The sequence below is a fragment of the Geotrypetes seraphini genome, chromosome 16, assembly GCF_902459505.1.
Source record: "Geotrypetes seraphini chromosome 16, aGeoSer1.1, whole genome shotgun sequence".
Lineage (NCBI taxonomy): Eukaryota > Metazoa > Chordata > Amphibia > Gymnophiona > Dermophiidae > Geotrypetes > Geotrypetes seraphini.
The window spans coordinates 40,582,302-40,684,461 of NC_047099.1; the positions used below are offsets into that span (position 1 = coordinate 40,582,302).

A 102,160-nucleotide genomic window follows, 5' to 3' on the forward strand; every position below is an offset into this window, starting at 1 on the left:
TCTAGAATCTTTTGTTATTTGTTGAGATTCTGGAATGTCGCTACTCTTTGGGGTTCCGGAATCTTGCTATTCTTTGAGATTCTGCCTGGAATCTTGATGCTCTTTGGGGTTCTAGAATCTTTTGTTATTCGTTGAGATTCTGGAATGTCGCTACTCTTTGGGGTTCCGGAATCTTGCTATTCTTTGAGATTCTGCCTGGAATCTTGATGCTCTTTGGGGTTCTAGAATCTTTTGTTATTCGTTGAGATTCTGGAATGTCGCTACTCTTTGGGGTTCCGGAATCTTGCTATTCTTTGAGATTCTGCCTGGAATCTTGATGCTCTTTGGGGTTCTAGAATCTTTTGTTATTCGTTGAGATTCTGGAATGTCGCTACTCTTTGGGGTTCCGGAATCTTGCTATTCTTTGAGATTCTGGCTGGAATCTTGATACTCTTTGGGGTTCTAGAATCTTGTTACTCCTTGAGATTTTGTATGGAATTTTGCTACTCCTTGGGTTTTGGCCAGGTACTAAGGACATGGATTGGCCAACATGAGAACGGGCTACTGGGCTTGATGGACCATTGGTCTGACCCAGTAAGGCTGTTCTTATAGTCTGTTATTGAGAAAGACATGGGGGAAGCCACTGCTAGCCCTGGATCAGTAGCATGGAATGTTGCTATTCTTTGAGATTCTGCCTGGAAATCTTTGGGGTTCTAGAATCTTTTGTTACTCTTTGGGGTTCTGGAATGTTGCTTCTCCTTGGGTTTTGGCCAGGTACTAGGGACCTGTATTGGCCTGAGCCAGTAAGGCTATTCTTATGTTCTTATATCTTGGAAGTTAGTTAGTTCGTGTACAGGGAGCGAGTCCTAAGTCCACTGAATAGCATAGATTTAGGGTCAAAGGGTGGGGTGGAGGTATTGAGAAAGTGAGGTTCTTGTGATCAGCTGTAGGCCACACTGTGATGGCTGGACAAAGCATTATCAAGACCGCAACTGATGGTGAACAGGAAAGCAGGAATGGGTTTATTGTCTTTTAAATGTATTATTCCACTTGAACTTGGACAGATTATATGTGTCTTTGAAGCTGCACTGGTTCCATATAGAGCCAAATTGTGTTTATATCCGTCATGGTCAAGCTCCAAGTTATATGTTTAATCTTGTAAATTTATTAGCAAGGAATAGTGTCATCATGGCTCAACATTATCTATTTCTTAATTCTCTGTGGTAAAAAAAAATATAGTATATAAGACCAATTTTCATATTAACCAGCCAAATGGCAGAATTCCCTACCTGGTGACATTAGACAATCTATTTATAAATCATGTACTAAATTTAAAAAAAAATGTATATTTCAAAAATGTGTTTCTTATTCATCAGATAAGTAATAATATTATCTTCCTGGGAACAGCCTGGCCTCTTTCTGTAAACTGCGCTGAACTCATAGGATAGTATGGTATACAAGTATTTAATATAATTATATATACATACTCTTAAGACATTAAACACATATGCAATCATAAAAGGTCATTTAAAAATAGAACAAGCATCAAATAACTTCCTCAAAGAAAGATCGGAGAATGAGCAATCTTGCAGAGAACTACGCGGTGAGTCGTTTTCTGCATCGGGTCGGTAAAGGCAATCGTCGCGAAACCAGTCAAAATGATCGATGATTTAGTGCATCTGGCCCTGCCTCAGGTGATGGGTAGGCAGATTAGGCCAGTATAATAATAAGAGCAGGGCAGGAGCATATTTCAAGCTCACCAACTCTCGCTTAGTTAAAAAGCCACTGGGCTAGTCCTGATTTGGGCTCTCCAAGGGGAGTCATTTTTGGCCAAGGGAGATGTCTTTTATTTCAGAAGGCACGTATTGTAGGGTCATGAAATGGTTAACTGTTGTTTAAAATATTGCTCTGGCCTACATAGCTGAAGAAAGAGTACAATCTATTGACTTCATCTGCCTAAAATGTATGTCCCTGCCTTACCGCATTGTAAGCTAAATAGATAAGAGTTTGAGCCATGATGTACCCTGCCCTTCTGTACATTTAACATTTAGAACTGTAAGAGTTAGATAAGTGACCTGCTAGTGTGAGCTTAGGACCAATAATAATTGTAGAAAAGTTATAGAAGTAACAAATGAAAATTGTAATTTTTGCATATATTAGTTTGCAAAAAGGGCATAAAAGTCCGTGTATTTCCTGATTCTGACACTCTAGTAGGCAGGCTATTAACTGCACTAGAGTCCAGTATACCGTAATAAATTTCTTGTACTTTCTTCACGCCTCTGACTTTGTGTGTCCAAGTGACCTTTCAGTATGATTGGGCGTTTTTATACAATTTTGGTTACAGAAAGAATCTCCAAGTTCTTGGCACTGGAGGAACCAGTTGCATCTGGGAGATTCGGCGATCTAGACGAACTGGTCTTTTTATGAGGACTTGGGATCCCTACGTTCAAAAACTTTCACCTAAAGCAAGAAGTTTAATTCTCAATGAATTACGTTGAAGCTATGGTTGTCTGAATTGAATTCCATCCAGATCTTTCTTCTTTTTCTTTTATTTTTTTTTTTTGTCACCTTTCATCTGGGGAGGGGGGAAGGGAAAATGGGATGGAGGGAAGGGGGAATGGGATGGAGGAGGGAGAAGGGGGAGAGAGGGGGGTGATAACGAGGGATTATGGTTTATAATATAAAATGATTGAAGGAATGATAATATTATTTGATAATATGAATTATATGGAATGGAATTATCAAATACGTGAATTTATTTGTACGGAATATCTTTAGATATTTATTTGAATGTATTTTTTTTTTTGTTTTGTTCCTTCAATAAAAATGTTTTAAATAAAAAGACACTGGAAGCCAAAACTCTCAAAGGATGGAAACACTTGTTTGAAGCGGAGGCAGTCACGTTGTGTAACATTCCTGGATTCTCTGTACCTGTTTGTGCCAGGCAGTAAAAGGAGACACAACATCAACCTAGACAGAAATCATCTGACTTTTGGGCGGACTCCAAGCAGCTGCTTACGGCAGTGCTTAATGGGGCATTTTGGGCGGTACCAGCTCATAAAAACCGGTCCGGGCCTGTTTGCAGTGGATGAGCGAGACACAGCCTGGGTTCCAGGTGCTGCTCCAGCCATTTCTGCCCAGCGCCAGACTGCTTTTGTAAGACCTCTTACGTCATGCATCATCAGCTCCTGGGACGGGATCTTATCTGTTACACCTGCTAGACAGCACAGAGAAGGTTCGTTCAGCTTACCCAGGAACTTGCTCTCTGCCGTTAAATACAATCAACCCATCGAGAGTGCAGCCTTGAACCTTCTAGAGCAGGGGGTGTCGAAGTCCCTCCTCGAGGGCCGCAATCCAGTCGGGCTTTCAGGATTTCCCCAGTGAATGTGCATGAGATCTATTAGCATACAATGAAAGCAGTGCATGCAAACAGATCTCATGCATATTCATTGGGGAAATCCTGAAAACCCGACTGGATTGCGGCCCTCGAGGAGTGACTTCGACACCCCTGTTCTAGAGCAAGGCTACTCAATTCTGGTCCTTGAGGTCCACAGGCAGGCTACGTTTTCAGGATATCCATAATGAATATGCATGAGAGAGATCAGCATTGCCTATGTGGTATCCAAATCTCTCAGGCATATTCATTAAGGATATCCTAAAAACCTGGCCTACTGGTACACCTTGAAGACCGGAACAGAGTAGCCTTGTTCTAGAGCAACATAATGATGGGGGGTGGAGGGGGAGAGGAGAAGGGCAGGCTAACAGTCCACAATAGAGAATGACACGGGGACAAATTTTTCCCTGTCCCCATGGGAACTCATTTTCTTGTTCCGTCCTGGCAAATTATTTTTCTGTCCCTGCCAGCTCCGACCTCATCTGCACAAGCCTCAAACACTTTCAAATCATAAGTAGCAACATTCTAGAGCTCAGATTGTGATGTCATAATGCCTCATTCCACCAATGCCTAAACTCCGTCCTCATCTGCACAAGCCTCAAACACTTTCAAATCATAAGTAGCAACATTCTAGAGCTCAGACTGTGATGTCATAATGCCTCATTCTACCAATGCCTAAGCTCCGTCCTCATCCGCATAAGCCTCAAACGCTTTAAAATCCTAAGCAGCAACATTCTAGAGCTCAGATTGTGATGTCATAATGCCTCATTCCACCAATGCCTAAGCTCCGTCCTCATCCGCGCAAGCCTCAAACGCTTTAAAATCCTAAGTAGCAACATTCTAGAACTCAGATTGTGATGTCATAATGCCTCATTCCACCAATGCCTAAGCTCCGTCCTCATTCGCGCAAGCCTCAAACCCTTTAAAATCATAAGTGTTTGAGGTTTGTGCAGTTAAGGCTGAGCTTACAGGAATGGGGCAGGGAAAAATTTGTCCCTGTGTCATTCTCTAGTCCACACATCCAAATTCCATGACACCACCACAAAATGTGCTATTTTTTTTTTATTGTTAACTGTACAATACAAAAGACATTAATATTTAAGAGTAGCAGATTGGAACTGGACAATACAGGTCATACCTGGAACTCATGAGAGACCTGCCGGGTTCCCTCCTCCCCCACCCTGCACCCTTCCGTTCCTGGTTTTACCTCTCAAACAGCAGTGATTAGAAGGTGCTCAGTGAAGAGCTGCATCCTGATCTAGGCTGCAGTAGGGACTATGTATAATACCCAGCTTATATAGAGCATGGGGGGTGGGGGGGGGGAGATTTCAACACAGAGGACAGTCAGAATAAAAAAAACACAGGAGAGACAGGGTGCATCAAAAGAAACAACCAGCCTGTTAAAATAAATAAAGCAGAGAAACTGAGCCACTTTACAGACACATGATTATCTTCTCATAATGTACAAAAAATAATAATAATCTTTAATTGCAGCGAGCGTGTTTCGTTTCTTGTCAGAGTCCCAAGTGCCTCAACCCCACAACCTGACTTTGGAGGCTGCGTCAGGGGTTTGCGCCTTGGCTGTGGCGTCGCCTTCTACGGCGAACATTTTGTCTGGCTCCACGACAAAGACGAAATACAGGTTACACACCAGCATGGTAAGCAGGGGAAGAAAGGTCAGTCCGTAGCCGAAACCACGGAAGGCTCTGCCCACAGCAAAGGATAACCAGTAAATTAGCCTAAAGAGAAAAAGTACATCAATCAATCAAAAAGCACGAGAAGCAGGGAACAGGGAAGAGTTCCCCTTCCTTAAATGATTTCATTCAAGATCTGGGTGTAGACAGGAAAGGGGGGCAGTTCTTGTGGCTCTACCCAACTTGGTGAACCTTTCAGCAGGTGCAAAAGGTGTTCTCGCGACTGGAGGGCGCTCGCAGCCGTCGCAGGGCCCGGGACTAAAGACAGAGCCCGTTGTGTAGGCTGGCAATGGGAGGAGGTGGCTGGGTAGGGCACAAGCCGTGTACGGTTTACTTATTTGTACTGCGCCCGGACCGAGGCAGATCACAAATTAAAACACACGTAATCAAAACACAAACATATAGAACACATGTCTGTACCAGCAGTATCTTGCAACACGCTGGGAGGAACAGTACTGGGGCCCATTTGCAGGCTTGGCTGCCGGGGTAGGACAGTAGCACCAGGCTGGCCTTACGAAAACCTCAGGTTTCACTGCTATGTCTGGCCCAGCTCCAGATCTTCAGGTGTTCTGAAACCAAGACTGGCTCAGCCTGTCCCTGAGGACCTGCAGCAGGTTGGCAGGCCTCCGATACCCACCCATCCTTCCTGGCCAGATGACAGTACTTCGGCATGCCTCGTGCCCGAAGACACATGCTACGAATGAGGCTATTAGCAGACAGCTCCCACAAAGCACACTTCTACACAGTCGCTCCGAGAAGCTCCTGTATGCTGGCGAGAGAACCTGTGGAAGCCGCTGATCCCACTTTGGAGGCAAAACCCTCACACGGCCTCCCAGTCACTCAGGCCACGATGCTCAAAGCTCTGACACCACAGTATTAAATACTATTTGTGCGGAGCAGCCCTGGTACAGCTCCTCCTCCTGCCCAGCTGATGCCCAGAAAAAGTAGCTCTGTTTGCTAACTAATCAAATCTTTCTAATCTGTACTATTTTTTTTTTTAAATATTTGTTAACCACATCAGACATACTGGTTATGCGGTATAGAAGTGATTTATGTTATGTTATGCTTGAGAGGCCACAAGGACTGAAGTGGGGAATCTCCGATTTAAATCCTGGCCCGACTGATTTGCCAGGGAAGTATAAGAGAAAAAAATCCCAACCGTGTGAGCTGTCAGCGTGAGGTCAAGCTGCTAATAAAGGCCTAGGAATTTGACTGCCATTTAAATATGTGCAATGCCTCAAGCAGCAGGGGGGTGATCCATGCCCGTCCTTTTGGGTCTTCAGTGTTTATTCGCGCTGAAAAATTAAAAACGGCAGGTCCCTCTACCACCATGAACCAGTCAAATGGGACTAGGACGGGGTATTCTCAAGAGGAGGGATGTTTGGTTGGGTGGATGGGGAAGTGACCTAGGAAAGATTACGATGAAAAATCCCCTCCCACCCACCCACCCCCACCCACGGTGGTAACAGATCTGATGCTCATCATAGAATTCCTAGGAGCATCGGAGCTGTTACCGCCCCGGCTGGCGCTCTAGTTTTGTAAAAAGGGGGGAGCGTTTGTTAAGCAGGTCCAACGGTTGTATCTACTTAAGGTGAAAACTGAATACAGATATTTTTAAATTAAAAAAAAAAACCCCAGATCCATCATCTGTAGCCTATGTGGACCTAGACTTCCAAGCTATTTTCAGTGGCATTCCCTGGTATTTCTTCATCGGATCGAAGTTGCCATCTTCAAGAGCAGATGACATTGACTGTCCCTACTTCTAATGAGATCAGATCTTTTCAATGAATCAATTCTCCTTTTACCTCTCAGGTAACTCAGGTTTGGAATTCTCTTCCCCTTTCTGCAGACAGCAAACTAATTATTTAAATATACATAGTATCTGTATGCATATGTGTGCTATTATATATACTGGTATTAGATTCCGTCAAGTTAGGATTAAAAAAAAAACTTGCCCAAATTGTAACCTGTTGTTGTTTTTTTTTTTGTTATTATTTGTTATTTGTTATTTTTGTTATTTTGTTTTTTGTTATGTTGTTATTTTGTTATTTGTTATTTTTGTTATTTTGTTAACCTGTAACCCATTCTGAGCTCTTTGGGGAAAAAAGAAATACTTATTTTTTCAAGAAAAGAGGTAAAGACAGTATTGTTTCAAGAATATCTGCTGTTTACCTCTTGAAGTTATTTATCGCAGCTTAGGGCCTCTTCTACTAAACCGCACTAGCGGTTTTAGCGCCAGGAGCCGCACTGAATGACCCGCGCTGCTCCTGACGCTCATAAGAAGAGGGGGTTAATATACAGTATATTTTCAGACTGTTACAGCTGCTTTGTTTTCCTTTAGTTAAATCGCAATTGACTCTATGCTATTTAAACCCTTTAAAGTTGAATTGACTGCGGATTTACATATACTCCTGGATTGTCCCAGTCTTCTTAATTTGTTTTCCGCAACAAGCTGAATGGGTAGTTTGTCGATTATAAGAGTATAATGTAACAATAATAAGCGACTGGCCCGTCTGCGGCATTTACCAGATACTTGTTTTTAAGTATAAAGGTGCCGACATGTTACTAAAGTGGCAATACTTTAAGTCATGATGGAAGATGTTGACTTGGGTTGGACAATATCCAATACATCTTGTCATGAGCGTTCTGCCACGTGTTCTGTCTCGTCCACTTCGATCTGCGGAGCAATTAGAGCTGCAAATTCCATCTGTAAAAGAGCCGAGGCTAACGATGTCGAGGGATAGTATATTCCGTTGTCTAGGGTCTAGGGAACGGAACAATCTCCCCGACTACATTCGTCGACAACAGAACAAAAGACTGCTGAAACGGCGTGTTTTTTTTTTTTTTTTGCCAGATGAAATACAGGGTATGAGACCGTGTGGTTAATGAGGAAGAGATGATGACAGTAAGGTACTGGTCGCCTATGTATTTTATGGTTTGTATTTTTGCTCTGTTTTCTGGGTGTATTTATTGTCGATTTGGTATGTATTTTTGTATGTTAGTTTGTAACCCGCCCTGGGTAAGGGTGGAATATAAATAAATAAGCCAAACCAAACCCCAAAAACTTAAGACCAGTGGACTCTCACAGAAACACCACAAAGAAGAAAAAGAACAGTGGGAATGACCATCTTTGTTTGCAACCCAATCAAAAGTTTGCTGTAGTAACTATCTTGGCCAACTTGTGTGATCGTTCCCACAGTTCTTTTCTTCGACTCGGGTTGGACCATATCTAAGGAAACAGATGATGGTGAACAAGGTTCTTCTGAGTGGGGCTGGGGCTAAGGGCCTACATTTTCAATTTTTCACTGGATCGGGTTCCCCTGAACTTTGATAATGGAGATGCATGGGGACATCTCAAGACTTTCTCAGGGTCATGCTCTCTTGGGGTGTGGGGAGGAGTGACCTCAAACCAGTCTCCAATGCAGTCCTAAAGCAGAGGAAGGGCGGTGACTTACCGGGAGAGGGCAAAAAAGCCAGTGAGCAGCGGGATGAGCTTCAGGGTCTCCTGAGGAAGGTAGGTGGCCAGCACAGCCAGGTTGAGGAAATAGAGGACAAACAGCTGGACAGACTGTGAGATGAAGTGCTGGTGAAGCGCCACTTCTCTCTCCTGCTTAACGCACTCCCCATGGTGGTGGAAGGGATCGGTGGAGGAGAAGCAGAGGTGCGATATTCCACAGACAACGAGACCTGGCCAGAGGAAAGAGAGCACAATGACACAGACGCATGGACAAGCTGCTGTGCGCCTGAAAGCCATCGATGGGGATCAGCTGGGGAGAGAGGGAGGGATCTGCAGCAAGAAAGGGAAAGGGTGGCTTTTTTTCGAGGCTGACACCCTAAACCTGTTTTTAGTGGATATTATCCAACATTTCACTTTGTGTCCCCTTCAATTAATGTCCAGGCCCTTTTAGCACCCTCCCCCAGAAATTCTTGATAGCTAAATTGAGCAATTAGGACAAACCCAATAAGAATTTGTAAAAAAAATACATCAACTTTTCAGTATTAAACTACATTTTGTATGCACAACTTGTATACATTGAAGGCAATTTTCAGGTAAATGGGCTATTTGAAAATTATTCACTTGTAAAATATCCATGTCTCTTATATCGCTCCCTCGGTGAGTAAAAGGAATAGTAAGAACCTCCTGGGTCAGACTAATGGTCCATCTAGCCCAGTATCCCAACTTCACGGAGGCCAATCCAAGTCACAAGTAGCTGGCAAAACCCCAAATAGGACCAGCATTCCAGAGCTGATATTGTGATGTCATAATGCCTCATTCCATCAGCGCCTAAGAGCCAACCTCATCAGTGATGTCACAATGGCTCAATTGTCCTATAACTGGCTCATATAAGAGCATAAGAGCAGCCTTACTGGGTCAGACCAATGGTCAGACCAGTATCCCGTCTTCACGGAGGCTAATCCAAGTCACAAGTACCTGGCAAGAAACCTAAAGAGTATCAGCATTCCATGCCACCAAACCAGGGCAAGCAGTGGTTTTCCCCATGGACTTTTCCTCCAGAAACTTATCCAAACCTTTTTTAGAACCAACTACATTCACTGCTCTTACCACATCCTCTAGTAGTAGAATTTATTGCTTTGCTTGGACTCCAGATGTCCCTAGAAGCTGCCACTCTAGGCGAACATCTACTCTGTCTAATGGTTATCCAGCCCTGAACTTTTTTTTACTGGGGGGGGTCCCTCGTAAAAATATACAGGGAGAGGACCAGCAGATGATCTTTAAAAAGAGTGCTTCGTCTGCAGTCACCCGTCTACTCACCTATTACAACAGGGACTGTAGCAAAGACCGAACAGCGCAGAGTGTAAATTAGTCGGGTGCTAATCCCTGGCATCAGTGGGGCATCGAAGGGCAGGAAGACGTAGGCACCATACAGGAGGCAGGGGAAGATGACAACTGCCCCCAGGAACGATGCCACGGTCTTCAGGTTCCTGGAGCTGCAGGCCTTGCAACACCTGGGCTTCTGTGCGGCCTCATCTTCTTCGGCCCATTCCATTCTTTCTGCCTGACAGATATGTTTAGAAGAGTTGGGGTCATCTTGGGCAAAAAAGGCTTGCTTCTCCTGATTGCAGCTTTCATTGCCACACGACTCCAGCTCGTACGCCTCGACTGTCGCCTTGCTTCTCCTTCTGCTGCTCAGGCTCCACTGGCTCTGAGGAAGGACGTGGTTGCCAACAGCAATTTGGACATGAGGGACAAAAACCTGCTTGGCGGCTTCAGGCATCTGGTTGTCTTCTTCATCATTCGGGACACCAATAGTTTGGTTTGGACTACTGTCTTGAAGAGATTTCTCAATTGAACTGGGCAGAACATAAAACTCTCTGCTTCCCATCAAGCTCGGCTTTCTCTCTTGCTCCGAAGGCTCATCGTCAAGAGCAGTGGTAGCCAGTTTGGCATCGTCACTCAGGCCAGCACGCTCGGCTTCCTCCCAGGTTAGGGTCCTATCTTCACAGCTAGCTTGGTCTTCAGACACAAGCGTCTCTTCGTTAAGGTCGCTGAAGTTGACCGTCTTGGCTTGCACAGGATCTTGGAGGGACTTCTCAGTAGGAGGAGCCGCCATTGTAAGTGTGTGGACACCCTTTGAAGATGTCCTGTATGACTGGTTGAGCTCCAAGAAGCAGATGCAAAGGCTTTTCTTCAGCAGTAATGACCTCCCTTGTGGCAGTGGCTGAGCAGGGCTCTAGCAAGGAGAAACGTCAAGCATTCTGACAACCGAGACTCTCCAGCCTAAAACAACAACAAAAAAAAGAGGTTTAAGAAGTTAAACTAGCAAAGTAATGTTAAAATTAAAATGTTCTACAATGGGGGTCGTCAGGAGAATAGGAACATCCAATTCTGATCTCTATGTTCAAACTTTTTATTGACCAATCATGTCATACAAAAAAACATTAGAATGTATAATATACACCAAGAACAACTGCTAAGTGAAGACAAATAGCCCCCTTCATATACAGTAAAAATCAGAATCGAAACAAAGAGATACGATTGTCAGTTTAACTTTATACAGTAACCCTTCACCCCCCTCCCTTTAAACTCCAAAGATTTGGAAATCAGACTATCATGCCAAATCATGGAGTATCAAACTTCTGGCTCTATGAGGTAAAGCCACCAACACAAAGCAAAAAGAGATGACCCGAGTTTCCACAGAGGACATTGGCAAGCCAAAACAGAACAGAACTGTGAAAACCAACCAGGTTCAAAATCCTCGCTTTATTTCTTCAATCGTATAAAATACTGTCCACGTCGGTATAAAACGGACCCGGGCGTGCTGGCCTGTGTCATTAATGTGCAGGAGGCGAGTTTCTTTCAAATGAAAGAAAGCTCAAGAATGAGAGGGCATAGTTTGAAGTTAAGAGGTGATAGACTCAGGACTAATATAAGGACATAGTTTTTTTTACAGACAGGATGGTAGATGTGTGGAACAGTCTCGCAGTAGAGGCGGTGGAGACTAAGACTGCGTTCAAGAGGACGCCGCATCATTGCTCCTTCTACCACTTTGATTGAAAGCCCAGAATCGATCATACATGCATCGTGAAAAAGGATTGACGACGCACCCAGGATACCTGCTTTAAATTCCCACAAAAATTCCATTCTAGATTAATAAGCAGCTTTAACAGACAGTTTTGTCCTGGCGACGATCAGATGACAGAACCCCCTCACCTGGGGAACCAGTCCCAAAACCATAAGGAGAAACTGGCTTTTCTCTGTATTTCTCCTTTTCAACAGTGCTATTTTAAACAGGCACAAGCCTTTTATTAATTGGACCAAAAAAAGGGAGAAAATCCTCCTTAGCAGGTATGACCTTAATAACACATGATAGATAGATATAAATATGTATTTTTCAAAAATCTTTTGTAAAAAAAAGTTCTCTTACAGGTGTGTCACCGGGACAGGCCCTCCCTACCTGCTGCCCCTCTTCCAGGTTACTATTAATCAGCCAGGTCCCCTCCCCCTGAAGTTTTAAGATCGATATTACAAAGAATCCTTCTTGATTTTGCTGGGTGATTACCTGCCCAGGATCTGAAGAAGCATTTGAGCCTGGCAAAGGCACTGCTTCAACTAGTCACTATAAAACCATCAGGCAAGGCCTCCCATCCCTTTTGGGAGTGTGTGGCGCAGGGGTTAGAGCCACAGTCTCAGCGCCCTGAGGTTGTGGGTTCAAATCCCTCGCTGTTCCTTGTGACCCTGGGCAAGTCACTTAATCCCCTCATTGTCCCAGGTACACTAGATAGAGTGTGAGCCCTGGAAATATGATAAATGTAAATCATTTAGGATATACATGGTATATATATATATAAATAAACTCGATCCAAGCATTCCTAAGCAACCTCTATCACGGGGAGGGGGAGGTAGAAACCCCAGAAACCAACGTACAGGTGAGAGCTGCTACCTAACTTTTCTTTAGATTTATTTCCTGGTATTCAGGTAGTCTGACCTCATTCCTTTCCTGGATTAAAGAGAGAAATGATAAACGGATAAGAAGTTTCCAGGGGAGTCGAGTAAATGATAACAGATGGGACTTCAGCCAGCATCAGACATCCGCTGGGAGAGTAACAGCCTGAAATCAGCTGTTCCGCAGCAGGAGCTCTGAGAAATGGCTTCGGATCTGGGACTGCTCCGGATCGCTTCCTCCTTACCCTCTGCTTCTGATGATCCTCTGGCTCTCGATCCAGGCTCTCTCCCCTTCTCTCTACCTGTATTGGAAACTTATGACACCAGACCAGGTGTGGCTTCATTTAAAGGTGCAGCCTAACCACTTTTGGTCGGGCCACCCTTAAAGGGAGGTAGCAGGAGGGCTCCAGCATGTTAAAAGCACATTTTAGTTTTGAGATTCTTCCCCTTAGTGACAATGCCTTCTTTTTTCTCAGATGGGGGGGGGGGGGCACTTACTCTCTGAGTTTATAGCCTTAGAGCAAGTCTATACCTGTTTTCTGAATTCACCTGTCTGCATTATGCTGGTATAATCCTGCAAGGTGCAAGGTTTTACAGAGATCTCCTTAAAACAATGCACATATTATATACAGCCTCAGACACTTCATGGCATCATACTTACCTGCTCTGTGGGTGCTTGAGTGCCCCCAGTATTCAACAAACTCCTTGACTGTGTCCAGGGAGGGGTAATTTCTATTAGGTTTAGCACCCCTAACATTTGTTTTAAGTTGGCTCCTATGAATGGCATTACAATTTTAGGGAGAGGGTAAAATGAGGAAGTGGTTTTGGCATGGGGTCCACCGAGATCCTCGTTTTAACTTCCGTGAATCTAACAGATCCCGCTCAACCCACGGATCCCACTGGCTAGTCTTAACACCCCCTCCCCTGAAGACCTCATAGAGCCAACAAATCAGTAGCTGTGTCTGCAGGAGGGGGATGAGGATCCATGGGGCCTCCAGGGGTGAGCGGGTACGTTGATAATTGTACTGCTAAGTTTGGATTTCCTTGACTCTTCTCCAGATTGTGGACTGATATGATGGAGAACTCGATACTCTCCTCCAGGATCTGTTTGATCTTTTTTACTCCTGTATCTTAGTTCCCTCTCGTTTCTGCATCACTTTAATTTTTTTCATTGGATATGTAAATTTAAAAACATTGCTTAAATAATATATATATTTTTTAAAAAGGTATATAGGGGCATATGACCAGATCTGTGAGTCATATCAATCCTTAACCCTACTTCTCTGCCCTCCAACCAGCCAGCAGATTAACCGTTCCCCTTAACTGTATCCATGACATCCTGTTTAGATTGTAAGCTCTTTGGAGCAGGGACTGTCTCCTCTGTGACTCTGTACTACTCTGCGTGTGTCTGGTAGCGCTATAGAAATAATTCATAGTAGTGTGAAGAGTTTCAGTCTTTGGGAAACAGAGCTGAGATTGTGATGTCATAATGCCTCATTCCACCAATAAGAGCCAACCTCATCAGTGATGTCACAATGGCTTGATTTCCTCTACTTGGCTCACTTCTAATATTGTGATGTCATAATGCCTCATGTCCTGTTCTCCCCTCTGCCCTTCAACCCAGCCCCCTTAACTGTTTAGAGCAGGGGTGTCAATGTCCCTCCTGGAGGGCCGCAATCCAGTCGGGTTTTCAGGATTTCCTCAATGAATATGCATGAGATCTCTTAGCATACAATGAAAGCAGTGCATGCAAATTGATCTCATGCAAATTCATTGGGGAAATCCTGAAAACCCGACTGAATTGCAGCGCTCGCAGACCGGAGTTGCCCATGTCTGGTATAAACTGATGCGATCTCACGCATGCTGTAGATCAGGGGTGTCAAAGCCCTCCTGGAGGGCCGCAAAGAAGTCGGATTTTCAGGATTTCCCCAATGAATATGCATGAATCTCTTAGCATACAATGAAAGCAGTACATGCAAATAGATCTCACGCATATTCATTGGGGAAATCCTGAAAACCCGACTGGATGCAGCTCTTGAGGACAGGAGTTGCCCATGTCTGGTATAAACTGACGCGATCTCACGCAGGCTATAGATCAGGGGTGTCAAAGTCCCTCCTGGAGGGCAGCAATCCAGTCGGGTTTTCAGGATTTCCCCCAATGAATATGCATGAGGTCTATTAGCATACAATGAAAGCAGCGCATGCAAACAGATCTCACGCATATTCATTGGGGAAATCCTGAAAACCCGACTGGATTGACACCCCTGGTTTAGACTGTAAGCTCTTAGGAGCAGGGACTGCCTTCTTTGTGTCTCTGTACAGCGCTGCGTCTAGAACTAACTGGAAGGAGGCAGGTTTTGCAACCGTCCAGGAGCCGCTCGAGCGCCCCGAGAGCTGCCTCTTCCGTGTCCGCGGCGGCGCTTTGTCAATAAAGCTGGTTGAGGCCGAGGCGGCGGCGGCCATCTTGGAGAGGGGCATCTCGCGAGACCGGGCGCTCGGCAGCTCTCGCGGTACTTGCGGCGCAGACATGGCGGAGGCCGGGGAGCGGAGCGGCGGCGGCGGTCACTGAGCGGAGCCCCGGGCACAGGCCCTGCGCCGCCATGAGCCAGGGGGCGGCCGACGGAGAGCCCGAGGCCAAGGTCCTGCATACCAAGAGGCTCTACCGGTGAGGGCGAGGGGGGAGAAGATCTGGGGAAAGAAGGGAAAAAAAGGGGGAGGAGGAGGAGGCAAAAGAGACGAGGGAGGGGGGAAGCAAGAGAGATTGGGGTGGGAGAGGAGAGAGATCTGGGAAAAAAGGGAAGGAGGAGGGAGAGAGACCTAAGGAAAAGGCAAAAGAGACGAGGGAGGGGGAAGCATGAGAGATTGGGGGTGGGAGAGGAGAGAGATCTGGGAAAAAAGGGAAGGAGGAGGGAGAGAGACCTAAGGAAAAGGCAAAAGAGATGAGGGAGGGGGAAGCATGAGAGATTGGGGGTGGGAGAGGAGAGAGATCTGGGAAAAAAGGGAAGGAGGAGGGAGAGAGACCTAAGGAAAAGGCAAAAGAGATGAGGGAGGGGGAAGCAAGAGAGATTGGGGTGGAAGAGGAGAGAGATCTGGGAAAAAAAGGGAAGGAGGAGGGAGAGAGACCTAAGGAAAAGGCAAAAGAGATGAGGGAGGGGGAAGCAAGAGAGATTGGGGTGGAAGAGGAGAGAGATCTGGGAAAAAAGGGAAGGAGGAGGGAGAGAGACCTAAGGAAAAGGCAAAAGAGATGAGGGAGGGGGAAGCAAGAGAGATTGGGGTGGAAGAGGAGAGAGATCTGGGAAAAAAGGGAAGGAGGAGGGAGAGAGACCTAAGGAAAAGGCAAAAGAGATGAGGGAGGGGGAAGCAAGAGAGATTGGGGTGGAAGAGGAGAGAGATCTGGGAAAAAAGGGAAGGAGGAGGGAGAGAGACCTAAGGAAAAGGCAAAAGAGATGAGGGAGGGGGAAGCAAGAGAGATTGGGGTGGAAGAGGAGAGAGATCTGGGAAAAAGGGAAGGAGGAGGGAGAAGACTTAAGGAAGAGGCAAAAGAGACGAGGGAGGGGGAAGAAAGAGAGATTGGGGGTGGGAGAGGAGAGAGATCTGGGAAAAAAGGGAAGGAGGAGGGAGAGAGACCTAAGGAAAAGGCAAAAGAGATGAGGGAGGGGGAAGCAAGAGAGATTGGGGTGGAAGAGGAGAGAGATCTGGGAAAAAAGGGAAGGAGGAGGGAGAGAGACCTAAGGAAAAGGCAAAAGAGATGAGGGAGGGGGAAGCAAGAGAGATTGGGGTGGAAGAGGAGAGAGATCTGGGAAAAAGGGAAGGAGGAGGGAGAAGACTTAAGGAAGAGGCAAAAGAGACGAGGGAGGGGGAAGAAAGAGAGATTGGGGGTGGGAGAGGAGAGAGATCTGGGAAAAAAGGGAAGGAGGAGGGAGAGAGACCTAAGGAAAAGGCAAAAGAGATGAGGGAGGGGGAAGAAAGAGAGATTGGGGGTGGGAGAGGAGAGAGATCTGGGAAAAAAGGGAAGGAAGAGGGAGAAGACCTAAGGAAAAGGCAAAAGAGACGGGGGAGGGGGAAGCAAGAGAGATTGGGGGGGTGGGAAAGGAGAAATATCTGGGAAAAAAGGGAAGGAGGAGGGAGAGAGACCTAAGGAAAAGGCAAAAGAGATGAGGGAGGGGGGAAGAAAGAGAGATTGGGGGTGGGAGAGGAGAGAGATCTGGGAAAAAGGGAAGGAGGAGGGAGAAGACTTAAGGAAGAGGCAAAAGAGACGAGGGAGGGGGAAGAAAGAGAGATTGGGGGTGGGAGAGGAGAGAGATCTGGGAAAAAAGGGAAGGAGGAGGGAGAGAGACCTAAGGAAAAGGCAAAAGAGATGAGGGAGGGGGAAGAAAGAGAGATTGGGGGTGGGAGAGGAGAGAGATCTGGGAAAAAAGGGAAGGAAGAGGGAGAAGACCTAAGGAAAAGGCAAAAGAGACGGGGGAGGGGGAAGCAAGAGAGATTGGGGGGGTGGGAAAGGAGAAAGATCTGGGAAAAAAGAGAAGGAGGAGGGAGAGAGACCTAAGGAAAAGGCAAAAGAGATGAGGGAGGGGGAAGCAAGAGAGATTGGGGTGGAAGAGGAGAGAGATCTGGGAAAAAGGGAAGGAGGAGGGAGAAGACTTAAGGAAGAGGCAAAAGAGATGAGGGAGGGGGAAGAAAGAGAGATTGGGGGTGGGAGAGGAGAAAGATCTGGGAAGAAAGGGAAGGAGAACACCTAAGGAAAAGGCAAAAGAGACGAGGGAGGGGGAAGCAAGAGAGATTGGGGGTGGGAGAGGAGAAAGATCTGGGAAGAAAGGGAAGGAGGAGCGAGAAGACTTAAGGAAGAGGCAAAAGAGACGAGGGAGGGGGAAGCAAGAGAGATTGGGGGTGGGAGAGGAGAAAGATCTGGGAAAAAATGGAAAGAGGAGGGAGAAGACCTAAGGAAGAGGCAAAAGAGACGAGGGAGGGGGAAGCATGAGAGATTGGGGTGGGAGAGGAGAGAGATCTGGGAAAAAATGGAAAGAGGAGGGAGAAGACCTAAGGAAGAAGCAAAAGAGACGGGGGAGGGGGAAGCAAGAGAGATTGGGGGTGGGAGAGGAGAAAGATCTGGGAAGAAAGGGAAGGAGAACACCTAAGGAAAAGGCAAAAGAGACGAGGGAGGGGGAAGCAAGAATAATTGGGGGTGGGAGAGGAGAAAGATCTGGGAAGAAAGGGAAGGAGGTGGGAGAATACCTAAGGAAGAGGCAAAAGAGATGAGGGAGGGGGAAGCAAGAGAGATTTGGTATGGGAGAGGAGAAAAATCTGGGAAAGAAGGGAAGGAGGAGCGAGAAGACCTAAGGAAGAGGCAAAAGAGACGGGGGAGGGGGAAGCAAGAGAGATTGGGGGAGGGAGAGGAGAAAGATCTGGGAAGAAAGGGAAGGAGGAGGGAGAAGACCTCAGGAAGTGGCAAAAGAGATGAGGGAGGGGGAAGCAAGAGAGATTGGGGGTGGGAGAGGAGAAAGATCTGAGAAAAAAGGGGAGGAGGAGGGCGAAGACCTAAGGAAGAGGCAAAAGAGACGAGGGGGAGAGGAGAAAGATCTGGGAAAAAGGGGAGGTGGAGGGAGAAGACCTAAGGAAGAGGCAAAAGAGATGAGGGAGGGGGAAGCAAGAGAGATTAGGGGTGGGAGATGAGAAAGATCTGGGAAAAAACGGGAAGAGGAGGGAGAAGACCTAAGGAAGAGGCAAAAGAGATGAGGGAGGGGGAAGCGAGAGATTGGGGGTGGGAGAGGAGAAACATCTGGGAAAAGAGGTGAGGAGGAGGGAGACCTAAGGAAGAGGCAAAAGAGACGAGGGAGGGGGAAGCAAGAGAGATTGGGGGTGGGATAGGAGAAACATCTGGGGAAAGAAGGAAAAAAAAGGGGGGAGGAGGAGGGAGAAGACCTAAGGAAGAGGCAAAAGAGATGAGGGAGGGGAAGCAAGAGAGATTGGGGGTGGGAGAGGAGAAAGATCAGGGAAAAAAGGGGAGGAGGAGGGAGAAGACCTAAGGAAGAGGCAAAAGAGACAAGGGAGGGGGAGAGGAGAAAGATCTGGGAAAAAGGGGAGGTGGAGGGAGAAGACCTAAGGAAGAGGCAAAAGAGATGAGGGAGGGGGCAGCAAGAGAGATTGGGGGTGGGAGAGGAGAAAGATCTGGGAAAAAAGGGGAGGAGAGAGAGACCCAAGGAAGAGGCAAAAGACATGAGGGAGGGAGAAGCAAGAGAGAGGGTGGGAGAGGAGAAAGATCTGGGGAAAGAAGGAAAAAAGGTACAAGAAAGGGAGGAGAGGAGAAAAGAAAGATCTGGGGAAAGAAGAAAAGAGGAGAGGAGAAAAGAAAGATCTGGGGAAAGAAGAAAAACGGGAGGAGTGAGAGACCTGGGGAGAAGGAAAAGCCAAAACAGATGAGGGAGGATGAAGCAAAAGAGATTGGGGTGGGATAGGAGAAATATCTGGGGAAAGAAAAAAAAAAAATGGTAAGAGAAGGGGAAGAGGGGGAGAGACCTGGTGATACGAGCGAGCCTGGGGACAAGATGGAAGCAAAAGAGATTGGGGGTGGGAGAGGAGAAAGATCTAGGGAAAGAAGAAAGAAAAAAAAAAGACAGGCGAAGGGGAGGAGGGAGAGACCTGGAAAAAGCAAGGCAAAAGTGAATCGGGAACAGGACACAGAAGGGCAAAGGGAGGGGGAGAGATGTTTGTCTCTCACATGTTTAATGTGCAGCTCTATAGAAATAATAAGAAGTAGTAGCAGTAGATAGGGAAGAGAGAACCTGTGAAGGAGGAAAGGAAGTGAAGGGATTTAGGCTTTAGTTTATGCCTTTCAGCTGTAGCTTGAGAACAGTTTGCATTCAGGTACAGTAGATAATTTCCTGTCCCTGTGCAATGTTAAGTTTACCAAGGGAAGGGGGCGAGCCCAAGGACAAGCGGGAGTACCTGGGCAAGCAGAGTGGGGAAGGGCTGAGGATAAGGGGAGAGGGTTATCCAGGTGAAAGGGAAAGAGAGGGGAAAGGTTCACCAGAGAAAGAGAAGATTGGGTGAGAGGGACAACAAAGATGAAAGAAGGAGGAGGGGTTGGCGTGACAGATAAAAGCAGGACAAGAGAACCTTAGGAAATATGAGGCCGATTGAGCTTGAGAGCAAGAGCTTGTCAGAAAGAAGAAAAATAACCAGTAAAAGATAACCTTGGAGATGGAAGAGCCTGAGGAGAAGATGGGGGGATACATAGAAAAGAGGAGGAGGAAGGAGAGAACCTAAGGGCAAGGGGGCGGGATCCTGGAGAAAGAAAACTAGCACAAGGGAACATAGGAAATAGAGGGAACAGGAATATCAAGGCCAAAAACTAAAATTGGAAGCGGAAGGAGAGGGAATCGGGATCATAAACCTATGGAAGATTGGGTTGGACAGCAAGCTGAGCCCTGGGAGTAGGGAAGTGCGAGTCAGCTTCAAGAGCAGGGAACTAGGACAAAGGAATGGGGGCATTAGGAGAGACCCATTACCATCTGTCTGCTTATTATCTTATAAAAGAAGATGCCTTTTTGGGTTTGGAAGGGGATTCATGTTTGAACCAATGCATTTTATTTAGAGATGAACATGAAAGAGTTGCAATACTGGGAAAGGCCCACAGGCCATCAAGCTCAGTATCATGTTTCCAAAAGTGGCTAACCCAGGTCACTAGTACCTGGAAAGATCCCAAGGCGTAAAACAGATTTTATGCTGCTTATCCTAGGAATAAGCGGTGGCTTATGGACGTTTCTTTTAGGAAATTATCCAAACCTTGTTTAAACCCTGCTAAGCTAACTGCTTTCACCACTTTCTCTGGCAAAGAATTTTATAGTTTAATTCAGGGCTGTGGAGTCATTCGTGGGTACCAGAAACTGAGGAGTCGGAATCGAAGGATTTATCTACCGACTCCACAGTCCTGGTTTAATTACATGTTGAGTGAAGAAATATTTTCTCCGATGTGTTTTAAATCTGGTACTTGCATGTCTCCTAGTCCTGGTATTCTTGGAAAGAATAAGCAAGTGATTCTCATCTAACCATTCCGCTCCACTCTATTATATAATAATAATAATAATAATAATAACTTTATTTTTCTATACCGCCATAGTCAGACGACTTCTAGGCGGTTTACATAGTAAGAAGGCTGGACATTCAGCGAATATTAAAGGTTTTAAAACAATACAAAACAAAACAATAGATCCACATACAATACGATACTATACAATACCGTGAGACTGAATAACAATACTATACATTAAGTCTAAATACAATACTATACATTAAGTCTAAATACAATATCGTACAAAGAGTCTAAATGCAATACAATAGTTTAGATGCGAAAGTTACGTATTAATTGATTGGAGATCTAAGGGTAATGAGTGTCTGAGGGATTTAGAACAACCATGAGTTGGAGTTCTGGGTTCGAGGAGATCAAGGTATGAGGGGTTTGTAGAGAGAGAGAAAATGCGTTTTGTGGGGAGAGGAGACCTGGTGACGTTGGGGACCGTTTTAGTCAATGTATTTTGCGAATAGGGCAGTTTTGATTGTTTTGCGGAATGCATTATAAGTTACATTGGGTTCGATTATGTGGTTTTTCAGCCAGATTTGCTGTCTCACCTGAGCTTTTTCTTCTCCAAACTGAAGAGCCTTATTAGCTGCTTTAGCTTTTCCTCATAAGGAAGTCGTCCCATTCCTTTTCTCAATTTCATTGCCTTTCTCTGTACCTTTTCTAATCCCACTATATCTTAGACCAGACTTGCAGACAGCATTTGAGGTGCGGCCGCACCGTAGAGCGATATAAAGACATAATAACATGCTCCTCTTTGTTCTTCCTTTCCTGATCTGATAATTTCCAACGTTCTGTTTGCTTTCTTAGCTGCCGCCACCGCACAAAGCACCAAATTGGGCCGGATGAATATTTGGTCAGGTTAGGGCGGGGCTGGGTAGTGACTCTTTTCTCTACTTCACACCAAGACATGAATCTCCAAGCTTTAACATCTTGGTTCTATGCAACTGTGAAATGATTTCAGTATCAAGGCCCAGAATTGAACAAAAATGTCTCCTCCAGCCTAGAAGCGGCTGTTTGGCTAGGTCTGAATGGCAAAAATGTGTGTTTCTCAAATCTGATTTTGTAAGAAGCCAAACTGCTTGTTTTCTCTGCATCTTCAGGTAAAGAGAGCACTCGTGGGATTTGAACAACAGGAAGAAGTCCTGTACCCTTGGCTTAAAAGCAACCCTCATTCTTGCCACCCAATTGAAAGCGCTCTCCGTGAAAGGTTGTGTGTAATTGTTACTGTGCACTTCTCAGGGGGAGAAACTAGAGAAGCTTAAAATACTTAAGCCTAAAGAAGAGAGACTGATGTAAAGAAGGTTCACAGCCAACATAGAGCAAACAAACCAAAAAAACTGCAGACTTGGTACACGATGCAGGCAGACTTTATTATGACAAATAAATCTTTGATTAAAAACCTTTTACCAGGTAAGGGACCCAACACGGTCCGTGTTTCGGACAAACCTTCGTCAGGGGTCCACTTTTGATAAAAAGGAAAATTATCAAAAGAAAAAAGCCTTGGATAAATTGTTATCGATAGGTGACACGCTGAAAAAAACCGCTGAAAAAACCCGCTGAAAAAACTCTGGCGGTTTTTTTCAGCGTGTCACCTATCGATAACTATTTATCCAAGGCTTTTTTCTTTTGATAATTTTCCTTTTTATCAAAAGTGGACCCCTGACGAAGGTTTGTCCGAAACACGGACCGTGTTGGGTCCCTTACCTGGTAAAAGGTTTTTAATCAAAAATTCATTTGTCATAATAAAGTCTGCCTGCATCGTGTACCAAGTCTGCAGTTTTTTTTGGTTTGTTTGCTCTGGATTGTCTTTCACTGCAGACAGTTGGACCTTGGTTTTTTCCTTTGTTTTGGTTTGTTGCTTCACAGCCAACATAGCAATAATGCACGTCCCCTCTCAATCTCCTCTGTTCGAGAGAGAAGAGGCCCAGTTTCTCTCATCTTTCGCTGTACGGCAGCTCCTCCAGCCCCTTAACCATCTTAGTCGCTCTTCTCTGGACCCTTTCGAGTAGTACCGTGTCCTTCTTCACGTACGGCGACGGACACGGTACAAAAGGAAAGGAGGGTGAACTACAATCTTTAAAGAAAATAGAGATAAATTTAGGGAAAAAAGAAATGGAGGGTAATAGAAATTAATCTTGAAAAGCATAGCAAAACGTGGAAAAGGAGTAAAGGAGATTAGAGCATATACTTTAATGATAGAAGAGTAGATCGAATCAAGAGTCAAAGTCCAGCCTTGGCTTTTTTTCCATCAAGCTTGCTTTTTCCTTTCTACGGGGGCCCTTGTGGCTTTTTCAGGGTATTTTAAGATACCCAAGATAAACTGGTTATTTTGTATTTTTTTGCAACTGGTGCTATGGAAAGTCTCTGTTTTATGTTCCGAGAGATGGTTGTAGTGTCGTGAGCCTCTTAAGATTAGTAACGAGCATTGTTAGCGGGGATTTTTCTCTTTCTCCACATTTTCCAAGCCTCTCTCTCTCTCTGCTTCTGTACTTTTCCGTCCGTACTATACCCAACTACCCAGAAACCTTTCCAGTATAGCTTTTCTTTCTGCCATCAGGGAGATTTGGATCAGGAATCTGTCTATTATACTTCCTTCTGCCCTGTGTAATAATATATAATTATTTCTCGCATGTAACGTTCTATTGCGCTAGGAGGCTGCCTAGTCTGTACCCCTGGGAGGTGCAAAGGGGCTGTTGAAGAGACTGGAAACCGTACAGAATACTGCAATTAGGGTGATCTCTTTGATCTCTAAATATGACGGAATTACGTCTTATGTTATTAAATGACAGTGGTTGCCCATGTGCGCAGGGATACTTTTTAAACTTTGACGGTTTTCAAGGACCATCATATCTATTGGAATTGGTCTCTTTATCTAAACTAAACTAAACCTTAAGTTTATATACCGCGTCATCTCCACGGAAGTAGAGCTCGGCACGGTTTACAAGAACTTAAAAATGAGAAAGGGTAGGAAAAGGTTTACATAAGTTTATAAATCGAGTGGCAAAGTAAGGGAAAAAAGAAATGACATGTTAGAGAAGAGCCAGGTTTTTAGTTGCTTGCGGAATAAATGGAGGGAGCTCAGGTTCCGCAGCGGGATAGTAAGGTCGTTCCAGAGACCTGTGATTTTCCCAGTTTACCTGCGTGGAGAATACCATGCAGATAGATCAGAACATGCTTTAAGGAAGCAGCTTTACCATCACTTTCCCTCCCCAAAACCAAGTAGGCCACTTACGCAATGGAATGCATCTTCTTATTATTTCTTTATTTATTCGGTTTTTAGCCCGTCCTCCCAAAAGAGCCCAGAACGGGTTACAAAGTACATCCATAATAATCCAGACAGAGCAGAGACGACATTTTACATAAATTACAATATAGACATGACAATAAAACATATGTACTAAGTAGCATCTGGTGAAATTAAGTGACAAAGGTGAGTTGACTGGGTGGCATTTCAGGGTGAATGACTTTAAGGCGCTGGGTTAATAAAGAGGAAGGTTTTCACGGTGTCAGGTCAAAAGCGCGCCAGGACAAAGGTGCGCCCAGACAATTGAGCGCAGTGCGGAGGTGCGTGCTGCAGAAAATTACTGTTTTTAGGGCTCCGACGGGGGGGGGGGGCATGGGGGGAACCCCCCACTTTACTTAATAGAGATCACGCTGCGTTGTGGGGGGTTTGGGGGGTTGTAACCCCCCACATTTTACTGAAAACATCACTTTTTCCCTGTTTTTAGGGAAAAAGTTAAGTTTACAGTAAAATGTGGGGGGTTACAACCCCCCAAACCCCCCACAACGCCGGCGCGATCTCTATTAAGTAAACTGGGGGGGCTCCCCAACAAAAACCCCCGTCAGAGCCCCTAAAAACAGTAATTGTCTTCGGCGCGCGCCTCCGTCTCGCGCTCAGTTGTTGGCGCGCGCCTTTGTCTTTCGCGGTGTTGTCTAGGAACCGGTTTTCACGGCACCTCTAATGTGGAATGATTTACCGTTTTTAATTAGACGATTTGCGTTTATTGTATTTTAAAGAATTTGGTAGTGCAGTATACAATGTTTACTGGGTCTGTTTCCAGTAGTTGAATTTATTGTGATCCACCGCTAACTCATAAGGGCTTTGGCGGAGTACAAATGGTAATATAATGTAATGCCCTGAGTCTTTTTTTTTTTTAATCTTTATTCATTTCCAAATTGATCAACAAGTGCACAAAAATACATTATCACTTTTATATCTATTACATAATATTCTGAACAATTTTTTTTATCCCCTCTCCCACCCCCCACCCTTCAAGTACTTTCCAATCACCTTATACATATTGTATACCATATTATAACATGTTATGTAAAATTATTTTCACTACCCCCCCTCCATGTGTGCCATAAAGAAGACAAGAAGAAGAAGAAAAGAAGAAGATAAATCCTACTATTCATTCAGTACAATACTTTGTCAATGGCCCCCATATTTTTATAAATTTAGGATATGTCCCTCTTTGTATTGCTATTACTCTTTCCATTTTGAATATATGACAAATTGTATTCCACCAAAATGTATAATTAAGGTTACTATGATTCTTCCAGTTATTGGTTATATGCTGAATGGCAACCCCTGTCATGACTAGTAAAAGCTTGTTATTTTCTGGTGAAATTTGACTTTTTTTTCTCATCATCATTCCAAATAACACTGTATCATATGATATTGCTACATGATTTTCCATCAATTTATTAATTTGTGGCCAAATTGCATTCCAAAAACTTTTAATGTAGGGACAATGATATAGTAAATGATCCAACGTCCCAGGTTCCAGATTACAGTGCCAGCATTTATTGGACTTAGAACTATCTAATTTTTGCAAACGTGTAGGGGTCCAAAAAGTTCTATGTAATAAAAAGAACCAAGTTTGTCTCATAGATGCTGACACTGTCCATCTCATTCTCCAAGACCAAATTAGTGGCCATTGAGATGCAGTAATTTGATGCTTAAATGTCTCCAAATGGACACAATATTCTAAGTGCGGTCTGACCATTGGTCTATAAAGTGGCATTATGACATCTTCCGATCTACTCGTGATCCCCTTCTTAATTATGCCTAACATCCTGTTTGCTTTCTTCGCCGCCGCCGCACATTGTACCGATGGCTTTAGGGTACTGTCAATCAGTACCCCCAAATCCCTTTCCTGTTCGCATTTTGCTAATGTCACCCCCAACATCTTATACTCGTGTTCTTTGTTTATCTTTCCCAGATGCATCACCTTGCATTTGTTTATGTTAAAGTTCATCTGCCACTTTGTTGCCCACGTTTCCAGCTGGTTCAGGTCTTTCTGGAGGTCTGGAGTTCCTCTGCTTCCAGGCAGACTTCCTAGGACATCAAGCCGCATTGTGGTACAAACTATTATCTGGATACTGAGTCTTGATCTTTAAAAAGTTAAGAGAAAGTAAGGGAAGGTGAATTATCCCAAACCAAATACTTTTCCTGAATATACAGAGCAGTTTGGCTCTATTCTCTTTGTCAGGAACAAAAGTCTAATTTGAAATCCTAGGTTTCTCCCCCCTCCCCAACCCCCTTATAGACATTTTCCTAGTTGGAGCTCTCCTATAGTTACGTTGAGAAGCAAGACGACGTATATGAAGGCAGTGGGTCCATTACTGTTTTATTTTTCTTTCTCTTGACGCAGGGCTGTCGTGGAGGCAGTGCACAGGGTGGATCTCATCCTCTCTAACAAGACAGCTTACCAAGAGGTGTTCAAACCTGAGAACATCAGCCTGAGGAACAAGTAAGTCTCGCACACACACAGTAGATGACGGCAGATAAAGACCCGAATGGTCCATCTGGTCTCCTTTCACTTAGACAGGAGTCTGTAGCATGCTGGGTCATGGGCTCTCCCCCCTACCAGATGTTTGGACTCCTTGTTTTCATGATGCACAGCCAGTGAACGAATGCACGTGTCGTGTACAGGGTGGGATGTCGGCAACTGTACATTTTGACATTTAATAGACGATCCCTGCTCGGAAGAGCTTTCAGCCTAACTTGGACAGACAGACATGACATATAGGGTTGGGGATGAAGGACCCAAGGTGAAAGCGTTAGGACTTGAAAGCAGTCTCAAAGAGGTAGGCTTTTATCTTGGACTTGAACACTGCCAGAGATGGAGCCTGCCATAGAGATCTGGGCAGTTTGTTCCAAATAGAGAATGACACGAGGACAAATTTGTTCCCATCCCCACAGGAACTCAATTTCCCCGTCCCGTTCCCGCGAGTTTTGTCCCTCTCCTTGCTCCTGTCCCATTCCTGTAAGCTCTGTCTTAACTGCTCAAGCCTCGAACACTTATGATTTTAAAGTGTTTGAGGCTTGTGCAGATGAAGGCAGCTTGCAGGAATGGGGCAGGGACAGAAAAAGAACTGGACAGTCATTCTCTAGTTTTAAAGTGGTCGGGGCTACTGGGGTTGCACCAAGTCTGAATATTGGCATAACGTCTAATGGAAACCTGTCGACCCCCTCTCCAGTGTAGCCTGAATATGGCACGCACAGGTCCTAACATGTAAACTGACTTCATGCCTTGCTCTCCTAGGCTGCGTGAGCTGTGTGTGAAGCTTATGTTCTTGCACCCCGTGGATTATGGCAGGAAAGCAGAGGAGCTGTTGTGGAGAAAAGTGTACTATGAAGTCATCCAGCTCATCAAAGCCAATAAGAAAGTAGGTATCTGTGCGCTGGGATTGGGAGGACCAGAAGCAGAGACAGTGTCAGAGCACCCAGCAGCTCAGCTGCACCAGATCTGAAGCTGCCTGGGGTTTACTCCCCAAGACGGCTCCCTCTGCGGGAAGAAGCTGTTCAGCCTTCCACACTTTGTGCTTGAGCAGCTGAGAGTGGATGGTGGCTTTCTGCATTGCAGGGTAGTTCTTCAGTTGACCACAAGATGTCGCTGTAAGACCAGCCACTGGTTCTTCCTCCAGTGAGCCAAGAGAGCTCTCGCAAGGGTCCTTTTAAAGATTAAAGTGGTTTATTAAGTTGAGATCCTGTTTTTTTCTATTTCTCACTCCCAGCATATCCACAGCCGAAGTACCCTGGAATGTGCCTACAGGACCCACCTGGTGGCTGGCATCGGCTTTTACCAGCACCTTCTGCTATACATCCAGTCCCATTACCAGCTGGAGCTGCAGTGTTGTATTGACTGGACTCATGTGACTGACCCATTGATAGGTCAGTAATCACGCCTTCTCCAACACGTGTTTGCTAGTAGGGTCAGAGCACTTCTTAGAAGACTGATTTTTGGAGCATCTTAAATCCTGCAGGTGAGTTTTATACTGCAGAGAGTAGAAGATGGTGTCTAAGAACAAATTTGAGTTATGCCGCTAACAAGATGGTAAGATTTGTATGCCGCTACCTACTGTACACTGTCTTGGGTGAATATTTTCATAAAGGCAGGTAATAAAAATCCCAATAAGTAAAAGAACCAATCCAGCTTGTCCCGTCGTTCTGGTTTTCTACCACTTTGCGTTGCTGAGCATATAAATTCCTATACTGACACCCACACCAGTCCTTTCATCTCTGCCACCCTTTCCACCATCAACTCTCCCCCTAGCCCCCCCTCCCAGTGTCCTAGCACCAGCCTCTTCACTCCTACCACCGCCCCTCCCCCAACCGATATCCTATATTTACACTAGCCACCAGCCTCTTCACCGCTGCCAATGTCTTTAATCTCCTTATATGACCTGTCCCCCCCCTTATATGACCTGTACCACCATCCTCTCAGTTCCCAGCATGCTTAAGACTTCACCATGGTGTTGGCCTCTTGTTAGTCAGCTCTTCCAAGAACACCAGAACATAAGTCACCATACTGAGGGGCAGTGTGTCATCTACATGAGTTTTTATTTTTCAGGGGATGGGTTGGGTTGGTTTGGTGGTCCTCTTCTTCATGGCTGGATTGCTGGTCCCATGTTGCTCCTTTTGGGGGAGGGTTTGAGGATATGTACAAATAAGATTTTATCGATTGGTTCTTGCTTTCTTGCGTTTTTTGTGATACCATCAGTAAAAATTGTTAGAAAGTCATCATGCTGGGAAAGGCTAATGGTCCAGTATCCTGTTTCGAAGTACCTGGCAAATCCCAAAGAGTGAAACAGATTTTATGCTGCTTATCCCCTAGGAATAAGTGGATTTCTCCAAGTCCATCTTAATAAAGACTTATGGATTTTTTTCTTTTAGGAAATTATCCAAACCTTGTTTAAACCCTGCTAAGCTAAGTGCTTTCACCATATTCTTTGGCAACAAATTCCAGAGTTTAATTACACAATGAGCGAAAAAATATTTTCTCCAGTTTGTTTTAAATCTACTACTTAGTAGCCTCATCACATGCCCACAGTCCTAGTATTTTTAGAAAAAGTAAACAAGCGATTCGCCTCTTACCTGTTCATATAGACTTCTGTCATATCTCCCTACAGGCGTCTCTTCTCCAGGCTGAAGAGCCTTAGCCCCTTTTAGCCTTTCCTCATAAGGAAGTCGTCCCATCCCCTTTATCATTTTCATCCCTCTTCTCTAATTCTGCTATATCTTTTTATGAGATGTGGTGACTAGAATTGCACACAGTATTTGAGGTGTGGCCTCACCATGGAGCGATACGAGGGCGTTATAAGATTCTCTTTGTATTCAATTCCTTTCCTGATAATTCCTAACATTCTTGTTTGCTTTCTTAGTTGCCATCGCACACTGAGCTACATCGGAACATATAACTCTATTTTGGGATTTTTAGGTTCTAGACACACATAGTATGAGGCCAATAATCCCTCTTTTGGATACTAATATGGTGAAGGGATGGATCGAGGTTGGTGCCACAAAATTATTCAGTTACTGCATTGCACATGGTGCCAAAACTGAAATTGGTACATATGTGGTTTGAGAACATACCTGTGTGGACCATCAACTTCCTATTCTTTAGCACTCTCCAGACCAGTAGAGGTTAATCTTTACGAATGGGTGTATATCCAATCATGACCAGCAGGTGGAGACTGAAAACAAAACTGTGGGACAGTATATACTATCCTCCCTTCTCTATTTCCCTCAGTCTTCTTTCAGTCTCCAGCTGGTGTTGATGTGATCTGTACCCATCTCCCTTGGTTAGGGCTGTTGGAATTTGTTTAGGGGGTTTCTAGTCCCTGTTTTTGGCCGGACGGAGATTGGGCGGGCCTTTATCGTTGAATCTCCTTTGCCAAAATATTTCCCAAGCCTTTATTTTCCTCTATTGAGTTTATGATGCGTCTTAAACCTCTGTCTGTAGGCCTTGGATCCTGTGAAGCTTCCTAGAGATGGCTTGACAATGGGCCTGGTTTTCATAGTATTTCACTCATTCCTGCTGTGTTGATACAACGTGTCCTGATATTGCAGGGTGATGGGGGTGGAGAGAGGTTTACCATTGCAGCTGAGGGGAATGCACTGTCCCGGCTGTCTCAACAGCTTGTCCTTTGCCTTTAGGATGCAAGAAGCCTGTGCTGGCCTCGGCGAAAGAGATGGATTGGGCACAGATGGCCTGTCACCGGTGTCTGGTTTATCTCGGTGATTTGGGTAAGGGTCTGTTTTCATTCTCCCTTTTAGCACAGAAGAGATTCTTTGTCAAGCTATTAGCTGTTAAGTGTCGATTCCATGAATGTTCTGTTGTGTAAATCCCATCTACCAAGTGGCCCTTTTATTTTGACCCCTAATGAGATTTTGAAATCATGACCCGGCTGGCATTTCCCCTCTGCTTTCTAGCTCGGCACGACAATCCTTCGTGTGGGGTTCCTGGGTGCCTCTTGGTACGCAGCGACTGGCACTGTGAATGCTGCCTCTGCAGCCTCCATAACCGTTCAGAGCGTCAGGAGCTGACGATCTGGTGCACACGAAGTGGGGGGTAACTTCTCAGAAAGTGGGTCCACTTAATGCAGCTTCTATAAAGGCAATTGCAGATGTAAGTCCGTAGTTACAGCTCTGTGGCTGGTGTAAAGTCTGTGCCTAACCGTTGTCAGGCATGTAACTTGAGTATTCTCTAGCCTTGGTGCGTAAGTATTAGGCATGCCCCGCCCCGCCCACACCCTTCTAGCAGTTATACGCTAAAAGGATTATGCGCCAAGACAACACCATCTAAGTCAGGGGTGTCAAAGTCCCTCCTCGAGGGTCGCAATCCAGTCGGGTTTTCAGGATTTCCCCAATGAATATGCATGAGATCTATTTGCACACGCTGCTTTCAATGCATATTCACTGGGGAAATCCTGAAAACCCGACTGGAATACGGCTCTCGAGGACCGGAGTTCCCTACCCCTGCTCTTTACGATGGGCTGCATATGCTGTAAGACAGGGGTGTCCAATGTCGGTCCTCGAGAGCCGTATTCCAGTCGGGTTTTCAGGATTTCCCCAATGAATCTGCATGAGATCTATTTGCACGCGCTGCTTTCAATGCAGATTCATTGGGGAAATCCTGAAATCCCGACTGGATTGCGGCCCTCGAGGAGGGACTTTGACACCCCTGATCTAAGTGCAGTTAGCACTTTTAATTGTCAATTTTTGCCTACTATAACAAGTTACAAGCGTAACTGGCAGTATTCCAGAATCGCGCTCAGTTTTGCTCGCTACTGATGGTAGAATTGGAGGGCTTCCTTTAAAGCCCTGCGCTTATGAAGAAGAACCCCCCATCTCTCCTTTTGCCCGTGTGTAAACCCCCTCCTGGCTTTTTGCCTATCCGAATATGTTAACGGCAGGGCACTTGTGGCCGTGTGCCATCAAATTTAGGGAGGCGATTTTGCCGCAGCTCGCTTTTCATTGCTTTGCTTCATGATTTTGCATGATGAAGAGACCATTTTTTGACATTCTAGAATAGATATTATTTTATGAGGGTTTCCAAATTGCCTTTGGAAACGGGATTTCTGACCATGCAAAATTGAGCCGTAGCTTGAAAAGTGGGACGATCTGAGACCACAAATGGAGCTAGACAGTACTTTAAGGAAAGCGGGTAGCAGTATTCCTGGTTTGACAGTCCACAGAGGTTTTTTTATTTCTCTGTCTAGCTCGCTATCAGAATGAGTTAGCCGGTGTGGACACAGAGCAGCTGGCCGAGAGGTTCTACTATCAAGCACTTTCCGTTGCACCCCACATTGGTACGTAAGCCAGACGCTTCTGCTTGTAGGATCTTTTATTTTTTGGTGCCCCAGTAATTTCTTCCTGCTTTGGTGACATGTTAGCACCCCAGAAACCTGGTCCCTATTGTTTTAGAGGTGGGGGATGAGAGAGGAACTCGCCAAAGATGCTTGAGGTACTTGTATGTAAACCGCTTTGAATCTCTTTCCCCACTTCTCACGCTTCAGTTCCTTAGTTTTATTTGAAAATATATATATCATTGAAACCTACATAGTGGAAGGTCCACATAACATCAGCCTTAAATCATTTGTGGACCTGCAAAATTATCCCTGCCCCATGTGCATACATCTACTCCAAAGCATTTCTTCAGTGGAGGGGGGGGGGTTAATGCTGCCTCCCAAGTGACAAAATATGCTGCATTTTTATAAGACTCTGCATTTGACAGTGGCAGACTTGTACACCGGGGTTTTTGCCGTGATGTTTTAAGGAGGGGTTGGTAATGCTAAATTTGCTGGACTCAACCTCTTTCATATCGTGTAGTTTCAGGACTGGAAGGTAAATTGAGGGGGGGGAGAGGGCCCTTGCATATCTTGAACCACTGTACCCAGCGCAGGTCAATGCAAATGCTTAAAGAGCAGCCCTGCTCTGCTCAGTGGCCTCTTCTGATTACAGTGGCAACATCGGGGATCGGTGAGCATGCTGGTCAACAGTGGCCCTGACCCCTTGAGCCTGGGGTACCACCCGTGAAGGGGATTACTCTGGTAGAAAAGTGTTTCACTTGGTGCATGCTTTATTTCACTAGAATTACTTCTGTATGGTGTGTGGTTGATGCGTGGCTTTCTTTCCTTACAGGGATGCCCTTTAACCAGCTGGGAACCTTGGCAGGAAGTAGATATTATCATGTGGAAGCCACTTACTGTTACCTGCGCTGGTGAGTCCCTTGTTTTATCCGGTACTTGTCTTCTGCGCTTCCAAGCCTGTTTTGTTCATTTCATAAGTGTGGCTGTAGGCACAGTCTGTTTCTTGTCCTAGCATAGAAATTTATCAACTTGACATTATTTGTTACATATTGTAAAGGTGAACCTCGCTGCTGTCATGTGGTGGCTTCCTTGCTTTTCCTGTCAGAGGCTTGGCTGTGGAGCTGCCATCTTTCCTCCTCTGTCAGAGGAATTTATCTTGCATAAATAGGAGACCCGGTCACTTATTTTTTGTTTATAATGGTAGCATCCAGTCGGAACAGTCCTTCGATGGTGCGTACGGGAACCTGAAGAGGCTTTTTGACAAGGCGGTGAAAACGTACCAGCAGCTTAAGAAATGCGAAGCCAGAAAGCTGTCTGTCAGCAAGAAGAGGTAAGCTCCCCGTTGCTAGAAATCCCAGGGCCGTTGCAGAGAGTTCTGCTCTGAGAGTGAGTGGTCGTCTGTCCTCCATTATGCTCCGATTTTCTGTTAGGCAACACTGCACAAATGCTTCACAGTGCTTACCGCCATCAGGAAACGTATTTAATAGAAAATGTGGTTGGGTGAGAAAGGAGGGGGGATTCTGTTTAAAAAAAAAAAGAAAATATGGCCTTGGGTGTACTGGCAGAAGTTACAACAGTGTATAGTTTTTTTTTCCATTTTAATTATGGTTTCTTTGTCAGTACTCTAGACCGGTACAGATTCACTGATGGGTAATAGCTCATCATGACCAGCAGGTGGAGACCTAGACCAAACTTTTGGCTGTCCCTCCCTCTATCTAACAGTCTTCTCTCAGTCTCCAGCAGGTTGATCTTGGTGAGCTGTATCCATCCCTTTAGGAACTGAGTGAAGACTTAAGGGTTGAAGAGAGAAATTTGGTCTCACAGGTGGGATTTAGATATGGCCCCCAAGCTCAGAAAGGTTGTTGCAGGCAAGTTGTACCATCGAGGAGAAGGATAGAGAGACCTCTGAATAGAAGTTGCAGGGGAGGGGTGTTGAGCAGGGGCATCAAAGTGCAAATACCACCAATGAACATGCAAATATATCCCATGGCCAGACTGTTTGGATTCCCTAAATGGCAGAGGCTTTTAACCCTGAGAAATCCATGTCTCCTCTTTTTTTTCCTCTGTGTTCTTTCAGGTGCAAAGACGTCAAAAAGCTCTTGGTGGCCTTTATGTACCTTCAGAGCCTTTTCCAGCCTAACAGCAGGTAGTGGCAGCAGTTTGGTTTTTATTTCACCGCACAGCTGGCTCCATGCTGGGGCAGCACGCTTGTTTCAGTGGCCATAGGCTCCCCATTCTGTTGAATTTAAAGTGAGCATTCTGTTAAGCGCTGGCATTTAAAAAGCAAACCTTGAACAGATTGTGTGCTTCCCTGGGATCATCTTGTGCCCAAGTCATGAAAAACCGCTCTGCTTATTGGCTTGTGTTGTCTAATAATGCAAGGTGGCTCAGCAGGACACACTCTGATGCCAGTAGAGGAAGGGATACCACACTTGCCCTGGGTACAGTATTTCTTGAGCTGTCTTTTTTTTTTTTATCTTTATTCAATTTTAGTTCTCATACCAAGTGAATTATAAATAATACAACAATTTTCACAAATCACTTGCAATTACATTCATATATTCTTATAAAATAAATACCCCCCCATTATCAATATTCCCATGACATCTGATCATTAGAGTAAGTAGTCAATGGTCCCCATATTTTATTAAAATTATGAAATTTTCCTTGTTGTAACACTAACATCTTTTCCATCTTATATATGTGGCAAACTGAATTCCACCAAAATGTATAATTTAACTTAGTATAATCTTTCCAATTTTGGGTAATTTGTTGCATGGCGACTCCTGTCAATATTAATAAAAGCTTGTTATTATTAGCAGAAATCGGGCTCTGAACTCTCATTGCTGTACCAAATAATATAGTATCATAAGAGAGTCCGACATGGTTTTCTAATAATTTATTAATTTGGGGCCAAATTAGTTTCCAAAAGGCATTTACACATGGACAGAAGAAAATTAAATGATCTAAAGTCCCCACTTCTAATCTACAATGCCAGCATCTATTGGATCGAGTGTTATCTAACTTCTGTAAACGTATAGGGGGTCCAAAAAACTCGATGTAACAAAAATAACCAAGTTTGACTCATAGATGCTGACCTTGGAGATTCTTGAGCTGTCAATATCTGGAAACCTGGTTCAAATCTCGCTGCAGCTCCTTGTGACCTTGGACAAGTCACTTAACTCTCCAAACTCAGATTGTGAGCCTTTCAGGGACAGAAGAATACCTAGTGTACCTCAATGTGTAACTCACCTTGACCTGCTACTAAAAAAGCATGCGCTAAATTGTGCCCCTTCCCAAAGAGCTTATGGCGCGGCTAACAAGGAGGGGGGGGGAAGATCGGTTTGAAGTCACACCGCAGGGAGTGAGAAGACCTTGGGTTGCCCAGTTTTTGCAACTGAATGTTCTGGGGGGGAAAAAGTATTTTTCTTTGTTCATTTTGTCTCTAAGCTGTGTGGACTCGGAGCTGACCTCTCTCTGCCAGTCGGTGTTGGAGGACTTCAATCTTTGCCTTTTCTACTTGCCCTCATCCCCCAACCTGAGCCTGGCCAGTGAGGATGAGGAGGAATACGAGAATGGCTACTCCTACCTCCCCGATCGCCTCATCTTCAGGATGGTGGTCATTTGCCTAATGAGCATGGATAACCTGAAGAAGGCAGGTAACTAACCTGAGATTATTCTCCTGGGGGGGGGGGGGAGATTGCAGGAAGGTTCTGGAGGTTATTTGCTGTATTTGACTACTGAGAGCAGTTCCATAATAGATATTTTCAGTGCTGTTAGTTGACAGGATTTGTGTGCGTTTATGTTGAAATAAACATTAGGTCTGTACTTTTTAATCCAGGGCTAAACCAGCCATGTTAACTGTAGAGTCTCCCTCTTTGGAAGTGGATTGCTGTGTAGTTTCTTGCAGTTGAGAGGAGGGAATGACATGGGGGTGGGAATACGGTTTGTCCCTGTTCCCGCAAGCTCTATCCTCCTTTGAACAAGCCTCAAACATTTATGATTTTATACTTCAATCTTTTTATTAACTTATAAAAAGGGGACAATATTCTGTACAATTGTTTATCGATCACAAATGGAGCCTTCCATTTTGATCTGGTCTTGGCACAACCTTCCCAAACATTCAGTCGCCTATGTTTTTACAACATCTGGGAAGGTAATTGGATTGTCTTTCAGACCTAGGTGTAGAAGAGGATGAACAGGAAAATAAGTGTCTGTTAAATGTTGGAAATGTTCCTTGATGCCAGCAACGCTGGATGAATCTCTTGCAGTAACAGTAAGATGCTTGAGCAGCTGGGCACATGATGGAAAGACATTGCAGATGGCAGACAAGACACAAATGAGGTCATTGAAATACAAAAGCAGCATCTGCAGTGTTTGGTTGGTTTTTTAATAAATCATTGAATTCAGTTGCCAATTATCTAAGACAGTGGTTCTCAAGTCTGTCCTAGGGGACCCCCCCCCCCAGCCTGTCAGGGTTTTAAGATATCCCTAATAAATATTCATGAGAGAGATTTGCATATAATGGAAATGACCGGTATGCAAATCTCTCTCGTGCATATTCATTAGGGATATCTTGAAAACCCGACTGGTTGGGGGGGGTCCCCTAGGACAGGCTTGAGAGCCACTGGTCTAAGATGTGTTTAAGTTTTACATATTGATTCTAGTCTCAAGTTTTCGAGAATGACACGGGAACAGAGTTTGTCCCGTCACCTGTCCCTGCCTCGTGTTATTCTCTAGTTGGGAGTACCTTCTAGAGATCCTTGGGGTTATTGTTGAGCAGGGGGGAGGCATTTACCTTTTTAGCATTGAATGCAAGTCTTGATTCAAATTTTTGTGATATTGATAACACCACAAAATCCCCTTGCTGGGTGAATATCTACAGTCGGGGAGGGCAAATTCCAGACTCGCTTAGGAGGGAGGATATTGCCAAAACGTTTGGGATTTTGTCATAGACTGCTATTGCGGAGATTCTGTGCCAGATTTTGGTTGGTTTAGGTTGGAATTGAGAGCTTTGTCATCAGTAAAAATGTTTTGAATCTAGAAGGAGTTCATAGACCTTTATTTTAGGGACACATTTCCTTTCTTCTCCCCCCCCCCCCCCTACATCATTCTTACCCTGGTAGAATTGCTGAATAGTTATTTGGTGCATTTTGTCTCTCTGGCAAATGCCTTAAGTTCCAGCCTACTCTTCCATTCAAGTGCAGGAAATGCTTTAATTCCCTGAGGCCAAGTCTGCTGTGTCTGTTTCCAGGTTCCAAGCACTATAGCGCCGCCATTGCATTCACGCTGGCGCTGTTCTCCCACTTGATAAACCACGTCAACATCCGGCTGCAGGCTGAGCTGGAGGAAGGCCAGAGTCCTGTCCCAGCGTTCCAGACTGACAGCCCCGGTAAGGCTTGGCCAGATCTCTCTTAAAAACATAAGCCTTTGGCTCTTGCCTCTTTCAGTTGTAATTTATGCTGATTTTAGCTGGTGCATTGTGGGATCCAGCTTTCTATTTACGTGTTTGAAATACTGTACAGTTAAACAGGAGTGAAGAAAATCCAGAGAAAGCAAGAACCCCAGAAACGAGAGCTTTGCAAATCTAAATAAGAGAATGCAAAAATGCAAAGCATATAAATGAGCTGTTGATTTGTTCTGAATTTGTGATCTCAACGTAGCTTATTTACCTACAGATTTTCCAACTGTTGGAAAAGCTGCTGCTTTGAAAAGCTTTTTGTATTTTTATAGATGACCTGGAGGTGAAAGAGAATTCACAGACGTTGGAGAGGGAGCAGGAGGTGGGCAGCGTCGCCGTGCTCAACCAGGTTGGCAAAGAGGTGAAGCCAGGCCGTGGCAACTGCAAGAAGAGCCAGAAGTACTCGCGCCTTTCGCTCCTGCGGCGCCGCAGGCATCCGCGGCAGACGGATGAAAGCGACCTGAGCGAGGGTTTTGACTCGGACTCGAGCCGGGATTCCCCGAAGGGCAGCGAGAACTCGGGCAGTGGCTCGGATAAGAGCGACGAGGAGCAGGCGGCTTTTGACGCCGAGACGGATTCGGATATGAACAGCCAAGAGTCGCGCTCGGACCTGGAGGACATAGAGGGTGAGCCTAGTGGTGAGGAGGAAGAGGAGGAAGATGAGGAGGGGGGCACCAAACAAGCCAGAGGATCTCAAGAGGCCCTTAAGAACTCTGGGGAGGGGCCAGATTCCAAACTCTCAAGCACTTCCAAAACGGAGAACCAAGATCCATCTGCCAATGGACCGGGCCTGGGCTCCAGTGAGGCTAGTATAGCCAGCAACCTACAGGCCATGTCGACCCAGATGTTTCAAAGCAAACGCTGCTTTCGCTTGGCCCCCACCTTCAGCAATGTCCTCTTGAGGCCGAGCAGCGAGCTGACCGTCTCCAATCAGGCAGAGAGCAAGCCGTGCGTGAACGGAGATGTGGAGAAACCCAGCCTGGCACATCAAGGTAAAATCTCTTCAAAATAGAAACTCTTTACTGAATGAATGTAAGGTATCGCCGAAGAGACTAGTTTTTTTTGAAAAAAAATTTCAGTAGCTTTCTAGGCAGAGTCGGGTGCCCCGTTTTGAATTCTGCTTCAGGGATTTCAAAGGCCAGGAAAAGCCAACCGCTGAGAATTCCAAATTCGAAGGGTCTTTGAAGTCCCTGAAGCACTTATTGGACCTGCGGTTAAGTAGAGCGAGGAGACTTTGGCCGCAGTTAGAGATTTGAAAGCTAAGTGGATCTTTTGGATGCTTGGACTGTTTGTTTTTTTGTTTTTGGGGGTTTTTTTTTCATTGTTTTTGGGCACAATTTGAAAATGGTGGAAACATGGTGGCAGATAAAGGCCAGACGGCCCATCCTTAGCATCCACTATCTCCTCCTCTCCCTAAGAGATCCTATGTGCCTGTCCCACAATTTCTTGAATTCAGACACAGTCTCTGTCTCCACCACCTTTACTGGGAAATTATTCCACGCATCTACCACCCTTTCTGTAAAAAAATATTTCCTCAGATTACTCCGGAGCCTATCGCCTCTTAACTTCATCCAATGTCCTCTCATTCCAGAGCTTCCTTTCAAATGAAAGAGACTCGACTCGTGCGCATTTCGATCATCTCATATTTGAACATCTCTATCATAGCTCCCCTCTCCCGCCCTTCCTCCAAAGTATACAGATTGAGATCTTTAAGTCTGTCCCCATACGCCTTATGACGAAGACCACACACCATTTTAGTCATAGGGGAAAACACCCTCCAGGGATTCAAGACAAAGTTAGACAAGTTCCTGCTGAACCGGAACATACGCAGATAGGGCTAGTCTCAGGGCGCTGGTCTCTGACCTAAGGGCTGCCGGGCACGATGGACCACTGGTCTGACCCAGCAGCGGCAATTCTTATGTTCTTATGACTCCATCCTTTTTATATCTTTTTGAAGGTGCGGCCTCCGGAATTGTACACAATATTCTGAATGAGGTCTCGCCAAAATCTTATACAGGGGCATAGATACCTCCCTTTTTCTTACTGGCCATACCAGTTGGTTGGTTAAAAAAAAAAATAATTGAAAAACCATATTGAAACCGCAGCAGAGTCGGAGGCCAACAGAGGCCCCATAGAAAACATACCCCAATGCCAGTAAAAAACAACCAAAACAATACAGAAGATAAACAGTGATGATTGGATTACAAAGCACCCCAGCTAAACCCCACAACCCCCACCCCCTCTCTACATATCCCAATCAAGGAACATATCAGCAAAACATCCCCAAATTCTCAGAACCACAAACCCCCCCCTAGAAAAGGTACACAGAAATCAAGATTTCCCTTCCCCCGCCACCCCCAGGCCTAAGACCACCAAACTACTCAAACCACCCCTGCCCCAAACCCAGTCCTCCCTGCCCCCCATCTAAATAATAGGACAATGTGGATGCACTGCTACCAAAGATTGCTTTATCACTAAATTGTATTCTGATGACTACTGGTTGCTGTATCGCCAGCCACATTTAAAACCATCAGTGTGGAGCTCGCAAAGGCACAGGTGACTTGTCGTCATGCCACTTGGTTGTAATCTCCAAATTGACAGGAAGTGGACCTTAGCAATTAGGAGAGCCAGCCTGCCTGTTTACATCCTGTTCTCCCTGGCATTTGGGGTCTGCACATGGGAAATAGAGAGGGGTTGGGTGGGGGAGTAAAGGTCTTGGCTGAGAGCTCTCCCAGGAGTGGTGAAGGAAGCAGCTGACACTGGACATTGGAAAGGGAGGGACCCTAATAGGTTGCAACGCTAGTTTCCATATTGATCCAGGACTTCCTGCCAAGACATTTACAATTCTGCGTGTGTTTCCTGTTTGCAGATGGGTCAGACTCGGAGGAAAGCGTAGACAGCGCCAAGTCCTGTCCCAACGAGAGAAGCCTCCAGGAGAAGTTGGAGATCATGACCAATGAGGGTCTGCTGCCTGCCGTGAAGGTCTTCCTGGATTGGCTGCGGACGAACACAGACATCATTATTATGTGTGCGCAGGTAGAGTGGGGGGTGGTTAGGTAGTTCTCACAGTGACTGGACAGCGGGAGTAGAGGGAGCGGGCTTGAATCAAAACATGCTATCAGGAATTTGCAAAAACGTGTTCCTGCATGTTGCTCATAGATTTCAAGCTCTGAGAATGCTATCACGCTCGAGCATTGAGCTGCTGTTGCTGGGGCAGAGTGACGGAAGCCCTATATATGATTTCTTGACCTCCTCCAACTTAGAAGCAAACTAGATTCTTTTGGAGGTATACAGTTGGCTGCCAAGGCAGGCCTTAGAAAGCTTAAGCTTTCTTTATCATCCCTCCAGATCGGCAGACAGATGGGGTTTGGGCTCCTCTGCCAGCAGGGGGGAGACAGAACACACTGAATTCTTACAGTACAAGTGGGCTGTGCCGTCCCTCATAGAATCAGTCTGTTTTCAGTCTCCATCAGGTGGAGGTGGTAAGCCTGTGCAGTCTTCTTTTAGGCCTTAGCAGGGTCTGTTGGAAAGTATGGCAGTGGCCTTATCTGCCCCCTTTTTTCTTGTTAGACTGAGCTGGGGTTCTGTGAGAGGCCATTACCACCTCGGGAGTGGCACACGGGCGGCCGAGTCCTTCTCCCCACTTCTCCCCTTTTTTCCCTAGAGGGCTTCCTCGAGGGCCGCAATCCAGTCAGGTTTTCAGGGTTTTCCCAATGAATATGCATGAGATCTATTAACATGCAATGAAAGCAGTGCATGCAAATAGATCTCATGCATCTTCATTGGGGGAAATCCTGAAAACCCGACTGGATTGTGGCTCTCGAGGAGGGACTTTGACACCCCTGATTTAAAGTCTCATTTAGTGTTGAAGCATTTTTATTGAAATAGATGCCATACAAGAGAGCATCAGCCATTCAAAATGTAAGCCTTGACCGATGAGGAGGTTACACACGAATCTCCTGTTATGAGATCATAACCTTTATGGGACGGAGGAGGGGTGTTTCTGAGGTCTATGGCTAAAACAGAAGGAGCAACATCAGTTAAGGATTTAAAGGAGTAACATAGAAAGAATATTCTAAAGGTTGGAAGCTTGGAGTTTGATATTGGATTTATGCTATATGGTGACAATTCCAGGAATAAGACTTTAAACAGTGCCTTATAAGGTTGTTGAATACAAGAGATGACAACAGAAAAAAACAATCAACAGTAACACCCCTCCAATATCCCCAATCCCACCCCCTCTCATTTAAAAAAAAATATATATATTTTTTAATTCTTTATTTTAACTCTTGCAACAAGTGTACAATATTCAATCAGATAATTCGTACAAATCACTTGACATTCTAACAATTATTGTCAAATGCATATAAAAAAGACCCCTCCCCCACCCATTCCATTCATTAAATCCCATAACATACCTCCCCTATCCCCACATTAAATATAGTCCTATGTAATAAAAAGGTCATTAGAATATGCAGTCAATGGCCCCCAAATCTTTTTGAAACTATTATAATTTCCTTGCTGTATAGCAAGCGCTCTCTCCATTTTATAAATGTGACAAAATAATTTTAAAAAGACCCGAGGCAGTGCTTTTTCCTTATGCGCCAGTTTGCAGGGAATCGAATGTTTTCAATGATATTTTTTCTCCCGTTCAGCCTGCCTCGCAATTCACAATGACCACTTCTTGCAAGCTGAAGAAGTGCTCAGTGTGTTCCCAGCTGACATTTCTTGTTTTTGTTCACGGCCGGAAGGGGAACCCTCACTAGCTTTGGAGCCGACTGGCTCGAGGGTTTCCCCGGCAACTGCGAAGGGTGTGTTGGCTGTGGGTGGTGGGGAGGCCTGGGGTTCCCTAACCGCCATCAGTGCTGGGGATTCTCCAGCCGTCGTGGCTGCTGGAGTTGGGGAAGACCAGGTTTCCCTTACTGCCAAAGGTTCTGGGCATTCCCTTACTGGTGCATCAGGCCTCTCTGGGGATTCCCTTATCACGGCTTTGATTTTTGAGGCCTCGGGAATGCCTTTTTTTGGTGGGCTTTTCTTCTTTGCCAGGAAACTCTCCTATTTTGGCTGAGTTTTCTCAGGAGCTCCCACCTAGATTGGGGAGGCAGGCCCCTTCCTCTGCTGGGGAGCGCGATTCTATCCTGCCTGTGAGGCTCCCCCTCCCCCCTGGATTTTGCTCTCGCCATGTACAAGGTATATTACATGCACACAGCTGGTGGCCCTGTCTCCTCTTTGATGGCTTCGGCCTTGCCGGGGTTGTCTTCGTGGGCGCCAGCATCGCCTCCACCCCCGCCTAAGCAGTTGCATATTTCCTGAGAAGACGATTCCCCTATGAGCACCTGGGTCTCTCTGGGGACCTGCAGAACCTTCTGGTGGGGGTGGACGATGCAGGTGGTTGTCTGGCTGAGCCGCCCGCAGGGGAGGATTTGTCTGTGGTGTGCATTTTTCACTGGGAAGCGCGCCAAGAGCTTATTCTTCAGGTATCCTCTGCCTTGCGTTTTGAGGAGAACGCCAAAGAGGTTCCGCGGATGGCGAGTCCTCTTCTTAAAGGGATTTGGACGGCTTCCTGTTCCTTTCCCATGCATCAGGATCTCCAGATGACTTTATCTTAGTCTCACGTAGGCTTTTGTGTGTGTGTGTGTAATTGTGCATGCTTTGTATTTAGTGTTAGATAAGAGCTGAGCCCTGTCTTTCTTTCCAGAGCTCCCAGAGCCTGTGGAACCGTCTTTCTGTGCTGCTGAATCTTCTGCCCACCGCAGGCAAGCTGCAGGAAGCAGGTAATGAGAGAGGATGAGGTCTGCACTGCAATGAGAATGAGGGGCTGATCAGCATCAGAAAGAGAGAAAAGTGTGTGTGTGGGGTGTTCACAGATATTAACAATCCCCATTGCCTGCCGACAAGATATTACATTACATTACATTACATTAGGGACTTCTATTCCGCCTATACCTTGCAGTTCAAGGCGGATTACAAAAGAGCTAACTGGACATGTCCAGTGAAGTTACAACAGTTTTGGGGTTTTGTTTTTTTTTTTGTTTTGGTTACAAGGGAGGAGAGGTACCTGGATTAATTCCGGAAGAACTTGCAAATTGGATATTAAATTGACTGTACGTTACTGTGTGATATAACAAATAGATTACAGTTAGAGTACAAATAAGATTATGTTACATTTCAGGGATCTGAATACTTGGTTGGTGTTTTGGGGAGGAAGAGATTATTTAAGTGGAGGTTTTGGGGGAGAATTTATTTAGGAGGAGGGGGAAGGGGCAGGTATGATACAGTGATTCATAAATTCATGGATATCTATTTTTTTACATTGTGCTGAGTGGGAGTAATTACATCCGAGGGGGACCTTACCCTGATTTTAGGATTTATTTTGCAGCCGGAGCCAAGGAATTCCTGTTTAGGGAAAGGAGAGTTTTTACTTGTTAGGCGCTGGAATTAGGCCAAGTAAAGCCTAGCCCAATATATAGGCAGCTACGCACCGCTAGGTGGGATTCTATAAGCGGCTGTCTAGTGCTTGATTGACAACCATGGCGTTTAGGTGCCGCTTATCGAATGTGGCCCCCTCCCCCACTGAAGGCTGCGCAAAAGTGTCCATATTGGGATCCCCAAATTCAATTTCCAATTCTAACTCTGCTTTAAAGTTATTTTTGAAGCTAACCATGTTTTTCTGCCATCTGACCAACCCAGGTATCCCTTTGTGCTCTGAGGCCCAAGAGTTGCTGACAAGGTGTGAGCTTCCAGATCTGAGCACGAATTTGCTGCTGCCTGAAGACGTGGCCCTGCGCAACCTCCCCCCGCTGAGAAGTGCGCATAAAAAGTACAACTTTGAGCAGGAGAGGCCCACGCTCGGTCCTCTAGAGGAGGTGAGGCCAGCCGAGGGCAAAATAGCGGTTTAAAAAAATACATGGTCCATTGCAAAGCATTTCAGTGACTTCATAGCAGCTTCGGAGGTATTCGTTGGTTCAGATAAAAATCCCTGCCCACAGAATAGTCGAGCTATGAAAACTGAAAGACAGACAGAAGAAGCAGTACATAATCATAAATTCTAAGCGTTTTACAATATAAAATTTAAAAAGGGGTCCAGTTAAACCATTAATGACATAACATTACTTACATGGATCAATAGGATGGTGGGGAGAAATACCATTTGAAAGAAAGAGAGAACAATTAATGATAACAACATAGGGAAAGGGAAAAAATGAATTTAGTTTAGTTTAAAAATCTTTATTCATTTTAAATCTTTCAACAAGTGTACAATAAAATCATCATTTAATATACAACATCACTTGAAGCTCTACAATTTCTCAAGAAAAAGATGATATCCCACCCCACCCTCCCAAAATTATATTCAAATATAATATATATCATATGATATAATAATTTAGATCATTTGTTTTATAATTTGATATTGAAAAACCACAAAACCCACCCCCCACCCACAAAACAATATATATTAAGTAGGGAAAAATGCGGATTATTCATTATAATACCTTTTTAATGGCCCCCACACATCCTTAATAAATTTGGTATAGGAAATGAATTTTTATATTGAAAAAGAGCTAGAAAAGTTCCATAGCCCAATTAACAGTCTTATGCGTCTTTAAATGAAAAGCTTTTGAGGCCACCCTTGAATTTATCTCAATTCTGTTCAGATGGTAACAAATTCTATATCGTTGCCAAAGATGAGGCCCAGGATGGGACATGAAGATGCTGTGACAGGCTTGCACTAGTAACACACGGGTAATATCTCTGGGGCTCTCCCTGTGTTCTGTTTGCAGGCCGTTGTCCGTCACTGTTACATCCGGAGTTTCGGCCACTTCCTGACTCGCCTGCAGGGCGGCGGCGTCCTGCAGTTCAACGCGGAGGTGGGGATCTTCATCAGCACAACCCAGTCTGAGCAGGATGACCTGCTGCTCCAAGCTCGGGCTCAGTTCCGCATGGCAAGTGGCAAGACAGATTCCCCGCCCCTTTCTTTTAGGCTTTTACCTGTCCTCAGCCCTTCTCGTCTCTCATTTGAAGTAGGTGGAGGTACAGTGTTTCCGATGTAAGTAGGGAGCATCTCTGAACTGACCGGGGCAGTAGAGAAAGACACGGGGACAAATTTGTCCCATTCCTGTAAGCTCTGCCTTAACCGCCCAAGCCTCGAACACTTAGGATTATAAAGTGTTTGAGGCTTGTGCAGATGAGGACGGAGCTGGCAGGGACGGGAAAAATTTGTCTCTGTGTCATTCTCTAATGCTCAGCTCTTCCATTGCGTGAGGTAAAGAAGAGAGGATGGGACAGACATCTGAAATTGCTCCTTTCAGAGAAGAGGTCACAGCAGTGTTTTAGTTTTATACATAAATGAAATGATTTCTGATCCTGGCCTTGTTGGTAAGAACTCACCCCTAACTCCCATGTTTCACTCGTGATTTTTTGGCAAGGGGATGACGGGGAAAGTGTTTGTGTGCTCCCTTGTTTAAAAGGTGAGGTATTAACCGCTGGCGCTCTGATATTTCGCCTGCCTCTTTTCTGTCCCCAACATATTGCAGCCGGGAAAAAAAAAAGTGCTGGACAAAGTCTCAAAAGTAGGGAAGGAACTAAAAGATTCAACCGGGGTTGCATGCAAGGAAAACTTAAGTCCAATGAAATATTCTTCTAGAAAGTCTTTATTGATACGTGGGCAAGATCCAACACGGTCTGGCCTGCTTCAGGGGTCATAAAGCTAATATAGCGTAGAAAGTATTACTGCCTGGACTTGCCCTTATGACAAAATGACCGTACTTTCTGCCCTCTTAAACACCCACAGGCTGAGGAAGAGGCACGAAGGAACCGGCTGATGAGGGACATGGCCCAGTTACGACTGCAGGTAAAGAGGCGGCAAGGAGCCCTTTTGAGTTATGCATTTCTTCATGGCAAAGTTGGATTTGACCCTAGGGAGGATCCTCCTAGGGCAGGGGTAGACAGTTCCGGTCCTCGAGAGCCGGAACCAAGTCAGGTTTTCAGGATCGCCACAAAAAATATGCATGAGATAGATTTGCATCTCAAGGAGGCAGTGCATGCAGATCCGTCTCGTACATATTCATGGTGGAGATCCTGAAAACCTGACCTGGCTCTGGTTCTCGAGGACCGGAATTGCCTACCCCTGTCCTAGGGATGATGCTGTACTCCCTATTCAAACTGGGACAGTGCTGGAAGAGATTGTGAAATCATCTGCTCCACACTTGTCTCCAGTTAGGTTCTGGTATAATAATTTGTCCCAGTAGTGGAGATTCTATCATCTCCTTAGGGATCTTGTTCTAGGGCCCAGATAACCTCCCTCCCCCAATTTTTGTCTGGATTTTTTTCATATGTACCCTTCCATCTCTTCTACTATGATTTAAACCCACAAATTCTTGTCTTGGTCATGCCCCCTTCTCCCCTTGTATCAGAACCAGTTACCAGGCTGTGCTTCGGTCTTCTCTTTGCTAGGCCAGATAAACATTCCTCGCAGCTCGTGTTCTGTAGGTATCTTGGTTGCTCTGGGCTTTCTCCAGTTCTCTTTGTAGCCCAAGCGCGGCCTCTAGACCCCGGAATCCTGTTCCTTAAGTGCTGCAAACTGTAAAATCCTAGCTCTGGCCTTTGAGGCAATATCCCGCACTGCTTAAAGATCAAAGCTAGGTGGGACAATGCCATGTGTGCTTCTGAAGATGCCTCCTGACTGGGTCTCTCTGTTTCCACAGCTGGAAGTCTCGCAGCTGGAAGGGAGTCTCCAGCAGCCGAAGGCACAGTCTGCCATGTCTCCCTATCTCATCCCTGACACCCAGGCGCTCTGTCAGCACCTGACAATCATTAGGCAGCTGGCCAGCAGTGGCAGATTTATCATAATTATCCCTCGCACAGGTATGTGCAAAATTTCGTCACAGCCGAGGGCGGGATTTCCTGTTGTCTCAACAGGTCAAGTACAACCTTTAGAAAATTCCTACATTGGTCTTTTGAATAATTTTGTAGCTGCTTCATTAAGATTTTAGGGCAAGGAGGAAGGGATTTTCAGGCTTGGCACTCTTCAGTCTACTAACTAGTGTGTGTTTATATATTTTTCTTCCCTCAACCAGTGATTGACGGCTTGGATTTTCTGAAAAAAGAGAATGCAGGGGCAAGAGATGGGATCAGATACCTGGAGGCTGAGTTTAAAAAGGGGAACCGGTGAGTGGAAGAGGCTTTGGCACTGCCGTCCTTGAGATTTTATTCCACCCACCCAAATGTCTAAATTCTCAATTCTTCTCCCCTAAGCTGGTGTTCAGCATAACCAAAAGTCCCCAAATGGAGCTCAATCTTACTAATGAACGTGGCCGGCAGATGGCCTAGAAAGGCAAGCTTAAGCAGCTGACCCCTTGCAAATCTCTCCCTTCATCCCCACAGGTATATCCGTTGCCAGAAGGATACCGGGAAAAGTTTTGAGCGACACAAGCTGAAACGTCAGGACTTGGATGCCTGGTAAGAGAGGAAATAATTGCACAGATAACAGACCTAGAAAGCTCTAATTCGCGAGCGACGGGCTGAATGGGTCCTGATCTTATCTCCATTGCGTCTGTGCCCTTGCACTTCCTGGTTTGTTTGTTTTTTGGTAGAGAAACTAGAGCCATAAGTCCATTGATACAACGGATGTAAAACCAGAACTGACTTAGGCTGGTGTTTGTTCACAATAGTATAGGCATGCAGATGGAAAGGAAAGCATGCTGCGGTGGATGAAACCCAAGCCTTGGGTGAGAGAAAACGATGTTTGCTTCAAGGCTAAGGAGTAATCTAAGGAAATACTTTTTTACGGAAAGGGTGGTAGATGCGTGAACAGTCTACCGGAAGAAGTGGTGGAGACAGAGACTGTGTCTGAATTCAAGAAAGCTTGGGATAGGCATTGGGATCTCAGAAAGAGAGGAAGAGATAATGGTTACTGTGGATGGGCAGACTGGATGGGCCTTTTGACATTTATCTGCCATCATGTTACAATGTTTCTATAACCATAAAGTTCTATGACCTCACAATGCAGGTGTAAAGAGCCTTAGCCAATAGGAAGAGGAGGAAATAGTGGATGCTGTGGATGGGCAGACGGGATGAGCCATTTGGCCTTTATCCTCCATCATGTTTCTATGACATCACAATGCAGGTGTAAAGAGCCTTAGCCTATAGGAAGAGGAGATGCTAATGTTAAGAGCCTTAGCCAATAGGGAGAGGAGGAGATAGTGGATGCTGCGGATGGGCAGATTGGATGGGCCATTTGGCCTTTTATTTGCCATCATGTTTCTAGGTTTCTATTTGTTTTTCTGAAAAGAACATGGGCTTTAATATTTAACACATTTGGCTAGTTTCAAGGTAAAGGGAAGTTTTTTCCCTGGGCCAACCTGGGTGCATGCTGTGAGACCCAAGACCAATGTGGCCTGCACAGTCCCATGCGTCCTGCCCTTCTCCTAGAGCCTGAAAGAGCAGCAGTGGGGGCAGCCAAGACCAATATCTCATATTAACATGTTGCTTTCTCTTTGGGTAGGCATCTCTACAAGATTTTGGATAGCTGCAAACAGCTGACTGTGTCTCAGGGAAGTGGAGAGGATGACACTGCTGGCATGGTGACTGTCATAACTGGTGTCCAGCTGGACAATCCCAGCACCCTCTCTGCAGCTATGCAGGTCAGTATGGCAGCAAAACACCTCCCTCAGAAGCCAGAGTCAGATGAAAGGACTTGCTGTATTTTTTGCTTTTTATCCCACCCTAAGTGGGTGGAAATGTCTGTGTGTATTATGAAGCGAATATTACCTTTTTAAATCCTGTTGGTCCAGCAGTATATCGGCAGGAGTGAGCTTTCCGCGCTCCTGCCTGGGCCTGCGCCGCTCCCTGAATGGCTGCAGTCAAATCTCGCAGGACTCCCATTCAGGGAGTGGTGCAGGCCCAGGCAGGAGCGTGGAAAGCTCGTTCCTTCCGATACACCGCTGGACCGCCAGGATTTAAAAAGGTACGGGGGAGGGGGTAAAAACATAGAAATGAGTTGTTGAGCTAAATAATTTTCCCTCCCCCTTGTTTCCCCTCCCCCTTGTAGTCTGCTCTCCAGGCCGCAGCCAGCACCAGTGTGGAAATCAAACACATCCTAGAATTCTACAAACAGTGGAAAGAAATAGGCTGAAGGTTATTGGAAGGTCATCGGGTTGGCCTGCCTTTCTCTGCCCTTGTTGGATGAAATGTGGAGCGTGTGGATGGAGAACCGAGCGACGCTCGGGTGACGAAGTAAAGAACAACCAGAGACCTAAACCCTCTCCCCTAGCATCAAATCCTCAACAAGCCTAGATCCAATTTGTGACTCCACCACAGCCAGCCCCGTGCCTGAGGAACTGGACTCAGGCGGGTGCTGCTCTCGTATCCAATGCAATAGTACCTATGTAGCAAAGTTCTCCCCCTGATTTCCACCCCCTGTCCCTCCCCCCTCAACCCTGCCCCAAGAGGGACGGAAGGACGAGTTGGGTGGAGATTTCCACCCCTTAAAATGCTGTGGCCGGTCTGGATGCTGGTTTTTTTCTACCTGTTGGACTGGGGGGAGGGGCAGTGGCGATACCATGAAACTGCTGCAACTGGTCTGCCGCCAGCAGGAGGGGAAAAAAAAAATTTCTCTCCCTCTCCGTCTCTTTTGTTTTTCCTAAATGAAAAATGTTGGGGTCGGGGGAGGTAAAGCTTTTAGGATGTGGGTGAAAAGGGTCTGGTAATGTGGAAGGTTAAGAGTAAAGACTATTTTTATTTTAAAAGAAGAAAACAAAGGAAGGGAAAAACCACCTTTGCCTGGAATTAAGGCAGAAAGTTCTTTGTTTTTTCTTTGGTAGTGATTAGCTGACAGCTCGCTCTCTATCCCTCTCCCAGGCATGCTGTAACCCATAGCATAGATCTTAACCAGAGTCTGTTTCTGGGGTTCCTTCAGCCGTGTTGCATATGGGGGTAGAGGGGTGGCGTGGTGGAGGGTACAGAGGTCGCCTCCTGTGTGCTTTTCCAACCCCCTTTAGTTAAACCTTGCATGCGTAGTCCCTTGTAGCTGCGGACATCCGGCTTTGAATGCCGACTTTCGGAGACGTTTAAGTTGTTAGGGTGGAAACTCATCGGAATCCATTCTGGCAGAAAGATCTCTCCGAGTTTAACACGGTTTGAGCACAGACAGTGCACAGAAGACTAGAGACTGCCCAGAGCACACCTGCCAGCCTCTAAAAGCCATTTGCCAGCCAGCCTGTTGTTCCAGGAACCTCTAATTTCATAAGAATAAGGACGTGTGCTTATATGAACCTCAGTGGGAAGCACAGGTCTTAATGTGCTCAGAGAACAGCTCTTTGGCCATAAAAAAGGGCTGTGCAAATAATTCCCTGTTCCATGAAAGACATTTACATGGCCCCGACAGGGATACACCTAAGCCTGGGTTGTGTATGTGACCCTATGTTTTGTGCTTGAATTAGGAAATAGAGATGACGCTTTCCTTACCACTGAGCTTGGGTTGTTACCCACACCCAAACAGGGGTGGCCATTAGCCCATGCTGCGTCGAATTTGGAAAGACACGTCTGCCGGAAGCAATTTCTACAGCATTGTTGTAGGGAGTTAAAAGCATTGACCTAGCATGGGCCAGAAACATCATGAAGGAAGCTGAAGAAATTGCTGCCCTCTCAGCTCTTCTGTCCAGGGTCCACCTGAAAAGGGCTTTAGGAAGTGTTAGTTTATCTGAAAATTTGCCGCATCGAAATTCTTGTCTGTTAGCGCTTTGGCAAATGGTGCATGTCACTGAGACGGGTGAGCCCAGGTAGAGAACAGAAGTGCCATCAGTCTGTGGAGGCCTGCCTGCTGCATTTTAAATGGCCAAGTGCGGCATCTCCCACCATCTCTCCCTCCAAAGCCCTCACAGGAGCAGAAACCCAGCGCGATGACTGGTTTCTTTGCTGTGTGCTGACGGTAGTGTCTCGGTAGGCTGCTCCTGAGTGTAGCGGTACATTCTACCCCACCCCCAACGCTCAAAGTGTGGGGGTTTCTTGGCTCCTTTTAAGGTCAGGCTTTCCTTTGCCAAGCGTTGCAGGGAGTTGTTTTGTGGTTGTTCCATCTGGCTTGGGAATTTGTGCAGTGCTCAGGGTCCACTGGAGACCTAAGGACAGATGAATTCCTATAACCTCTCATGACTTGGCTAAGGCGAGCAGGTGCTACCATCAGGGGTGGGGTGAGCTGGTTGGGACTTGCAGCTTCTGCTTCTCCTAGGGGACTGGTCTCTCTCTTTAATTTCAGGCAGCAATCTTGAGTGAAACCCAGGGCCATGCAGCATCACACCCTGAGTGTCCTGAAGTGCTCTAAGTTTTCTCTTTCTTTGATTTAGAACTGCAGGCAAAAAACTTGGCGATGGATGGTGCATGTTCATTTTTATAAAAGTGTGCCACACCTAGGGATTAATCCGCCCTTCTGTTCCCACTGTGCTCTGCATTTTGGAAGCAGAAATAACCAGAGCTGGTGCATGAATCACTCCCTTTTGATACTGTGGGAATAAACTAGCCTGGTGTCTTTCTTTTCTGGTTGACAATGGGAATCTGCTTCACCGCAGGGTCAGTCTGTTGATAACGGAGAGCTCTGTGCTTCGCCAGAAACATTCGTCAGCTGGTTCAAGGGATGCCCACTGTCTCGGCCTTGCTTTGAAGGGACCAGGGATGCTGAGCAGAATTTAAACCCAGCACCCTTCCTTCCAGGCAGTTTGTGCAGTAGGGCACAAGGGGGCACTGTTGAACCTCGCTTGAAACAAATACCCCATTTAAAGGTTCAAGCCTCAGTCAGTTATGCTGGACTTCACTCAGTGCCATGCGGAGCCCCAGGTGAAGATTAGAATGATGTAGGGAAGACTCCAGGCTAGCTCTTGCCCCTCCTTCAGTTCTGCTTCTTTAACAGAAAGTGACAAATTCTTGAAAAAATCAAGCTGGAAAGTGCTTCCTGTCCCTCCACCCGACCATTTGCTGGTACCACCTTTTCGAAATGGAGCAAAGTTTTTAAGAGACCTAAGTTTTAAGCACGAACTGACTTGCACCACCTCTGCAAGATGTTAATTTGTTGGGGTGGGAGGGTGTTAAGCTGTTTTGTGTTCACAGCCATTATGTAACCTGCAGCTTGATGAGGTGGCAACATGTACTGTGTGTTTGTTTTTGTAACCAAAGGGGCTTTTCCATGAAGGTTGAACTTGACAGGTGGGAAACCAGCCCTGTCCTGAGTGTGGGTCGCATCTGGCCTAAGGCGTGCAATAAAACCGTAAAGCAGAGCCATGTCTCCTGTGCTCTATTTGAAAACTTCCCCTGTGTCTTGAGTGAATTACGCTGGGTGGGGAATGAAGGCTGCAAATGCTTAAAGATGAGACCGGTTGGGTCATCCAGTCTTCCTTCCTCTCTGCTTCAGCTGTATGAGTACATAATGCTGGTCTTATTGTTTGGTTCCTGCTAGGCCCAAACGTACTTCAACTCCCTGTGTCTTACCACCAAGAATTGGTTTTTGGTTAGGGTGTAGTTCGGTGGTTGAACTAAACCCCCCAAAATAATTTTATTGAATGATGGACCTCTGAATACGTCAATTTATATTCTGCATCCACTTGGGTAGATCATATCATGTCCATGTGTATTTTAAAACTAACACATAAATAATACATAAAGCAGCCGGACACACTAATGTAAATATGAAGTCGAAGCCACTTGAGAAATTATCAAATTACAGAGTTTATTATTTGATATTTAGTTTAGAATGGGTTCCTTTTAAAAAGCCACGATGGCAATTCTCGTGTGGCAAATGCAGTGACGCCCATAGGAATTGAATGGACTTGGGTCGCACTAGGAGACTTGGTCAAAGAAGGCAGCAATTATTTGACCAGGTTTTTATAATATTATTGCTAAAATTCAATAAAATTATTTGGGGGGGTTTAGTTCAACCACCAAACTCTACACCCTAACCAAAAACCAATTCTAAGTACAACTGTCTGTCTTTCTATGTCCAAAAAGTTTGTATTAAGGACGGCGCACCAACAACAAAGCAATACAAAGATGAACCCGGGTCCCACCGTTTGCTTTTCCTCCCCTTTCCCAACAACAAGAAATCGAACATCAGGGCCGCAACTCCAGCAGCAGCCAAACCCTCTCCCGCAAAAACAGAGAAAGCGGCAGAGTCCAAGGAGAAACGGTTCCAAACTCCCCAACCCTAGTGCCACCAAGCAGGGAACCTAAATGTATCGTAGGCACTTAATGAAAAGGAGCAATAATAATGAACTGCCTCCCCTCGATATCCCCCTCAGGAACCCCAAAACTTGCTAAAGGGAAGAAAGAGCAAGAAATAAAGAGAGAAAAGAAAGACCCCCCCCCCCCCAGCAGTGGATGAACATAAGAATTGCCGCTGCTGGGTCAGACCAGTGGTCCATCGTGCTCCCGCGGCAGCCCTTTGGTCAAAGACCATTGCCCTAATTGAGTCTAGCCTTACCTGCGTACGTTCTGGTTCAGCAGGAACTTGTCTAACTTTGTCTTGAATCCCTGGAGGGTGTTTCCCCCTATAACAGCCTCCGGAAGAGCGTTCCAGTTTTCCACCACTCTCTGGGTGAAGAAGAACTTCCTTATTTTCGTACGGAATCTATCCCCTTTCAATTGTAGAGAGACTCGCAATGGGTCACCAAACAACTGTCTATCTTTCTAATTGTCCTGCCAGGTCCAGGCAGCCAATTCCACAAAAGTGGACCACAACTGAAAATGACTTTTAATGAGTTTCTTCAATATAAACTTTCCTCAAAGCTGGAACAGATAAGTGATCAGACAGGGTAGAGATGGTCCAGAGAGGGACCTACTGGGATGCAACTCTTCAAAGCGTAGGGTATAAACGGGGGGAGGAAAAGGATCTCGGAAACCTGCTGGGTGACGGAATTAACCTCAGGCAAGTCAGACAAGATTCCAGGTTTCATTCATTGATCCTGAAAAACCTCCTTCCTATTTTAATTGTTTTATTAATGATTTATCTTAAAGTCTTCTCCATTAAATCTTCATTAAAACCATATTCATGTGAATGGGGTCAGTTTGGAGTTTTTCCCATTGGTCTCACTCACCAGTGATCTACTAGGATACCCTAGAGTCTATATTCAGAAGTACTCTAAGGGAGACTTAAAGACCTAACTGTATCTATTTAGACTAAGCTCTTTGGGCTAGGGACATGTGCATTAAAACTACTGTACAGTGCTGTGTACATCCTGCAGTGCTATCTGAAAGGAAAGGGTGGTTCTACAATAGAGACATTCAACTACCTCCAGGGTTTACATGGGAGCAGTTTTCTATGTGATACAGTATTGAGGACATAATAGCCTTCCTGGGTCAGTCTAAAAGGTCCATCGAGCCCAGTAGCCCGTTCTCACGGTGCCCAATCCAGGTCACTAGTACCTGGCCAAAACCCAAAAGGAGGACATGTCCAGGGGTCTGCTAACCTTAAGCAAAGGGCTACTCATTGTTCTGCAAACTGATAAACCTCGATAATGAACTTTTATAGTTTACACCCAGTGCAAAAATTCTTCCATCAGGGACCAAAACTCCTCTGACTATCTCCAGCATGTTATTTGGGTGGTAAACGGTCAAACAGCTGCGTTCAGTATCAAAGGATCACAGGCCGTCAGTCTCACCAAGCCTCACACCCATTAATCTTTCCTGGAAATTACAGTCAGATGAGGCCGGCTCTCGTCTGAGCCGCTGGAGTTGGGGGCTGAGCAACCGGCCTCTCAATGAGGCTCAGTGTTCCCGGGCAGGCCACTGCCGCCGTCACAGGGTCTTGGCAGAGCGTCGGCCGCTACCCCTTGCTCAGGCCAGGGTTTCTAGAAGCAGCACATAGGCCCGAGGCGTAATGAAAAACTCGCTTTGTGTGGCCGTGCCCCTGCTTGCGTAAGCATCCTCTGGCCCATTCTTCTACGCTCGCATTCAAGCATAAATACGATTACTAAACGCAGCACAAACATCCAGCGACCTCTTAGCCAAAAATATGAAAGGACAGATGAAATCATGAAGCCCTATATTTAAAGTTTTTGAAGGTTATGCTGGTCACAGATTGAAGGAAACCAGAGGCGTTCTAAAATCCCCCTTTCTCCCTCCGAGACCCTCTGAGCTTTACCGATGTCTTCATTGTCCTCGCCACCTCCATCGGGAGACTAGTCTCGCATCCACCATCCCAGAATGACATGCTAATGTCCGAGCGCTCGGCTCCTACCGCAAGCATCATAGCGCAGAATGCAGCGTGTTAATCAAATGCGCGGACGGAGTAGGTGTGGCGAGTGTGGCTTCTCGTGTGCATGTCTGAATCAAAACTTGACGTGTCGATACACCTTAAATAGGAGCTTTCAAAAATTGTCTGCGGTTGAAAGGGTTATGGCACCCTGAGCCAACTTCGATGGCGGCAGCTCCTGCCCGTTCGAAGCTTATCCTTTCTCCTCTTCTCTCTCCAGCCCCGAGTCCAGCATTGCAGCCCTCTGAAGCATTATCTTGCTTTCTGGTAGCAACAGCAGACACAGCAGCCCGGGTCTTCCCTTTGCCGCCTCCGATCTCCCTCTGATGCAATTTCCTGTTCAAACCCAGCATCTGACTCTCTCGGCAGTCTCCCCTTCCTCTGTACAAATTTGGGGTTAAGAAGCCTTCGGGTATCTTGTGTAACAAACTCCCAGATCCAAAAACCCTACCTCACAAGAGTTAATGGCAGAAACAAAGGCCAGTGCCAAGAGTGTTTTTGTAGCGAGAGGTGACATATCTTTGTGCTTTTTCGATAGATTGATGGGCAAAGGTTTTGCCTTTTCACGATGAACCCAAAGATGCCAAGTTACCCAGTTTCAGGCTGGAGACTTTTGCCTAGTCTTGGCTCTTTTGTACTTGCATCTCAAAGCCGTCTGTGCATTGAAATCCATCCCATAATGCACCAGTCCAGGGTGGGCCAAAATCTCTAGCCTGGAACTGGGTAACTCTGTGAGTCCCTTTACAGGGATAGTTTGACTCTGAAAAAGAATGTGTGGGGGAAAGGAGGGACTCTCATTTTCCTGTCTCAGGGTTACTGGCTCCAGAAAAGGAGGATGGATTGAGACAGCCAGGTTTTACTTCCATTGAAAGCAATGGAAGTAGGATCCAGATGTCTAACCCAGAAATCTCAATCCGTCCTCCTTTTTCTGGAGCCATATGGTAACCCTATACTGGGTCCATCAAGCCCAGTGTCCTGTTTCCAACAGTGGCTAACCCAGGTCCCAAGTACTTGGCAGAAACCCAAAGAGTAGCAACATTCCAGAGCTCAGATTGTGGTGTCATAATGCCTCATTCCACCCATGCCTAAGAGCCAAATTTGTCAGTGATGTCACAATGGCTCGATTGTCCTATTCTTGTCTCACATATGAACATGTTGCCATACTGGGACAGACTAAAGGTCCATCAAGTCCAGTGTCCTGTTTCCAACAGTGGCTAACCCAGGTCCTATGTACCAGGTAGAAACCCAAAGAGTAGCAACATTCCAGAGCTGAGATTGTGATGTCATAAAGCTTTATTCCACCAATGCCTAAGAGCCAACCTCAGCAGTGATGTCACAATGGCAGAACCCAAAGAGTAGCAACATTTCAGAGCTGAGATTGTGATGTCATAATGCCTCATTCCACCAATGCCTAAGAGACAACCTCAGCAGTGATGTCACAATGGCAGAAACCCAAAGAGTAGCAACATTCCTGAGCTGAGATTGTGATGTCATAAAGCTTTATTCCACCAATGCCTAAGAGCCAACCTCAGCAGTGATGTCACAATAGCTTGATTGTCTTAGACTTGGCTCACATAAGAACGTAAGAATTGCCATAGTGGGACAGACCGAAGGTCCCTCAAGCCCAGTGGCTAACCCAGGTCCTATGCACCTAGCTAGATCCCACTAAGAACTCTCCAATCCAGTGAACATACCCGCCAGGTCATCCTAACCTACCAGGAAATTAGTCCCCACACTCTGGAACTCGCTTCCTGTCACTAGGCACCTCCACACTTCTCTCGAGTCTTTCAAATCTGGCCTACAAACATTTCTTTTTCATGATGCATGATCCTAAGCACGTCTCTCCTATCTGAAGACCGCAGCCCAGCTGTATCCTTCCCACACACTTTCCTATATACATTAGACTGTAGTTCTCACCCAATCCAGTGAACATACCCGCCAGGTCATCCTAACCTACCAGGAAATTAGACCCCACACTCTGGAACTCGCTTCCAGTCACTAGGCACCTCCACACTTCTCTCAAGTCTTTCAAATCTGGCCTACAAACATTTCTTTTTCATGATGCATGATCCTAAGCACTTCTCTCCTATCTGAAGACCGCAGCCCAGCTGTATCCTTCCCACACACTTTCCTATATACATTAGACTGTAGTTCTCACCCCCTTCGCCCCCCAGTCATGTCTTTGATCCCTAGATCCCTATTGAACCTAGATAGCAAGCCACCTATAAAGTCTCCAAAACCAAAAGGGAGACAAATTGGGTGTCTACGTATAATAAATTCATATAACATGGCTTCGTATATAATAACATAAGATAAACACCATGAAGTTCCAAATACAGCTCACAATTCCTAAAGAATTACATCGCATCATTCAGGAAGTTATCTGACATATTCCAAAAGTGTGCTACAGCAGTTTGTTTTTCTAAAGCATGCCCATTACAAAATCATTTCGAAGGGCTTTTCTTTTTAGGTTCCTACAAGCATAACCTTAAAAAAAAAAAAAAAAGGCTTTAAAAACAAGGAGTAAAACCAGGACTGGACTCACTTTCCCCAACTGACCTGGGTGAGATAGTGACCCTAAGCTGGTGGGAGGTAAGAAAAAAGCAAAAAGCCCAGGGTATTAGAGAAAGATACGAGGGTGAGGGAGGGGGGAAAGAGAGAGAGAGGGAGTTAGGGCATAGGACAGAAGCTCTTCTTGGCACCAGGCGGGCACCCTGACTGGCATTTGCGGCTTTTTCTCCTTTCTGTCTCGTCTCATCTTTTGTACTAAGCTCGAGGCGCCTGGCAGCCCTTGTATAACTTTTCTGATGCCGGGACTTGTTTCTTGGAATTTAAGTGTGGGAAGGAGAGCTGGAAAAGGGAGCGAAAGAGAGGGACTTCAGAGCTGCAACTATGTAGCTTTGAATCCCAAACTCCACCGCAGAGAGAAGCTGAGCTGCCCTGAGACCTTTTTTGTCCTTTTGGCAGGGAGGGGTGCAAAGTGGGGCTGGACTCCCTGAGCAAGGCAGGAATGGAGCCCAGCCACAGTTCAACACAAAGCTTCTTTATGGAGGGAAAATCTCCTGATGGTGTGGCATGAACCAGAGTCCTCCTTGTGCTGTCCCTGCCAATCAGCTAAGGGGGGAGAGGAGGCCTCTGGGCGGGAGCCAGCCTCCCTCCCTAGCATGGAATGTAATGGAGGGGGGAAAATGGGATGGTTCCTGGCACCAGCTGCCTGGACCATGGAGGACTGACACAAGCAGGTTTGGGGTTCAAACTTCTCTCTCTTTAAATTTCAGCTTCTCTCTTTCCTGTTTTTCAGATAATGCTGATTCCAAGCTCAGGCTCGGGGCAAACTGTCAGACCTCAGCAAAGAAGCCAGAATTGAATGCATCAAACGGATAACTTATGCAAGGTTCTTCTGTTGACTTTTCTCGTTTCTAGGAGGAAGTAGGGCGTGTGTGATCACTGTGAAGGAAGCATTTGCCAAGTGCAAGAGGGGGGCCCCCGTTCCAGCGCTGATGTTTCTTGCAGCGAAAAGGAAATATATCCTCAACCGACCCGGGCTAAAGTATAACATGGCCAGAAATCATGGAAAGAGGGAGAATCTCCAGGCCCTGATGACTACCACATCTTTGTAACAAGCCCAGAGACCTGGCTTTCCAGAGGGAAGATTGGACTATTTCTGAGGTTTTCAACGGCTGCCTTCTCCCCAGTACTGACTTTTCCCACTTCGGTTCCACCAATTACAGGTACCAGAATCCACAGGGAAAGGGACAAAGTCCAAGACTGGCCTTCCTGGGACCTCTAAGGCCTTTAAGGAAAATCAACCCAATACTGCTACTATTTATCATTTCTGTAGTGCTAAAAGGCGTATGCAGTGCTGTATATTTGACATGTACTATGTGGTCCCTGCTCTGAAGAGCTTACAGATAGGATGTCTAGGGATTAGGAAGTGGTTTTCATGCAGAGAGAATAATAGGATGGACATAGGTGATTTTATGGTGAGCGGGGGTTGGGCGTTGAAATCAGCCTCAAAAAAAGTGAGCTTTTAGCTTGGATTTGAGTACTGCTAGAGACGGAGTCTGACGTAATGACCCGGGCAGCCTGTTCCAGACATACGGTGCGGCAAGATAGAAGGGACGGAGTCTGGAGTTGGTAGTGAAGGAGAAGGGTACAGATAGGAGGAACTTGCCTGATGAACAGAGTTCACGGGAGGGGAGTGGGGGAGAGATATCGAGGGGCTGTGGAGTGAACGCACTCGTAGATCAGTAAAAGGAGTTTGAACCAATGAAGTGACTGGAGAAGAGGGGGTAATGCGAGAATGGATTTTGCAGGCTGGAGGGGAGAGAGATGGTTGAGCGAAAGACCCGAGAGAAGCAAGTTGCAGTTATCTAAATGCGTGGGCAAGGGTTTTGGCAGTGTGACTGAAAAGGAGAAGTTGGATTTTGGTAATATTGCAGAGGAAGAAGTGACAGGGTTTAGCTTTTTGTTGGATCTGAGCAGGGGAGAGAGAGGAGTCGAAACAGATGGCGTTCCTACGCCCACTTTGTGCCGACCCGCTGGAATCGACTGCCCCCCCCTCCCACAGATAAGATCCCTCGAAGGACTCCTCAGCTTTAATAAAGCAATAAAAATATACCCTGTTCACCTAACTCCCTCGACCGACAGATAACAAAGAAATGTATATTGATACCAGATCCTCCGTAGGTGTCGCATTAGGATAAAAACTTGTAACTGTGACAAATTTAACCTGGAAACTGTATATTGTGTATATTGACCTTTGACCCATCCTGAGCTCTTTTGGGAGGACAGAATAGAAAATGAATTAAAAAAACCAAAAGGACCCCAAAGTTGTGGATTTAATTAAATTAATTAATTGATATATTAATATATATTACTTTATATATATATATATATTTATATATTAATTTATATATTATATTTATTATTTATTATATTTATATTTATATATTAATTTCTATTCAGGTACTTTATCATATTTCCTGGTGGGCTCAAACTCTATCTAGTGTACCTGGGAGCAATGGGGGGATTAAGTGACTTGCCCAGGGTCACAAGGAGCAGGGAGGGATTTGAACCCACAACCTCAGGGTGCGTGGTCTTGGCCATAGTCCATTTTAGGTGGCGATGTTGGCCAGGCAGGCTGAGACTCGGGCCTGGGTTCCTGTCGAGATATCTGGCGTGGGAAGGTAGATCTGTGAGTCATCAGCATGGGAGGAGATCAGTGCACTGAGGAAGTGGGTATAGGAGGAAAGGAGGGGTCCGAAGACGGAGCCTTGAGGTACACCGATTGACAGTAGGGTCGCAATGGAGATCCACCATGGCGTTCACTGAAAGAGCAACGGGAGCGATAGGAAGAAAGCCCTCGCAATAACAGTTCCAGCGAAGATCGTACTCAGAATGGCCCCGGGACTTTTGGCGGCTGAGGGCGTCATTCTGAATACAATCTTCGCGCGACATGAACGCACAGTGAAGCTAAGTTTAAAATTTTTTTTTGCTTTTTCGTGTGCACTGGTTGTGTATTGTTTGTTGAACGTTTTTTTTTTTTGGAAGACTGCCGTCCGTAGGGTTTTCTGACTTTTAACACTATCCCTTAACGTTGGGCGTTCCTTAAAAGATTTCAAGCTTTGAATTTGAGCCCAACTTTCTGAGTCGGAGAGTTTTTCTCCCTGGCTTTGTTTTTCCGGAGCGGACCAGTGATAGTTCTGGAATCCTCCCTTTCTTGAGTCTTTGTACTCCGGAAGTTCTATCCTCTGCATTTTGACGTCCTTGCTTGTTTTGGAACGCTCTACCTTGGGGCTAGACACCTGAATTTTCCAGCTCTGTGGATGCCGGCGGGTGCTGGGCAAGCTGCTTCATCGGGTCCAGGAAGGGGTTAATTTGGATCGGTTGTTTTGCATCCCCAGTCGTTCTGAAATGTCGGCACCTAAGGCAACATTCCTCTCACCTGTCAGTTCCTGCACATGACAGCCACGCTCAGTAGTGCAACACACCGCTTTTCTTAACAGATTGTGTTATTTCGCAGATAATTAACTGGCTCGGAATAATTTTACCCACTTTGATCCAGAGCATAAAAGTTTTCAGTAGAGCAGAATCACTGGGAGGGACTGTCGGCTCCGGGCGGCTTTCCCGCAGAGGAGAGAATCGTGCATTCACCGTGGGCCTCATCTGGGGCAGCCTCCTTGGAGCAGCTGGGGCACGGGCAGTGTGTCTGGGAGGGAATGCATGGATGGGAGAACATCTCAGGGGAGGAGACATAGGCATCCTGGGACTGTCGGCCAAGTCTCTTCCCTGAAGAAGCCCTTTCTGGAAACGTCAATCGCTCCTCCTAAACTTACTTGCTCCACTTCATCACTTCATCATGCTTCTATTCTTTTCTCTCCTCTCTTCTACCTTCCAAAGTATTTAGATCAATGCTGTCTTGTTAAAATGTTTATTTTATTTTTATTTTTCCTCTAACTCTACTTTTCACTTCTCTATTACCCTCCAGGTACTTTAGTTAGATTGTGAGCCTTCGGGACAGTAAGGGAATTTTTCAAGTACCTTTCTTATTTCTAATCTTAATGTATATTTTCTGTAAACCGCTTAGAACCTAACGGATGGAGCGGTATATAAGAAATAAATTACATTACATTACATTACACAGTTCAGTTCTAAATAACAATAGAGTTTGCAATACATGCTTAATCTAGTATACTCGAATATAAACCCATCCGAATATAAACCTCTAAAAAGGGGGGGGGGGGGAAAGTTGACTCGAACATAAATCAAACTCAGAGCAGTTTCGCGAGGTTAGTGGGCAGGAGCATAGCAGGATCGCTCTTGCCCTGGCTGGACCAGCGGGGCTTAAGGTAGGGCCGGGGAGAGGCCTGTGATGGGTCTGGGAGGAGGAGGACTGGAATATAAACCGAGACCCCCATTTTTGAGCCCCCCAAATCTAGGTTTATATTTGAGTTTATACAGTGCTGCTTTGGTGTCTGAAATTAATGGAAGAAAAACAGGGCAAATTGTTCACAGGGCCAGTTTGTGGTTCATTATCCATAGGCCCACATCGGTTTAAGACAGGGGTGTCAAAGTCCGTCCTCGAGGGCCGCAATCCGGTCGGGTTTTCAGGATTTCCCCAATGAATACGCATGAGATCTATTAGCATACAATGAAAGCAGTGCATGCAAATAGACCTCACGTATATTCATTGGGGAGATCCTGAAAACCCGACTGGATGGCGGCCCTGGAGGAGGGACTTTGACGCCTCTGGTTTAAGAGAAACAGAGCTTTAGGCTGTGGCATCACATGTCACTGGGTAGAGAGCATCCGTTTTCTCAGAGTTACTATCACTGCTCCGTGTTGGCATAAGATCTGAATCTGACTGGGGGGAAAGACAGGCCTGCAATAGCATCTTCTCAAGTAGTCAGGGCTGGTTCACGTGATAAGAGTTTCATATCCTGTTATGCTATTAAAATGTTTTTATTGTGCATTGTAATGTACCATACTTTGTATTGTAATCTGAATATTTACTGTATATTTCTTGATACTTTTTGTTTCATTTCATATCATTGAAACGAAAAGTGTCAAGAAAAGTGTGGAATAACGTGTAAGTTTCATGGCTTCCACATCATTCTCTTCTTGGCTGGGCTGAGAACTTTTCAGCGGCCCCTTGCATTGTGATGTCATAATGCCTCATTCCACCAATGTCTGAGAGGCAACCTCATCAGTGATGTCACAATGGTTTGGTTTCCCATTTACTAAATGCGTTTGCCTCATTGACCTGAAAAGTGTGGAATGGCTTGTAAGTTTCATGGCTGGGCTGAGAACTTTTAAGCGGCCCCATGGATTGTGATGTCATAATGCCTCATTCCACCAATGTCTGAGAGGCAACCTCATCAGTGATGTCACAATGGTTTGGTTTCCCATTTACTAAATGCGTTTGCCTCATTGACCTGAAAAGTGTGGAATGGCTTGTAAGTTTCATGGCTGGGCTGAGAACTTTTAAGCGGCCCCATGGATTGTGATGTCATAATGCCTCATTCCACCAATGTCTGAGAGGCAACCTCATCAGTGATGTCACAATGGTTTGGTTTCCCATTTACTAAATTCGTTTGCCTCATTAACCTGAAAAGTGTCAAGAAAAGTGTGGAATGGCTTGTAGGTTTCATGGCTCCACATCATTCTCTTCGTGGCTGGGCTGAGAACTTTTCAGCGGCCCCTCGGATTGTGATGTCATAATGCCTCATTCCATCATTGCCTAAAAGCCATCCTCATCGGTGATGTCACAATGGCTTGGTTTCCCAGTGTCAAGAAAAGTGTGGAATGGCTTGTAGGTTTCATGGCTCCACATCATTCTCTTCTTGGCTGAGAACTTTTCAGCAGACCCTCATAAGTCAGTCAATAAGTAAATCAATGCAGAGGGGACAGATTGGGCCAGTCCTGCTTTTATTCCAGTGCATGCAGGGAATTATCATTCGGATTTCCAAATTGAGGACCTAAAGGCAGTGGTTCTCAAACCTGTCCAGTTAGGTTTTCTGCATATCCACACTGAATATGTATGAGAGAAATTTGCATGCAGTGTATGGAAATCAATCTCATGAATATGTGGTAGTGGATATCCAGAAAACCTGACTGGCTGAGATTCCTCCGGGACAGGTTTAGGAACTACTGCTCTAAGGGCAGCAGGAACTACATGTCCCTGCACGCACTGGGGTAAAACCCGGCCTGGCCATGGAGCAGCTGGCTCAGCTTGATTCTAACTGTAGTCACGACATATTTAGGGCCAGGTTAAAAACCGGCTCTATTCTATAGAAAGCGTTCTGGGTTGAGCATCGTTTATAGAATAATCACCCAGCGCTGTTTCCCACGTGCGACTCTGGGCGCTAGGAGCTACGCCTTCCAAAACCCGATGGAATTCCAGGCGCCCAAAGTTCTGGAATGTCCCTGACCTGGCCAGCCAAAGCCACACCCCCTTTCGGGAAGCACAGTGAGGGAATTAAGCACCCGGTGTTTAAGAATAGCAGGTGAACACGTAAATCCCAGTAGGTTAACTTCCATCTATTGATCGCTAGCGGCTCAGGGTTTTATTTGGCTTTTGAGGGTGTTTATTATGATGTTGTGTTGTGTAAGTCGATAGCAATACCCCCTGACATGAAAGTTGAATGGAAGCTTCTAGTCCGCTGCTAATGACTGGGGGAGTCAGTTCTGAGCGGTTTTGCAAGAGCTTCAATAACGGTGTTACAATACATGAGTTAAAGATGGTATATCTTATTTATTTATACCATCGATGTATATATACTGTTATTATAAATGTCCTTTTACTAAGGCATGCCTCGAACTATTATGGCTTTGGCGGTATACAAGAATAAATTATTATTATTATTATTCTAAGGATGCGTCAGCTTTTAGCATGTGGTAAGTCGGCTAACATGCCTTAGTAAAAATGCCTTATATCAGTGGTCTCAAACTCGCGGCCCGGGGGCCACATGCGGCCCGCCAGGCCCTATTTTGAGGCCCTCGGTATGTTTATCATCATCACAAAAGTAAAATAAAACAGTTTCTTGATCATATGTCTCTTTAGCTATAAATTACAATATTATTATTAAAACTTAGCCAAAAGGAAAGATTTATAAAGTATAAAGAGTTTTACCTCATTTCTTTAATAAGACATTAACTATTTTTTTCTGCGGCCCTCCAAGTACCTACAAATCCAAAATGTGGCCCTGCAAAGGGTTTGAGTTGGAGACCACTGCCTTATATCATATATTCATCTTTCTTTCTATTATTTGTGAGCCCACCCTTTTGTGTTCCAAGTGTGTGTGTGTGTGGGGGGGGATGGGGGGGGTAGTCTGATGTTTCCTTCACGTTGCTATTCCCCCCCTAAATATTTCTTTATTTGCTAAAGTGTTCTCTGAAGAGTATCGTCTCCATTCCGCCGCATTGGGGCTATCCCCGAGAACATTCTTTTCCTGACGCTTTTGTATTTGATGTATCTCCCCCCCCTCCCCCAATGTTGCACGCGGTCGTTGTTAAGGGCTCCTTCTGGTATTCCAGGGCGCATGCTGGACTGCGGTCGGAGGCTCCGGGACGGGGAGTGAGGAAGAACGTGGGGACAAGAAGGAGTTCCGATCCTGGCCGGGCCACGGCTTCCACGTCTGGGACCGGCCAGAAGGGAGCCAAAGGCACCGCCCGCCCCCCCCCAGCATGCTGACTGTGAAATTACCGCAGCTCCTGAACATTCACCAGGTGCCTCAGGTATATGCTTGCTCAGCTGTATCCACCCCTTGAGGGCTGCAAACCGGCTTTAAAAACGTGCCCAACGGGAATCGGGGGGTGACGCAGAAGGTCCGCATCCCAGGTCACTTTTAATCGTTTGACCCCCCCCCCCCTGCAGGTTTTCAGGACGGATGGCATTATTTCTGGCTACCGTCATCCGAAGAGCTCTGCCTTGGACTGTATCCTGAGCTCCTTCCGAATGACCAATGAGACCCTGAACATCTGGACGCACTTTCTCCCAACCTGGTAGGTGGTGCTGTAAAATGCGGGCTGCCTGACGGTGACAGGTCCAAAGCGCGCAAGACAATCGCGTGCGGACAAAATCGCGCAGACTAACTCAGCGCTAAGACCATGGCGCTCACAGACAATTGCGCTAAAGACAATTGCGCGCCACGATATCTCCGCGCAAGACAATTTAGCGCAAGATAACTCGGCGCAATGACAGTTCGGCGCGCCACTAGAGGCCGCTTGCCGACCGAAGGACGCGCGCACGTACAGCACGTTAACACGTCATGTCCTGCGCTCACGTGTCTTAGCGCTCAATTGTCTTCCGCTCATTTGTCTCGCGCTGAGTTGTCTGCGCGCGATTGTCTTGCGCGCAATTGTCTATGAACCCTGCCTGACATTGGGATCTAAGAACCAGGGCATTCGGACCCGGCCTTTCAGCTTCTTCCTTTCTTTATGCCCTGGACGTTGCTCAAAGCCTGAGCGATCATGATTAATCATCACTAGTTTGAACTGAGAGAGACTATTTCAAATATTAAGCAGTTCGGGGGGGGGGGGGGAGTTCCCCCAGCTTTCTTTTTTTTTTTTTTAATATCTTTATTCATTTTCAAAAAATTACAACAAGTGTACAACAATCATTCAGAAAGACCTTAAATCATCACTTGACATTCTTATTTATATTATTCCAAATAAATAATTATATAAAGAAACCCATCCCACCCTCCCAGATACCAATTTATGTTACTTCAAATAAATTCTTATATAAGAAGCCCCCCCCCACCCACCCATATACTAATTAATAACAATTGTCAATTATAATCCTTCAAAATCCCACCCCCTTATCTATTTTGGTGTTTAAGATGTCTGATCATTAGAATAAATCGCCAATGGTCCCCAAATCTTTTTAAAGTTATTATAATTACCCTGTTGCAATGCAAATACCCTTTCCATCTTATAAATATGGCACACTGAATTCCACCAAAAAGTATAACTTAATTTAGTATAATCTTTCCAATTCCCTGTAATCTGCTGAATGGCAACCCCTGTTAATATTAATAAAAGTTTATTATTATTCGCTTAAATTTGGCTTTTAAATCTCATTGAAGTTCCAAATAATATAGTGTCATATGAAAGGGCAACATGATTTTCCAACAACGAATTACTTTAAAAGTAATCTCTCTGTAATAATATTTCTGGCTGAGGTCCACTCTGGTTTTGCCCAATTGCATGCATGGAAATGTAGTTCTGATTGTCTTATGCCAAGTAGGACTACAACCCCCTGCATGCAATGGGAGAAAACCCAAGGCTGAGTTGGCCACCCTCACATTCAGTGATTCCGGATTTTCAAAACTGTGTATGGCCATATAGGTCCTGATTCCATAAACAGCGCCGGTTGACGTGGTTGTCAGCTGCCAGGTGTCGCATATAGAATCAGGCTTAGCAGGGTCAAGGCATCCTTGTGGGATGTGCCAGGGTTTTCCTGGCCTCTAAAACAGACGCCTAGTGACACTTCAGTCAATCATGCCTATTCTCCGCCCCCCCTAACCACACCCACTTTTCAGGTGCATCAACATAGGTATTACACGTGCAACTTAAATTAATCATTTTAAAATTTTGTTTTAAATCGTTTCTAATGGCGTGGCCAATTACCACAATGGCCCATCAAAAGCACGCTGGATTTTGGCGCGCTGACAATCCTGTGGCGACATTTGCGTGCAGGACATATGCGCATCGCCGCTTTTAAGCCTTTCCGTTAGCGCTGTGAGGGGGGAACCCCCCACTACATTCACAAGTCCTCACGCTCCCATTGGGGGGAAGGGATGGGGGGAAACCCCCCCACTACACTGAAAACTCCTGTTTCCTTTCCATTTTTACTGTTGGGGAGTTTTCAGCGTACTTGGGGGGGGTCTCCCAACCCCCCCGAACAGGAGCGCGAGTACTTATAAATGTAGTGGGGGGGGGGGGGGGTCCTCACAGCACTAATGGAAAGCGGCAGAAGAGGTGGCGTGCAAATGTCCTGCACACAAATGTACTGTGAAGACTTTCAGTCTCTTGTCACCAGAGCTGAGTTTGTGGCGCAGTGGTTAAAGCTACAGCCTCCGCGCCCTGGGGTTGTGGGTTCAAACCCATGCTGCTCCTTGTGACCCTGGGCAAGTCACTTAATCCCCCAGTGCCCCAGGTACATTAGACAGATTGTGAAAAGTTTCAGCCTCTGGTAACCAGAGCTGGTATTGTGACATCATAATGCCTCATTCCACCAATAAGAGCCAACCTCATCAGTGATGTCACAATGGCTTCATTGTCCTTTACTTGGCTCATTTTACTCCATTTTGATTTCTGGAGTGGCGCAGTGGTTAAAGCTACAGCCTCGGCACCCTGAGGTTGTGGGTTCAAATCCTATGCTGTTCCTTGTGACCCTGGGCAAGTCACTTAATCCCCCCATTGCCACAGGCACATTAGAGAGATTTTGAGCCCACTGGGATAGACATGGCAAAACGCTTGAGTACCTGATGTAAACCACTTAGGCTATAAATGGTATATAAATATATTTATCTTTAAGTTTATTTAGGATCTGATATACCATTGACCTAAGCCAATTAATAAACCAATTAAGTTGCACACAGAATTCAGTTAGGCATCCTTGATTAGGGCGTCTAGCATAGGGTTACCCTATGGCTCCAGAAGTAAAACCCGGATGTGTCAATCCGCCCTCCTTTTTCTGGAGCCATATGGCCTAACCTGGGCACAGTTTGTAGGATTTCTTCCCTTCTGTTTCATCTAGGCCCATTTCAGAGGGTGACCGCGCTGGCTTAGATCGCCATGGACCTGGGTCCTAGACGTCACTTGACCTCTACCCTCTGCTGTTCCGGCCTCTCCATAGGTACTTTCTGTGGAGGTTCCTGGTCCTTTCCACGTCTCTGGATTTCTGCACTGACCCTTACAACTGGCCTCTCCTGCTGTACCTGCTGGTGATCTGCCTGTATCCCTTCACGTCCAGCTGTGCTCATACGTTCAGCACCATGTCCCCGCATGCCTGTCACTTCTGCTACTTCCTGGACTACGGAGCCCTCAGCCTCTACAGCCTGGGTAGGTTGGCAACTCCAGGACTGAGGGCAGGATGCACAAAGCTCCGTCCACCTGGGTCGGGAGCGATTTACTTTTTCCGGGGCCTATGCTCACACAAATGGCCTGCAAATCAAATGCATGCTATTTGTGTGGAGTGGCCTGGTAACAGAGGGGTGCAGTTGTGCCTGGCCTCCTGCCTGCAGCCATCGTTCTCCCTCCCTCGTCCCGGCCGATGGCGGCTCTGGAGCCGCGATCGGCTGGGAGCCGACGGAGGGGAGAGCCGTCAGGGGAAAAACCGCAGTCAGCCGATCGCGGCTTTGGGGCTGGCAAGGAGAAGCCGTGAACCAGCTAAGCCGGCAGTTACCACTCTCTCCTCCGCCGGCTCTCAGCTGATCGTGGCTCTGGAGCCGCGATCAGCTGGGCAGAGGGAAGGAGAAAGGCGGCTAGCTGCAGGCTTTATTTTTAGAGGGACACAGTTGATGTGCATATGTTGTGTGAGTGGGGGGGAGGCGTTCCCTTTTGTGCATCACAAGGGAGAGCTCGTAAAAATACTAATGTGCTCTTTGTAATAGGGTTCTTGGTGGCTGCTATGAGAATCGGTTCCTGGTAGTTAAAGGGCTAAAGAGAAATAGCGAAAAAGGCACCACGGGCCACAGATCAGACATGCTCAACGGTGCCCAAGTTACCCAGTTCCAAGAGGGAGACGTTTTGGCCTGTCCTGGCTTTGAACTTGCATTATTATGTTAACCGCTTAGAAATTAGATTAAGCGGTCAAACAAATATTTTAAGAAACTTGAAACTTGAAACATATCAGAGCAGCGTGGGATCTGTAGACCAGTACTGCAGGTACCATAATGCATCGGCATGAGGGTGTCGGAAATCCAGGACTGGCCAAAAATCTCCTCCCTGGAACTGGATAACTTGGCAGCTCTGTATGTCACTGAAACCTGCAGACTGCATTAATATCTGGCGACTTGTTCCTTAGGCTGTGCCTTCACATACAGCGCCTACATCATGCCCGACCGCTGGATTAACTCCCCACTGCACCTGCACTTCACACAGCTGGCCACCCTGAACTCTTTCATCTGCACTGCGCTCTCCTGCTATTCCCGGTAAGGAAATTCTTCATCACAATCTCAGAGATATGTCACTTCCAGAAACCACAAGGGTATGGGTGTAGTGTTACTGACTAGCTCCAGATTTTCCCAACAGGCTGATCCAGCCCTGGATTTACCCCCATTGCATGCAGGGACTTGTAGTTCAGATATTTCTATTACATGATTTCAAGTCCTAGGCATGGGGCTGAGCTCCAAAATAAATGCTGGGTCTTTGCAGGCTGGATGACATTTTTAATTGCATCAACACAAGCTTCCTTCAGGGGAATGTGCGAGAGACCTTTAGAGAATCCAGAAATGTCCAGGGTGACCCTGAGTGGTTACTCAGAACTTTGATAGCTGTGCACCTCTGTGGGATTATTTAGGCTCTGTGGTCGGACTCAGAGCCGCCATGTTAGCTTGTTTCTTAATCCTGTCCTGGGGGACTCCCAGCCAGTCGGGGTTTCAAAATATCCCTAATGAATATGCATGAGGCAGATTTGCCGATAAAGCAGGTGGTGGGCATGCAAATCTCTTTTATGCATATTCATTAGGGATATCTTGAAACCCCGACTGGCTGGGGGTCCCCCAGAACAGGCCTAAGAACCACTGATGTAAATCTCCATCACCCAATGGAAGTCAAACCCTGATGTCTTAATCTGTCCTCCTTTTTCTGGAGCCGAATGGTAACCCTGTGCATTACATGATTGTTTCAGAGATGCCAAGTAAAGTTGCCTCGTTCTAGACTGGAGCTCTTGGAACAGTTCTGGATTAATGACCACCCCATCCTGGTGCATTATGGGATTTGCAGCACTGATTTCCATGGAAAGGATCAGGCACGACAAATCCCACACTGCTTTGGGATGTAAGTTATAAACTAAGTACTGGCCAAAAGGTCTCCAGCCTGGTACTGGCTAACTTGGCATGTCTGTTGTTCTGGGATGGGGGTGATTTGGGGATAATAATCCTGACTGTTGAGCTTACTTCTGAAATCTTTGGAGATGGAGGTGAGAGGCTGGAAAGATAATAGGGGGGGGGGGGGGGTTTGAAAAACTACAGAGATAAACTTCCTGTGATGTCATAATGCCTCATTCCATCAATGCCCAAGAGCCAACTTCATCAGTGATGTCACAATGGCTTGACTGTCCTATAATTGGCTCATATAAGAGCATAAGAAGTGCCTTAACTGGGTCAGACCAATGGTCCGTCTTCACGGAGGCCAATCCAAGTCACAAGTACCTGGCAAAAACCCAAAGAGTAGCAGCATCATTCCATGCCACCGATCCATGATAGTAAAAATGATAAATAGTCGTAAAAGTGATCCCTGACTGTGGTCTGCTATGACTAATCGGCTGAAAGCCCTTCTTCGTTCTGTGGCTTCATGCGTCCATCTCTTTCTTCTGAGATCTGTAGATTCCTGGAACTGGAAGCCCCAAAGCTCAGCAAAGTCCTTCGCACGGCAGCCTTTGTCCACCCCTTCATATTTGACAACGTTCCCCTCTTATATCGGGTAAGTCGCTCTACTCCTGAGCGCAATTTCCACGCCGATCCACGGCCCCCCCCCCCCTCCCAGTGTAAGAGTTTTGCTTTCTCCGCCTTGCAGTTGCTGTTCTGTTGGGGCGACGGGTGCGCCTGGAACGCTGCCATCCCTCTGCACTTCCATCACCTCTTCTTCGCCTTTCTCGCCGGCTTCCTCTTCGCCTCCCATTTACCTGAACGCCTGGCGCCTGGACGTTTCGATTATGTGGGTAAGAACTTTATTCCTGGTCTCCACCTCTACGAACCAAGGGATGGAAAGGAAGCGTCGAGAGCAGCGCGGCTCCCTGCGCTAATAACCGCTATCACGGTTTAGGAAAAAAAAAGGGGGGGGGGTAGTTTCTGCTTTATTATAAGTCTAATTGTTTTAGGTTTTACTGTCAATAGCTATTACTGATTTGATGTTTAGTGTAGCCCATCGAGACAGGCAGGTAGTTAAGGGGGGGGGCAGTGAGAGTAGAGGACCATTGGTTTTCCCGCTGGGAGGTCGCGTTGAGATTGGGTGGGAAGGGGGTCGGCGTCACGGGGGCGAGGCTTTAAAGCCAGGACCTTGGAGGACCCGGCATTTCCCACCCACCCGCCCGTGATGGTGGCTCGGGAGGGCGGTTCTCCCGAGCTAAGGGATGCTGGGGCTCATCCGGCGATGAGCGGTGGGCCGGCCGGGAGCCTTGCCTTGGGGTCAGGTGACCCAGTTAAAGGGGCATGTGGTCATACGAACCCTCAGACTCTTGCTGCTGTGGTGGGGTCAGGGGTAATATAATGATATGTATCTGATAGCTCGGGAGGAGCTTGGTTTGGTTAATTCATGTTAATATTATGTTAATAATGTTATTTGTTATCGTGATCAATAAACAGAGCTGCGGCTATATTCACCATATTTAGAGACTGCGTGCTATTTTTAATAGAAGGGGTATCAGGGTGCGTGGTTGGGCGACTATCCAGATCCCGATGTTAATGATTGTATCAGTTTTTCCTATTTTAAATGTTTTTAGAGATTTTAAGTTGTATGTTTTTGTGAGTTATTTGATCATGTCTGCTGTATTGTTACCCACTTAGAGGCTATAAGTAACATAAGATTATACTTATAGACCGCGTTACCAAAAAGTTCTATAATTGGTTGTCCCAAACTCTGTTTCCTAGGTCACAGCCACCAGCTCTTCCATGTCTGCGCCGTGTTGGGCACGCATTTCCAGCTGGAAGCCATTCTGGTGGACATGAGCTCCCGCAAGCCCTGGCTCACCTCACACACCCCGCCGGCCACCCTGCTTGGCACATTGGGCGTTGTGGGTGCCGCCGTGCTGGGAAATCTTGCCATCATCGGGCTCTTCGCTAGAATCCTGCTCTGGTCCCCCAGAGCCACCTCCATTCTCCAGAGCACAGCGTCCGAGGGGACCAAGTTGAAGGAATAGCGGCACGTCAGACCTTGAGGCAGAGGATGTGGCACAGTTTGGTTAGGTTTTCCTGAATGGGACGGGAAGAGGATGGAGTTGGTCAAGTAATATATTACTAAGAAACTTCTTGTGGTTTATTGTAATAACAAAACAGCGAATAGACAATGCATTTAAATCTGAGAGGAAAGTATGCAAAGTGTAAAAGGAAAGTAATAGTAGCAGTAATATATTACTGGCAACATTTCGCTAGTAATATATTACTTTGAAAAGTATGAGCAAAAGTAATATATTACAAGTAAAAGTAACATATTACTTTGAAAAGGTATGAGCAAAAGTAATATATTACCGGTAAAAGTAATATATTACTTTGAAAAGTATGAGCAAAAGTAAGATATTACCAGCAAAAGTAATATATTACTTTGAAAATATGAGCAAAAGTAAGATATTACCAGCAAAAGTAATATATTACTTTGAAAAAGTATGAGTAAAAGTAATATATTACCTGTAAACGTAATATATTACTTTGAAAAAGTATGAGTAAAAGTAATATATTACCAGTAATATATTGTGCCAACTCTGGAAGGGGAGGCCCTTCTCTTCAAACTTCACCTCGTTCCTGGCAGCCGTTCGCTTTACTTTCATTCATGACTATTTCCCTCCGGTGCGGTGGGGGGCAGAACTGTCAAATACATTTTGCAAAATTCAGGGCCTCCGTGTAGAATTGCTGTCTGCATTCTTGGACGCTGGCGTTGTCTTTAGGGATATTTTGCAACTAATGAGGCCGCTGGGGGTATCATGGATTGCATTAGCCTTGAATTTCCTGAGGCTGAAGGGTGGGGAGGGGGGGGTCACAATTGGGGTGTCATCATTATTATTTTTGCTCCAGGATGCCCCCCTCCATCTTTGATGGGGGGGGGGGAACCCCTGGTTCATGCTGATGTTTCTCAGTGCACTTAACGTTCTGTTTACACAGTTGGTGTCGATTTGCCAAACCTAAAAGCCCCTTTCATCTTGAAAGGATTTGGTCAGTTCATGTCTTTTCTATGTTGTGAATGAAAGAGAGAGAGAGAGAGAGAAAAAGAGCCTTTGTCTAGATTTTGGATCAGCCCTGATCGTTCTAGGAGAGACAGAAAGCACCGTTTCAGAACCACTAGTTCTGGCATGAAAGTGGGACAGGAGGGACGGGTAAAACCAGGCGTGGCTTAGCCTGTCCTCTGACTCGGAGTCAGCTGGTTCCTTCCCCCACCCCCCCATTTGTCCTTTCACCGGGGACATGCGCTCGGTTTGGTTCAAGCCACAAAAACAACAACGAAGGAGACCAGATGGTGTTCACGATCGTGTTTCGGCCTCAAAAGACCTGCCTCAGGAGTCTTGCTATTGAATGATAAAACCATAGATATGTAAATCCATATATCCAAATATTGCAATTAGACTCTTTTAAAACACCAAAATAAAAGCTGGCGAAAACGCATAAAGCTCCTGACTAATGATTTCTAATGAGGATGGGCCATAAGTATTACTAATGAATCTTGCTGTACAGGCTGCATCTCTTCAGAAGTACAACGGACAGGTCTGCCCTGCTCTGCTAATCTTTCATAGGGGTTTAAAGCAACTTTCAGAGGTCAGTGGGGTTTTTTTTCTTTTGAACCCTCGGTGCAGCGAAGGTAACTGTTTTGGGTTGTGAGATGAACTTGTGATGAATACTGGGATCTCCTGGGAAAAGAGAGAAAACCAGTCCAGAACTAGCTCAGCCTATCTCAATGACCCGAGACCTTCTAGTTTCCTGCCAGGCTATGACATCATAAAGCAGTTTCCTGGTATTTGAGTGATGATGTCATAGGATTTGGGTGAAGTAGAAGAGGACGAGGGAAGGCAGCATGTGACTGCACTGTGGTTTGCCATCAGTGGGCTGAGCAGATATGATCTGGGGAGTCCGGCTTTAGTGACTGGCATGGGGCGTCTCTTTATGAGGCGTAGCACCGGGGCATAGAAGTACAGAGTATGTTTGGAAGATGGACTGAGTGAGACGGTAGTGAAGGAGGAAACAAAACTAGTTCAAACGGAGTACCAGACACTTCCCTGGAGCCTAGAGTTATTTAAGATTTTTTAAGATTATTTAAGATTGTTTCCTGGTTTTCCAATTTCAGGTGCTTCTACAGGGAGTTTCATGTTCTCATAGCTGTAACGTTGTCCAGTTCAGGAGTGAATCTAAACCAAATGGTCTCCAATTAAATAGTCATTAACTTTGAAAAGAAAGTTTAACCTTAAATTCTCATACACTCAGAATTGTGTAATTCAGCCTAGGACCAAAACCTCAACAGCCGCATCCACCACCCAGTCACTGTGTATGGAATATTTTACAAATGCTTTATATCATTTGAAAAAGGTTTCAATTTATAAATGAATAAACATTTGCAAACAATTTTTAAAAAGAGCTTGTGACTTAACTTATCAAGTCTCACGGGTCCCGACGTGGACCGCGTTTCGTGGAACTTTTTCAAGGAACCCACAAGGGCTTCGAGCTGAGTCGGTCCAGCGGATGGCCACTAGGATGGTCTCCGGACTCAAGGGTCTCTCATACGAAGAAAGACTGGGCAAATTACAGCTCTACACTCTAGAGGAGGGCAGGGAAAGGGGAGACATGATTGAGACATTTAAGTACATCACAGGTCGTGTCGAGGTGGAAAACGACATATTCTTTCCCAAGGGACCCTCGATCACAAGGGGGCACCCGCTCAAACTCAGAGGAGGGAAATTTAATGGTGACACCAGGAAGTATTTCTTCACGGAAAGAGTGGTGGATCACTGGAACAAACTTCCGGTGCAGGTGGTCAAGGCCACCAGCGTTCTCGACTTTAAGAATAAATGGGACATCCACGTGGGGTCCCTACGAGGGTCGAGTTAAGGTACTAGGTCATTAGCACTCAGACCTAATGGGGTGGGCAGACTTGATGGGCTGTGGCCCTTTTCTGCCGTCATCTTTCTATGTTTCTAAGGGAGTTGAAATGGTGCTCCAGTGTCACACATTAAGGGTAATGCTTTAAAGTGCACCGTGCCATTCCACCAAGCAAGTAAGAAAAAAATACTTAAGAAAATATTGGTATAAAATAGCAGAAAGCATTCAAAACACACTTAGGGTTTCAAATAAATAAGCACAAGGCAACGACGAGAAGGTACCTATCGTATCAGCAAAATTCAGCGTGGAACTGCCTAACAGAAGGGAGGAGCCTGCATGCTTAGAACGCTGTGACTATGGATGACCGTATGGAACGCAGCTGAGCTTGATTGAACTGCCAATAAAAGATGTCGAAGAGAAGGAGGCGGGATTTATAAAAACAGGGCGGAGTGTATTAAGTTTGGAAAAATCAGTCTCTGCCCCCTCCTCCGTAATATGCGTGCCAAATCTCCAAAATTGAAAACTGAAAATCATCGGCCAGGTGATTGGCCTCCGTCCAGTGTCGGACCAGTGGTGCATCTACTTTGCCCAGACGTATTTGGCCGAGATGTTCAGAATGGGTCTGGATGTTTGGTCTATGTCGTATAGAGCAGTGGTTCCCAACCCTGTCCTGGAGGACCACCAGGCCAGTCGGGTTTTCAGGATGCCCCTAATGAATATACATGGAGCAGATTTGCATGCCTGGCACCTCCATTAAATGCAGATCTCTCCCATGAATATTCATTAGGGCTAACCTGAAAACCCGACTGGCCTGGTGGTCCTCCAGGACAGGGTTGGGAACCACTGGTATAGAGTGCGAGGGCACTGTATGATATCAACGAGCAATCCGAGGGCACGTGTGCTTTCTTTTTAACCCAATCTGGTACTGACAAAATTTACATGGCCACTTTGTTGAACTGGACTAACTGGAAGTTCGCTGAGTCGGGATTTAGAACATGAGAATTTCCATCTCCGGATCAGACCCTGGGTCCATCAAGTCTGGCGATCCGCACACGCGCAGGCCCCGCCAGGTGTACCCTGGCCTAGTTTTAGTCCCCATATCACCGTATGCTTCTCAAGGGAGACGTGCATCTAATTTACCCTTACCCGTAAGATTAGCGAGGGCTGTAGCGCACGAGCTGAAAAATTACCGCCTGCTTAAAAGGAGGCGGAAGCGGCTGGCGCACACGGCGTTTTAATTTATAAGATTTTATTGAAAGAATATACAAGTATAGAAAAATATAATACAAATTAAACTCGTAACAATTATATTCTTAAAAGTATTCTTCCTCCAAAATATATTTCCATCTTGTCTACAATAAACCTTAATCCATTCTCAAGTTCAAACCCCCTTTTTGTAAAAAGTGTTGTTTTAAATTGGGCCCTTTTGAAAAGGCAAATTTTGAAAAATGGAGTGATAATTGCCTAATGTTCCAGTGCTTTTTAATAAAGTGTGACCCTGGCAGAACGCACACAGTGGAATCTTCCCTTTCCTGTTGCTGAGCGATGGGTGTTCTGGGATACCCTTGTGGGTTCCTTAAAAAAGTGATGGGTGACACGCTGAAAAGACCGCCAAAGCGGTCTTTTCAGCGTGTCACCCATCGCTATTTGTCCAAGGCTTTTCTTTTGATATTTCTCCTTTTTATCAAAATGGACCCCTGATGAAGGTTGTCCGAAACACGGACCGTGTTGGGTCCCTTGCCTGGTAAAAGGTTTTTAATTAAAGATTCACCTGTCACAATAAAGTCTGCCTGCATCGTGTACAAAGTCTGCAGATTTTGGTTTGTTTGTTCTGGATTGTTTTCTACTGCAGATAGTTGGACCTTTGGTTTTTTTCCTTTGTTTTGGTTTGTTGTTCCTTAAAAAAGTTCCACAAAACGCGGTCCACGTCGGGACCCGTGAGACTTGATAAGTTAAGTCACAAGCTCTTTTTAAAAATTGTTTGCAAATGTTTATTCATTTATAATTGAAACCTTTTTCAAATGATATAAAGCATTTGTAAAATATTCCATACACAATTCTGAGTGTATGAGAATTTAAGGTTAAACTTTCTTTTCAAGTTAATGACTATTTAATTGGAGACCATTTGGTTTAGATTCAGGATTTTTTGATCTCCACATTCTTACACGTTATTTTTCTCGAATACATTTCCCTACTTTCTTTATTTTCTGACAGTTCAGGAGTGAGACATATTCTCCAGTCCTGGTTATGAGCTGACATCCCAAAGCAGTGTGGGATTTGTAGTCCCTGATTCTACCCACTGACATCAGTACTGGACTGGCCACGCTGTGAGCTATGGATTTTGATGAGCTCATTATAAGTAGGACTCGGCTGAGCTTTTTGGGATACAGGTTTTGGGTTACAGGTGCCAACATCTGGACCTGCAAAGGTCCTCCAAAGGCACATAATCAAGCTTACAGAACATCTCTTTGTGGGTGGTCTATTTGGCTGACAATGGACACACACGTATGCCATTGGAGGGGTTAGGGCACAGGTGTCAAAGTCCCTCCTCGAGGGCCGCAATCCAGTCAGGTTTTCAGGATTTCCCCAATGAATATGCATGAAAGAAATGTGCATGCAAATCAAGTTTATGCAAATTCATTGTGGATACCCTGAAAACCTCACTGGCAAGGGGGGGACTCCAGGACCGAGTTGAGAAACACAGGTATGAGACTCGTGTTTATATCAATAATAGAAATATATGTCTTTGTCCTAAATGCAATAAATACAAGAGATAGATTTAGCCAACAAGCCAAATAACTTATCAAAAATTCATGGGCTTTGCTTCAGATAAGCCTTTTTGGTTTTGCCTGGTTGGCGATGAAAGGAAGAAAAAAGTGCAACGAAACTATCATTTTTGCAGTGTATATATTTTTGAGAATATTTATTTGATATTGTCAGTTAAAATTTGTGATGTAGGGAGGTTTTTTTTTCTGACTGATAATCCTAAAGCACCTTTTTATTGAGGTGTTTTTCTCCACTATTTTTGATGTTATCTGAGGGGGGGTTTTTGGGTGGGTTTTTTTGGCTAAATCTATCAATTCCATTAATGCACATTTAGGACACTGACATATATTTATATTATTGAAGGCAGAGATGGGCAGACATTACAAAGGAGATAAATGAGTAGTGGTTACAGAGGAGTTTTGATCCCTGAGATGCACCAATATCGAATTATTCCCGGTTCTCAATTACATGAGCTTGTCCAGCACGTGGAAGCTATTTAATAACCAGGATTTAAAGTATTTTACTCAGAGAAGGAAACTGGTTCTCTGTTGTTACTAATCTCTCACTAATCCAGAGCTGAGATGGCCGGAGTTTTCTGCCCCGGGTTTAAATTTCCTGAAACAGAGGGAAGGAAAACTGCCCTGGCAGTAGAAATAAAGAAAAATAATTTTTAAAAAAATCTATGTAATATGTTAACATTTGAGACGCCTCTTCCTCCCCCCACCAGGAAAGTGCCTGATCACTTTGGGATGTTAAGGTTTGAAATTGTGGACATCTGAGCAAAGGGACGTTCTTCTGTCCTGTGTTGGAGCAGCCGTCTCCGCACCATTCCCACTGCAGCTCTCTGGGATTCTGGGCAAGTCACTGAACACTTCATTGCCCTGTGTAAACCACACAGAAAAAGCAGTGTATCGAGTCTCTTTACCCCTAGCATGGTTTCAGGTGGGTTCTGCAGCGATGCCTGAAAAAAGAATTTGATTTTGTTTTGCCACAACTAGACGTCCAGGATCCCACTTAGAAAGGTGACATGTAGCAGAATCTCCAGGATCCAGCAGAAAAGAAAACAGAGGGCAAACGGGCTGCAATGGAGTTTGAGAAAGCTGGGAATAGGCACAGAGGATTCCTAGTGGAGAATACACCAGAGAGCAGGTGGCAGTCTCACCAGGGCGGCCTCTTACCGTGACTTTGATAAATGTTCATTTTCCTGTCTAGTATGGCTGGTGTAAATAAACTTGGACCTGAACCTTGATGTGGCTGGCTTTGTTTGGGACACACATATTCACTTCCGCTTGGGTAGATGCTTTTGGGCCAGGCTTTCGGCAGAGTTGAACCTGTTTCTAGACTGCTGGTGAGCTGGAGCAGAAGAGTTTTCCGAACGTGGTTGAACTGGAGAGATGCGGCTTTTGGAATCAGCAAGTCAGTCACTGTCCCGCCCCTCCAATCCCACCCTAGCCCTGTCCCCCGCTGCCTGCTCTCGTCAGGCAGGAGGGCATGCGCGGGTGCGGGTGCGGGTGATTTGTTGGAAGCTTTTGAAAACCTGGACAAAGTTCCAGGTTTTGAAAAGCCATCCGGACCCCCGTACATCTGGTAACCCTAGCTTGGTACTCAGAGACAGTGACAGAGCCTCTTTAATACAAGCGACACCCTGGCTCAGGAGGGCTGGATTCGTTAGTGAGAAGGATGGCTAGGAACAGACACGATCAGTGTCAAGAAATACACCTTTATTCGTTTCTGCCTGAGGCAAATGGAAACATTTTCATACAAACAGCATAAGGTCTCCAGTTATCGTTATAGAGAAGCCACTCTCGTGGTTTAAGAATCTTTATATACTGCCTATTATACACAGTAACAAAGTGGTTAAGAAATTAAAATATAAAAATGAAACAGGAACCTGGTCTTTTCTTTCTCAGACATCTATTCGATTGAACAAAGGCTGCACCACCATGTAATCGGACTGAATGAAACAAAGCTGACACAGAAACCACTTAACGATTTCTCATTCACGTGCCGCTTACTCCAAATCTGGGATTAGCAACCCAAGGAGCAGGACTAATCATTTTAAGAAAATGGCACCAGGCAGATTACAGTTTGGGTACCGAGAGTTGGCATTGCCCCCCTCTCTCCACTTGGTGCGGGTTCTCCGTGCAAGGAGCCATCCTCAGCCCACCCACAAAGGCCACAAAGAATCGACAAAGCCAGATGATGGATGCTAGTTCCTCTTTCCTACCCCCTTAGCCCAGCTCTCTGAGACTGAGCTGCGTATGTAGCCCCTTATTATAAAGAACCACAGACTAGGTAAGAGGATCCAGTTCCAACTAGTTTAAGGCATTTCAACAACTGAAAACCAGCAAAGCCTACCCATGCAGGTCATTTAAGAGTAAACAGTTTGCACACAAAAAAATGTGCTTGCTTTCTCTCTTTCCCCCTTTCAGTGATTTGATGAGCCCAGAACATCAGGGCTTCGCTAAGAGCTATATTATTTAAAGGACTATAATTCCCCTCCCCCATCCAAACCAGGCAGAAGGAAGGGGAGCTATGGGGCGTGAATAACATAGGCACTGCCCCATCCCTTCTTCCAAAATATATAGTAATTTGGTAAAAACCTGCAAAAGTTCTGAAAGCAGAAATTGGTTTGCAGGTGATAAAGCAGCTCTGCCACCTGGTGGCCAATGTGTAGATGGCATATGACTGCCACTATCTCACGTATAAGGCCCTACTAGGTGTAAGCTGTGCAGGACAGACATATACAAAAGGGACAATCCCTGATCAATAGAGCTTATGGTCCAGTAAAAAAAAAAAAAAAAAAAGGTACTTATTATAGATACAGGATTATGTGTTTCATTCTGCCTGTAGGTATGAGCCAGTTTTGCTTCTAATTTTCTGGATAAGAGTGGCTTCTTCTTTTTTTATATAGAACAAGATGATCCATTCTTGGTTTTACTTTCTGACCCCCATGCCCCACCCCTTACAGCTGCAAATAACTTCTGGATTGGCAGCCAGTGACCTTAACCCCTGCACCAGGCCTTCCAAAAACTTTTCCTGACGATCCCAAGAAATCTCCCTGAACGCATATGAAATAAATCTGCATATGAAGGAGGCAGGGCTTTGCCCAGTTTCAGGAAGGAGATTTGAGGCCAGCCTTGGATTTCTGACAACCTTATTCTGACCCATTATAGGATCTGCGGCACTGATTTCAATGGGTAGACTCACGGACTACAGATCCCACACTGCTCGGGGTGCAAGTTCTAAACCAGGACCAGCCAAAAAGTCTCTCTCCTGGAACTGGATCACGGGGTAGCTCTGATTTAGGATTACCATATGGCTCCAGAAAAAGGATGGATTGAAACCAGACATTGGTTTCAATAGAAGTAAAGCCCAGATGTCTCTATCTGTCCTTTTTCTGGAGCCATATGGTAACCCTAGAACCTCTGATTCATGATGGATATCTTGAATTCCCAACGAGCTGTGAGGGTACTCAGAGACCAGACTAAGAATGATTGCTTTCTAGAATTCAACCAGCATGCAATGCACAGCTAAACTAAAAAATTTTTTAAAACCAACTACAACACTCCCCTCACCCTTAAAATTCAAAGAATAACATATGCCAGAATTCTTCATCCAGGCTGGCCCACATATTGTAGGTTGATGATGTGGGTGTTACATTGGTCCGTAGAAGCGTCTGTAGGCCTCCTGGAAGCCAATCTGATCTGCCAATTCATCGCAGGCCTGACTGAGCTCACATTTCTCCCGGTACGGTTCAAAGGGGTCTGGGCCCACAGCATTTTGCCCAAAGCTGTAGTCATAGAGAGAAAAAAACACCACCACCACCCCAATGAAAATAAAGTAATTGAAACAGAAATCACTGCGGCTGGCACACATTTCCTGAGCTGGCATGAATGCGGTAACACTCTTTATGTACTAAGAATCAATGTCCCCAGCATACCTTAGTGCAGGTCTTCCCTACCCTCTCCTGGAAGCATTTCTAAGTGGTCAGGTTTTCGTGATCACCACAGTGAATATGCAGGAAAGAGATTTACCTGTATGCAAATTTATCTTATGCGTGGTCAATGTGGCAATCCTGAAAACCTGATTGGCTAGGTGTGCGTCCAGGAGAGGGTTTGGTTGGGGGTTGGCAAATGATTCTTGGCTGTTGGAAGACTGCCACAGATCTGAATGATATCTTTTGGTCTCATCTACAAATACGAACTTAAGGCTGCACAAAAGAACCCCAATAGATGCCATAAAATCTGTAAGATTTGGAAACCTCTTGAAACTTATCTTTCACAGATTTAATATACTATCTCATCAATGGGTATTTGGATGTACAGTAAAACCTTGGTTTGCGAGCATAGTTCGTTCCAGAAGCATGCTTGTAATCCAAAGCACTCGTAGATCAGAGCGAATTTTCCCCCAGGAAATAATGGAAACTCAGACGATTCGTTCCACAACCCACAAACTTTAATACAAAATACTGTATGTACTCGCATTGCAAGACCTCGCTCGCTTAGAAGAGTCACTGCACTCCCGCAGCGTCAGAGAGAGAAGAACCATCGGCTCAGTTGTGATGCATGTATACTGTATGTAACTCGTTTAGGCTTCAATGGTATATAAATTAAATTAATTACCTGCTGGGGTCGTATTGCCTCTTGTTTCTCTTTACGAAGGCATTGGCTGAGGCGGGATCAGAAGCAAAAGCTGTGATGGGAAGGAGAAGGCTGTATCAAACATTTTGCTAGGCTCGTGACGAGACGTGACTGCATAATTTCATTCCTCTCCTTTCTCACTGCCTGGGATCTAGGGATACTAGGCTCGATGGACCTGCGTCTGTTCCAGTATGTCTGGGGTTACCCTATGGCTCCAGAAAAAGGAGGACGGATTGAGACATCTGGGTTTTACTTCCATTGCTTTCAATGGCAGTAAAAGCCATATAGTAACCCAGATTTTAGGGCAGTTTCTCCTATTTTCTCTAAACTCAGGGGGGATTGAAGGGGTTTAAGGATCAATATACATATCGACCCAATCCCTGAGTATCCTCACAGCCCTTTGGTAGGGCTATCATATGGCTCCAGAAAAAGAAGGACAGATGGAGACATCTGGGGTTGACTTCTACTGAAAGCAATGGAAGTAAAACCTGTCCTCCTTTTTCTGGAGCCATTTTTCTGGTAACCCTACCCTTTGGGCATTCAGGATATCCACCATGAACCAGAACTACCGTGTGATCCTGTTCCAGGAAGGAGACTTTTTGACTGGTCTTGGTTTGAACTCAAATCCCAGTGCAGTCTGGGATTTGTAGTGCATGAGTCTACTCGTTTGAATCAGTGCTGCAGATCCCATAATGCATCGGGATGAGGTTGTCAGGAATCCTGGCAAACCTTCTGCCCTGTGCCCCCTTCAAGTGTCTTTCAGTCTCCCCTCTCCCCACATTTTGATAATTACACTCCTCTTTTCCCAGTACACCTCTGTCCAAGAGCAGAATTGGAAGTCATGTACTGTATTTACATCGTGATGGAGGATCCAAAAGCAAATTCCCTGGCTGAAACTGCTCACCCTCCGGCTGGGGCTACCATATGGTTCCGGAAAAGGGAGGATGAAAGCAATGGACGTAAAACCCGGATGTCTCAATCCGTCCTCCTTTTTCTGGAGCCATATGGTAACCCTATGGGCCTGTCAGTAATAATACAGGTTGATGCTTCTTTGATAGGATCTATTGTTTAGCTTTGACTGCGGCTGCGCTCTGCCACACCCCTCCCCCAGCAACTGCTGTCCTAGGCAACTGCCTACTCTGCATATGGCTGAGCCAGTCCTGAGCCCTAACCCAACCTTTTACCCACCTTCGGTGCTGCGGGAATCTGGAAAGCTGTTAGAGTGATCTGCATCTGGAAGAGAGAAGGAGAAACATCTCTTAGACGCAGAACCTGAAAATTCCCTCCTCTTCTGAATTCATATTGCGTAGAAGGCGTTGAGTGTATAGGGGGGGGGATATCATTGGAATATCTTTCTATAGGAGCAAATATCCTTAATAATGACTGGATCCCTGCCTCAGGTAACTTAAAGATGAAGTTTGGACACAGTAGCAGAGCTAATTGTATTCTTAAAGCTATTTTTAAATTCTTAGATTATATAAAAGAGAATGCAATCTCACGGAATGTCATGATATATGGATCTGCCAGGAAATGACTTAATGGAATGTCATATTTGAGATTTTAACATTCAGTATTTAATGGTTGATATATTAGAAGACGGGCCACGTCAGATACAGTTTGTAAAAGACATATTAAATCAGCTCTTTTTTTTTTTCCCAGAATTAGAGGTGAACCTATACCAATTTTTTTGGGCAGGTCTAATACCTGAGCCAGCTCCATCAAGTCGGTCATGAGAAAAGTAAGGAGTTTTGAGGTCAATATGTGATACCTTAAGGGGCTGCCCTTGGGTGTTATTGATGGAAAATTAAAGAGAGTGAGACAGAGAGAGCTGTGTGTCTCTCAGAGACAGCCTGATTTCCGAGACTAGACATTTTGAAAAGCCTTCAATTTATATCTTCCTGCAAAATTTGGTGACATTTTACTCCAATTGGCTTCAAATGCATAAGAATAAACTTAAAAAAAAATATATGCATATATTAATGCATTTAAATACAGATTCATATGTCATCCTACACAAATGTCATCATTATTTTATTTAATTAATTCTTTATATTCTGCATATCCTACAATTCTATGCGGATTACAAATTATTCAAGCATTTTTCCCTGTCTGTCCTGGCGGGCTCCCACTCTATCTAATGTACCCGGGGCACTGGGGGATTAAGTGACTTGCCCGGGGTCACAAGGAGCAGTGTGGGATTTGAACCCACAACCCCAGGGCGCTGGGGCTTTAGCGCTAACCACTGCACCATAAACGCCCTAAAATAATGCAGCATTTTGGGTTGCCCCACTTACTTCTATGGCAGAGGCAGAGCATGGCCAATGCCAGCAGAGTGGCCAGGGTCAGAGCTCTCATGGTTTGCCCTTTCTTGATGCTCTCACGGGGGAGTTTGAAGCTTCTCTCTTCTTTTGCCGTTGCACCAGTTTCGAGCAGGGATTTATAGCCCGACCACTCTCCTGGTTTGGCCACAGAAGGGGCCACATCCACTCTCTTCCAGCAGGATACGAGGGGAGGGGCCTGGGCACGGGCCAGCGCTCAGCAATCCCAGAACAGCTTTTGGAAGCTGAAATGCTAGTTAGGGTTTCCGACATATCTGTCTCCAGCTGCAGATCAAGCTCGATCCCTTTAACCCCCAGTGCCTCAGGACGACACGTCGTGTATAGCCAAAATCCTGTATGCACGAGACAATTTTCCTAAGGCTTCAGCTTATCATGACATTATTTTAAAAACCCAAAACAAAACCAAACGACATAAAACCAAATTGGGTTTGGAATGAAGCCATATCATTAGAGACACATGCATAATAAACCACAATAAAGTCCCCCCAAATTTTTCCAGTGACCAAAGCTTAAGTAGCTTGTTTTATTTCAACCTGAGAACCAAGTACTCAGCACACCCCTGTGAACGACCGTAACAGACTCCATCCACCTCATGTCGACTCATTGTTTCACCCTAACTTCTCGCTATATTTCATTCCTCCTCGAAATGCTCCTTCGTTTATTTAAAAACTTAATATACCGCCTGGAGTCACAGCGGTTTCCAAATAAACACACCTAGATCAAAAACAGTTGGAACCCAAGCACGGAACCGGGTAGAGCTTTGGATTCTTGCCCAGAAATAGCTAAGAAGAAAAAAAAAAAATTTATAAAAATTTTAAATTGAATCAGGTTGGGCAGACTTGGATGGGCCATTCGGGCCTTTATCTGCCGTCATCTACTATGTTAAATCATCCTTCAAAATAATATCAAGACATATGAAAACAAAACCTACAAATTCTTCAGGAACATATTATCTAACTGGAAATCGTTTGATTCCTTAAACGTGCACTTTTGGTACCAATCTGTCCTACTACAACACAAGCGTGAAATGCTGATCTCTGCTGCTATTCCCCTGAACGCTAAAGTCCATATTAAATGGGCTAAGTTCACCGAATACCTGAATTCTCTCTAATGCCTTACCGCTCATAAGTTAATGCCTAACGTCTTTTATATCTTATATCTCTCATTCCAACTTCTTCCTCTCTCTCTTTCTGGCCTCTGGGGGACTCTCTCTTCTCTTTCTCACCCCTTGTTGCTTTCTTACTTACCTTTCGCCCTCCGTCATCACCCTTCTTTTTCTTTCTTTTCCCTCTTCTCTCCTGACTTTTTTTTTCTTTTCTTGAATATCTTCCCACTACTTATCACAACACCATAGAATATTTTTACCTCTGATTATATGTATCTAACGATTTTCTGTTGTGCTTGAATAATTGTTTTTACTCATTTATTGTTCCACGATTATGGTATTGATATTGATTGTTTGTTTCTCTCCTTTTTTTGTATTTTGATAAAATTTTCAATAAATTTTCAAGAGAAAAAAAAAAAAAGAATGTGACCAAAAATGCCCAAACGATGATAGGAAAGACAGATCAAGAGTATGCGTCTACGAACAGCTTGGTTTCCAACATCTTCTTAAAGCTGTAACGATCTGCCCATAATCTTAGTTGCCCAGAAAGCCTGTTCCAATATGACAGTCCATGATCGGCCGTCGGAGGTTTCTAAATCTCCCAGAGAGATTGAAACCATAGTGCTACAGTGTGATTCTGTGTTCAGTCGGTAGCCTTTAATGTACCTCTTTGCCACTCCGTTCTTCTTCTTGGCACGACAGCCTCTACCTCGAGGTATCCCATAGGTCTTCTCTCGCCTAACGCTTCTTCGTATTCTTATGTATCCTAGCGTCTACCCAATGGGTTTCAGTGTATCCTTTCTATATTGTAAGTCGCCTCGAACCTTTGCAGGCGTAGTGCAACGCATTTCATTTTGAGATGTATTTATTCAAAACAATTATACAGTCTTTTTTTTTTTTTTTTTTTTTTTGCCCTCTGTGTTAAATTCCTGCTTCAAATGTATCAGTGTAATGTCTGCAGGGGGGACTTCAAATTCACTCAATCGTCCGTGCTGTTTTCATACATTATATGCTTGAGTACCTGAATGTAAACCACATAAGCTATATATAAGTGGTATATAAATAATAATAATATGTGATATAATAATAATATATGTAATAATGTAATAATATAATATGTGATAATAATAATATGTGATGCCTATATGGAGCTCTGTTGACGTTCCCCTCTTCAGCTGTCCATGCTTTACATACAAACTTGGTGGAAAGCTAATGATCACTAGAGCAACGCTCCCATTTGATTGAAATTCACAACGGCGTGGTTGACCAAGGGGTCTCGCCTGCTGCCCCTCTGGCTTTCAGGCCTTTGAGGATGATAGATTGAAGATCCCCATTCCCTCCACTCCCCGATTCCCTGTCATAAATTTTAACCACTAGCCACGGGAAAAGAGAGAAACAGTCGTGTCCTCTATTGCCGACCACATGACCTAAAGGCCTGCTCTTTGCCACTCGTGCTTGTAAGCACCGATTAATTCATTGCACATGTGGGCCCTATGCGGCGAGGGCTGGATGTTCAAGCCACCACACTAATTTCCTCAAGTACATAAACAGATTTTGGAGGAAGGAAATCAGAGGTTGCTGGAGCTCGCTCGAGTATAATTTTCTAAATCTTCTGATTGCATGAAAGCGTCTGCTGCTCTCTCATTACTGTCCCCAGGACTTCCTCCAAGACCTAGAGAGGAAGCATCATGCGCTTTGCGTGTGCCCTCAGTCACCCTACACAGTCTCCGGGGTGTGGAAGGGGAACGCCGGGCCGTTGGGATGCGAGAAACACTGCCACGTTCACTCCAAAGCAGAGCTGCCACCTCAGGTCCTAACTGGGAGCTTCTCCGACCTCTTGTTGAAATGCACCTGGACAGTTAGGTTTGCTGGATTGCCAGAACAAATGTGCAGGAGAGAGGTTTATTAATAATAATAATACATTTTATTTTTTCACCGCAGTACCTCTCAGTTCAACAGCGAAAGTACAGCAATAGCACTAAAATTTGTGGGAACATCAGACAAATTTATCAAAAGGATAAGTTTTAACATTTTTTCTAAAAAATCTGATAAGAATTAGAAGCTATAATCCTGGAGGAAAAGTCCATAGTCTGTTATTGAGAAAGACACGGAAAAATTGGGATCCTTATGTCAAATTTATAAGTTTGAAAATATTCATTCTATTCAGAGGGGGGCACCATTAATAAAATTTTTCAAGTTATGAACTATTAATATTATTTCCCTTTGATTTAGGAAAGGTTGTTATACACATCCAGGAGGGGAGGGCGGGAGGATTTAATAACTGTTGGAATAGAGCAGGGGTGTCAAAGTCCCTCCTTGAGGGCCGCAATCCAGTCGGGTTTTCAGGATTTCCCCAATGAATATGCATGAGATCAGTGTGCACGCACTGCTTTCAATGCCTATTCATTGGGGAAATCCTAAAAACCCGACTGGATTGCGGCCCTCGAGGAGGGACTTTGAGATCCCTGGAATAGAGTGTAGGTTGAGATATTACTTGGTTGTTCATATGTTTACTCTCTGTATTTGAATTAAAAAATAATTTATACCCGGATGGGGATTACTGCGTCGCATTCTTGCCCGAAATGCAATCGGGCTCACGCATCTTTGAGTCACATGTTTTGGGCCTGCCCCGCAATCCAACGGTCTTGGAGACATCTTGGCCTATATACCACATCGCTTTGAGGAAGGCGATGGCTTCCGCAACCGAGGGCGTTATTTGGATTTTCTAATATAGCCTCGCCCAAACCCAGGGGAATGTCAGCATTTATCTCCAGAGCCCTTTTGATGGGAAACAAAGCCATCCTCACCCACTGGCTCTCCCGTGATCCCCCGTCATATGCACAATGGAGATCCCTAATGATAGTGCACGCAACACTGGAGAGACGCATGGTGGGAGACTCGACTCTTGGCCCGGGTCACAAATTTTGTCAGGTGTGGGGAGCACTTCTGGCGGGACCTCACACCGCGTGCTCGCAGTAGACTTTTGAATCTTTAAGATTTTATTCTGACTCTCAGCTGTTGGACTGGCCATGGATTCTTGGGGAGGGGAGGGAAACTGATTATATTGTTGAAAATGTTATTTCCTGAAAGGTACTACTGTTTGTATTGGCTTCTTACTGCTGGAATAATAAAAATCATTTAAACATAAAAAAAGAATTTATAAAAAAAAAGAGAAAGACATGGGGGAAGCCACTGCTTGCCCTGGATCAGTAGCATTGAATGTTGCTACTCCTTGGGTTTTGGCCAGGTACTAGTGATCTGGATTGGCCACCGTGAGAACGGGCTACTGGGCTTGGACCATTGGTCTGACCCAGCAAGGCTTTTCTCATGTTCAATCAAACCACTTAGGGCAGGGGTGTCCAACCTTTTGGCTTCCCTGGGCCGCATTGGCCGAAAAAATATGTTTCTGGGGCTGCACAAATGCGCAAACGCTGCAGCAAGACAGAGGAGGGAGCCGGCAAGACGGTAAACACCCGGGGGTAGCAGAGGAAAATACTGCGTCGCCCTCGATCGAGGCCGCACTGATCTCTATCCAATTCTAATTGCTAATGTAATAACTGATCCCAATATTACTGTAAGCCGGAATGATGCCTTGTTGAAAACTGTAGGATATAAGAAACTACACGGCATGTATTTTTCTTGTTACTGTTTTGTTTTTATCATTTTAAATATTTATATGATTACAGTATATCTGCTCTTGTTAGCTTTCAGTGGTTTACAAAGCAGACCTGTGGATTGGTTTTGAAGGGGATGGAACTCCTCTCGTACGAGGAAAGACGAAAACGGTTCGGGCTCTTCAGCTTGGAAAAGAGACGGCTGAGGGGAGATAGGATTGAAGTCGACAAAATCCTGAGTGGAATAGAGCGGGTAGAAGTGGATCGATTTTTCACTCCGTCAAAAATGACAAAGACTAGGGGACACTCGATGAAGTCACATGGAAGTGCTCTTAAAACCAAAAGGAGGAAATTTTCTTGCGATTTCTGTTAGTAGGCGGCAAATCCGTCCGTACATCTGTCCAGTGACATCTGTTTTGAAATTTGTGTTGTAGGGAGGCAGCGAAGGGTTGCTTGTGTCTGTGGTACACCCTTACACATGCTCCACACTTGTGGTAAATCAGTAAATACATCTTTGGACATTATAATTTTAGTAAACAAGGTTTGCTTGGCACAAGGACGCCTTCCTGCTGCCTGGGATTCTATAACCCGTGTGACCCATGACAGGGATGGGTTTGGAAGTTCGAGCCTGGGAACAGCAAGGGGGCTAAAGGCAAAACACGCTGTCAGCATCTGATTTTCTATTTTGAGTCAGCCATGAACTTTACGGCCTCAGCCTCAATCCCAGAAGACGGCAGCAGTGCGAGATGTGTGTTTATGGGGTTTAACGAAAAGCAGCTGCTTCTAAACATATCGCACATAAGGATTTTTTTATCTTTCCTATGTGGAGATTAATAGTATTTTCGTTATACCGGGGACCCCGGACCTGGCAAAGGTCTTCCCCTTCACCTGTGACAACAATGCCAGCACAAAACCTTCAGAAAGAATCTTAAGACCCATCTTTTTTCCCTTGGACCTATAGCGAAATCCCAGGAGCTCTTTAGAAACATAGAAGATGACGGCAGAAAAGGGCCACAGCCCATCAAGTCTGCCCACTCCAACAACCCTACCCCCTTGAATTTACCCCCCTAGAGATCCCACATGTGTATCCCATTTCCTTTTAAAATCCGGCACGCTGCTGGCCTGAATCACCTGAAGTGGAAGTCCCTAAATCTTGTTGTAACCCTTTGATTCCCCCAATTTGACATCCAACGTACATGTCCTGATCTTAAATCTGTTGTAAACCGCAGTGAATCCTAGCAGAAAATTGCAGTATAGAAGAAAGTGTATGGTATATTTACATGTTCAACACCATCTCCGGTTTTAAATGAGCCACAGGGGCACGTTTATGTAAGAACTTCCATACTGGATCAGACCAATGGTCCATCTAGCCCAGGGCTAGATGCAGTAAAGTCTCCGATCGTCTAATGAGTGTTGCAAACCCAGTTTGGCTGGTTTAGCGACCGATTGTATTTGCCGACCCGATGCACATATCGGCTCACCTTATGGTTTTCTGTACGATTGCTCATTCTCCAATTCTGGCATGTAAAGTTAGGGTATCAGTCGGATGGCTGGTTTTAATATTAATGCCCTCATTTTGCATGCCAGAATTGGAATGGAAAAACCAGGTTTGCCTGTTTTTTTTCTATGGGCACAGATGTTGTGCCCATTATAAAAAAAGGATTCCATTCTAGCCCCCCAATGATCCCACTCCCTCCTGCCATGGTGAACCCCCCCTGCCGACACTGTTCATTGATCGTCATTGACCAGTTCACTGTTCTGTGAGTATTATTGCTCAGTTAACACAGCACTTTATCTAAAACCTTGTTTCCACAACTTCACCTGCTTTGCCTGATTACCCTGCCCGGCTCGGCCTCCACAGCCAGGCGAGGGATGCACAAAGCGCTAAGGCGCAGGTCCAGTCGGTACATCCCTCGGCTAGGGAGTCACCCATATGTGGCTGACTCATCCTGCTTGTCCTAGGAGAAAGTGTAGTTACTTACCTGTAACGTAGGTTCTCCGTGGACAGCAGGATAGTCAGCCACACAACCCACCCGCCTCCCCATACGGCCGACCCGGCCACAGCTAGGAACATCCTGGGGATTAGGGGGAAGCAGGGGGAAATGGGTAGGGCTCGGGCATGCCCAGTGGGGCCCGGGCACTGCACGTGCTCAGAGAAAAAAAAAAAAAAAAAAAATCTCTCTGAGCTATTGGAGAGCTTATCCGCAAATTGGGAGGTGTTGGGACAACACCCATATGTGGCTGACTATCCTGCTGTCCACGGAGAACCTACGTTACAGGTAAGTAACTACACTTTCCATTCCAGCCCCCCAATGATCCCACTCCCTCCTGCCGACTCCAGTACTAAAAAAGGCAGGAGGGATGCCCACTCTTTCCTGCTGTGGTGGAACCCCCCCCCCCGGATGAACTTAACCCCCGAAAGTGCATGGACATCAATGCACATGCACGAAGACCCTCCAGACGGACCCCGATCTGCCAGTGGGGAGTGCTGGAAGGGAAGATGCACGGAGAGGCGAGGTGATGGCGTAGGCTGACTGCCTACAGGATGTGCCTTTCGCTGCCAGAGGAACATCCTGTGGGCAGTCAGCTGGCGCCAGTGCCTCTCTTCCTACCCAGCATTTCGCGGCACGCCTGAAATCTCGGGCAGAACCAGGCACAGTTTGCAATACACTGGTTTAATGTAATCGGATACCTATGCCTAAATGTAATCTGCTTAGATTTTTAGATAATACAGAACGTAATTTAAAAAAAAAAAAAAAGATCAATTGAGGGTGAAGGGGGAGAGGACTAATGCCACTTACACAGTCCCAGGTCTCCTCCTCCAGCTGGAAAAGGGACCCAGGAGAAGGGTCAGACAATGAGAAATAAATGCAAACCAAGATTTTACAAAAGGCTTCTTTATTACAGCTAGGAACATACTTCAAACATTGGAAAGACCAATTCAAAGCCGAAACTTCATCGCCCAGGCTGCACCACTGGGCCTGGTTTGCCATGGCAGCAGCTCTGCTAACAACGTTAGTTTGATCCCCCCATACACATCCCTTGTGAAAAGCCTCTTCATCAGAACACATCACACCACTTTAACTAACTTCAAACATTCACTCAGGAGGCTTCACAACAGCCATCACCAGCTCCTTCTGGGCTTTGCTCAGTGCCTGGAGAAGAAGAAAAAAAGAACAAAAACGGTATCAGAGTGTTTTCCGGTTCAGCCTAGGAGAGCACCTCATCTGCATTCGCTCCAGCATTACTTCTGGTTGCATTTTCACTACAGGGAGCCTGGAAATCAAGCTTTATATTAATTCTGAAACAGTTCATCCCACCTAGGGAACGGCTTTCCTCCCTAGTAATTCCACGGAATCAATACCAGGGATCAATTATGAACATAAAGTGTCAGTTCCTGGAGGAGAACTCTACTGTGAATTTTAACAATGAGCGAAGCCAGATTAACTGAGATAAATCACTGGGCTACAAGGAACACTGATCTCAGCTCTGTGCTGGGATAAAACACAGCTATCTTACACGCAGTACCTAGAGGCCATATGCAGCTACTGGCAATGCCCCTTCCATACAAAGAGTCCACTGGGCACAGGTCTAGTTTTGGCAAGAATTGTCCACCTGGATGTCTGGCCCTAAAGCATCAAATCTGTCCTGAGCTCCCTGGACAGCGTCTTGCAGCAATGCAACTTTCCCCATGTCCCCGCAGGGGCCTCTTGTCTTGTAAAGGTTAGCACAGTGGACGGAAAACCTGTGGCAGTGGGTTCAGTTCCCTTCGTGGCTCCTTGCGACTCCGAGCAAGTCACTTTTCCAATACCCCGTGTACAAAAAGTTAGACTGTGAGTCCACTAGGGCCAGAGAAAATTTCTGCATGCAAAAATAAAAAAGTAGACCTCTCCTACTTTGAAACAGGATATAAGTTTCTTTGTAGATTGTATATAGCGCCCTGGGGTGCATCCCGAGCAATGCTCGTCTCTGTGGGCTCTTGCCCGAAACGCGGTCAACTTTATCTCGCATGCTCTGGGACTGTCCCTTGGTAAGACATTTCTGGTCTGTTGTCTTTTCCAGGGTTGGTTATACGTGGCGCACCAGAAGGCACTGATGACCTCCAGCATCCTATACCCAGAGGCTGAAAAGGCTTTTGGCGAAGGGTGATTCTCATTTATTTAATATTCTTTTTATTGAAATCAAGGAACATAAGAATTGCTGCTGCTGGGTCAGGCCAGTGGTCCATCGTGCACAGCAGTCCAGACACGCGGTTGCCCCCAGGTCAAAGACCAGTGACCTAACTGAGATTAGCCTTAACTGCGTAAGTTCTGGTTCAGCAGGAACTTGTCTAACTTTGTCTTGAGTTCCTGGAGGGTGTTTTCCCCTATCACAGTCTCCGGAAGAGCATTCCAGCTCTCCACCACTCTCTGGGTGAAGAAGAACATCCTTACGTTTGTACAGAATCTATCCCCTTTCAACTTTAGAGAGTGCCCTCTCATTCTCCCTACCTTGGAGAGGGTGAACAACCTGTCTTTTATCTTCTTTGTCTTGAGTCCCTGGATGGTGTTTCCCCCTATAACAGCCTCCAGAAGAGCGTTCCAGTTCTCCACCACTCTCTGGGTGAAGAAGAACTTCCTTACGTTTGTACAGAATCTATCCCCTTTTAACTTTAGAGAATGCCCTCTCGTTCTCCCTACCTTGGAGAGGGTGAACAACCTGTCTTGACTTGATTTCTAGGTGTTTCATTTTCCTATGCAGTCCTGGGGGGGGCGTTGGGATGATATGTTTAATACCTTGCTGGTTTCTTTTGGAATATTGTCATGGCTGAGAATTTTCTTCCATATGACAAAAACTTGTTTCTGTATTGTATTGTTCTCCACGATTGTATTTTCTTGACAATTTAATAAATATCATTAATAAAATAAAATAAAAAAGTAAGCCAAGACCTTATAATCAGAATTTCTGAATTGCACTTATCCAATACAGGTCTGTGGATCACCTTGAACCTATACTGGATAAGTGCAATTCAGAAATCTTGGCTTACTTTATTATTATTGTATACAGGTAACTTTCTCTGCCCCTAGTGGACTCACAATCTAACTTTTTGAACCCGGGGAAACAGAAAAGAGACTTGCTTAGAGTCGCAAGGAGCCACAAAGGGAACTGAACCCACTTCCACAGGCTTTCTGTCCACTGTGCTAACCATAACTCCTGCAATGTGGCATCACCGAGCACCAGGCATCTCAAATGAGCCGTCCTGCGATGCCAAGATTAGCAAAGCTACTCAAGAAAAGTCCTCAGCGTCCCGCTACAGCTAGCAAAACAGAGAAAGTGATTTTGCCTTGATTCTTTTGTAAAGTGCCACCTCAGCCCCTCCGTTACCTGCCAGGCCTCTCTGCGTTCCTGTATCTCTTGCTGCATCGTGGCGATTCTCTCTCGCCCAGTCAGCACCGCCTGAGCCAGCCTGGCGTTCTCGGCCTCCCTCTCCTGCAAGCTTTTCTGAAAGAACTCTTTTTGCTGGAGGTAGTAAGGCACCAAGGTGCTGCGCAGGTCTTCCTCGGGGGTCCCGCTGGGCCGCCTGAAAGGACAAACGATGACCGATTACAGCTCTCAGGACAGCATTGGCTCTGGGGGGGGGGATGGGATCGTGTTCCTGGCACTCACATTCTCCTACTGGCATAAGCTGGGCATTGTGGAGAAAAAGCAACATTCGTGTGCTCTGAATTTTTTTTAATATCCCAAAGAAGCTGTGGAACTCGACATCATATTTATTTAATATTATTTTTATTGAAATCAAGGAAAAGTACAAACATCCATACAAGAACAATAATATGAACCATGCCCATCATATCCCCAAACCCACAACCCCTAGAGGACCACACTTCCCCTGGCCCTTCCCAACCCGCCTGTCATCTAGAAACCCTACATCTTAAAGGGCTGCCAAGCCTAACTACCTAACTGTGCCTATGGGTGATTTTGGCCCCAAGAAGGAACTAGAGCAGTAATTCCCAAACCTGTCCCTGGGGACCCCCAACTAGTTAGGTTTCCAGGAAATTCAGAAGGAATATTCACGAGATAGATTTTCATACCATGGAAGCAAATCCACTTTATGCATATTCATTGTGGATATCCTAAAAACCTGACTGTGTGGATGCATGCAAGTTCGTTCCCAGGACCCTCTCAGTCCAGCCAGCAGCAGCCTAACGCCAGGCTGGAAAGTGTGGCTCGATCCTCTACCCACTTTAGGGTGAACCCCCGCCCTTCACTCACCAGGCAGGTGTTGTCCTCTGCTTGGCCTCCTCCTCCAGTTTATCCAGCGAGTCGAAGAGCTTCTCCAGGTTCCCCTCCTGCTTGATTTCCTCAATTTCATCCTTCCCGGAAAAAAAAAAAAAAAAGGCAGAGAAGGGAAAAGAGAAACACTGTCGATTAGATCAGCCACCAAATTCAGACCGTCAGCTCCTTCGAAGACAAAGTTATCTCCCCATTCAAAGGTCTCTGCTGAGAAGATTAGCTACAGGGATCTTTTTTTAATTCGGAAGCCATGGGCAGTACAGTAGGGGGGTTTCTTAGCATGGCTGCATTAACACTACCACTATTAATTATTTCTATAGTGCTACCAGATGCACGCAGCACTGTACAGAGTCACAAAGAAGACAGTCCCTGCTCCAAAGAGCTTACAATATAAACAGGCAAGACAGACAACAGGATGTCATAGATACAGTTAAGGGGAACGGTTAATCAGCTGGCTGGGTTGGAGGGCAGAGGAGTTGGGTTAAGGATTGAAGGCTATATAAAGAAAGGTGGGTTTTCAGTCTGCTTTTAAACAAGGGAAGGGTAAATTGAGCAATTACGCACACTGAGCGTCATATTCAATTTCCACGACTCTCTACCCCAGATCTTCATTCAGAACCTTCTCCCCTTAACCCCATTTCACCTCTACAAATAGCAGGGAAACCTGAAGCAGTAACAGTTTCTAAGTGAGCACGAGGATGAGGCAAGCGCATGCTTTGAATGAAGTGGTTTAATGGCGAGTGCTGGAGAGCTGTCAAGTGACCCGGTTCAAAGAGGGAGATTTGAAGGCCAGTCCCGGATTTCTGACAGCTCTTAACCCGGTAAAATGCTGATTTCAATGGGGAGAATCAGAGATTGCAAGCAGCAGACTAAGCTGGGATTCAAGTTCAACAACGGAACAGGCCAAAAAGCCTCCCTCCTGGAGATGGGGTAATGAGCTAACAAGCAGGGTGGCCGAGGAAGTCATCTTCACCCTCCATTGCCTCTGGTACAAACCAAAGAGGTCGAGGATGGGCTGCACCAGGGAGTGAAGGTTACAGGGGACGTGTCCGAGGTACGAACTCACAACACCGTACATGCGAAAAGAGCTTCATATAGAGAAGCAGCAAAAAAATAAAATACTCCGTTTGCTTTGCCTCGTTCTCTACTAGTTTGCTGGTGCCTTAACCCAGCCTTGTCTCTTACTTTGATGGAAGTCTGCAGCCGGTCTATAAACTGGTCAAAGATACTCCGTGTCATCTCAGGCTGGAATTTGTAGAAGCGCTGGTAACACTGGACAAACCGCTGGTAACTGCAGACCGGGGTGGGGGAGTGAAACATCAAAATAAATACAATTACCACCACTACAGATGCATCTGTGTTTTCCATTTGGGCTCCTTGTTTCCAAGGGGTCCATAATAGAGCCTTCCCAAATCTACAGAAAAGGAGCAGATCCTAAATAAAATGTAGAAACAATTCTTTATTCAATCAGTCCAACTTGAAAACACCTGACATGGGCAGCATCAGAGGTGGAGAGAGAAGAAATGACAACAGCTGAAGCAAGCCGAGCAGAAGTTAGGAGCACAGGAAAGCTGGAACCCACCATGATGGGCCAACAAAACCTCCAGACGACAAAGGTAGACTAGAAGTGTTTTATTTTGAATTTATTAACTTTGGGAAATGTGCGTTGCATTGAGCTTTGATGGAGTCTTCAGTAGATGGAACCTAAGCATTGCACTGGGCAGAGCTTTAGGTTCTGGCCCAGAAATAGCCAAGAAGAAGGAAGACTTAAATTAAGTCGTTAAAGAGTGGGTAGGGTTGGGCAGACTGGATGGACCATTCGGGTCTTTATCTGCCGTCATCTACTATGTTCAACGGCTTTATAGGCTACGTTCGAATGTGTTTGTTTTCATTTTGTCAGTTTTGCAAGCTATCCTCAGTTTGACCTCTTGGTGTTTCCAGTTCGATTTTTGTTTTCATACCTCTGTTTGTAAATTTGTGATCCCTCGCGTTTTGCATCTGACCCAGGTGCCGTATTCTGTTTGCACGTAGCTTCTGCCCACGTGTTTTGTTTTACTTGCGGTAAGTGCCGGTGCTTTGGGGCCCAGTGTTATAGTTGTAGAACTAAATCAAACAAAAAAACCACCAATATGAGCCAAAATGACACTGAAGCCTCAGATCATGTTTTACCCATTCCGAGTTTTCTCAGAGACAAACAAATCTGTTCTCTTAATCTAATCTTTAGCCTTATATATCGGGTCATTCCCTTCAGGGACTCGAACCGGTTAAAAAAACTTAAGTTTTACTTATCTTGAAAAAGTGCACTGGTGCTCGTAAGTGCACTTTTTCAAGATAAGTAAAACTTTTTTCTGTCGGTTCTGTGTTCTGAAATGAGCTGTAGGGTTGTTGTTTTTTTAGTATTTATTGTATGAATTGAGAGAATTAATTTAGATGAATTTTATTACCATTGATTAATAGAAGATTAAAAGAATAATTAATCAATTGAGTTAAAGGTAGGGAGGCTGGATTCAAGCCGGTGATGTAAGCAGGAGTAAGAGAATAGATTTGTCTGTCTCTGAGAAAACCTGGAATGGGTTCTATTGGTGGTTTTTCGTTTGATTTAATTCATAGGTAAGCACCAGCTTTTTCTGAGTTTATAGTTGTAGAACTAAACCCACTCTGGAAATCCTCTCTCCCATATACTGGTAATCACAGTGCTCAGTCAATTAGCATCGCCTCCAGCGGCGATAGTGTCTTATTCAGTGGTTCTCAACCTCGTCTTGGGGACCCCCCAGCCAGTTGGGTTTTCAAGATATCCCTACTGAATATGCATGAGAGAGAAGTCCTCGAAGGCCAGAATCCAGTCGGGTTTTCAGGATTTCTCCCCATGAATATGCATTGCAAGCGGCACATGCAAATAGATCTCATGCAAATTCATGGGGGAAATCTTGAAAACCGGACTGGATTATGGCCCTCGAGGACCGGAGTTGCCCACCCCTGATTAAACCAACCAACTAATCCAGGTGCAAGAGTTTCTGGGGGGGGAGGGGGGTTTAGGATCCGCCCTGCTGAGAGGCTGCACCCTAGACCAGGGGTAGGCAATTCCGGTCCTGGAGAGCCGGAGCCAGGTCAGGTTTTCCGGATCTCCACCACGAATATGCATGAGATGAATTTGCATGCACTGCCTCCTTGAGATTTAAATCTCTCTCATGCATATTTATTGTGCAGATCCTGAAAACCTGGCTCTGGCTCTCGAGGACCGGAATTGCCCGCCCATGGCCTAGAACTACAACTCCCGGCATGCCCCTTACTTGCCAGCCTCCAAGAGCGCGCTCAGGAACCTCTGCACCAAACTGTCAAAGAGAAGCAAGCGCGAGGAGGAGGAGGACGACGAGCCGCTGCCGGGCTCCTCCTCCGCCGCCCCTTCTCCCGCTTCCATCGGCGCCTGCGGAGAGAAACAAGAGCCGCGCGTTAGGCCGCCTTCGCGCGCGCGCAGCGGCTTCACTCCCGCCTCCTAGCTTCGAACTTTGGTGTTCAGGTCGCTCCGCCCCCTCCGGAGCGACGTCATCCCTGGAAAGAGGAAGTTGCGTCAGAGGGGGGCGGGGCAAGATGAAAGCGTACGTTGGAAAGGGTCTGGAAGAGGGCGTCCGGGAGCTGGAGCAGGCGCGCAGGAGAGTTCCCGGCGCGTGTCCAGTCAGGGGGGCGGGACATCGCGAGCAAGTTCACGCGCGCGCTCCGTACGTGCAGGGCTTTTGTTTCTCCCAGAAGCCTCTGGGCGCGTGACCACTGAACGTGCAGCTGATCAGCCCACGTGCGCCCTGCTGCTTTCTTTATTGCAGGAAGTATTTCTGTTTAATTCATTTATTATAATATAATAATATAAAAAAAACCCAATCTAAAGTAATTGTTATAAATGAAATAAATTTAATGAAGGGAAAGGGAAGGGGTTAAGGGGGATTTAGGAAAAAATAGATTAGATATATAGAAATATTTTGGAGGAATGATAAAATATGTATGCAAATGTTTTCTTCAGTATCTCTTTGTAGATTTATTTGATTCCTTCTATAAAATGTTATAAACAAATATACAAAGAGATGTTCATTACAATTAAATGCACAATAATAATAGTTCCATATACCGAATCCATTCCTTTCTATCCCTTCATTCTTTTTCTTTCATTTATAACATTTTATTGAAGAAATACCATAAATGTATAATGATATATTAAAAGTCATTACATTTAAATTTACCTTATTATACTGCGATGGTCCAACCCTAAAGTTGATATTTCCGCTGGCACCAGATGATTTGATTTTCACCAGAGCTCTAGCTTTGCACATTCTTCTTCATGCCTGGGCAGATACTTCTTGTATTGCTATTGTGTAAATGTTTACTTCTTGCTATCAATGCAGCTATTGTTATTGTTTCGTATTTATATCTTAAAAATTTATATTAAAAAAAAAAATGTACACACAACACATGAATCACGTGTGAGCTGCTGCTCAGGATTATTGGAGCTAAACCAGTAACTTGTCCTTATAAAATACTGATTTTGGTGGGGTTTTTTTTTTTATTAGTCCTGTGTTGTAAAGTGGTATTGTCAAATAAACAGAAAATGTATTAGGGAACAATAAATGTTATTTCAGGTTGTGAAGGCTACACCTCCCTTTGAGAATGCCTATACAACAGTTGCTCTAATCTAGTGGGAGATGTGCCAGGGTGAACTGGGCTTTGGCCTTGAAATGGAACAGCTGTCTCTGAACCTTCAATAACTAAAGAACTCTTGAAATTTTTGTTTTTATAAAAGCGTATTCCTTATTGTCCCATTAGACCAGTCCACGCCAATGGTTTGTATTCCTGGTGCAGAATCAAAACTTTTCTAGTGTCATCACCAGTATGAGAGTGGTAGCCTGCTGCTCCAGTAGATGGTAAGGAGGTGTGGGTGAGATAGGCCCAGTTCCTTGGGGATGGTTTCCTCTGTGGGCCATTTTGCTCCTGGGGCTTCGGATCAAGGTTCTTCTTACCCCAGCAGAACCTCCTGCCCCTTTCTTCAACCCACAGCTCTAGATCCCTGGGCTAGTAGTGAGGTGCCTCAGCTGGTATGGGAAAGGGGCTTTTCAGATCAATTGAATTGCTGAGAGTACATTGCTGGTGACTGTGGCTCTGTAACTGGACCTCAAGGAGGATTATTTATATAATCCAATTTTGGAATTGCACAAAAGGTCTTCCTCTGGTTCTGCATGTTGGGCAGCTACTTTCAATTCAGAACAATCCCTTTGGGTTGGCCATGGCACTTGTGGCCTTTCTCCATGGTCATGGTGGTGACAGCCTTTCTTTGCTGCTTGTGGAGACTCTGTCTCAAGCCTGTCTGGGTGATATTGGACCATGCCACCACAGTGCATTATATGAACAAGCAGGGGTGGCTATTTTACTGGGCAGAGAACAACTTAACCCTCAGCAGCTTACATATTTGGCTCGGAGAACATGCATGCAATTTTTCTCATTTGCAACTCACACTGCTCTGGCTTCAGGGAAGGGGGAGCCGATAGCCTTCAATCCATAACCCTACTCCCCACTGCCCACCAACTCAGCCAGCAGATTAACCATTCCCCTTACCTATATCCATGGCAT

At 45.5% G+C, this 102,160-nt stretch overlaps 5 protein-coding genes across 10 annotated transcripts; 2 read left to right on the forward strand and 3 right to left on the reverse strand.

The window, feature by feature from the left end:
* Nucleotides 1-4,748: 4,748 nt before the first annotated feature.
* TMEM79 (transmembrane protein 79) lies at nt 4,749-14,833 on the reverse strand. Of its 3 annotated transcripts, none has more exons than XM_033923860.1 (4): nt 14,814-14,833; nt 9,842-10,807; nt 8,523-8,754; nt 4,749-5,112 (listed from the first exon to the last, which is right to left on the reverse strand). In XM_033923860.1, the coding sequence occupies exons 2-4, from the start codon at nt 10,638-10,640 to the stop codon at nt 4,905-4,907; spliced, it is 1,239 nt and encodes a 412-aa protein (XP_033779751.1). In that variant the 5' UTR covers nt 10,641-10,807; nt 14,814-14,833; the 3' UTR covers nt 4,749-4,904. The 3 variants fall into 3 exon arrangements, with proteins under 3 accessions (XP_033779751.1, XP_033779749.1, XP_033779750.1); XM_033923858.1 differs by lacking the exon at nt 14,814-14,833 and adding an exon at nt 12,718-12,777; XM_033923859.1 differs by lacking the exon at nt 14,814-14,833 and adding an exon at nt 12,516-12,710.
* An 86-nt stretch (nt 14,834-14,919) lies between these two features.
* On the forward strand, nt 14,920-52,373 carry SMG5 (SMG5 nonsense mediated mRNA decay factor). The gene is made up of 22 exons (XM_033923857.1): nt 14,920-15,137; nt 26,207-26,305; nt 27,101-27,224; nt 27,573-27,729; nt 29,995-30,084; nt 31,560-31,649; nt 32,482-32,560; nt 32,854-32,979; nt 33,727-33,795; nt 35,100-35,308; nt 36,904-37,041; nt 37,383-38,102; nt 39,980-40,146; nt 42,809-42,884; nt 43,801-43,976; nt 44,892-45,053; nt 45,902-45,961; nt 46,815-46,974; nt 47,187-47,277; nt 47,494-47,568; nt 48,614-48,752; nt 49,160-52,373. The coding sequence occupies exons 1-22, from the start codon at nt 15,073-15,075 to the stop codon at nt 49,241-49,243; spliced, it is 3,156 nt and encodes a 1,051-aa protein (XP_033779748.1). The 5' UTR covers nt 14,920-15,072; the 3' UTR covers nt 49,244-52,373.
* A 6,071-nt stretch (nt 52,374-58,444) lies between these two features.
* PAQR6 (progestin and adipoQ receptor family member 6) lies at nt 58,445-74,385 on the forward strand. Of its 4 annotated transcripts, none has more exons than XM_033924519.1 (9): nt 58,445-58,584; nt 58,766-59,073; nt 65,381-65,581; nt 65,721-65,848; nt 68,709-68,914; nt 69,879-70,005; nt 71,393-71,497; nt 71,591-71,735; nt 72,664-72,889. In XM_033924519.1, the coding sequence occupies exons 3-9, from the start codon at nt 65,531-65,533 to the stop codon at nt 72,739-72,741; spliced, it is 840 nt and encodes a 279-aa protein (XP_033780410.1). In that variant the 5' UTR covers nt 58,445-58,584; nt 58,766-59,073; nt 65,381-65,530; the 3' UTR covers nt 72,742-72,889. The 4 variants fall into 4 exon arrangements, with proteins under 4 accessions (XP_033780410.1, XP_033780407.1, XP_033780408.1 ...); XM_033924516.1 differs by having other exon boundaries at nt 58,446-58,584; nt 71,401-71,497; nt 72,664-74,385; XM_033924517.1 differs by lacking the exon at nt 58,766-59,073 and having other exon boundaries at nt 58,467-58,584; nt 71,401-71,497; nt 72,664-74,385.
* Nucleotides 74,386-80,280: 5,895 nt separating this feature from the next.
* On the reverse strand, nt 80,281-86,032 carry BGLAP (bone gamma-carboxyglutamate protein). The gene is made up of 4 exons (XM_033925607.1): nt 85,514-86,032; nt 84,408-84,452; nt 83,202-83,271; nt 80,281-82,369 (listed from the first exon to the last, which is right to left on the reverse strand). The coding sequence occupies exons 1-4, from the start codon at nt 85,572-85,574 to the stop codon at nt 82,234-82,236; spliced, it is 312 nt and encodes a 103-aa protein (XP_033781498.1). The 5' UTR covers nt 85,575-86,032; the 3' UTR covers nt 80,281-82,233.
* A 7,126-nt stretch (nt 86,033-93,158) lies between these two features.
* On the reverse strand, nt 93,159-100,096 carry PMF1 (polyamine modulated factor 1). The gene is made up of 5 exons (XM_033923172.1): nt 99,841-100,096; nt 97,736-97,841; nt 96,530-96,630; nt 95,642-95,837; nt 93,159-93,432 (listed from the first exon to the last, which is right to left on the reverse strand). The coding sequence occupies exons 1-5, from the start codon at nt 99,966-99,968 to the stop codon at nt 93,376-93,378; spliced, it is 588 nt and encodes a 195-aa protein (XP_033779063.1). The 5' UTR covers nt 99,969-100,096; the 3' UTR covers nt 93,159-93,375.
* Nucleotides 100,097-102,160: the final 2,064 nt, after the last annotated feature.

Bases quoted from the DNA above. Each gene is read 5' to 3' on its own strand.
- TMEM79 (XM_033923860.1), bottom strand. From the start codon at position 10,640: ATGGCGGCTCCTCCTACTGAGAAGTCCCTCCAAGATCCTGTGCAAGCC. The intron at 8,755-9,841 runs GTGAGTAGACGG...TCCTCTGGCCAG, and splicing joins TACAGTCCCTGTTGTAATAG to GTCTCGTTGTCTGTGGAATA. The intron at 5,113-8,522 runs GTAAGTCACCGC...TTTTCTCTTTAG, and splicing joins GGCTTTTTTGCCCTCTCCCG to GCTAATTTACTGGTTATCCT.
- SMG5 (XM_033923857.1), top strand. From the start codon at position 15,073: ATGAGCCAGGGGGCGGCCGACGGAGAGCCCGAGGCCAAGGTCCTGCAT. The intron at 15,138-26,206 runs GTGAGGGCGAGG...CTCTTGACGCAG, and splicing joins CATACCAAGAGGCTCTACCG to GGCTGTCGTGGAGGCAGTGC. The intron at 45,962-46,814 runs GTAAAGAGGCGG...CTGTTTCCACAG, and splicing joins TGGCCCAGTTACGACTGCAG to CTGGAAGTCTCGCAGCTGGA.
- PAQR6 (XM_033924516.1), top strand. From the start codon at position 65,531: ATGCTGACTGTGAAATTACCGCAGCTCCTGAACATTCACCAGGTGCCT. The intron at 65,582-65,720 runs GTATATGCTTGC...CCCCCCCTGCAG, and splicing joins ACATTCACCAGGTGCCTCAG to GTTTTCAGGACGGATGGCAT. The intron at 70,006-71,400 runs GTAAGGAAATTC...TGAGATCTGTAG, and splicing joins GCGCTCTCCTGCTATTCCCG to ATTCCTGGAACTGGAAGCCC.
- BGLAP (XM_033925607.1), bottom strand. From the start codon at position 85,574: ATGAGAGCTCTGACCCTGGCCACTCTGCTGGCATTGGCCATGCTCTGC. The intron at 83,272-84,407 runs GTGGGTAAAAGG...TTCCCATCACAG, and splicing joins AGATTCCCGCAGCACCGAAG to CTTTTGCTTCTGATCCCGCC. The intron at 82,370-83,201 runs GTAATTAATTTA...CTATGACTACAG, and splicing joins AGGCAATACGACCCCAGCAG to CTTTGGGCAAAATGCTGTGG.
- PMF1 (XM_033923172.1), bottom strand. From the start codon at position 99,968: ATGGAAGCGGGAGAAGGGGCGGCGGAGGAGGAGCCCGGCAGCGGCTCG. The intron at 97,842-99,840 runs GTAAGGGGCATG...CCCGGTCTGCAG, and splicing joins GCGCTCTTGGAGGCTGGCAA to TTACCAGCGGTTTGTCCAGT. The intron at 93,433-95,641 runs GTAACGGAGGGG...CTTCTTCTCCAG, and splicing joins AACGCAGAGAGGCCTGGCAG to GCACTGAGCAAAGCCCAGAA.